Raw genomic sequence first — 144,179 nt, 5'->3', positions numbered from 1 at the left:
TTTGATTGATTTGGATCTATCACATAATAGTCTCAGTGGTTCAATACCAAAACAGGTCATTGGTCTTTCCTCTCTTTCAGTTTCTCTCAATTTATCTGCTAATGCACTTAGTGGTTCTATTCCATTAGAAGTTGGCTTCTTGCAAAATCTCGTCAAATTGGATTTGTCTCGCAATAAATTATCTGGCATGATTCCAAACACTATTAGCAAGTGTTTGATTTTAGAAGAGCTTCATCTAGAGGGAAATTCATTTGAAGGGAATATACCTCAATCATTTAGTGCTTTACAAGGTTTAAGGAAGCTCGATATTTCAACCAACAATTTTTCAGGAGAAATTATGAATTCATTAGCCGACCTTAAAGAGTTGAACTATTTGAATCTATCTTTCAACCAAATCCAAGGAGAGGTTCCCAAACTTGGAGTTTTTCTAAATGCAAGTGCAGTGTCACTACAAGGAAACAATGGTCTGTGTGGAGGTATTGCTGAATTCAAGCTTCCTTTTTGTCCTTCCCCCAGCTCCAAGAACAAAGAATCCTCTGCAACGAAAGTAATAATCCCTGTGGTTCTCAGAATATTTCTGGCTGTTTTGGTGTGTGTGTTAATTATTTGGTATTGCAAAAGAAATCCTAGAAAGATGAATCTTTCTAGACCATCATTTCAATACCAATTTTTGAGAATATCTTATGCAGAAGTCTTCAAAGCAACAAATGGATTCTCTATAGAAAACATAATTGGTGTTGGTACCTATGGCTCTGTCTATAAAGGATTTCTTGAACAGGTAGGAATAGACGTGGCGATCAAAGTTTTAAATCTGCAACGAAGAGGAGCTTCAAACAGTTTCATGTCAGAATGCCAAGCTCTCAGAAATGTTAGGCATCGAAATCTTTTGAGGCTGCTCAGTGTGTGTTCTAGCATTGACTTTGAAGGTAATGATTTTAAAGCTTTGATATATAAATTCATGGCCAATGGGAGCTTGGAGAAATGGTTGCATGCACAGAATGGAATAGAAGGAGAATCAAGATATCTGAAATTAATAGATAGATTAAACATAGCCATTGATATCGCTACAGCAATAGAGTATCTTCATAATGGAAGCTCAACAACAATCATACATGGCGATCTAAAGCCAAGTAATGTTCTATTGGATGAAGAGATGATTCCTCATATTGGAGATTTTGGGCTGGCTAAAATTATCTCCGCAATATCTGATGAGGCTCCATCGTCCCAAAGCAGCAGTTCGATAGCTATTAAAGGAACTATTGGCTATGTTGCTCCAGGTGTAAACTTCGTGATGCCCACTAATTTATTTTTATTTTTAATTTAATTACAGATATCCTCAGACCATAGATTAAAATTAAATTTTGCTCGCATAAGGATACCTACTAATTTAGATATACAGTATGCTAAAAGTTCCTAATATGTTTTAAGTTATGAAACAAAACTCTTGCACACGTGACTGTCGTCCAGTCAGTATTATAATTTTTCAATAAATTGAATTTGTTGATAAAAAAATATTTATAAAGAATTTTTTTTCCAAAATGAAAAATTAATATTTCATTTATTTTTTATTTTTGTACAAATGAAAAAGGATAGTATAACATTTTATTGGATATTGTATTTATAACCGTTATTCGTTGTTTGTCTCGACTTCTTGAAATGAAAAATGATTGCTTCAATTTGAAAATGAAATTTTTAATGTTTTAAAAGATCATGAATAATGATAATTTTTATTTTCATTAATATTTATAAATATAACTATATTGTTTGCATTAATTTTAAGTTTCAAAGGAAGCTAAAATATAACTTCCAAAATTTGTCTTAATTTTTTTTTTTTTTTTTCATTTTGTTACCTCTAAAGAACTCTTAAAAAATCAATTTTAAATATAAAATTTATTTGAATTTATAGGCAGTCCAATGCGCATCAATAAAAATAATATTTTTATTATTCAATGGTATATTTTGTATATTCTGTATTCATCATTTGCTAATTTCATTTTCTACTTTTTTTCTGAAAAAGACGACTCAGCAGTTGCCCTCCACCTCCATACAGCTGTTATATATATATTTCTTTAATTCATCATTTGCTATTTTGACCTGCAAATTATATGCCAGATTGCTAATGAAATGTGTTGTAATTCAGTTTTTTTGCTTTATTTAGACTGTTTTTACTATAATTATATTTACATTAAGATGCTCTGTCTTATGTTAATACACTGCATCCATTTGCAGATTATGGAATGGGTGGTAGAATATCAGTAGAGGGAGATATATATAGCTATGGGATTTTATTATTGAAAATGTTTACAGGAAAGAGACCAACCGCTAGTGATTTTCAAGATGATTTAAATCTTCATACTTTTGTTGAGAGATCTTTTTCATATGAAGTAATGGACATTGTGGATTCAAGAATTCTATCCGAAGAGGAAAGATGGTATTTTGAGGAAGGCATTGTTTCTATACTAAAAGTTGGACTCGCATGTTCAATGGAACAACCGCGAGAAAGATTACCAATCCCCAACGCAATAAATGAATTGCGGAAGATCAAGAGCAATTATCTAAAGAGAAGGCTAGAGCAAGAGCAAAGGAATACCTACCAAATTGGAGGTCCAAGCGCTCCTAACCATTAGTGCTGGCTTAAGTTTTCAAATAAAAAATAAGTAATTTATAGTTGTGTTGTTCATATTAAATAATATTTACTTCCTATTGGGTATCAAAGGCTTGTTTAGGGTACCTTAAACATTGAGAAAAGCATATTGTGGACTTTTAAAACACTTGTTTGGATAGATAATATATGTTGTTTTAAAACACTTTTAAAACACTTGTTGTTCATATTGGCTATTTTCAAAAAGGAAACCTCAAGTAGCGGAAGCTGCTAATTATAGAGAGAAAGAAGAGAGAGCCAACTTGATCATAAATGAAGAGAAAGAAGAATTTACAAAAATCATGTCAAAACCTTCCAAATCAAGAGTTCATCTAGCCTAGGAGTGGCAAATGAAGCTTGTTGAAGTGAGAGTCACAATCACGCATTGTAAATAAGGATTATGACCTTATTATCTAAAAAACTTACTTTTTGCAAAAAATACATAATTTTATAAAATTGGGATACGTAGAAAGCCCAAGCTGGAGTTCAATCAAAATAATAAACATTTTCCTATGCCAATGTTATATATTCATTGTCTTTATTCAAAAAAAAAATTTCATTCAAGTTAAAGCTCAAAAACATAATTTGTTCCCTCCTATTTATTTTGTAAAAAATTTAGTTCTTGTTTGTCCAAAATTTAGAAACCGGTTAAATCCTAAATTCAATCCTCAACTTGTCTTTATTTGAATCATCTAAAATAGACAAAAACCACTCTCTTCTTTGTAACAAAAAAAAAAAAAAAAAAAAAAAAAAAAAAAAAAAAAAGAAATTTTAAGTCTAGATAATGCTTCTCTAGGGGCACATATCATCTTTACTCAGCAGCATTTTTTATAAAAAGCAACATCTCTCCTGAGATAAATGTTTTTCGAGTCATTATGCAAAATCTCCTCCTCTTTGAGCGCGTATCCCTCAAGTAATTATCATCCCTGGTCCCAACAACCTTCCTTACAAGGAGCACTCCTCCTAAGAACCACGTCTTTTTGAATTATGATAGGTGTTATTTTTATAGTATTTTTAATATAATTTTTATTAAGATTTTTAGTGTTTTTAATTACTTTAATTAGTTTATATTTAATTGTTAATTTTTGCTTCCTTTATTGTTTTGATATTGTTTTGGAAGGTTTTTATAGGGATTTAATCAGGAATTTGCCAAATATCAAATGAGGAAGAGTGGAGACTACGAAGCTACTACCTAATTCCATCCTAGTTGATCAACTTGTCCTCTTAATGTGGAAGAAATACAAATCTTAATTCTTTCCTATTGTAATTCTATTTCTTCCTCAACAAGTTAGGTGGTTTTCCTAATTAAACTCAAAGAAGCCCTACAAAGTCTATATAAAGAGAACTCTCTACACTAATTAGGTTATCATTGATACATTCACATCACATTCATTATTCTATATTTTATTCTCTACATCATTTCTCTTTCTCTTTATAAGACTTCAAGCCATCAATTTGGAGAGCAAAATTCAAGGAAGCGCTACAAGCCAATCGCCGACTAGTTTTTATTTCTAAACTCTATTCTTGTTTTATTTTCAATATTCATGTTGATTATGGAAATATCTACAAGCTTATTTGGGTTTAATTTATTTACTATGTTAAACTAAATTTACATACTAGGGATTTAATATAGTTTAATTTCGATTCTAATTTATAATATTAGTTTTTTTTTTCTTGTTCATGATATAGTTTATTATTGAACTTAACGCTTTCAGGTAGAGTTTCTCCTTTGGATTGATTTATTTCATTAATCACTATAAGGAGAAGGGTTTTTTATATGAAAAAAATTAATAAATTAATGAGAATAATAACTTAATGCAGAAGCTGTATGGTATGACTCATGGGGGTTTTCATAAGTTAATGACCTTAGGTTATGAATTCATAAATAAACTATAAAACTTAATGACTTAATTCATGTTTGCTTACGCTATTGGAAGATAGGTAATTAAACCGAGTTAAAATAACTAATAATACATCGGGAGAGCTTGTTAGCGATTTAAGGGTTGTTTCTCCTCCTTGAACAATTAAAATTGATTATCAAACTAATAAGATAAATTGGATAGAATTAAGTGAAGTCAACATTCCTAGTAGCCTTTAATCCTTGATTTTTTTTCATCAAATTATCTTACTTGATTTCTTTTTATTCTCTTTTATTTCTTTTAAATTAATTTATCAAAATGATTCTCTTTATTATTGTTTAAATAATATTAGGTTAACATAATTTTGGTACTTGGTATACAATCCTCGTGGGAACGATATTCTACTCATTCTTTATTACTTGTTGTAATTTCATACACTTGCGAATTTGTCCTGTCAAGTCGTTGTTTAAACTTTCCTCATCTTTAGCTTTAGAAATCTTTACTGAACATCAATGTTCCTCTTATTTAACAACTGTATATAATTTTATTTTCTTTTGATATATTGAATCTTTCCTTTTTATTTTTTTCTCTCTCTGCTATAAAGATTTTTTTCCTCTTATTTGGATAACAAGTTTTTCTTCATTATCAATCACCTTTCACCATTTTATTCTTTACCTAGTTTTGTGATTTTCTTGGCTCTAGTGATCATGGAATCAGGTAGCGAGGCAGAAAGACTGCTGGCTGAAGCCTACGCTAGGTTGAATTTAGAAGAAGGAAATAGGCATCTAGAATATGTTGAGGATGACAATGCTGCTGAACAGGATTAGGGAATCGAATGGAAACACTATGTTGTAGGGCGGCTACTAATTGAGAAATTTATAAACTCTATGACATTCAAGCAGACAATGGCGAGTGTATGGCAGCTAGTAAAGGGTCTCATTATTAAGGAGCTGGGAAATAATGCTTATATTTTCCATTTTTTTCATAAAGTAGACGTAGAACGTGTTGTTAAGGGCGATCCATGGACCTTTACCCAAATGCTTCTATTGTTAAGGGAGCTTAAATCAAATGACAAGCCTAGAGAGATGGGGTGAACGAGACTAGATATTTGGATTCAGATTCACAATTTAGTCAATCGTTTTTTCTTGAAAAGGGCTAGTCATGATGTGGAAAATTTCATTGGGGAATTCGTGGAAGCTGATTCGAGAAATTTTAGTGGGTTGTGGCGAGATTATATGAGAATTCGAGTTAGTAATGATGTTTGCCTGCCATTAAAGCAAAGGATGCAAGTGAAGAAGCCGAAGGGAGAATGGTTTTGGATTGATTTTAAATATGAAAGATTGCCTACTTTTTGCTATTTTTGTGGCATGATTGGGCATTCTGATCATTTTTGTAACAAATTACTAGATTTTCCATGTATCCCTCGTGAACTATTTGCATATGGGCTAGGATTGAAAGCAGATAACCGAAAACCTCTTTAGATCGAGGCACGATGGCTGAGATCAAAAAATGATTTTTTTTTTTTTTTTTTTTTTGGTTGGTATGGGTGGTGGCTCAGATTTGGACTCTCAAGTTTGAAAGATAGGGGATAAGGATAGCATGGATATGGTGGGATTTGATGTTCCTTCAAATCAGGTCCCGCTATTTCAGTAAGTGAATATAGTAAAGTTATAAGGTGGGAGTAGGCTTTGGCGTGAATTATGTGCATGGCAAGCCGGAACTAGATGTCCTCAATGTGTCAACTACTAATGAGGATAATAGAAGTCTAATTAATGCTGATCCAAAATGTAGGAGGAAAGATAATGAGTCCGAAGATCTTACGGTAATAATGGATGATGATGTGGTTCTAGAGACTAATTTGAAAGATCCAAAAAACTTGATTTTGGTAGGTGCTGGTTCTCAGGCCCACCAAAACCCATGAGTACCTTACGTTGGAAATGTCATGGGCTTGGGAACCCACGTACAGTTCAAGTCTTACGAGACCTTATTTAGGAAAAGAGGCCCAAATTCGTTTTTTAATGGAAACGATGATTTTAAAAGAATGAATTTTTTTTATTAAAGAATCAATTAGGTTTTACTAGAGCTTTTGTTACGGATCTAGTAGGACACAGTGATTGGTATTGCTATCTTTTGGAAACATGTGGACTCCGTTCATTTGATGAGTTGTTCTCCACATTATATGGATGTTCAGCAGGGTTGAAGGCACTGTAAATTGGCGACTAATAGGATTTTATAGGCACTCCAAAAGAAATTACATCGTCAAAGTTGGGATCTACTAAGGTCGTTGAAGGTGAAAGCTTCTCTTACATGGGTAGTTATTGGTGAGCTTTTAGATTTGGGGTACGTCGGATTATCTTTTACATGGGAGAATAGGCATGAGGGAGAAGGCCTAGTGCGTGAAAGACTCGATCGGGCTATATTGACGTTAAGTTGGAATGAGTTATTTCATGATGTAATTTTAACGGTGATGCAGGTTATTGGTTCAAATCATCAACCGATTTTTGTATCCTTGGATCTTGCAGTTGCTCGATATGTCCCTCGTCATTTTTGTTTTGAAAACTCGTGGGTAAAGGAAGTCGATTATGAACAGGTTGTTCATAATTGCTGGTTACTTGATCAAAGCAAATGGTTTGATGCTCAGATTTTCACGTGTTGTAAACAATTAGGGGAATGTTCGGCAAATTTGCATCGTGATTTTAAAAATCAGCTCAAGGAGTGTAAATGAAAGCTTCATTGGTTCCTTCAACATTCCTTGGGTACTCAAAATTATCAGCTTCACCAAGTTGAAGAAAATTACGGAGATTTGCTGCATCAACAGGAGCTATACTAGCGTCAGTGCTCCAAATAAAATTGGTTAATGGGGGGTGATGCAAACACGAAGTATTTCCATTTGCTAGCACCACATAGAAGGAATAAGAATACCAGTAGAAGACTGAAGAACGAATTGGGTGCTTGGGTGGATTGGAAAAATGGTATGCCTCAATTACTACTTGATTTTTATTCTAACTCTTTTGATTCTACACCAGGGGATGTTGATTCGATTATTGAATGTGTGGTTCCATAAGTGTCTCTTGATCAAAAACAGCTTTTGATGGCTCCTTATTCTTATGATGAAGTGAAAGCCCAGCATTTTTCCATGCACCCAGATAAATCTCTTGGGCCTAATGGATTGAATTCGAGTCTTTTTCAATCTTACTAGAGTATTATAGGAGATGATTTTTGTAAAGCCTGTCTACATTTCTTGAACAATAATGGTAGTATGCTGGGGTCAAATCGCACTAATATCATTCTTCTCCCAAAGAAGCAGAATTCGAAATCAGTATTTGATTTGAGACCAATATCGCTTTGCAATGTCGTTGATAGGGTGGTTTGTAGATGATAGCTAATCGGCTGAAATTAATCTTACCCTCAATTATTGATGATTCATAAAGTGCTTTTATCCCGGGCAGGTTAATCATGGATAATATTATTATTGCTTCGAGCTTTTCCATACTTTAAAAAGGAAGACTCAAGGGAAGGAGGGTTTTATTACAATGAAAATAGATATGAGCAAGGCATATGATCGAGTGGAGTGGTCTTTTTTTTGAAAGCTATGCTCTTGAAGTTGGGGTTTCAGGTAACATGGATGTCTAAAATTATGGATATTGTCTCATCAGTTGTGTACTCTATAGCTCGAGGTGGTGAAGAATATGGTTCAATTATTCCATCCCAGGGTTTGAGGCAAGGTGATCCGCTTTCGCCCTATCTCTTTTTTCTTTGTGCACAAGTTCTTTCTTCCATTCTACATAAATATCAAGCTGTGGGCCATCTCTATGGTGCTAAGGTTATAAGAAATGGTCCCTCGGTCTCGCACTTATTCTTTGTGGATGACTGTCTATTTTTTGTGCAAGCTACAGTGTTAGAAGCAGCAAGTTTGAAGCGGTGTTTAGTGCTGTATGAAAACGCATCTGGTCAATGTATTAATTATAACAAGTCACCTGTTGTTTTTTCACCAAACGTTGCAGTGGAAGCACAAAACTTGATTTCCCAAAACTTGGGAGTGCAACAGGTAGTTTTGCATGGTAGTTATCTTGGGATGCCATTAATCATTGGATGGGACAAAACACAAATATTTCAGTATATTTTGGACAAGGTGGCGAAACGAATTCATGGATGGAATGAACGAATGTTATCCAAAGCAGGAAAGGATGTTTTGATTAGGTCTGTAGTGTAAACCGTTCCATATTATCTCATGTCATTGTTTCTTTTACCCTCAGGTATATTTGACACAATAGCAAAGATGTTTATTGCTTTTTATTGGTCTACTGGGTCTGGTACATCTTCTAGGATCAAGTGGCCACAGTGGGAGCGGTTGTGCACTTCAAAAGAGCAGGGTGGTTTGGCTTTTCGACGAATACAACAGTTTAACATGGCTTTACTTGCCAAGCACGGGTGGAGGCTCATGCAATCGCCACATTCTTTGGTCACCACCACTTTAAAGGTTAGATACTTCCTTGAGACGGATTTTTTATATGCGGAGTTAAGTCGAAATCCTTCTTATTTATGGAGAAGTATATGGACTTCTCGATATATTTTACAGAATGGATGCTGTCGATGTATTGGGAATGGTGGGTCTACTCTTATTTTCCATCAGCCATGGCTAATGGACAACTCTAATCCTCAAGTTATTTCATCTGTTCCTGAGGGTTGGGAAGCTGCTACGATTTCGTCTCTCATGACGGAATCTCCTTTACGATGGAAGGAAGACTTGGTTCGTGATATTTTCTTACCTCATGATGTTGATTTAATTTTGTAGATCCCTTTATCGCTCACTCCTAAAGCTGATTCCTAGATCTGGTCATATGAGCATCATGGTAAATATTCAATGAAAAACAGATATAGGGTGGCTATGGAGATAGCAAATGGGATGGGTATGGTTAATGTAGATGTATGGTCTATCATTTGGCGAGCTAAGATACCAAAAAAGGTCCAGCATCATGTATGGCGAGTTGTGGGCAATACATTGTCTTACTATGTAAACTTGCAACGACACCACATTGAGATTTCATCACTTTGTCCTACTTGTGGTTTGGCAAATGAGACAACGGAGCATGCTCTGTTACAATGTAATATCGTTAAAGATTGTTGGCTTTTAATGCAGGTGGGTTCAAGGCCATGGGCGAATATGCAAGAGTGGCTTTTATCTTTAGCGCTTCAAAATAAATTGACAAGGGAGGAGAGTTTTATGGTGCTTTAGAGTTTATGGTGGGCAAGGAACCAGCTGGTGTGGCATCAAAAAAAGTTATCAGTAGGCCAGATTGTTCAAAATGCAGGTCAGCAGCTTCGTGAATGGTAGAGAGCTAATCTGTTTATAAATGGGTACAGTTCTTACGCTATCCCAATGGTTACTAAATGGCAGCCACCTCCTTACGATTTTTTGAAATGCAATGTAGATGTATCACTTAATAATACTTGATTTGGTATGGGTATTATTATTAGGGACTGTCGTGGTTACTGTGTAGCAGGTATGGCTAGGGGTGGCCATATTATGTTGGCTCAAGGGTCAAAATTTAATCTCGGGATTTTGATGATTAATACAAAACAAATAAATTTAAAATTATCTTTTGTGCTAATATTATTTTATGCAGAATTCTTCTGGAAAGAAATCGTACAAGGCAAGTCCTACATTGAGTGTGAAGATATTCGAAGACCTTAGTAGTTAGGTATTTAGGACACTTTGTAGGATAGAGAGAAAATTCACATATGAGCACATAAATTATTTTTTTTCTCTCATTCAAAAATATTTTCGGAAATTAGATTTTTCAAATAAATTCTTTTATTTGTTTTCGAAAATATTCTTTAAAGTTAAAATTTCCAAAAACTAAAGAGATTACGTCTTCAAGGTTTTTGGTAATAAATCATACTATCTCTTTTGGAAATCTCTTTGAAAAATCTAAGAATACCTCAATTTATTCTCTTACCTTAAAAACGAAGGAAGAATCTTTTCGTTTTTAGTAAGAACATCTTTCCGTAAAAATATTTTTCAAAATAATGCTGCCGAAAATCTTTTATTTAAAGGAAAGCAAAATCGTGTTTTATTCTCTTACCAAAAAGGGTAAAATAAATTTTTGGTAACAAAGATTTTTGTATCTTCTAAATAAGGAAAGCAAATATTCTGATTTCAAATGAATTATCCACTTTCCAAAAGCAAGAGATTCAAAGCTCTCTATATAAAGGAGTGTTTCACGTCTTGAGCTATTGAGGAAGTAAGAGTTTTTGTTTTAAAAGCATTCTCTCATTGATCACATCTTTATCTCTCAAAACTTACTCTCTACCCCCCCATTTTTCTTTTCATCTTTACACTTAACGTTTTTTATCTTTAAAGAAGAAAAGAATTTTTACAACTACTTTTGAAAAACAGTTCTGTGTTCTAAACGATTTTCTAATCTGATAAACTGTTTTTCCTGTGCTTATATGTGCATTTCTTTCTGTCTATTTAGATTCTGTAATCTACAGTAGATAGGTTCTTATTTGATAAACAAGTGTGTAATAGCTTACGTTAGAAGCTATTGTGAAAGAGGTTATCAAGCGACCTTCTCCTTGTGTGAGATTCTAATGTCTTGAATTGAGTTTCTGTACTCTGCCAAAAACAGAAAGGGTTGAGGTTAACTAGAACCTTTGGAAAATCTAGTGTGATAAAGGATAGATCTAGGTGTTGATCTATTGCCTTGTACTGTTGGTTTGTCTCTTACCCTTGAAAAGAGATAACATAGTTGAGGATCTCAAGATGAGTCTTAGGGAGTGGATGTAGGCGTTTTAGTGCCTAACCACTATAATTCTCTGTGTTGATCTTTTCTAATTTCTGAAGTTTTACTTGATACTGCTTTTGTTACACTTCTGTTTATATTTTAGAAATGCTAATGTTGTCACTGGATCTGATGTTCTAAAACCGGAATAAGTCTTATCGTCTCTGAATATTAGAACTCTGAATTTCTGATAAGTGAATATACCATGTTCTAATTGTTCTTCTATTCTCAGTATATTTCATTGTTTGGTTTTCTAATTAGTATTCTAAACTTTATAAGGAAGTTCTAATTTCAATAGCTTTCCATCATAAAGTAGTTCTGATACTTGAATAAGGCTTTGTGAAGCAGTTCTAATTTTAATAACTATCTCTCACACAGTCTTATATGATTTTCTAAACTTTATGAGGAAGTTCTGATTACAATAGCTCTCCATCATAAAGAAGTTCTATATTTGAATAAGACGTTGTGAAGCAGTTCTAATCAATAGCTGCACTTTGCATAGTCTTTCTTTTTTTTTTTATGAATAGAACATTGTGAGGTGATTCTAATCCATAATCTACTCTCATAAGTTCTATATTTTTCCGCTGCACTTAGAATTCTATATTTGTTTTTAAATTCTAAAATTTATATCTGTTTTTAGAAAACCCAATTCACCCCCCCTCTTGGGTTGTGCCATACATATACGGGACCCACAATCTGGTATCAGTGCTTTGGCTCTTGATTTACCGAAGCTTAACCGCTTAAGAGATAAGATCTCATGGCAACTCCACTTCCTCTTATTTCTCTGGAAGGACAATCTGTTTCTAGACCTCCTTTGTTCAATGGCTCTAATTACTCTTCCTGGAAAACTAGAATGGAAAACTTCATGAAATCAGTTGATATAAACTGCTGGAGAAATGTTATCACTAGTCCTCGTATCCCCATGAAAGTTGTAGGAGATAAGTTAGTTAGAAAAACAGAAGAAGAATATACAGATGCTGATTGGAATGACATTGCTGTAAATGCGAAAGCCATTAATATTCTTCATTGTGCTTTAGATGCAACTGAATACAATAAAGTGTATCTGCAACAGAAGTTTGAGAAAAACTTAAAGTCACCTATGAGGGTACAAATAGAGTAAAAGAATCCAGAATAAATATCCTTTGGAGAGAATATGAAATGTTCAGTATGAAAGAAGGAGAAACTATTGCAGAATTAAATTCTAGATTTACTAATATAGTTAATCTTTGAGAACTCTCGGAAAGGAAATTTCAGAAGATGAGCTTGTTAAGAAAATCCTTAGAATTCTACCTAGAAAATGGGATTCTATAGGAACTGTCATGAATTACAAAGAGACTCCCATCACTTATGATTATCTTATAGGAGCTCTTGTTTCAGAGGAAATGAAATCTTCTTTGACAACAGAAGATAAGAAAAAGAAAGGACTGGCTTTGAGGGTAGATTCTAGTGAAGAAAGTTCTTCTGATCTTGATAGTGATGATTTAGCACTTGTTGCTAAAAGATTTAAGAAGTTCTATAGAAAGGGTGGAAGGCCACAGAAAAAGTTTAACAAAAAGAACTTTCCATCCAAAAATAGTAACTTGCCTAAGAAAGAACCTTTTGAAGTGGTTTGTTATGAATGCAACAAACCTGGACATATCAAGCCTAATTGTCCTAAATTGAAAAAGAAGTCAACGAAAGAGAAGCTGAAGCAGGCCTTCGTAGCTGCTTGGAGTAATTCAGATGATTCTAATCCTGAAAGCCACAGCGATTAAGAAGAAATTGCTAATATCTGTCTAATGGCTACTATCGATTCTAAATCTAAAGAAATCAGCAATCTGACTTCAACACAGAAATCTAGAATCAACGAAACAAATGCAACGGTCCATGAGAATGAAGAAAGCACTGTAAGTATTTCTGAACCTAAATCAGAAAATGATCTTCTAAATACTTACAATAATCTTTGCAATGAGTTTGAAAAGCTTGTTAGAAAGCATAAAGTTCTAAAGACAGATTTCAGATAATTAAAATCTGAAACTAATCATCTAAAAGATGCTTTTTATCAAGAAGTTACATGCAAAGATCTCATTACAGAAATCAAAGATCTTAAAAGGTGTAATAATCGATTTTCTGAAAATCTGACACATCTGGAAGAAAATTGTAAAAATCTGAATTCTAAAAATGAATCTTTGAAAACTGAGATTAGAATTCTAAAATCAATTTCAGAATCATTTTCTAAAGAAAAGACAAGTTCTAGCTATGATAGCATTTCTAAACTGAATTGTGTTTCTAATCAGAAAAATGTTGTTTCTAATGTTGTGACTTTAGAACATCAAAGTTTCAACAGAAAGAAAAATCATAGTGCACCTGTTACCACTAACCCTCCAGGACCCAATATGAGTTGGGTACCTAAATCTGCTTGATCTTTTCAGGTGTGCCTAAGGAGCGAGCTGAAAACAGAGATGTGGTACATGGACAGCGCTTGCTCTAGGCATATGACTGGTGACCGAAAGAAGTTCACCAGATTAGAAAAGAAAAAGGGAGGTGCGGTAATTTTTGGAGACAAAGCAAAAGGTAAAATTGTTGGTATTGGTGTGGTAGGTTCTAATCCTTTAATAGAAGATGTATGCTTAGTAGAAGGATTACATTATAACTTGTTAAGTATTAGTCAGATTTGTGATAAAAATAGAAGAGTGATCTTTGAACCTTCTCATTGTGAAGTTCAGAACATGCATGATAATAAAACGTTATTCGTCGGAAAAAGGTTTGGGAATATATACCTAGCAGATCTCTCTGACATGCATAACCAGGATATATGTTTAGTTTCTATTGATAATTCTAGTTGGTTATGGCATAGAAGACTTGGACATACAAGCATGCACCTTATTTCTAAACTGTCTAAGAAAGATTTGGTTCGTGGTTTGCCAAAGTTGAAATTTGAAAAAGATCACATTTGTGATGCTTGTCAAATGGGCAAACAAACCAGAATTTCTTTTAAATCCAAGGGCATGGTTTCTACTTCTAGACCTTTAGAATTGCTACACCTTGATTTATTTGGTCCAATTACTCCTTCTAGTCTTGGAGGAAAATTCTATGCATTTGTTATTGTAGATGATTACTCTAGATTCACCTGGACACTCTTCCTTAGAAATAAGGATGAGTCATATGACATGTTTGTTCATCTTTGCAAGAGAATACAAAATGAGAAAGGATACAACATCAAGGCAATTAGAAGTGATCATGGAGGAGAATTTGAAAATTAGAAATTCGATGCTTTTTGCAACGAGTCAGGAATCTTCCAAAACTTCTCAGCACCTAGAACACCTCAACAAAATGGAGTAGTGGAACACAAGAATAGAACACTTCAAGAAATGGCCAGAACCATGCTAAGTGATTCTAATCTACCAAAGTATTTCTGGGCAGAAGCAGTTAACACTGCCTGTTATATTCTAAACAGGGCTTTGGAAAGATCTAATCTTAAAAAGACTCCATATGAGTTATACAAAGGTAGAAAACCAAATATTGGTTATTTTCATATTTTTGGGTGCAAATGCTTTATTCTAGATAACAAGAAAAATCATCTTGCTAAATTTGATGCTAAATCTTATGAAGGTATTTTTCTGGGATATTCTAGTAACAGTAAAGCATATAGAGTATTTAATAAAAAGACTCTAATTGTAGAAGAATATATTCATGTTGTGTTTGATGAAACTGACTCTACTTCTAGAACATTAGAAAGTGATGATGTTGTAGATTCTAATCCTGTAAAGCAGAATGAGCAATCAGAACAATTAGAACAGCTAGAAAGTAATCAGAACATCGATAATCAGGCTGAACCAGAAATAAAACATGAAGATCAAAATATAGTTGAAAGTCAAATGCCAGAAACAGAAAATGAAGAATCTCAATTACCAAAAGAATGGCGATTTCATAAGTATCATCCTCAAGAAGACATTATGGATAATCCCTCGGAAAGGATGATGACTAGAGCTCAACTTAGAAGATATTTTGGTAATGTTGCTTTCGTTTCTCAAATAGAACCTAAAAATTTAGAAGATGCTCAAAATGATGAAAGTTGGATTCTTGCTATGCAAGAAGAGCTAAATCAATTTGAGATAAACCAAGTTTGGAAACTTATTTCTAGACCTAAAAATCATTTTGTTATTGGAACAAAATGGGTGTTTAGAAATAAGCTTGATGAACATGGTAACGTTGTGAGAAATAAAGCAAGATTAGTGGCTCAAGGGTACAACTAAGAAGAAGGCATCGATTTTGATGAGACCTTTGCCCCAGTTGTTAGACTTGAGGCCATTAGAATGCTTTGTGCATTTGCATGCTTTAAAAAATTCATGTTGTATCAAATGGATGTGAAAAGTGCTTTTCTAAATGGTTTTCTAAATGAAGAAGTGTATGTAGAACAACCTCTTGGTTTTGAAATTTTTGATAAACCTAATCATGTTTACAAACTTACTAAAGCTCTTTATGGTTTAAAGCAAGCTCCTAGAGCTTGGTATGAAAGATTGAGTAAGTTTCTATTAGAAAATGGTTTTTCAAGAGGAAAGGTTGATACAACACTGTTTATTAAAAATAAAGCACATGACATTCTAGTTGTACAAATTTATGTTGATGACATAATCTTTGGTTCTACTAATGATCTTCTGTGTAAAGAATTTTCTAAGATTATGCAGGGTGAGTTCGAAATGAGTATGATGGGAGAATTAAACTTCTTCCTTGGTCTTCAAATCAAACAATGTGAGAATGGAATTTTCATTAATCAAGAAAAATATACTAGAGAGTTGTTGAAACGATTCAAAATGGAAAATGCCAAGGTATGTAGTACACCAATGAGTCCATCCTCCAAATTAGAAAAAGATGAAAAAGGTAAGGATGTGGATATCAAGCTGTTTAGAAGTATGATTGGTTCTTTACTATATCTAACGGCGAGCAGACCAGACATACACTTTAGTGTTTGTCTATGTGCTAGATTTCAATCGTGTCCCAAAGAATCTCATTTAATTGCTGTAAAAAGAATATTAAGATATCTTTGTGGAACTTCTAATCTGGGTCTGTGGTATTCTAAAGATGATACATTTGATCTTGTTGGGTATAGTGATTCTGACTTTGCAGGAAGCAGAATAGATAGAAAAAGCACGTCTGGGACTTGTCAATTTCTGGGTAGCGCCCTTGTATCATGGTTTAGCAAGAAACAGACATCTGTTGCACTTTCTATTGTAGAAGCAGAATATGTTGCTGCTGGAAGTTGTGTTGCACAAGTTCTATGGATCAAACAACAGTTGGCAGACTATGGACTGAAATTAGAAACAGTACCAATCAAGTGTGACAACATAAGCGCTATCAACTTATCTAAAAATCCAGTTCAGCATTCTAGAACCAAGCACATAGAACTCAGACATCACTTCATACGTGATCATGTACAAAAAGGTGACATAGTAATTGAGTTCATTCCTATAGAAAAGCAATTGGCAGATATCTTTACTAAACCCTTGAATGAAAATCAATTTTGCTCAATTAGAAGAGAGCTTGGTATGTTAGTTCTAAACTCATAACTTTAGAACTCTGTAAGTATATTCTAAACTGCTTTCTATATTCAAAAATAGAAGACTTGCTATGTTCTAATTTTTGCTCTGTATGAAAAACGATTTTTGTCTAAAATGAAATTTGCCCTGATATGACTTTCTAATGTCATTATCAGAATCCTACTTTAGACTAAATCCAAAAACAGTTATTTTATTATGAGTGTTTTTATTGTGTTTTTGTCCTTAGTACTTTGGCGGTTTTATTATTTTATTCTTTTTAGTTATTTTATTTCTTTTGTCTTATTTGTTGTTTTGAATTTCCTTTAAAAACTGTTCTTTATTTTTTCTTCCGCCACTTAAGTGCTCTTATTTTCCAATTAACTGCTTCGTGTTCTCTCTATCGTCTTCTTGCGAACCAAAACCCTAAGCTATTCTGAGTTTCGAAATTTGCAACAATGGCCGAATCTAGTTCCAACTCTTCATCCGACTCTCTAACTGAGCAAGAACTTCAACTTCTGAAAAAGCTCTCAAAGAAATATGAACAAAAGGAGTCAAAAGAGAAAAAGGCAGAAGAGGAAACAAAGAAAAGAAAAATCGAAACTGTTACATCACAGAAACAGGTAGCTAGAGCACATGATAAAGGTAAATCAGTTCTTTCACTTACCCTCTCATGCGTTCTTATGTAATTGACTGGAAATTCTTTGGTGGTGATGAGTTTGATTTTAAGGAACTCTTTGAGTTCCAAGGATGGATGAACTTTTTGTCTTTGAATAAACTATGCTATGAGAGTTTGGTTAAGGAATTTTATGGCTCTCTGAAAGTCAGTGGGACAGAGTCGATCTCTGTCAAGCTTCAGGATGAGACCAAAGAGTTATCGTACGCTGATTTTGGGAAAATTTTTTATGTGCCGAATGCTGGGTCTAGGGTGACAAAAATTAAGGATGTGTCTAGGGTTAGCGATTATAAAAAGGAAGATTTTGTGAAGAAGATTGTGAAGAAGGGTTCTGCAGAGAAACAGGGTACAATAGAATGCTCAAACCTGACGGAGAGTATGAAATGGTTGTACAAACTCATTGTACATTATATCTATCCCAAGAGCGCTTCACAGACGTATGTAAACCAGGTGGAGTTGTGCATAATGTGGCACATAATTGAGAAGAAACCCCTCAATCTATGTCACATTATTTTTGATAAGATGCAGAACAACCCTAAAAAGCTGCCCTACGGTATGATTCTTACCCCAGTGTTTGAGTTTCTGGATGTCGATCTAGATGAGAATGTTGGTCATTCTGTTTCAAAGTTGGATAGCGGGTCTTTGAACATGAAGGATGAGGAAGGAGGAGAAAAGAAAGAAAAAGAAGAGAAGGAGAAGAAAGAGAAGGAAGAAAAGAGAAAAGAAGAAACTGAAAAAGAAAAGAAAGTGAAAAGAGAAGTTGGAAAAACAAAGAAAGAAAAAGTCAAGAAGGACAAGGAAAGAAAAGAAGAGTCTGAGAAAAAGAAGAGGAAAGAAGAAAAAGGAAAAGGGAAGTTAGAAGAAACAGAGAAAGAGGAAAGGAAGGAGGAAATTGAAGAAGAAGAAGAGAAAGCAGAAGAGAAAGAAAAGAAGATAGAAGAAGAAACAGAAGAAGGAGAAAAGTTAGAAGAAGAAGCAATAGAAGAAGAAAAAGAAAGAAAAGAGAAAACAGAAAAAGAGAGTGCTGCTGAGATAGAAGCAGAAGAAAAGGAGACAGAAAAGAAGAAAGAGCCTGAACAGATGGAAAAAGGAAAGAAAGTAGAGGAGGTTAGTGATGCTGAAACTGAAATGCTAGAAATTAGTGATGAAGAGAAATCTGCTGAGGATAAAACAGAGAAAGAATCTGAGTTGTTGTCGGCACAAAGAAGTAGGTAAGCTATGTTGGGAAAAATGGAGAAGGAGCTAATAGAAGAGCACAACAAAGAACTTGATGAGGCAATACAGCATTGCCAGATTGTGATTGGACAAAATCAGTCTCTCATCAAGACTTTGGAAAGAATAAAGGATGTGAATGAAAGAAAATTAGCTACTCTCAGAGTGAAAGGAACACCCTACATCCCCTCATCAGAAAAACCACAGAAGGTTAAGCACACTGCTGGAAAACACAGGACTCATGGAAGAAAGCCTCCACTTCACCCCTCTTCTAAAAGGCCAGAGAGTTCTTCTGAGACTGCTCCAGCTCAGAATTTGAGGAGTTCTAAGAGACTTAGAACTGACTCTAAGCCTATCTGATTTGTTTTTCTGTGTTCTGAACAATTTATTTTTTCTTATCTTTGTAGGATTATATCTTTGGAACTATTTATTTTTCTTTATTTTGCTCCGATTTTGTCTAACCCTTTTGTATGATGACAAAAAGGGGGAGAATGCAGGTATATTTTGGTGGTATTCTGAACATTTTGGTACGTACTTGGTAACCAAAGTACTTATATCTGTGTTGGTATGTTGGTGTTTATTGCTTTCTATATGGTCTATTGTGTTGAGCTATATATTCTGTATGATAAGCTGAATATTTTTAGAATTTAAATTCTTATTCTAACGACTATTTTGCAGGTTGGACATAAGATCTTTTGTTCTATTTCTAATATCAGTTTATATTCTTTTGCTCTGACCATATGTTCTGATTATTAGAACTTAGAATATCTTGTCTATCTTTGCTAGTTCTAATATCTATGCTCTGATTATTAGAACTTAGAATATCTTGCCTATTTTTGCTAGTTCTAAAATTAGTTTCTAAAAATGCCTCCCTAGTTCTAATTTTTTTTTTTTCACAAAACAGTTTTATTGCATCTATTTAGGGGGAGCAAAATACATGTTCTAATTTGCTTCATATTAAAAATTTTTTTTGGCATATTTAGAACTTATATGCATAAATTTAGGGGGAGCAAATGTTTTTATGTTTGCTAAATTTATTGGTTTTTGTCATCATCAAAAAGGGGGAGATTTTTGGCTCAAGGGTCAAAATTTAATCTCAGGATTTTGATGATTAATACAAAACAAATAAATTTAAAATTATCTTTTGTGCTAATATTATTTTATGCAGAATTCTTCTGGAAAGAAATCGTACAAGGCAAGTCCTACATTGAGTGTGAAGATATTCGAAGACCCTAGTAGCTAGATATTTAGGACACTTTGTAGGATAGAGAGAAAATTCACATATGAGCACATAAATTTTTTTTTTCTCTCATTCAAAAATATTTTCGGAAATTAGATTTTTCAAATAAATTCTTTTATTTGTTTTCGAAAATATTCTTTAAAGTTAAAATTTCCTAAAACTAAAGAGATTACGTCTTCAAGGTTTTTGGTAATAAATCATACTCTATCTCTTTCGGAAATCTCTTTGAAAAATCTAAGAATACCTCAATTTATTCTCTTACCTTAAAAACGAAGGAAGAATCTTTTTGGTTTTAGTAAGAACATCTTTCCGTAAAAATATTTTTCCAAATAATGCTGCCAAAAATCTTTTGTTTAAAGGAAAGCAAAATCGTGTTTTATTCTCTTACCAAAAAGGATAAAATAAATTTTTGGTAACAAAGATTTTCGTATCTTTTAAATAAGGAAAGCAAATATTCTAATTTCAAATGAATTATCCACTTTCCAAAAGCAAGAGATTCGAAGCTCTCTATATAAAGGAGTGTTTCACGTCTTGAGCTATTGAGGAAGTAAGAGTTTTTGTTTTAAGAGCATTCTCTCATTGATCACATCTTTATCTCTCAAAACTTACTCTCTACCCCCCATTTTTCTTTTCATCTTTACACTTAACGTTTTTTATCTTTAAAGAAGAAAAGAATTTTTACAACTACTTTTGAAAAACGGTTCTGTGTTCTAAATGATTTTTTAATCTGATAAACTGTTTTTCCTGTGCTTATATGTGCATTTCTTTCTGTCTATTTAGATTCTGTAATCTACAGTAGACAGGTTCTTATTTGATAAACAAGTGTGCAATAGCTTAGGTTAGAAGCTATTGTGAAAGAGGTTATCAAGCGACCTTCTCCTTGTGTGAGATTCTAATGTCTTGAATTGAGTTTCTGTACTCTGCCAAAAACATAAAGGGTTGAGGTTAACTAGAACCTTTGGAAAATCTAGTGGGATAAAGGGTAGATCTAGGTGTTGATCTATTGCCTTGTACTGTTGGTTTGTCTCTTACCCTTGAAAAGAGATAACATAGTTGAGGATCTCAAGATGAGTCTTGGGGAGTGGATGTAGGCGAGTTAGTGCCGAACCACTATAATTCTCTGTGTTGATCTTTTCTAATTTCTGAAGTTTTGCTTGATACTGCTTTTGTTACACTTCTGTTTATATTTTAGAAATGCTAATGTTGTTACTGGATCTAATGTTCTAAAACCGGAATAAGTCTTATCGTCTCTGAATATTAGAATTCTGGATTTCTGATAAGTGAATATACCATGTTCTAATTGTTCTTCTATTCTCAGTATATTTAACTGTTTGGGTTTCTAATTAGTATTCTAAACTTTATGAGGAAGTTCTAATTTCAATAGCTTTCCATCATAAAGTAGTTCTGATACTTGAATAAGGCTTTGTGAAGTAGTTCTAATTTTAATAACTGTCTCTCACACAATCTTATATGATTTTCTAAACTTTATGAGGAAGTTCTGATTACAATAGCTCTCCATCATAAAGAAGTTCTATATTTGAATAAGACGTTGTGAAGCAGTTCTAATCAATAGCTGCACTTTGCATAGTCTTTCTATTTTTTTTTATGAATAGAACATTGTGAGGTGATTCTAATCCATAATCTACTCTCATAAGTTCTATATTTTTCCGCTGCACTTAGAATTCTATATTTGTTTTTAAATTCTAAAATTTATATCTGTTTTTAGAAAACCAAATTCACCCCCCCTCTTGGGTTGTGCCATACATATACAGGACCCACATATTACGGTTCCGAGAATCGAAACCGGTGGTTCAGAACCGGTCCGAACTGGAACCGGAACCGGAGATTTTTGGTTTGATTCCGGTTCCAGTATTGTTGGAACCGCAAACCAGCGGTTCCACAAACCGGTCGAAAACTGATGGAACCGCCGGTTCTCCGGCCAGTTAGAACCGGCGGTTCTAGCCGTTAGAAACCGTCAGATTTATTTTTTTAAAAATTTTATTGTGAAATCTCTTAATTACCCCTCCCAACAACCATAAACGACTACATAACGGCTAGTTTCAAGGGTATTTTTGGAAAAATAATTTTTTGGATTTATTATAAATACCTCATTTCATTCCATTTACAAATTCCTCACAAAAAAATCTCTACTCTCTCTACACTATACTACACTCTACTCTATATTATTCTTCTCTACTCTACAATCTCTCTTATTATTCTCTCTAATTTTTTTTATTCAATTTTCCAAATTATATCTTATTATCATATAATGGCAAGTGGAGGAAACTCAAATTCTGGTGAGGGCAAGGGAAAGATTGGAGAAACACAATATTCATCTATCCCTACAAACGACATCTTGGATTTCACTCCCATCCAATTTAATTTTGAGGGAAATCCAAATGAAAATATGGAAATTCCAACTCAAGAATTTGAATTTAATAATGAGCAGTTAGAAGAAGAGGAAGAGCAAGAGCAAGAGCAACGTACACAAATTCTTCGAAGAGCAAGACAAAGTTCCGACATATTCGCTATTCATTTCACGAAAAAATTCAAATGTTCGATGTAATTTGCAATTATTGTAGAAATCTTATAAATTTAAACAATTGGGCGGCTGTAGATCATTTTGGAAGAATTTGGAGAGAAAACATCCAACAAAAATAGGAGTTGATTGGTCTCAAACACAAATTTCTGGGTACGCATTTTCTAACCTTTCTTTATTTCAATATTCTGAAAAAATACAAAAAGAAGAATTAGCAAAAAAAGATTTCTATGGAACATTTATCTTTTAGTTTTGGTGAAAAAGTAGGTTTTAAAAAATATTGTCAAAAAGTTTTAAATCTTTCTGCTAAAAGAGTGCTAAAAAATACTGTAAAACGAACTATTATTTCTTTATATAATAAAGGAAAAAAAGAGTTAGAGCTTTTATTTTCTCAAATGAAAATTCGTGTTTCAATTTATTGTGATATTTGGAGTGATCATTGGCAAATGCATTCTTACATGGGCATTACATGTCATTAGATTAATGATGATTGGAAAATTCAAAAAAGAATTATTGCATTTCGTGCTTTTGATGATAAACATACTGCAAATAATATTTATAGAATAATTGTTTCAATTTTAAATGAATATAAGTTGACAAAAAAATTTTTTTCAATTTCATTTGATAATGCTTCTGCTAATACTAAATCAATTATTGAACTTAAAAATATTTGTGAACTAAATATTGGTGGAAAATTTTTTCATATAAGATGTGCATGCTATGTTTTAAATTTATGTATACAAGATGGTTTAAAAATTCTTGAATCATTTATTTCTCCAATTAAAAAAGCTATTTCATATTTATGGGGACATCCCCAAGTGATGAAAAGCTGGGCTAAATTTTGCAAGAAAAATAATAAAAGACCAAAACATTTTCCAAGGGATGTCCCAACTCGTTGGAATTCAACATATGAATCATTAAACGAGTCTTTTTCTCATAAAGAATTATTATGCTTTTTTATTACTAATAATATTGAAGATATTAATTTATATCCACAAAATTGGGATATTTGTGCAAAAATTTTAGATATTTTAAAAATTTTTAATGATGCTACCTATAAATTTAATGGGGTTTATTATCCTACATCTCATTTATTTTTACCTATGTATATTAATATTGTTAGTGGACTCCAAGAATTTGAAAATGATTGTATATTAAAAGATTGTGTTTTTTCAATGAAAAAAATGGTTATCTTATTTTAAAAATATACCACCCATTTATCTTGTTGCTATTGTATTTGATCCTAGATGTAAAATTGATGTTTTATGTGAATATTTGACCATTTATTATGAAGTATTAAATCTTGATATAGAAGATAGTGTTAATATAGATGTAGTTTTGCATGAAGTTAGACAAAATATTATGCAATTATATAGTGAATTTGTTCAATTTTCTAGTTCATCTACTTCTAATTCTTCTCAGTCTAATATTCAACAATTTCCAACACAAAGGGTAAGTGGTGTTGGTGTTGCTGAACAGGTTTTACTACAAAGACAAAAAAGACCAAGGGAACCCAGTTCTTTTTCTGAATTTGATAATTATCTAACCACTTCTTTTGAGTTTGGTGATGATTATGCAGATAATAATTTTCCAATTTTAGATTGGTGGAGTCGTCACGCCAATACATTTCCAATACTTTCTTTAATTGCAAAACAAGTTTTAGCAGTTCCATTCTCCACTGTTGCAGTTGAACAAGCTTTTAGTCAATGAGGAAACATACTTGATAAAACACGATCTCGTATGACACCCGATTCATTAGAAGCACAATCATGCGTGGATGATTGGAGCAAGGCCGAACTAAGAGCACAAGAAAATCTAAAAGAAAATGAAAATTTATATGATTTATACGATGGGTCCTCAGTAGGAACATCAACCGGTGGTGCAAATAGCGAATAAGGTAAAAGGGGTGAAATTGGTATAAGGTAAGTAAGAACTACGTGGGCTTTGATTCCTCTAAACCCCAAGACGATACGTAGACAACTTAATTTAAAAAAAAAATTAAGTTCAAGCCCTTTTTTTTTTTTTTTAATTATGTTCAAACTTTTTTAAACAAAAAATAAATTCAGTTGAAGACTTTTTTTAAAAAAAATAATTAAGTTCAAGTCTTTAAAAAAATAAATTTAATTGAAGCATTTTTTAATTTTTTAGGTGTATTTTTTTTAGAAATAACTTTCACAAATTTTTAAAATTTTAAAAACCAGTCTTCAAAATTTAAAATTTAAAATTATGTGATTTGCCGGAAAACAGATCGGAATCGTCGATTTTGAAACCGTTAAGGAACCGGAACCGTTCGATTCCAAACCGGAACCGAAACCAAAAATTTTCGGTTCGGTTCCGGTTCCAAATTTTTTGGAACCGGAACCGTGGCCACCCTTAGGTATGGCCTATTCAAGACTGGTGGTTGATGATCCTAAGTTAGGGGAAGCTTTTTATTTTCGCCAAGCATTGACCTGGGTTAAGTCTTTACAATACCAATCAATTATTTTTGAATCTTATTGTCTACCTCTCATTTAGGCTTTGAGTTCAAATAATTTGGATTTATCTTATTTTGGTTTGATTGTCCTTGACTGCAAAGCTCTTTTATATAAGCTAGCAAATGCGTCTTTTGTTTTTGCTAAGAGATTTGCAAACCAGGTGCCTCATTCGATTGCTCGGGCTTCTATTTCTATGTCTGATTTAATGGGGATATGCCTTCCTTTATTTTTGTATAATGCTTTATTTTTTTATCTTAATAATATAAGCTAGATATGCTCCTTCATTTTTAAAAAAACAAAGGAATATAAAATTATTAAAAATTAATGATTTTAAATATAAATTTCTTAAACTCAGATATATTTAACTTGATGAACACATATAACTTATCTTCATCTATTTATGCACCCACATAAAAGTAACTGTAGCTACTATATTTCCTTTATCGATGATCAAATTTTTCCACTTCAATAAAGAGTAAATATATCAAACGTAATTGAAGATTGCATAAATTTTCAAAGACTGAAATAATTTTTTATATTTTTTAAAAAATCAGAAAGATATTTTATACTTAAATAACTACATAAAATAAAATGTAAGTATGTAATTAAATTTAATATGATATTACAGATAATAAACATTTAAAATTATAGTTAAAAAAATAAATCTTGAGAACGTAAATGAATATAAATTCAAAATGTAATTTTAAAAAGAGAAGCAGACACGTTATTTTCTTTTCAATTGGACGTTACATGATGCGAGATTGTCTTTAATACAAGTAGCTATTGTATTTTAACATATGAAGAGAATTAATTATATTAAATTTTAATATGAATGCTTTTTTAATCTTGCAATGAAATTTACAAATAAATTAATTATAATAGTGGAGCCTAAATCATACCTTTGAATATGTACGTTCTTTAAGTATTTTCAGATTTTGATTGAGACGGGTCGAATCGGGAGACAAGTTAGTCAGCTAGTGGTGCTGTCATGGCGACAGATGGAGAAATTGTAAGTTGCTAATTGCTTATCTGGTTATGTGTTCTACAGTTAGAAACCATAAGAAAAGATTATTATAAAAATTACTGTATCAATCTCATTTGAAACTAACAAGTACTCTTCATCCTCACCAATTTTACGACACTCGTTGGTGATGATTCCAGTGCAATTAATTTTACAAGAATACGAAAGGGTGAATGTACAAAGGATTTTATTAGCTAACATTAACAATATGTCTCCAAACACTGATTTAGTGTAACTCTATAGTTTATATTTGGTAGACAGGAATGTTGTATTTTTTTTTTTTTTTTAACATACATTTGTATTTGTTAGATATTAAATTTACATTAAATATATTTATATTTATAAAATATTTGACAGTTTTTTTTTATTTTTTTTGTTTTGAATGCACAACAGAAAATAAATTTAAAAATTTAAAAATTTATTGATGAATTTGAAATGAATTTCAAAACCATATCAATAGGTTTAGAAATGAATTTAAAAATTAATGTAAAACAATTTGTATTTTGCGGCAAAAAAATCTAATTCTTTTTAGCTAGAGTCTCATCAAGTCATAGCTAAATGTAAATAGAGTTGCCACATCATTAGGTTGGTGTGGCAAGTTATTTTGTAATTTAGTTAAAAAATAATAAATATAGCTAAATAATTATTATATAGCTATCAGTTCTGATTTTCGTGCTAAATTTTTTACTTTCATAGCAAAAGATTTTAATGATTTAGCCACATTACAATAAATGATTTTAATGATTTAATGATTTTCGTGCTAAATAATAATTATAATTCTTTATTATAAGTATTGATTTTTTTGCTACAAAAGACTCAAATCCCATAGCTAACTTTTAGCTATGCCACTTCTTGCCACGACATGTCACGGGAAAAATCTATAGTGATTTGGCCAATAAAATTTACTCTTTATCCACAGTATACTTTGTAGCTATAAATGCATTTTATTATAGTTTGGCCTTCCAACATTAAAATGATATACACAATCTAAGAGGAAAATAGTTAATATTGTATATAAAAATAAATAAATATAAACATTGAGTTTTAAACGAGCAACAAAACATGCAACACACATCATAAAAAATTATACTATATATATAAAATTGGCAATGGAGAGGGCAATCTTGAGATTACCATAAACGCTCCTATTAAATTTATGGATTGACAAAATATCATTAAGAATTTTAATTTTATTGATCGAAAAATAAAGATAATTTAATTTTGATTAATAATATTAATTTTCGATTTAAATAAAAAATCTGATGGATAAAGTGAGAAATCATATTATATACTATATAAGGTATATTATGGTAAGAATATAATATCTTTAAGGATTAAATTTACTGATTAGAAAAAGTAATTTAATTTAATCTGTTATATTTTATATAATTGATACATATTAAATATAGTTTAATTATTATTTTTAGTAAATTTTTAAGTTTCATTGGTTAAAGTATTTACTACGAATAACTTATTCCACAAAGAATGAATGTAATCTATTATCATTTATTAAGGAATATAAAGAAAATAAAACACACTAAAAGAAATATATATATATATATATATATATATATATATATATATATATATATATATATAATTATAATATAACACGTTATATTAGTAAATCATATAACATGTTGATAGAATTTTTTTCCTCAAAAAAATTAATCATAAAATTAAGTATATGATTTTAGACTTTAGCAAAAGTAAAAAACAAAAAAAAAACTAAAATTATTTACGATACTCTAAAACAGTGATTATTAATTATTATAATATTTGATATTTGTTTTTCTTATTTTAGTAATATAGACACTTCATGATATTACATTACATATAAAAAAATTAAGTTAATTAAATTTAAATTGTTATAAGAAATAAATAATTTTATTTTCATGAAAAATTGGATTGTCAAATTATAAAAATATTTCATAGTATAAATATTTTTTTTAAAAAAAGTTACGTAATTATTAAATTTTATTATTTTATTACATTATAAAATGTTCTTTTTTCTATTTTATAATTCTCTTACAAAATTTTCTTTTTTCTATTTTATAATTCTCTTAGAATTTTAGTATTATAAACTTCCATAATATTACAATTTATAATAAAAAATTAATTGAAAATTATATACATAAACTAATAGAAAATGATTTATAAAAATGAAATTACGTTTAATTGCAACAAGTAAAAATTTAACGAGTATAGCAACGTGCAATGCAAGTTCAAGAAAATTAATTATTATTAAATACCAATACAAATTGTTCAACAACAATAAAATACCATTTATGTATTTGGTGAACAATTAAAAAAAACATTAAGCTAATATTTTCTCTCTAAAATGAAATTCTTTTAAAAAACTTAGTTATATAAATAATATAGCCACGACCTAATTTTTATACTAAAATTATTTCGTAATTTTTACGTTTCTATTTTGTTCGAGTTGAACGTTATTTGTGATCTTTGAATCCAAAATTTAATTTATATATCAAAACTATATTTATAATCTTCTTTAAGATTACATTTATAGTCTTAAATAGTAGTGTTTTTAAAATCGAATCAGACCGATCAATCGGACCGGTTTAATCGCGAACTGAAAATCAATCCGGTCTAATTTGACATATAAAGTTAATAGCTGTAAGAACTGGATAAAACCGGTTTTGAACCGGAAAACAAGATTGAACTAGTCAAACCCGATTTTTGACTTTTTTCGCCTTTTAATTCTTTTTTTTTTATCTTTACCCAAGTTGTCTCCCTCCATAATAATTACAATCGAGTGTATATGTATAAAGTTATAGAGGGACTTGTACAAATAATTTAAAATAGTAGAATTTTCTAGAAAAATTAAAAAATCAATAAAACGATGCATACTAATTTTTTTAAAAAAATATAATAAACTCATTTATGGCTTCAATAAATACAATAGATTTTTACAATAGTTATCATTTTAGTTAATTAATAAAATAAATTATTTTTATTTTTAACTTATTTTTTATTTATTTAGTAGTAATTACTTTGAAAAATGATAATAGAAATTTTAATGTTAAATTAATAAGTCATAATATTTCATATAATTTATAAAAATATTTCATATAAATTTATAGTGATTATGTAAAAAAAAAAATTTATTTCCAATATATAGGATCTTAAATAAAAAAAGGCTCTCCAAAATACCTTAGGATCTTAAAAATTAAAATGCTTTGCAAATGGCAGAAAAATGGTCCACCAAAATTTTCTCTCCAGCAAAGTACATGGAATGGAAGAAAAATTCAAAAACAAGCGCAAATAACCGAAATTACATTTTTATCCTTATGACAGTTAATCTCATTCCACAAATTTGCTTGCTCCTATTTTCCTTCAATCAAATCAAAAACAGAAAAATTCACTGAAAATCATGTGCGTTGATAATGGGATACTGTGCCCACTTACTGAAACTAATAAGGTAGTAGTCTAGTCAATTCTGTCTACCACCACTTGAAAAAAAAAATTGTATGAAAAAATATAATAAAGGCAGAAAAATATACGTTTATTATTCAAAGCGGAATTGAAATTAAAAAAAAAATATATATAATTAGTTTGTTATAAATAAATGAAAGAGTATATTTAAATAAAATAAAATAAAATCAATAGAAAAATAGATAAATTTAAAATGGAAATTAAAAAAATCACATTTTATTACAAAGCATGGAGAATATTGGGGTGAGTCATTAGCGGAAAAAAAATTAAGGGTTTTATTATGATATAATAGATTTATTATTATAATTATTAATTGTTAAAAAATAAAATTTTATCATTAATAAAATAAATTAATTATTATATGTTATTATTACTGAAAAAAAGACAAGAGTGTTATATTTTAGAATAAAATTTCTACAACCTAGGGAATAATTAAATTAAACAATTGACAAATAAAGATTAAAAAATAATAAAATGTAACATCAGCCACTAATTCTTCTCAATATTGCACCACATAAAAAAACATGCTTCAGTGTTATATATTTATATCTATAAATAAGCATATTTAGACTTCCTTTATTTAAAAAAAAAAATATTCTACCACTAATTTAATTATACACTTTATTAGTTTTCTATTTATTTTTTTTTAAAAAAATAAATTTATTTTAAAAAAATAAATTCTTCTAATAGCGAATGCAGAATCAAGGAGCGCAAGCCATTCTTGACAGCCTCATTTATAGTCTTGCTAATCTTTTTCAGAACAAAATTTTCTGAAAAAATATTAAATTAAAATATGAAAAAGATTAAAATTAAAAAATAAAATAATAAAAAAATATTTTTCTAAAAAAATAAAAATTTTAAATGGTTTTGGTCAGGTTTGATAAAATAAATTAGTTACTACCTCTATTTCATAATATTTGTCACAATTGAAAAAATAGTTTGTTCCAAAATAATTGTCACATTTATGGTTTCAAGGAGTAATAATTTTTTTTTTTTCATATTTACTCTTTTTATATGACCAATGATTATTACTTCAATTTAATGGTTTTTTTAGAGAACTAGTATTAAATTAAGAGTAATATAGTCAATTTACTCAATACTATCTCTCTTTCATAATACTTGTCACAGTTGAAATTTCACATTTCTTAAGAAAACCATTAAATTTGTCTGAGTTACAATAAATTATTGAATAAATTCACTATATTACTGAAACAACTCAAATTTTTATTTTCAAAGATTTTCCAATTAAATTTAATAAACCGACAGCTTGGAAATTTATTTTAATATTTTAATGCGAATACTGTGAGAAACCGAACCGAAAACCGATTGAAAAAGTCGAAAACCAATCGAAAATCAAAGATTTGAGTCGAATCGAACCGAATCAAACCGGTTCGACCCAAACCATCTAGAAAATTCCCTTTCCTTTTTTTTTTCCAGCGCTGCACCTCTCTACTCCTCACCATCACAGCAGCGCCTCCTCCTTCCTCTTCTTCTTCTTCTTCTTCTTTCTTTCTTTCTTTCTTTCTTTCTTTCCCTTTTCTTCTTCCTCTCTTCTTCTTTCTTGCTGTGACTGCGCCTGCGTCGACCTCAGCCAGCAACAGCAGAGGCGCGATCCACAGCCAGTCGCACCGCCTCCATCGCGCACAGCACCGCCTCGCCGCTCCTCCGCGCGCCACAGCCAGCGGCTCCACCTGCAGCAGCGCTTCATCCTCAGCCAGATCGCAGCGCCACAGCTCCTCGAGTTCATTGCGCCACCATCCTTGCTGTCCAGTAGATCGCGCCACTTGCTCGCAGTCCCGATGCGCGTAGCTCCGATCTAGCACGCGTAAGCCTTTCCGATCTAGCAAAATTCAACAAAAATTATACTTGGGGTATAGAGCAATTCTTGCTAATTCTCAGAATTTATTTTAGTAATTTGGGTATAATTTAACTTAGTAATTTTAGTTAATTAAATTAATTTTAGTAATCTTGATTAGTTAATTTAATTTAGCAAATCTGATTAGTTGAATTAATTTAATTTAGTGTTGATGAGTCGATTAATAAAAATATATTTGATTAATTAAAATTAAATTCTGGTAATAAATAAAATTGTTGGGAAATTATGATTTATGGAATTAAAGAAAAATTAATATAGTTGATGTGGATAAATGTGGAGGACGGGAAAAATTAAATTGATGGAGGATGGAAAATTTAATTGATTGATTGCCCGATGGATGGGCTGTGTGATTTGGAGTTATTAGATAAAATTATTGATACTTTAAACAGGTGGAAAGTCCAATTTTTAGGGGAGATGCTGTCGAAATTTCGGTAGAAAATAAAATGAATTTCGGTAGCAAATAAAATTTATTATAGAAATTTAATTAATTATAAAGAGTAAATTATTGATAGAAATTAAATAGGTTAAGAATAGTAGTGTGATGAATAAATATTTTATCTGATATTATTCTTTTTCCGATGTCATTTTTACTTTGCTTAGATCGCTCGGGTCCATCTAGTGCTCCTCCCGGATAGAATCAAAACTAGAGCTTCGTTCTCCACCACAGTGAGTAATAATAAATAATGCATATCAACACTGCATTTGCATAACATTACATTTTTATATATTTACATATTGTATTTTCTCATATATATTATGTTATGATCACTATAATTATACTTGTGCATTTGGATGAAATTGGTGTATTATGATAAATGAATTGTTTGATTATTTGTGCTGTGTATATACTGTGCTCTGTTTGTGTGGAGTTGGGATGAAGTGGGTCACCATGGGTTTGTGAGGACGGTCGATAAATAAGGATCCTGATGAACTGATGAAAGTGGACCGTCGGCCGGGTAAATGGGAGATCGGCGCCCCCGTGTGCACCTGATGAACTGATGAAATGATGTTGATGATATGGAAAAGAAAAGAGAGAATGTAAAAATAAAATATTGAGAGGACTGGTCAAGTGAGGATTAGACCGGTCGGCCAGATATGGGGGATTGGCTCCCCGGGTGCACATGTTTGAGAGGATGGGCTGTTTGAGAGGACGGCTCGTCGGGGATTTAGGTGACGCCACTGACTAATTTCCACGTGATGTGATTATTTGAAGGTGATATTGTTGTGGGTGCTGATATGATGACATATGAGTGACTGTTGTGTGTTCATTCAGTATACTAGGGTGCATTTTGCTTGCCTGTATGTGGTGTGTATTATTTATTATTATTCACTGAGTTGCAAAACTCACCCCCTTCTCTCCAAACCTCCCAGGTACTAGGAAGCAGCTGATTCGATTGAAGCTCTGCAATCTTCTCCGCAGAGTTATAAATGTAAACTTTATATTTTTGTTATTTAATTTTGGTTGTATAAGTTACTCTTTTATCAGATTATTATTGAACTCCGCAGTTATAGGATTGTGTATTTAAATTGGGCCTTATTGTTAGCACTACGCTATAAATTAATTATTGTGTAATTAACTGTAGGTAAACTAGTAAGCCCTTATTGTGATTATGAGTTATTGTGAATAGGCCCTGGTTAAATTTTATGTATTATTTGATATTGGGCCAGATGTTTGAAAATTTTATAAAACTTATATCTCAAGTCATATGGGCTTACTGTTTTGTTGAAATTAGGAGAATCATGTAGACAGATTGAATAATTTAGGCTTACTACGGGCCTCGGGGGCCTTAAGCTTACCTAGGCCCTAGTGCCGGTCCGGCCCACGGAAACGGGTCGTGACAAAGGTGGTATCAGAGCAAAAGTTCATAAGTCTAGATGTAACTGCGGAGTAATTCCTGTCATGTCTTGACATAGTCTTCCTTGCTTTCCTCTTCAGCGTTGTTCGCAACCAGATTAGAGTTAAGTTGTTTAATAAGTAAAATTTTGTATCCTTGTTCTTTAGAGATGTGATTTAGTTACTGATGCTAAGGGGATGGTTTAAACAAAAACCCTTTTATGGAATAAATAATATTCATATATAATTTAAGTATGTAAGAAGATAAGTTATATAGGATTAATAAGTTGAGGTTAGTTGATGAAAGTGTGCTATTTTTTATTTAATACGTGTTGAATGTGGAATACATATTTAAGAATGCATGAATGTGTGTATAGGTGTGCTTGCGGAATTGAGAATGAGTTGCTAATAATTTAACAAGAGAACTAAATGATTCGGATTCGAGGACATCAGAATCTATTTAATTAGAGTATTGAATGAGTATATGAATTTGATGAAATTTACATGATGTTGGTTAGTGGAATTTCTTATATTTATTGAGATAAATATTTTCTGGATGGAATGGATATACATGATTTTTATAAGGTCTGAATGTTGAAGGATTTGGTGCGATTTGGTATAATAATTGGTGATGAGTATTTTTCATAAAGAATAATATTGGTGGAATTATTATATGAAGTGAGTTTTATTTATGAGTAATTACTGCTTGGTGGGACAAAGTGTATTGTAGCATTCATCAGCTATTTCGTTTCAAGTGTATGAATGTAGGGAATAATATAAATTATTGTGGTTATAAGAAAAGTAATTTGTGATTCTTAGTAAAAGATAAACTACTTTAATCATGATGTACTTAGTGGTGGATATTGTGTGGATTGTGGCATCTTATGGTTTAATATGGTACAAGTAAGAATTAAATCTAATGGTATTTAGCCTTTTGATATTTAAAATAATTGTTGCACACTCGATGGTATGTGAATTACAAACAATGATTTTTGTTTAATGGGAGATTCTATGATCTGAGAAGGAGTTAATGACTCCATAAGGGAATTAAGGTACTTATGTTATGTAAATAGTGGGCTATGATGATTAAGTGTATTGATGAATGACATCGGACATGGAGAGATAATTGTCCAATTATTGAATTGATATAATACTAATGAAATAGATAAGTAAGGATGGATCTAGTCCTGTTATTGTTTGGATATTAAGAAAAGAATCAATTACAGAAACGTGAAGGGTATAAATTAATATGATTTAAATGAGGATAGTCAGTAATTAGAGGTTTAATAAATTAAGGATTATGGGTAACAAGATTTGATAAAACTAGAAATAGTGATACCTCAGCAGCTTTAAGATAAAGACTTCTATACTTTGGGAATTCATGAGTGTATTAGACGGGACATAAGTAAGACCCTAGTATATGTAGGATGTTTAATAAGCCAGACTAAGTTTATGGATCTAGTATAATAAAATGAAAGTAAAAGATAATAGAGGAAACTAGTGGACTTGGGATTGGAACGCTATTATGTTGGGTGATAATTATATTAGAAAATGATAATTAGAATATAATTTGAAGGAGAATAATATTTGTGTAATTGTAAAGTTTCTTGTTATATTGATAAAAAAAAAAATAGAGATAAGGTGGATATTAAGAATTTAAATGATCATAAATAGTAATTTTATGCTGTAAATAAATTTAAAATTTATAAAAATTTAGAAAGTTAACAGATGTTTTAGAATAAGTAGTTAAGGCTATGTAGTTAAACAAAAAAGGAGCGAAATATTATTAAAGATAGAATGATGGAACATGTATACTATTGAAGGTAGGAAAAATGGCTTTGAGGTTTAAAATAATTATCACTGTTGATGATAATTCTAATAGGATATTAAATAAATAATTGATAATGTTATAACCAAACTTTTGAGTTGAGTTAATCGGGTCTTTGCGAGGTGAGTTTCGAGAATTTAGTGGTTCATGAATAGTAAATTTAAATCTAAAAAGAGATCAAAGGTAGGAAGTTATTGAATGTCTTATGTTAAACAAATAGATAAATGATTCGAGGATTGTAATCCCGATGACAAAAGAATTTAGTACTTATATTCAGAAAGAAAGATAGACTTTCTATTGGAGAGAAAGAGAGAAGAGAATTTTGACTACTGTAATTTGATAGCATCTAGTTGGAATAATAGTTGATAAAGGATCACGGGACTTAGCTTGAGATGACAACGAATGTAAATAAATTTAATTTCTTGACGTAAAGCAATTAAAATAAGGAATTTCTATTAATTAGTGCAACTTTTGCAAGTTGCTTGTTTTATTAGATAAAGAAGGGAAGTTATATTTATGTCCTTGGTAGAACATGAAGGTAATTAGAGTATTTTCATTCATTAGTAAGCAAGCTGAGTTTTAATTTACCATTTGCATGGAACAGTGAAACTTGGTATAAGAAGGAAAAGGTGAATTTGGGATAGTTTTAACAAATTAATGAAGAGAATACATGTTAGTGTTTAAAGACTAAGGATATAAACTAGAGGATTATTGGATGTGATAACAGGATGGTCTAAGACTACATCTTGATTATATTGGAGTGCCAACTCATGTGTGTCGATCAGATCACTAATCAATTCAAATTGCTCATGGGACTATTGAGGTACCAATTAGAGCGAAAATTATTGATACATAATGTAGAGTCAATGTAAACCTACTCTGAATTCCTTAGCAATTGGTAGCAATTATGATTGAATGAATAGAATTGTGTTATAAATGGTAGTTGCGACATATCTAATGGTTTAAGGAAATATTTAATTAGTTAGGTGCATTTGAGGAATGGTACATTGAAACTCAGATGTTGAGGAATTCAATGAGCTATTAACCCTGTTTGGAGTAAAGAATATAGAGAGAACATAATTAAGGTTGAAAATCTTCCTAGATCGTATTAGGTATAAATTTTACAATTTTTGGAGGTGATAGACATTATGATAGACTTGGAGAAAAAGGAATAACCCTATGATATTATTATCTGAATATTCTTTAAGAATTCATGGGATTAAGAATAAATATAAAACAATGGACATAGTGTAATCAGGAATTAGATTATAGGTTTAATATCCTTAATCTCATACTTAGCTAGAGCAAAGGCAATACTTGTTTAGGATTTCTGGATACGTAGACCTAGGTAAATTGGATATAAATTACGGTTTGGAGAATTTTACATCTTGATTAAGCTTGTAAAAAAAATGTAGACTGGATTTCATGATGGAATGGAGTATAATAGAACTGTGTTTGCGAATTTTAGAAAATAAATTAAGAATTATTCGGCATGGCAACAACTAATTTGGCTAGTTGCATAAGTTGTTGTCATAATTAGTTAAGAAATGGTATGATATGATAATTCGGGAAGAAGGATAGAGAGGTTAATAACTAAAATAGAGACTTGATTGTGAATTGAAATTTTCTCTATATAGTCGATGTATTATTTGTTTTTATGAGAATTCTCATTAGTAGGAATTGAGAATAAATTATATATCTTTTGTTGGAAAATAGTTAAGTTGATAAATATGTGATGAGATTGGGATAGAAGTCAGTATATCCTATCAGTTGATAGCACTTAGCTAGAGAAATGTCATGATTTTGTTTGAAATAAGCTTGTAGTAATACCATGAATTTGTTCTCTTTAATTGGAAAGGATTGAATGGTATTTAATGGTAGAATTGATAATAATAATAAGGATTCTAAATTGGAATAGTAATAAATTTGATTGAATATGTGGATTCTTATATCAGTAAGATTACATAATGGGTTGGTGTATGAGTTTCTTATGGAGTGATGATCATTGCCTATGATAGCTAGTGAGAGAATAAATGACGATACATCAATGTAAGGACACATGATATAGAGCTAATGAGATCAATAACCCTTACTTGAGCAGATGTTATAAGTGAATAAAATTCTTACGTGTAAAGGTGAATATTAGTGTCGAATCTGTGCTTTAAGTTATGAATATTTGACTTGAGGTGACAACTTGTAGACATAGTATGATTCACGTTTAAATTAACTTTAGGGATGGATTTATCTTATAATCATCTTACCCTCTCTATAAATTAGATTTTCTTCCCAGGTCTGTTCATTGGTTTGTCTTAATTATTAAATTTAAGAAAAATCAGATTCACCACTCTGACTAACGAACTTGCAACTTTATGTGAGAAGCATAACCACCATTGTCGTAAACAATTATTGTATCCTAGTTTCTTGTTATTTTCAAAATTCGAGGACGAATTTTTTTAAGGGGGGAAGACTGAAACAACTCAAATTTTTATTTTCAAAGATTTTCCAATTAAATTTAATAAACCGACAGCTTGGAAATTTATTTTAATATTTTAATGCGAACACTGTGAGAAACCGAACCGAAAACCGATTGAAAAAGTCGAAAACCAATCGAAAATCAAAGATTTGGGTCGAATCGAACCGAATCGAACCGGTTCGACCCAAACCATCTAGAAAATTCCCTTTCCTTTTTTTTTTCCAGCGCTGCACCTCTCTACTCCTCACCATCACAGCAGCGCCTCCTCCTTCCTCTTCTTCTTCTTCTTCTTCTTTCTTTCTTTCTTTCTTTCTTTCTTTCCCTTTTCTTCTTCCTCTCTTCTTCTTTCTTGCTGTGACTGCGCCTGCGCGACCTCAGCCAGCAACAGCAGAGGCGCGATCCACAGCCAGTCGCACCGCCTCCATCGCGCACAGCACCGCCTCGCCGCTCCTCCGCGCGCCACAGCCAGCGGCTCCACCTGCAGCAGCGCTTCATCCTCAGCCAGATCGCAGCGCCACAGCTCCTCGAGTTCATTGCGCCACCATCCTTGCTGTCCAGTAGATCGCGCCACTTGCTCGCAGTCCCGATGCGCGTAGCTCCGATCTAGCACGCGTAAGCCTTTCCGATCTAGCAAAATTCAACAAAAATTATACTTGGGGTATAGAGCAATTCTTGCTAATTCTCAGAATTTATTTTAGTAATTTGGGTATAATTTAACTTAGTAATTTTAGTTAATTAAATTAATTTTAGTAATCTTGATTAGTTAATTTAATTTAGCAAATCTGATTAGTTGAATTAATTTAATTTAGTGTTGATGAGTCGATTAATAAAAATATATTTGATTAATTAAAATTAAATTCTGGTAATAAATAAAATTGTTGGGAAATTATGATTTATGGAATTAAAGAAAAATTAATATAGTTGATGTGGATAAATGTGGAGGACGGGAAAAATTAAATTGATGGAGGATGGAAAATTTAATTGATTGATTGCCCGATGGATGGGCTGTGTGATTTGGAGTTATTAGATAAAATTGTTGATACTTTAAACAGGTGGAAAGTCCAATTTTTAGGGGAGATGCTGTCGAAATTTCGGTAGAAAATAAAATGAATTTCGGTAGCAAATAAAATTTATTATAGAAATTTAATTAATTATAAAGAGTAAATTATTGATAGAAATTAAATAGGTTAAGAATAGTAGTGTGATGAATAAATATTTTATCTGATATTATTCTTTTTCCGATGTCATTTTTACTTTGCTTAGATCGCTCGGGTCCATCTAGTGCTCCTCCCGGATAGAATCAAAACTAGAGCTTCGTTCTCCACCACAGTGAGTAATAATAAATAATGCATATCAACACTGCATTTGCATAACATTACATTTTTATATATTTACATATTGTATTTTCTCATATATATTATGTTATGATCACTATAATTATACTTGTGCATTTGGATGAAATTGGTGTATTATGATAAATGAATTGTTTGATTATTTGTGCTGTGTATATACTGTGCTCTGTTTGTGTGGAGTTGGGATGAAGTGGGTCACCATGGGTTTGTGAGGACGGTCGATAAATAAGGATCCTGATGAACTGATGAAAGTGGACCGTCGGCCGGGTAAATGGGAGATCGGCGCCCCCGTGTGCACCTGATGAACTGATGAAATGATGTTGATGATATGGAAAAGAAAAGAGAGAATGTAAAAATAAAATATTGAGAGGACTGGTCAAGTGAGGATTAGACCGGTCGGCCAGATATGGGGGATTGGCTCCCCGGGTGCACATGTTTGAGAGGATGGGCTGTTTGAGAGGACGGCTCGTCGGGGATTTAGGTGACGCCACTGACTAATTTCCACGTGATGTGATTATTTGAAGGTGATATTGTTGTGGGTGCTGATATGATGACATATGAGTGACTGTTGTGTGTTCATTCAGTATACTAGGGTGCATTTTGCTTGCCTGTATGTGGTGTGTATTATTTATTATTATTCACTGAGTTGCAAAACTCACCCCCTTCTCTCCAAACCTCCCAGGTACTAGGAAGCAGCTGATTCGATTGAAGCTCTGCAATCTTCTCCGCAGAGTTATAAATGTAAACTTTATATTTTTGTTATTTAATTTTGGTTTTATAAGTTACTCTTTTATCAGATTATTATTGAACTCCGCAGTTATAGGATTGTGTATTTAAATTGGGCCTTATTGTTAGCACTACGCTATAAATTAATTATTGTGTAATTAACTGTAGGTAAACTAGTAAGCCCTTATTGTGATTATGAGTTATTGTGAATAGGCCCTGGTTAAATTTTATGTATTATTTGATATTGGGCCAGATGTTTGAAAATTTTATAAAACTTATATCTCAAGTCATATGGGCTTACTGTTTTGTTGAAATTAGGAGAATCATGTAGACAGATTGAATAATTTAGGCTTACTACGGGCCTCGGGGGCCTTAAGCTTACCTAGGCCCTAGTGCCGGTCCGGCCCACGGAAACGGGTCGTGACAATTACCCTTAATTTAATACTAATTTTCTAAGAAAACTATTAAATTGAAGTAATAATTATTGGTCATGTACAAAGAGCAAATATGGAAAAAAAACATTCATTACTTCTTGAAACCACAAATGTGACAAGTATTTTAGAACAAGCTATTTTTTCAAATGTGACAAGTATTATGGAATAGAAGTAGTAATTTATTGTAACTTGAACAAATTTAATTATTTTCTTAAGGTAAGTGAGATTTCAATTGTGACAAGTATTATGGAATAGAGATAATAAATAAGTAAAAAATTGAAAAGTTGACTTTGTAAAAAGAGAAGGGTAGATTGTCATAAAAAATTTGATTGCTTAGTTTTATGGAGTTCATTTGGAAATTCCATCTATTTTTGTGAAATTTGATAAAGTTTGTTATGTTGAATTCTATAAAATTAAATTCTTAAAATTGATATCTACATTTTTTTTTTACATTCCAAATATAAAAATTAGATTTCTAAATGAATTCCACAAAATTTTGTGGAATTCTCTTGCACCAAACAAGGGGTAAGAAACTCAGGTAATTCAAGACATTTATATTTTATTTGTTTTAGGGAAAAAATGAATCTCATTAAAATAAGGAAAATGTTAAATCAACCATTACAAAAGGAATAGAATGTTGGGAAACTTTTTCAATCCATATTCACTCCCTTCAATCACAGAAGTCAGAGCAAATCTATATTTTATTTGTTTGTTATTTTTTTTTTTTTTGAATATGCTAAAATATTTGCAAAGTTTCTAAGTTTATATATAGGAATAATTATTTTTTTATCATAACCTTTACGATTCATCATTAAATGAAGGATTTTTATTAATATGTTAATGAGTTAAGGATAAAAAAGGAAAAAATAACTTTTATTGATTAAAATTTTAATATACGTGTTCTGTCAAACCATGTAAATAAAATGATACAGAGAGAGCATGATACACGGAACCTTAAATTGAATAATACTTATACCGTACGTTTGGAAGAGAATGGAAAATGGGAAGAAAGAGAAACATGATGAAGATTTTGAAAAGATTTTTATTCTATTTTTCTGTGGAAAAGAAAATTTTATATGGTTCTACACAAGCAAAATGAAAAGAATATTTCCATGAACTTATTAATTGACTAGCAAGTCAAGTTTTCACATAGAGAATACAAATTAGTAAGTCAACAAGAGTCAAGTCCCAACACCCATCAATAAAGTCCCAATTAATACATGTATTCATATTCCAGACTGATTCAAATCTAATAATCTGAAAAAAAATTTCTTCAATTTATTAAATTAGTAGTTGCTGTTACCCATTCAATTTAACAAGGAAGTTTACCAAAAAAAAAAAAAAAAAAAAAAAAGTAAGATGTAAAATTAACTTAGTTTTGTCCTATAATATTTAATTATTATATATAGCCATAATCTAATTTTTATACTAAAATTATTTTATAATTTTATATTTCGATATTTCTCAGTTGAAATTTATTTTGTGATTTTTAAAATATAGTCCAAAATTTAATTCATATATTAAAACCATATCTATAGTTTTAGATAGCTTTACCTATTCAAATGCATTTTTGTAAGATTAAAAAGTTATTGTCCTAATTGATGAAATTAGTCAGATAGTGAACCAAAAGTTGAAACTGTGGAGGAGAATTCTTGAGGATAAGAGTTTTAGACCAAATAAAAGTAAGACAAAATATTTGCACTGAGAGTTTGGTTTAATAAAAAAAAGCACGAAAAAAGAGGTTAGATTAGATGGTATACTGGTACCCAAGTGCAGTCAATTCACATCCCTAGCTTCGCAAATGTGATACTTTAGTAAGGGAAGATATTAAAAAAAGAAGAGGTTGATCTAGAACTACTTGGAGGGAAGTTGTCATTAAAGACCTATGGTCTTTGGATATTAGTGGGGATATAGCTACAAACAGAATAAAATGGAGGCAAAAGATATATGTGACAAACCCCAATTAGTTGTTACATATTTCATGTTTTGTTCTATTTATTAATATATCAAATGATTTTAAAATTCATTTTCAATTTTTTTTTTAAAAAAAGTATTTTAAAATTATTTTTCGAATCTATATTTTGTTTTGCATTGTTTTTAGCATGATCATAGTGGATATTTAAATCAAAAGATTCACATAGTCGACTCATGCTAGTTTGAAATTAAAACTTAATTATTATTATATTTATTTCATAAACTATGCAGGGGCGGAGGTACACTATGCCTAGTGTAGGCATGTGGCCAATGTTAAATAAAAAAATTAATAAAATAAATGTTACCAAAACATGACATGACAGATGTATGCATGAATGCATGGATATAAAATGACATACAACAATGCAATCGTACATTCACAACATCGTGAGATGCAAATAATGCTATATTTCATAGTAGCTTTATCGTGACTGCTCAAATCTAAAATCGGAGAAAAGGCTATTGAGATCTATTAGGAGCAAAACGTGCCCTTATTTTGCTCTTTATTATTTTTTGTTTGCATCCCTTTTTTTTTTTTTTTTGCCTCAAGTGTAATAGTACTTGAGCAAGGTTCTTTATTTATATACATTAGAGATTTTTTCTTAGCTCTTCATTATTTTTCCTCCTTTTTTGGCATGAACAATATTTGGCTCGAAATAAACTCATTTCATTACTTTCCCAAAAGTTGAATTTTTACATTAATTGTTCTTTTGAGGCCCTAACTAAATATTTATAACTCTTAAACCTCAAAACCTAAGAGGTTTGATACGGGCTTGCATCCTCTAGAGTGAAGTGTCCAATTTCCACAAGGCGGTTAGCAATATTGCACATGAGTGCGAATTGCGCCTCCTCACCTTGGAAAAGAGTTATAGCTTCAAGTTGAGTTGTTTTATTTCAAGCAAGAGTTGATGAGCCTCTTCAAATTGGTAAACTACTCTGGCAGTTAATATGATTCTTAGCATTTCATAATGGCTTTAGTTTATATGCTAATTGATCACAGGTTATAGCTCAATTAAATAAAAATAATCATCTTTATTCACTGAGAAAATTTACATATGAAAGTTTCGTCTCTAATTTATGGTTAGAAATAAATTTAGAGACCCTAAATATATGTCTAATATATTTTAGTAACAATTTGAAAACAAAAAATTACTAAATAATTATCGTTACTTGACAAAAAAAATTAGATACACAAGTTTCGACTCTAATTTATGGTTAGAAGCAAATTTAGAGACTCTAAATTCATTTCTAATCTATTTTATTAACTATTTGGAAACAAAAATTTTGTTACTAAATAATTATCATTACTTGATAAGAATATATAGATACAAAAGTTTCATTTCTAATTTATAGTTAGAAACAAATTTAGAGACTTTAAATCTCTTTCTAATATATTTTTTAGTAACAATTTGGATACGAAAGTTTCGTTTCTAATTTACGGTTAGAAATACATTTAGAGAATGCAAATTCATTTCTAATATATTTTAGTAACTATTCGGAAAAAAAAAATTATGTTACTAAATAATTATCATTACTTGATAAAAATATCTAGATACCAAATTTTCGTCTCAAATTCACGTTAGAAAGAAATTTAGAGACCTTAATTCTCTTTCTAATAAATTTTAGCAACAATTTGGATACAAAAGTTTTGTTTTTAATTTACAGTTAGAAACAAATTTAGAGACGATACATCCGTTTCTAATATATTTCAATACCAATTAAAAACAGATATACCATCTCTGTTGATAAATTTTCAAACAAACTAAAAAAATTTAATAATTTAGAAATAGAATATACACGTTAGAGACAGATAAGGTCAAATCTAAATTTAGACACAAATTTGTAGTCGTCACTAAAATTTAGATACAATGTTATTAGCAACGAATTTGCAGACCCACATTTCGTCTCTAATACCATTTTAGATACGGTCTATTCTATGTTAGAGACAAATTTGTCCGTCTCCAATAACATTTTTTCTAATAGTGAAGCTAACAAGACAAAAAGAAAGAACACCGAAAATTTTCCATCAGTCCAAAATCATAATCCAAATCTCTCTTACAAAATAACATGTAAGAAGACAATGATCAATAGACTCAATCTCATTACTGCACAAAGGACAAGCACTAGCCTCAACATTTTGAATAATATTTCTATTAAGCAAATTTAATCTATAAGGGATCTTATTTAAAAAGCATTTCCAAATAAAATTAGAGATTTTCACTGGAATAAAAAAAGACCATAAGAATTTTAAAGTGAAATTTACCTCAAGATCACCCATTTCTTTTTCTTCCATTAAAGAGTTGAAGCTTTTAACTAAAAAGATATAAATCTCTCGTTAAATTAAAGTGATAATACTTACAAATTAATTCAGTAATGAAAAAAAATAAAAAATAAAAAATAAAAAATTATTATTAAGAATAGTAACTCTTTTTGGAACTCAATATATAATAAGAAATAAATTATATTAAAAAAGTTACCAATATGAATTTCAAAAATCAACTCCTTCTTTAACTGGAAATGTTGTAATTTAATAAAATTTGATGTTGATAGACAAATATATATATATATATATATATATATAGAAAAAGAAGAGTATACTTTCTTCTTTTTTATTATCTATATGTATTTATTTAAAAGATATTTTTAGAAAAAATCAAATAATAAAATGTAATTTTTTTTTTTTTTGGTCTTAACCACATGCATCCTGAGCCCACTGGGGTAAAACTAAATCTTGCTTACATCGGGTCGATCTAAGAAGGGGTAAATTGCTCCTAGTGAGTATTTGCTTCATCCATGATGATCGAACCCTTGACCTCATTTAAAGGAGAAGAGTGATGAACTACCGATTTAAAAACTCATTGGTATAAAAATGTAATTTTCGAATTGACTACAACTAAGACTATTTTAGGATGTTCCAAATTTCATTAAAGACGATGTCAAAAATTTCATTATTTTCCCTCTATCCCACATTTATATATAGTACTAGTCTTTTTTATAACATGTGTTGTATGTTAACTATGCTCGTTATATATTCATATTTGTACTCTTTTAAGTTTTTTTATCTATATAATATTAAAATATAAGTTTTTTTTAGATTAAAAAAAAATACAATTGGCTAATTTGTATTACACTTTGCCATACAAACTATTTATAATGCTATTTCTTATGTATCTAATTCATTCTCAAATTGAATTGATAATGGTAATTATTTTAGCTATAGTAATAGTATTACTCACCATTGTATTAGAGAAAGGAATATATGCACATACATACAAATTCGTGAAACCCAAAAAGTGAGCCAAAATAGGAATATGTAGTTCTTTTTTTAAAAAAAATTTTCTAAACATTATTTTCTTTCAAATCAAACAGATTTAGGATATAAGAGAAAAAAAATATCAAGAACATCAAGAGGCCATTTATTTATTGCCAGGGAAATACAAAACTCTCTTACTAAATTAAAATGATAATAGTTACAAAATATCCAATAACAAATTAGAAAATAAAAATAAAAAAATTATTATTAAGAATAAAATATTTTTCAAAATTCATCTAATAAAAAAATTTCAATGTATATAGATATATAAATATATCAATAAAATATTATATATACTTTTAAAATTAAAATTCTAAACCGTTCATCAATCTCACACGCTCTTCACTTTATTTAAAATAAATTTTAAAATGTAAAAATTTAAAAATTTTCAAAGGTTGATTATGTGTATTCTATTTAAAAATTTATTTTTTAAAAAATATATCCAATCAAATTTTATAAACATAAAGAAAAAATATTAATAAAACTATATTTTTTTTCTTTTTTTATGTCTCTCCTAAATAAAATATTATATGTATTCTATTTGAAAATTTATTTTTTAAAAATATATCCAATCAAATCATGCAAATAAAGAAAAAATATAATTTTTTTCTTTTTTTATTTCTCTATGAACTAAAATATTTTAAATTATAATTAAAATAGAATCAAATATTTAAAAAATAAAATGTAAAAATTTTCAAACCTCTCATTATCATACATATTTATTAAAAAATAAATTTAAAAAGGATAAAACTTAAAATACTTAATTATCTATATGTATTTATTTAAAAAATAATTTTAATAAATTAAATCCAATCTAATAAAATGTAATTTTTTAATTGGCTATGACTAAAATTATTTTAACATATTCTAAATTTAATCAAGGACATTATCGAAAATCTCATTATTTTCATCCTATTCCTACATTTATATATAGTATAAATAGATTAATTATTAGTAGTCACTACTACTAGTCACCATTCACTATCAGCCACAACTACTTATCACCGTTTACCATCAGCTACGGTCACTGGCCACCGGTCACTGTCGGCAACCATTGGCAATCACCGCAAACATTCATAATTTACCATTTTTTAAATATTTTTCTCATATTTAATAAAATTTTTAAAATATGAAATTTTTATTATTATAAATATTTTTATGGTCTTATGAGTTAAAGATTTTTATATTTTCTTAACTAATTTTCAATATTGTAATCAAACAGTGGAAAATAAATCATTTGAAAATTATTGAAGGGAAAATATTTTCCAAAGGTAAGTTATTTTCTAGAAGCAAATGGATTTAAAAAAAAAAAAAAACTTGAATTAAGCAACAAAATATCATTTTTATGTAGTTTTTTAATTACTTTGTATTAATAGCCAGAAATTGTGCGACAAAAGTTACATCAGAATCTCGTTTGTATATCAATTTTTTTTTGTTTTTTTTTTACTGCAATTTCTAGTATTGCAAAAAGTATCAAATGAAAATTAAATGTAGTAGAAAAATCATATACTACCTCCGTTCCATAATACTTGTCACATTTGAGAATATAGTTTGTTCCAAAATATTTATCACATTTGTGATTTCAAGAAGTAATAAATCATTTTTTCCATGTTTACACTTTGTATATGACAAATAATTATTATTTCAGGTTAATAGTTTTCTTACGGAGTTAATATTAAACTAAGGGTAATATAGTCAATTTACTCAATAATTTATTGTAATTTAGACAAATTTAATAATTTTCTTAAGGGACATGAAATTTCAAATGTAACAAGTATTACGGAATAGAGGTAATATATATTCTATAAAGCAAGCATTTTTTTTTTTTCTAGAAATTATAGGCTTCCACTTGGCACTCTAAATTTATACTTGACATTCATCCTCTTTTATTTATTGTCATGTAAATTATAACTATTATTTATAATTAATTCTCTTTAAAGTATTTTTATCATAGTAATTATTGGCTGTCATTTATTATTTTTATCACATGATGTTCTTATCATTTAAAATAAAAAATATTTAATATCATAAGTTTGAATATTATAACTTTTAAAATTATTTATTTACAAATAAGTTACATGAATATTAAAAAATAATTTTAATAAAAGTGAATGTTCAAATTAAGATTAAATATTAAAAATTAATATTTATTAATTTTTAGCATAGCACAAGCATGGGCAAGTTATAAATATAACCCGTGTATATCCATGTTTGGCTAATCAATGTCAGATTGTCAACGCAGCTCACCCTTTTATTATTATCACTTTCCGCCCCAACTTGCTTATGGAGGCCCAGGATCCAAACCCCTGCCCAAGAAGCCTAAATCTTATATTTATGTCCAAATGCATAAATATACTCTTATATTTTATGAAAAAAATCTTTTGACACCTTTAAATTTACGAGTGATCTATTATATTCCTGAAGTTATGAATTTTACTAATATTGTATCTCTCTATACTAGCAGTAACATTTTTCGGTGTTTTTGATATTTATGTGCAAGATATTCACTTAATGTATGGTTATTATAATCTTTGAAATAATAATTTCACATTTTTTAACTATTTAATAAGTGTTTAATTGATCTAATTTTAGAAATTTGAGTATTCAATAGAATAACTTTTACAAGTTGAAGTATTTAATTGGTACAATTTTATAAATTAAAGTGTTCAATAAATCAAAATAAAATTTGAGGGTACCACAAAATTTTTTACGTAAAGTACATGGGTGAATTTATGCATTTGGCCGAACTCTCCCCAGGGCGGCAGGTTGATTAAGAAACATATCCTATCACATAACGACTAATGAAATATTTAGCAAAATAAGCAAAATCACTTTCCTAATTTTGCTAGGAAATTAGTTGGAGAAATTTGTAATTTTGAGAACCATACAGTACCTCATAGGCTCTACTTTAGAGAAGTCTAATTGTAGAAAGACTAGCCACATATGGAAAATTACAATTTTGTTAAGTAATTAAGTTCATAGTATTTTTTACATGCTAAAGTAAGTTAATAGAACATTTATTTATTTATTTTCACTCGAACTCCTTAAACTAATATCATACAAAAAAAAAAAAATAAAAATAATAGAGGTACCTAATAGTTCCTTGCAAATATAAGGGATACAGGATTTTTTCATCAAAGTACAGAGTCCAAAATATACATTTGTCCCATTAGAAGTATATTTGAACTTTCCCTCTTCAAACCATTATACAGAAACATCTTAATTTCTTAACCAGTGTATCTTTTCCTTCTAGTATCTATATAAATATATAAAAGCTCAACCAAATTTGCTTATGTGGCATGATATTGAAAAACTTAGTTGGTGAAGTGGAATTTTGTTATTTTTAAAATTTTTATTTAATTATTTAATTTGAAGAAAAATTATAAAACTTTTTATTTTCTTTATTCAATAATGAAGAACTATATAATAAATTTATTTCATTAATAAAAAACTCTTTATTTTCTTTCTTTTGCGATAATTAATAATTAAAATAATAAACTTTTTGTATTAACAATAGAATACTAATTAGCTTTTTCAATAATTAATGACTATACTATAAATTGATATTGTTATTTTTAATTTAATTATTATTTTTAAATATTAATTCCCTTTTGAGTACTATGTATATGAGTACTATAGCTATTAAATTTATCATACAAAATCATATTTTCTTTTTTAAATTCAACATATTCTAGATAGCAATAAAAATTCATACCTTGAGCTAAAGAAATATATAATTAATGATTCATGAAGTTTCTTTGTTTTTCTATTCATTTAATTTTATTATTTAAGCAATTATTTTAGTTTGTAAAAGCAATATTTATGTTTGTTATTTTTAATTTAGCTAAGAATGTGAGTTTATTGTTTTTAATATATTATTTTTAATTTGTATTTATTATTTATAAGTATTAACCCACACAACGTGCAGGCATACGATTAGTACATAGAGAAAATACACATTATTGTTCCGTGGATATTTTTTTTAAATGTAATTCATTAATAATAAAATCAAGAATTACAAATAATCATACAGACTAGACATAGAACTCTACTGTTAGTAGCTAATAGAGTTCATTGATTTTTAACAAAGCAAAAGAATTCATATTCTTTTGAATAATGAAACTAAAATTTAAAAAAAATATAACATTTGATCTTTTCGCTTGGAGTTAATCTTGACAAAAGATTTAAATCTTCATAATACTAATTAGTCTGTTAATTGATTTGGACGTCTAAATAATGACTTCTCTGGATCTTCTATAACTAGATTGCTTTTTCAAGAATTTGTAACAAATGACGAGCACAAATAAGTTTTCATTACTATGTGTCAATAACATCAATGGAGGAATATGCCACACTACCGGATTCTATTAGTCGAAGATCCATACCTGCAATTCAAAATCTAAAGTCTCCAACAAAATAAAGTCAAATATCATAGTTTTATTTAGTAATAAACCATAGTAAAGAAAAGACAAAAAAAAAAAAAAAAAAAAAAACTCAAAATATGGAAACAAACCAATAATTAATAACAAAAACAAAAAAGACAAATCTGTTATAGAAAAAACAGATCTAAATTTATTAAAGCAAAAGAAGATAAAAAACAAAAGAAGATGAAGTGAAAGAGAGAATAAAAAATAGGAGGTAGGAGCTGCTGCTAATAAACAACAGAAACCTCAAACTAAAACTAGGGTAAGAAGACTTGTTTTGCAGATACTTGTTCATAGTTATCTTCGATTAGATTTCTTAATTAGACATCAACAAGAATAAATCTGGCTAATTTATTTTGAGATTATAAATTTATACATGTGTATTTTGGATACTAAATTATAATAGGAGCAACGACAAGTATTTATAAAGTGGAGTACATCAAAGTATAACCTAGTGATAAATTTATGTATGATCTGCCAATAGATATAAGTCCAAATCCCTTTCCCCAATACTCAAAAAAAAAAAAAAAAAAAAAAAAAAGGTATTCATGAGGTGTCCAAGCAAAAGATTTGGTTGGATAGTATCAATATTTTGAAATTTTGACAAAAAAAAAAAATGATAATATAATGTGATTCAATTTAAATTAATTTAAATCCTTGTACATTAAATATTAAATAGTTGAATTTGCTATTAGATTTTAATATGATATGATGAGTAAAAATAACATGAGTTAATTAAAAAAAGATAAAGAATAACAATATCAAAAATTAATAAAAACATTTTTATTCGTTAGTATAATATTCATAACTCAGGTGTTTTTATCCTTTCATAATATTCTCGCCTAGGGGTGGAAGTATGCGGAGACGCGCCAATTTTGAGTTAAATGTACACCTATATATCTATTTAAAATTTTACTACCTTTAATCTTCACATATCCGTTTAAATAATCATTTAAGTAATCACATTTGAATCTGTTTAAAATTTTACTATCCGTACACGTCACAAAATCATTCAAAAGTACTAGGTAGAGTATCCATTAATTTTAAATTATCCATACTCATATTTATTTAAAATACATATGTTACTAATAATGGGTAATACTATACCCACGAATGTCCTTCATCAAACCCGTTTAATTTATTGAGTATCCAACAACCTATATCTATACCTACTATGTATCAATTATAGGTAATAATTTAGTTAACACGGATCCACTTTAGAAAAAGGGGTCAATTTACCTTTTTTTTTTTTTTACAATTTTCTTTAAATACATATATATTTTTCTAAACTGACTTTCTTTAAAATTGAGATTGAACCTTTATTATTATTATTATTATTATTATTATATATATATATACCACCGATATAGGTGTAGAAAAATGTACATAATATAAGAAGTTTATAGCTACACTACTGAAAATGATAGTCAAGTCGGCTCTGATAACGATAGTCAAGTCGTCTCTAATGGTTTTTCTATTTCATCGTCCGAATTAGCAAGTGAAGAGTGGAGCCCACCACTAAAGTGAATGTACAGACCACTCCTATTCCTATTCCTGTTCCCTATTCTTGTCCAACTTCCTTTTCTATCCATCCCAAATTGTTGTCTTGTTTTATTTATTTTTCTTAAAATGAATAATATTTAAAGATTATTATTATTATTTTATCCTCATTTAATATGTTTCTTTATCAACAAATATAATAATCAAACTATTACATTTTCATTAATTAAATTTTGATATAAACATAACTAAAATATCAATCCTTAATCTTCCAAAGTTTGATTATAGTTTGACCAATTTTAAGAAAAATTTAATATGAATCATCTAATTTTAATGGATATTAACATAAGAATATACTACCTCCATTCCTAAATACTTGTCATATCCTAAAAATAAATATATCCTAAAATACTCGTCATATTTGTGGTTTTAATGAATAATAATTTTTTTTTTTTGTTTAGTCTTTGCATATAACCAACAATTGTTGCAAATTCCTCAAAAATTTAGTGTTTGGACTATTAAATTAAGGGTAATATAATCAATTTATTCAATAATTAATTGTGACTTAAATAAATTTAATGGTTTTTTTAAGGGACATGAAATTCTAAATATGTCAAGTATTTAGGAACGAAGGTAATATTAGGAAAAAACAAAGCGAAAATTATAGTTTAACTAGATTAACTAAATTTTCTTAATCTATGCGCGATTTAAACCAAGACAAATTATGAGATGAAGGGAGTAGGAAACACGATGTTTTACATTAAAATTATTGTATTCAAAATTTTATTTAATTTTCATTATATTTTTCTTTTAAAAATTGCCGTTTGATAAAATTATTTAATCCAAAAAATTTAAACTAATTAAATAGATATAGATATACATACGCTTGAAATGGTAGATCAATTGGTTAGAGCAATGGATTGTCAAGACAGAAGCTGACATATTTTATTTTGTTAGTTGCTACCCACCCAATTTAACCAAAGAGGCACAATAAGAAGGAAATAAGATTTAACATTAACTCAATTACTCATAATATTTGATTCAATAGTTAAATGAGTTTGTTCTTCGTCTTTTTAATAAATTATAATGCATTTATCAAACTCATGGTTTATAGAAAAATCATACTATTTGATTTTCATTTTTATATAAAAGGAAATAAAAACACTTAAATATGTCCTTTTCTTCTAGCTCTCAATTTACGTTGGAATTCTATTTCTTGTCAACCAATTTACTTCACAAAATTTCTAAATCTTTCGCAAAATTGGTGGACCATTTTTCATGTACAGTCCATTAATGAAACAAAACAACTTAACATTCTAAACTATTGTTGATGTTGTTAAAGTAGCTATGGCGTTTAAGCGCTGCTCCGTTTATGGCATCCCAGCTCTTTTGTGCTGTTGCTTGTGCTTCTTCAATTCAATCACTTGCTTTCAAAATGAAACTGACAGACTTGCTTTAATATCTTTTAAACTTGCCATAAAACAAGATCCATTTCAAATCTTCAGTTCTTGGAATAATTCCCTACATTTCTGCCAATGGTATGGCGTTTCTTGTAGTCGGAGGCATCCTCACAGAGTAGCAGCCTTGAACTTGAGATCACAAGGCCTGGTAGGATCTCTATCGCCACATATAGGAAATCTTTCCTTTCTCAGGCTTATTGATTTAGAAAACAACAGCTTCCATGGTGAAATCCCACAACAGATTGGAAATCTACGCCGCGCTGAAGTTATTTACTTCAGCAACAATTCATTCCAAGGTAATATACCCACCAACTTATCCCATTGTTCAAAGCTCATGTATCTTAATCTCATTGACAACAAGCTGGTGGGTAATATACCTGTGGAGCTTGGCTCTTTACCAAAGCTTGAAGCTTTAGGCTTGGCCAAGAATTTCCTGACAGGAAGCATTCCTCCTTCCATTGGAAATCTCTCATCTCTTTGGCAAATCTCTCTGCGAAGAAATAGGTTGCACGGAAAGATTCCCGAGGAGATATCTCGTCTCTGTAATTTGATGATTTTGAATTTTGCAGAAAACAATCTAATTGGTCAGATTCCTTCTGGTCTCTTCAACGTCTCTAATCTTGAAATCTTTGAAGTGAATGATAATCAACTGAATGGCAGCATCCCTTCTGATATAGGCTTTACCCTTCCAAAGCTGAGTTCCCTAGCAGTTTCAGTCAACAGGTTTACTGGACTTGTACCAATTTCATTGTCAAATGCTTCTGCGCTTGAACAGATTTCTTTCGAATATAATGGTTTTTCTGGTTTAGTTCCCAAGGATTTTGGAAAGCTGCCATTTCTGCAATTTGTAAACTTTGCTTTGAATTACCTGGAAGGTGACTTAAGTTTCATTGATTCCCTAACTAATTGCTCTAGTTTAAATCTTGTTAATGTTCGAAAAAATTTTCTAAAAGGGACTGCGCCCATTTCCATAGCCAATCTCTCCAAAGAGTTATATTTTCTATCTGTGGCAGATAATCAGTTACATAATGTCATTCCCTTGGGTATTGAGAACCTCATCAATCTGAGGTTCTTTCTGTTCGGTGGTAATTACTTCTCTGGCCCTTTACTTATTGATTTTGGGAAATTTCAACTACTACAAATGTTGGATTTGGGTAGCAACAAATTTACAGGGACAATTCCATCATCAATTGGAAATTTATCTTTGTTGAGTCATGTCTTTTTGGGGTTCAACAATCTTCATGGAAGTATACCTCCAAGTCTTGGCAATTGTCCTAACTTGATTGAGTTGGAGCTAGTTCATAATAATCTCACGGGTTCTATACCCAAAGAGGTTATTGGCATTCCCTCCCTTTCAATTTCTCTCGATTTATCTGCTAATTCACTTTCAGGTTCTATTCCATCAGAAGTTGGTTTGCTCCAAAATCTTGTACGGTTGGATTTATCAGATAATAAATTATCTGGTATTATTCCAAACACTATTGGCAAGTGTTTAGGCTTAGAGCAACTTCATCTTGAAGGGAATTCATTCGGGGGAGAGATACCGGAGGTACTGGGTGCTTTACAAGGTTTAAAAGAGCTAGATATTTCACGCAACAATTTTTCAGGATCAATCTCAAATTCTTTAATGAAGCTTGATGGGCTCAAGTTCTTGAATTTATCTTTTAACCAACTCCAAGGAGAGGTTCCAAAACGTGGAATCTTTCTAAATGCAAGTGCAGTTTCACTACAAAGAAACAATGGTCTCTGTGGAGGTATTACTGAATTAAAGTTGCCTTTTTGTCCTCCCCCCAACTCCAAGAATAAAGTATCGTTTGTGGTGAAAGTAATAATCCCTTTGGTTGTGGGAGTATTTCTGGCTTTTTTGATATGTTTGTTAATTATTTGGTATTGCAAAAGAAATCCTCGAAAGATGACTCTTTCTATACCATCATTCCAATACCAATTTCTGAGAATATCATATGCAGAACTCTTCAAAGCAACAAATGGATTCTCGGTAGAAAATATAATTGGTGTTGGTAGCTATGGCTCTGTCTATAAAGGATTTCTTGAGCAGATAGGAATAGAAGTGGCCATCAAAGTGTTAAATCTGCAACGAAGAGGAGCTCCAAACAGTTTCCTGTCAGAATGCCAAGCTCTTAGAAATGTAAGGCATCGAAATCTTTTGAAGCTGCTGAGTGTCTGTTCTAGCATTGACTTCGAAGGTAATGATTTTAAAGCTTTGATATATAAATTCATGGCCAATGGGAGTTTGGAGAAATGGTTGCATGAAGAGAATGTAGAAGGAAGAGAAATAAGATATCTGAAATTAATAGATAGATTAAACATCGCCATTGATATTGCTACTGCAATAGAGTATCTTCATAATGGAAGCTCATCAACAATCATACATGGTGATCTAAAGCCAAGCAATGTTCTTTTGGATGAAGCAATGACTGCTTATATTGGAGATTTTGGGTTGGCTAAAATTATCTCCACAATATCTGATGAGGTTCAACCGTATCAAAGCAGCAGTTCGACAGCTATTAAAGGATCTATTGGTTATGTTGCTCCAGGTATACCTAGTATGGTTCAAAGAATGCAACAAAACTAATGCAAATTTAGTCGCATTTAATTTTTTTTTAAAAAAAAATATAAATCTTTTTTTTTTAAAAAAATTTTGTAGACTAATAGAAAAAGAGCTACTACTTCCGTTCCACAATGCTTGTTACATTTAAGAAAATAGATTGTTCCAAAATACCTATGATATTTGTGGTTTCAATAAGTGATAAAATTTTTTTCCATGTTTACCCTTATATATGACCAATAATTATTACTTCAAATTAATGGTTATCTTAAAGAATTAATATTAAATTAAGGGTAATATAGTCAATTTACTCAATAATTTTTTGTAACTTAGACAAATTCAATGGTTTCTTTAAAGGACGTGAAATTCCAAATGTGACAAATATTATGGAACTAGTAAAAAATTAATGAAATGACCAACTAGTTAGAAGGGATGTGACCTGCAAATTATGTGCCAAATTTGCTAATAAGTATTGTAATTCATTTTTTTGCTTTATCTAGATTGTTTATACTATATATATATATATATGCATCATGCTAGATGTTGTGTCTTATATTAATATACTATATCTATTTGCAGATTATGGAATGGGTGGCAGGATATCAATAAAGGGAGATGTATATAGTTTTGGGATTTTATTATTGGAAATGTTTACAGGAAAGAGACCAACCGATGATACTTTTCAAGATGATTTAAATCTTCGTATTTTTGTTGAGAGATCTTTGTCTTATAGAGCAATGGAGATTGTGGATCCAAGAATTCTATCTGAAGAGGGAAGAGAGAGTATTGAGGAAGGCATCATCATCTCTATACTAAAAATTGGAGTTGCATGTTCAATGGAACAACCAGGAGAAAGAATAGAAATGCAAAGTGCAATAAGTGAATTGCAAAAGATAAAGGGCAATTATCTTAAGAGAAAGCTAAAGCAAGAGCGAAGGAATGCCTACCAAATTGGAGGTCCAAGTACTTCTCACTATTAGTACTGAATTAACTTTACAAATAAAATATAGGTAATTTAAAATTGTGATGTGTACGTCAAAATAATATTTATTTCCTATCAAATGTGAAAGATATGAACTTCATTATAGTAAAAACTCAAATTATATTTGAATTGAATTTTCAAACGCAATGGTTGAAGATGTGTTGACATAATTTGAATTCGTAAGGAAAAATCATTTTACTACATTATTTCAATTATTTTTTATTAAGAGCAACAATTATGCAACAAAAGTTACTTCAAATCCCTATTGCAATTTCTAGTATTGAAGAAAAGCCGAATTCATAAATTCACTCTTGAACTTTGTAACTTGAACCCAGTGGCACTTTAAAGGCCTAATATACTATTTTGCTCTCAACCTTTCCATTTGCTGTAATTTCACTCTAGAACGAGTTTTGTTCCACGGGCACCCCAATTATGATCTTCAGTGACAACTGCACCCTAAAATAAAATTAAAGGTAGATTTTTAAATATAAAAATATAAACGCAGGACCCACCTAACTGCCTAGCATTACCTTAACCCAAGACCTAACTCTGCTCGATATAGGTCATTTTCTTTTCCTCTACTACACCCATCTCACTCTCTATATCTTTTTATCACTTCCGTTTCGTTCGATAGCAGTTTCTATCTCTGTCTTTGTGCATCTCAATCTCTTTTCTTCTGCTTGATTAATTTCTTCCTCTTTATATTTCTAGCTCCAGATGGTTTCTGCCTATTGTGGGTTTTGTAACTCTCTTAGGTGGGTAATTAATTTTGAAGTTCTAGGGTCTGTATCGTTGAATTGGTAAAGCACAACTCAGCTGTGAGGCCATGTTTATCACTGCTGATATAGATGAAGCCTTTGTTACTTTGACTTTTAACAACTCAGCTGTTATTGAAGGCTGGATTTATTTTTGTTGTTGTAACGATGATAGTGATGTTTAGGTTGCAATGATCCAAGTAAATAAAGACTTGAAGCAAGAAGAGTAAATATTATTCCACCAAGAATTATAATTATATTAAATATTTAAATAATCTTAAAAATCCAGTAAATATAGTCCAACAAATACAAATGTATCATTTCAATGACCATAAAAATAACTAAAATTGATAAATTCTTCTCCTAAATTACCACTAACACATGCTTATACACAACCAAACTTTTGATTTTGTTCTTAGAAATAAATAAGATTCTCGAAGCTTCTTAGTTCTTCTCATTTCAAAACCGCTTGAATTATTTGTCATACTTAAATAAGCAAATTCTAGAATGGAGCTACAAGGTCGGGAGAGACATGCGAGATAGAGAAGATGAATTTATTGCATATTTAGAGAGATAGAGATCGAGAGAGAAAAAAACAAGATGAAGGGGCAATGGAGCTAAGAGTTCCCATGGAGTTAGAGACGACGATGATAGAGAGAGAGAGGATGAATTCTTCATTCAAAATTCCACTTAGGATCACCCTTTCATCATCATCACACTCAACCCTAACTCACTAGTTTAAATCATCAATGGTTGGATTCTCAAGTCAAGGTTTAGGACCTAAACCCCATCCAGTAAACTTATAAAGGGTGGATTGCTTCAAGACCTAGATTTTTAACAAGTCTTATTAGAAAAACGTAAATTAGAATTTTAATGTTATTCAAAGGGAGAAAATGAGAAGAAGGAAAAAAAAAAGGAAGAAGAATCATCGAGCACAGAAGTTGAAGGGTTTTTGGCGCTTTGATATGCGACATTGTTTAAACATGAAATGTGTGAACGAATCCCACATTGGACAAGTATAGGGAAAAAAAAGGGAATAGGCTTATAATATTAAAGCCACAAGGAGGTGCTATATTGAAGCCCAAGTGCAATGCTATCGCAACTTGATCCAACACTCATGGGCCCAAAATTCTGACATAGTATTAGAGTGGTGAGGCCAAACCACCATAGATCCAAGACTCATTTAAGCATGCTAGGTTGAGCTAGGTTGAGCCGTAGCAAGCCAAACCTGTGAACTAAGATAGTTGAGTCAGATTTAGGTGGACCCATAAGCTAGTCAAGGAGCGCTAGGCCCGAAGGGCTAAGCCAAGAGGAGTCGAACTTGAGTTAGATGGGTCACCCCATGTGGTGCCAAGTGGCAATTGGGCCTTAACTAGGTCCAACCTAGTTGCACGAAAGTTTTGAGATAGGAATGAGGAAAGAATCCCACATTGGGCGAGTAGAGAAAAAAAAAAGAAGGGTCTTACAATGTTAAAGCCACTAAACAAAAATGGAAGCTATTGTGGTGGAGTTGAGCTATGTTGAAGCACGAGTGTGATGTTATCCTAACTTGATCCAACACTAATGGGCCCTAAAATTCCAACATATATCAATTTCTCTCATGTTGCTTTCCAATATATTATATTAGAACCTCTTTTACTATTGTGTTAGTATAAGTAGTTCAAAATGTTTGCAAATGACATTTTCCTATATTAATGATTATACATTTTGATTTAATTTTGGTGAGCTTAATGCCTTTGAATATGATAAATCTCATATTTGTATGATTTTAAATGTATAGATGATGGATCGAGCGATGAAATCTACGATTAGAAAAACTAACTGTTGAACCTGAGGGTTAGACCTAGAGACAGACTCAGAACTCTTGAGGCTTAAAGAGAGTCATAGAGACTAATGGGCTAAAATCATGACTAAATCACGAGAGTAGGTTATTTTATGATTTCAGCACGTTAAATTAAAGTTAAATAAAAGTTTATTTTAATAAAAATAAAATTGAAGAGCTCAATGTTGACAAAAAAAAAAAAAAAAAAAAAAATTCAAAGGTCTAAATATATATTTTGCCTATACATTGTATTATTGTTTCATTTGAAGTGTTGAATAGAATTTGTACATTCATGGTTAACCAACATGAATGTTTCACCGGCTAAACTATACAAATAATCATCTATCTTTATATTTAGTTTCATTAAAATTACATAACTTTAATTTTTTATTTTTTAGCAATATTCTGAAAATCGGATCGGACTAGCTAGATTGATCGGTTTAATTGGAAAGTGAACTATGATCTGGTTTGGATTGGATAATAAAAATGGGAGCTTCAAAAATCAATGTAAACCAATGAAAACCAAATAAAAGTCGGGTGAAAACTGGCGAACTGAACGGTAATTAGTACAGTTAGATTCAAAATCTGGGGTTTACTTCAAAATATGGGGCTTTTTAAAATCTAGGCCTTTTACACTATAAAAAAAAATGCTCTTTAGCGACCGACGAATCGTTCGCTAATTCTTTTTTTTTTTATCGCTAAAACAAATATACCGAACGAACGGCGACCACCGTAATCAGTCGCACAATTTCTTGTTGCTAAATTCACAGTGGCCAAATCTAAAGTCCATCGCTAATTAGCGACTGTTAGGCGGTTGATACGTTTGCCAACACAGTTGCTGAGTCACTTTCATTAAAGATAAAGTAGTCGCTATTCGGTCGCTAAATGACACGGTTGCTATTCCATCGCTAAGGTTGATCGCTAAATTTGTAGCTAATTTGTCGCTGTATATTATTTTAAATGTTTGACATTCCGTTGCATAGCCGTCGCTGAGTTGTCACTATTGTTGTCGCCAATCGGTCGCTATTTTTGTCTCCAATTGCTTTTCAAAGTATTGTTATCCGTCGTTATTCTATCGCTCAGTAGTCAATATTTTTTTTTTGGATTAAAAAAAAAACAAAATTTAAGTTTTTGACAACCAAAATTTTTCATCAGTAAAAAATGGCAATATATGTTGATTCAAGTAATTCACACAAGCAATTGCAGTAATGAAAAAAATACTAAATTATCAAATAAAATTATCATTAATGTGCGAAGAAAATTGTACAAATTCTACTGTAATATATACAAAATAAACATGACAATAAAAAAAAAAAAGTCTGAGGGGGGGTTTGATTTGCAAGATCTGTAATAGGACTCTAAGAAGCGAGCATAGTGGAAGAAGCCGGGGGATTAGAGTGATCTGTCGGTGCAGAAGGAGCTAGCGGTGCAATAGGTCAGTCTCGAGCATACATATCCATGAGGAGCTGCTGCTGCAATATAAGTTGTGCTATTTATTGCTGCTGCGCCTTAAGTTGAGCCTGTAAATCTTGGATCTCCTCAGTACGTGCCTCAGGCTCAACTGGTGTGGCTCTACTCGTCGATACCCTATGCATGCGGGTATAAAAAACATTAGCCTGCGAACCAATACCGTACACTTTTCTCTTCTACTCATCTCCTGCAGCCTCGAGATAAAGCTACAACTCATCAATCGTAGGCTGCTCACCAGTCTGAGCCTGAGATGCAGTAACTTGCGCTTTTCTAGTAGTATAGTTATCCTTATAAATATAGTATAAAGTAGCATAAGAATAATGCAAAAATATTCAAATTCAGATGAAAAAAAGTACTCAATTGTGCTTACTCTAACAAGCTCGGCACGCCTCTCAATCAATGTGACCATATCATAGTCCTTTGTATATGTAAATGTAAAGACCTCCATGGAGGTAGGCTGACGGTTCAACTTCTTCGCCTGTAAATGAAGCTACATAAAATTCTCTAAGTGGATTTTTCTTACCAATTTCTCAGTAATCTCAGCTGTTGAAATGGAACCATCGATGTGTTGAGATGGACCAGCTCCCTCACCACTCATCTCATTGAGACTATTACGAGACATAATCTCGCATTTCCTCACATACTCAAGATTGGACCAAGCCTGTTGCCAACTAGCCTAAACCTTTTCCGAAACACACCTCTGCTTCTTTCCGGTACTCCGCATCTTGTACAAGAAGTCCGAGTAACGCTCCACTAACTGCGTCTCCCAAGCTTTCTTAAACATGGCCTCTGCCACATCTGACTCCTATGTGAACTCCTTATTCAATAAATAAAAATAGAAACATTTTCATGTGAGATTTCATAATCATTAAGTTTAATTAATTTTTGAAGCACAAACATTTACCAGAAATTCTTACCATTAGAACTGTCTCACCTCTACTGGTAAACCTCCCAACACCAGCCATCTTTCTCCAAATGAAGCTTGAAGATCCTCGTAATGGTACATCCACATTAGATCAGCAGCCATTTTGTCCTGTTTAGTTATCAGAAGCTACTTTTTTTTATTTTATTATGATGACAAAGTTGTATTATGAGCCATAAAAATTTGGATGGGAACCTAGATCATTTAGAAATGCAATATAAGTATATAGTACGGACACATACAATAGTTTTCATAAGCATCTAATGAAATTTTGCAACATCTCCCCCCAGTTCTCCAAGTCCACAAAGTGAAACATCTCCATTTCACTGTGAACACGGAGAACATAAAAATGAGAGATACTACTGAAATGAACCAAAAGATGCTTAAGTAACTATTATATGTGTCCGTACATTTTGCACTTAAAAGACATTTCTAAACTATCCAACTTGGACAATTTAATGTCATATCTTCCATCCGAATTAAGAAAGACATCAAATGTGCAACTAAGGTACTTGTATTTATGTTAATTAGGTTGATTATAGTTCATTAGGATATTTTCAAGGAAAAAATTCGACAGTATTTCCCCTTAAAAACTAATAAATCAAAATTTCCAAAAAAAAAAAAAAATTCTATAAATCAATATCCACATTAATGTCCACTAATAGGCCTCGAATCATTACATTCCATTCCATCCACATAATTGTTAACATATATACAAATAAAATGAAACACTTCTATAAATCAACATCCACATCAATGGCCACTACTAGGCCTCCAATCAACACAAATCATTGATAAATCCATAAAATACAATAAATTGCAATCAAATGCATAATAAAAAAATTTGCGAACTTGGGTTTCAATCATTAGTTGCAATTAACCATTAAGTTTTATGCTTTTAATTTATATGCATATTTAAATTTATGCTTTTAAACAATGTTTAAGTTTTATGTTTTCCTAATTAAGAAGCTAAGTTTTATGTTTTTTATGATTATGCAAATTTTTTTTTTAACTTTCCTATTTAAAAGCTACATTATAATAAAAATATAGCTCATGATAAAATCCTTTTTGTTACTTTCCTAATTAATTTTATGTGATCATCGAGTTTTTTGAGTATTTATACTTTAGATTTGCTTTATTAAGTTTATGGCTTAGTTTTATTCTTTCCCAATTAAGAATACTTGCTTTTATTCTTTAGATTTGCCTTATTAATTTTACGCTTTTCTAATTTATTTTTTTATTACTTTCCTAATTAAAACATTTGGTATAAAACTTAAGCTACTGTATAAAGGAAGAAAGAGAAAGAAAATGGAGTATCGGAATTGCACTTTTTAAACAAATGTTGTGAGATGCTTGAATCTGTAAATTTTAAACGGATCTTTTTAGCTAAGTAGAATATTAATGAACCAAAATTAAGAAACTAACCTAACTAATTAACAAACTCATAAAAAATCAACTAGTAGCTAATTAACAAACCCTTTAACAAACTAACCTAGCTAATTGACAAACACATTAACAAACTAACCTATAGCTAATTAACAAACACATTTTTATTAATAAACACATTAACAAACTAACCTAGCTAATTAACAAACACATTAACAAATTAACCTATAACTAATTAACAAATAAATTTTTATTAATAAATGCATTAACAAACTGACCAACACCTTAATAAACAATTTTACAAACACATTAACAAACACATTGACACATTAGCTAATTAACAAACTAAAATTAAATAGAAACTAATTAACATTTGCAATAATAATAAGAAACTAAAAAAAGAATAATTAAGTAAAAAATAACAAACTAATCAACAAACTAAGTAACATTTGCAATAATGATTATAAGTTGAAATCAACTAACTAATTAACCAAAAATAACAAACTAATCAACAAACTAAAATTAACAAACTAATAACTAAAAACAAACAAAAAAAAAAAAACTAACAAACAATCTACAGATTACCATCTCAGTGTAAATAAACAAAAGAAAAAACCAAAAAATAAACAAAAATCAACAAACAAATCAAACAAATGACCAAAATAACCATAACAAATAATAACAAACAAAAAGTAATTGACAAAACAAGAAATTTTCACCGGACAACTCCACCAGTGCTGGAGTGAGACAGGGAGAGAGGCAACAGAGGGCAGAGGCGACAGAGAGAGAGAGAGAGAGGTGTGAGACTGAAATTTCAGTCTTGTGTGAGAGAGGAAGGCGACTCAATCGCCCTAAAACTTTGGCGACCGACCATACCAGTTGCTAAAAATAATAGAATTTTGATTATCACAGCTGTCGCAAAGTGGTCGCTAATCTGTCCGCTTCTTATTCCTGCCAAATAAGTGGCACCAAATATAACGACAAAATATGAGGCGGTAGCTACTCCGTCGCTTCCTTCGTCGCTAAGTTCTCACTGTTCTGTAGCAATGGTTGGTGCCAATTTTTTACACGAGAAATAGCGACAGATGTCACCTTGGTCGCGATATCGGTCACTAACTCTGTCGCTAGTTGTTGCTGATGCAATCGGTAAAATTGCAAAGGTTACGCGATACATTTCTCTCGTAGGTGGCTCTAGATCCATCGCTAATTAGCGACATATTACCATCGGCCGCTTAAATCGGTAGCTAAAAAGCATTTTTTTGTAGTGTTAAAATTCTGGATTACTGATTTTTTAACTTTTTCGCCTCTTTATTTCTAAGCTCAAAATCTTCTTTTGTTAATCAAAACAATTAAATTGCTTAATTTTAAAGGAAAATATGAAAAATAATATTCTATTTTATGCTAGTAATTAATTTTTTGTTTTAGTATTAAATTTAGTCATATTTTATTTTTTTTTAATCTCATTTATTAATTTTTTTTATTCTTTTTGTAAAAGCCAAATCTGAGCCTTTTTTTGTTAGTATCAAATTTATTTTTTTATAACCTATATTTTCAATTGTATTTAACAAATATATTTAAAAATATTATATATAAAAATCTGATTGAATCATATTGAATGCAATTGAACCATGTGGTTTAGTGAATCTCTACCTTCACTAGTTTATGGACCAGTTCGGTTTTCAAAATAATATTTTTTTAATCATTCAACTTTAATTTTTTTTTATTTCAACAGAAGGTCACCTACTGGAATTTATCAATCGAAATGGTACATGACACTAAAAACTGCATATTTCACTAAAAGAAGAGTCATGATTATGAAGGTGATGGGAGCGGGTATAAAGCGGAAACAACCCTCATCGAAACCATATGAGGCAAACTAAAAACATTATCGAACAAATCAATAAACTGACCTCTTGAAGCGCAGAATCGCTCACCGGTCTTCTTTCCAGAGATCTTGGTGTCACCCACGATCTTCTGCAGTAATCCCTAACTATCTCTCTTTTGGAACTCTCTGAGTGGCAGAGAATAGAATAACGTGCGTATCTCTATTCTTAGGGTTTTCCAATCTTATATTAAAAAAAAACTTCTCTTCGATAGGAAGATATTTTTTTAATATAAAATAAATTAAATAAAAAATTATTTAATTAAAATAATTATCAATTATTTTAAAACTAAATAATTTATCTATTATTTAATACACCCTTAACTTTCCAAATAATTAGGGTACTACAGGGACCGCAGGAATAAAATAAATCAGGCTACTAATTGTAATAAGAACCTATGTAGACCAACATATTCTTATTATAATTAATCATGAATTATTCTACTAAAAACTCATGACTGAACTCCTTATTTATTTTACAATTCCACAACATAATAAAATAATGTTCCCCACGTTAAGATTACAGATGCTGTCATTTAAATAACTTATTGACAATTTATTTAAATCACAATATAACTTTAAGATTGTCGCTCAACTTATTTCATGTGTCGGATTCAATATCTACCTGCAGGGTTTACACTATGAAACCTTATAAGTTTACTTAAAGTGCATCATCAATCTCTAAACCGAGACATGGATTCTATCATTAATTAATATTTCACAAACACAAAAAATCTTTGCCCAATTCACCGAGAATATTATTCCAATAATGAAACTCACCCTTTAATGAATCAAAGCACAAGACAATCAATGTTTGCTCATATTAAAATAAATCAAGATTAAGAACAATAAACATTATTTCTAATGTCCTAGAGAATATGTTTAACAGTCAGTATTAAACATCCATTCTCTACTTGTTCCAATTAAATACATACAAAATGTACTAATCACAATTATTGTTCATATGCTAATAACATTTATTTAATGCAAATTTCCAATTAAATAAAAAGAAATAATCGTCAATAGAAAATCATTCATAGCTATACTATTACATATGCATGGTTAATAGTATATCTCTATCAATCTCCCACTTAGACTCATAACCATGCATCAATAACTTTAACTCCCATTCCTTCTACATGACTGTCAAAAGTCTTTGCTGGTAAGCTTTTTGTAAAAGGATCTGCCAGGTTGTTTTCCGATGCAATCTTTGTCACTACCACATCTCCCCTTTGAAACATGTCTCGTATCAAATGATACTTCCTCTCAATGTGTTTTGCTCTTTTATGGCTCCGTGGCTCCTTCGAGTTTGCAACTGCCCCACTATTATCACAATAAAGTGTAATAGGCAATTTCACTGAAGAAACTACGCCTAGATCCATAAGGAAGTTCCTAAGCCATACAGCTTCCTTTGCAGCTTCAGAAGCTGCCACATATTCAGCTTCCATGGTGGAGTCAGCAACACAAGTTTGCTTAATACTCCTCCAACTTATGGCTCCACCTCCCAAGACAAAAACATTACCAGAGGTTGACTTCCGAGAGTCCTTATCAGTCTGAAAATCTGAATCTGTATACCCAATGGGTACAAGATCGTCAGATTGATAAACTAACATATAATCCCTAGTCCTTTTCAAGTACTTGATTATATGCTTGACTGCAGTCCAGTGTTCTCGCCCAGGATTAGATTGAAATCTGCTAGCCATGCCAACAGCAAAACAGATATCAGGTCTGGTACACAACATTGCATACATAAGGCTTCCAACTGCAGAAGCATATGGAACTGCCTTCATGTTCTCTATCTCCTCAGGTGTCTTAGGACATTGGTCCTTAGATAGAGTGATTCCATGTCTGAAGGGAAGAAAACCCTTCTTGGAATCCTGCATGCTGAAACGAGCAAGAATGGTATCAATATAAAGTGCTTGAGATAAACCAATCATCCTTTTCTTGCGATCTCGCATAAGCTTAATCCCAAGAATATGAGCAGCCTCTCCCAAATCCTTCATATCAAAACGTTAGGATAGCCAATCTTTGACAGAATTCAACATACCTACACAATTCCCTATAAGCAGAATATCATCCACATATAGTACCAGAAAAACAACCTTACTACCATTCCATTTCTTATACACACAAGACTCATCATGACACTGATCAAAGCCAAAACTTTTAATCGCTGGTCAAAACAAGTATTCCATGACCTAGATGCTTGTTTAAGCCCATAAATGGACCTATTCAATTTGCAAAGCAAATTTTCTTGTCCATTGTTTATGAAACCTTCTGGTTGCTTCATATAGATGCATTCATTAAGACTTCCATTTAGGAAAGCTGTCTTGACATCCATTTGCCAAATCTCATAATCATAATGAGCTGCAATGGATAGAAGAGTTCTAATAGACTTTAGCATGGCTACCGGCGAAAAAGTTTCCTCATAATCGATCCCTTCTTTCTGAGTAAACCCTTTCGCAACAAGCCTTGCCTTATAAGTTTGCACTTTACCGTCTATACCCCTCTTTTTCTTATACATCCATTTGCATCCGATGGGTTTAACCCCTTCAGGTGGTTCTACAAGTTCCCAGACTTGATTAGAGTACATGGACTCCATCTCAGATTTCATAGCTACAAGCCACTTATCAGCATCTTTATCTTGTAGTGCTTCATCGTAACAGACAGGTTCAATATTCACTTCTTCAGGGATTCTATCAAAAGCTTCTCCCAAAAGTGTATATTGAACCGGTGGTTGTCTAATTCTCCCACTACGACGAAGTACTACAGGTTCTGCAATCACACCTTCATCTTGCTGTGGCTGTAAAGCCGGCAAGTCCATGACTGGTGGGACTACATCTTGATCATGTTCTGGAACTTCAATATGTCTGTCATCACCAGGAGGCAATGAAATGTTAGAAGCCCCAACATGGTACTCCTGTATATTTGGATCAACAGCTGCCACTTCAGTTTCTACATAACTCCCACTACTTTCAGGTGGTAGTGAAATGTTAGGTACTGAATATTCAGGCTGATGTTGATTTACTGGTCGACTAACATTTCTTCCACTACGACTAGGCAATGGAATGTCAGCTCCAACCATTGATGGTTTAGGTTGTTGTTCTAATGGAAAGGTTCTAGTTGGCATATTTTCTCCTCTCAATTCATACAAGGCTAATTGACTTTTGGGAATATGGTTTTTAATATAGTCTTCCTCAAGATAATGTGCATTGGTGCTAACAATGACCGTTTTATCTTGAGAACTATAAAATAAACCACCTTTCATTCCTCTAGGATATCCAATAAAGAAGCATAAGTCTGTTTTTGATTCCAACTTATCTGCTTTCCCTTTCAGCACATGGGCTGGACAACCCCACATCCGAACATGTCTTAGACTTGGCTTTCGCCCAGTCCACAGTTCTGTAGGAGTTTTAGGTACTGACTTAGATGGAACCAAATTCAGAATATATGCTGCTGTTTCTATGGCATACCCCCAAAACGAAATGGGCAAATCTGAATAACTCATCATTGATCTAACCATTTCCACAAGCGTCCTATTTCTTCTTTCTGCTACACCATTCTGTTGTGGCATACCAGGTGCAGACAACTGTGAAGTAATTCCTTATTCTGATAAATAAGTAATGAATTCCCTAGAGAGGTATTCGCCACCACGGTCAGACCGTAACGACTTGATATATTTTCCATGTCGTTTCTTCGTTTCTGCCTTGAACTCTTTGAATTTCTCAAAGCATTCAGACTTACGGCGCAACAGGTAAATGTATCCATATCTCGAGTAATCATCTGTGAAAGTCACAAAATACTCAAAACCACCCCTAGCTTGGACACTCATTGGACCACACAAATCAAAATGAATTAATTCAAGTACATCATTAGTTCTATTACCCTTTATAGGAAAAGGCCTCTTAGTCATTTTACCTTCTAAACAAGATTCACAGGTTGGTAGTGCCTCCACTTTCAATGAACTCAATGGTCCATCCTTGACCAACCTAGAAATCCTATCTAAATTAATATGACCAAGCCTTAAGTGCCACAAATAGGTATGACTAAATTCAATAGGATGTTTTCTTTTCAATGGAACAATGACATCAAAGTTATTAACTTCAGAATTAGGAATTTGCAGTTCAGGTGAAACTTTGAGAATAAAAAGATCATCAATCATTGAGCCAGAACATATCATTTGTTTTCTAAATTTAATAACGACAGAATCATCAGAAAATTCATTAAAACAAACCGAATATCCATTCTTGCTCAAACTAGAAACTGAAATTAAATTCCTTCTAATTGAAGGTACATATAAAACATCCTTCAAAAACAATGTTCTATTATTCTCAAAATTCAAAGAAACATTTCCTATAGCTAGAACTGCAACTTCTGTGCCATCTCCTAGAAAAATGCTTACATCTCCTTTATTTAGCTGACGAGTTACCTGAAACCCCTGCAATGAATTGCAGACATGATTAGTGGCTCCAGAATCTACACACCATTGGAGTGTAGTCAACACCGCTAAACAAGTTTCAACTATCAGCATATAAAATAGAGACATACCTTGCTTCTTCTTGGCTAACCATGTTGGACATTGTGACTTCCAGTGCCCAGGTTGCTTGCAGTGAAAACACTTACCCTTAGGCTTTTTCACAGCAACACTTGCACTAGTAGATGAACCACTTGTTTTAGGCTTAGCCTTGTGAGCATTTTTATTCTTCTTACCCTTGTTCTGGGCAGAAGAAGAACCTCGCTCAACATTAAGCACAACAGGTGCAGCTCCTTGCTTAATGATAGTCTCAGCAGCCACCAGCTCATTCAGCAACTTAGACAGAGTGAAATCCATCTTATTCATGTTATAGTTCAAACGAAACTGCTGAAAACTGGCTGGCAAAGTGTTCAAGATCATTTCTATCTGTGTAGCATTGTCAACCTCAGCACCAAGAACCTCCATGTCATTCAGAAGACTCATCATCTTCAAGACATGAGTTCTAACTGGAGTTCTCTCCTCCATTTTGGAAGTAAGAATCTCCCTCAGTGCATTTTGCCTTGCTGCACTAGTTTGATCTCCAAACATCTCCTTGAGATTTTCGAGCATGTCAAAAGCTGTGTCCATCTTCTGATGCTGATGTTGCAAAACATTTGACACAGAAGCCAAAATGTAACATCGCGCCATCTCATCAGCTTTAACCCATTTCTGGTAAGCTCTGGTGACCTCCTCAGAGGCACCCTCACCGGGTTTTTCAGGACAAACTTCAGTAAGCACAAACTTATACTCCTCAGCAGTAAGCAAAATGTCCAAATTCCTCTTCCAGTCAATATAGTTTGGACCCTCAAGTTTGTTTTGGGTTAAGATGTTTGCAAGGGGACTGAATGATGCCATTTCTATATCATGCATTAAACAAAAATAGAATATCAATAATAAACATTGAATAAATCAAAATTGCAAATATACAACATTGATATCACAATTCAAAAAAAATACACATTCACAACATTCATGAATAGCAACCTCGATGGGAGAATTCAACCAATCACATGTTTTGCATATTATAATTAAATAAGACCGGCACATACTACTCGATGGGAGATAACATGCCTCTTAAATTAACATTAATGTGTGAGAAAATATTACATCTGATTCATGTCACTAATTAATTTACTCAGATGGAGAGTTAAATCAATACAGACAAATTAGACTAGTTCAGTAATTATATTAAAACATGACATCTTCCGATGGGGAAGAAATGCAAATAATTACATCAGCATATATTCTGAATTTGGTTCCATCTAAGTCGGTACCTAAAACTCCTACAGAACTGTGGACTGGGCGAAAGCCAAGTCTAAGACATGTTCGGATGTGGGGTTGTCCAGCCCATGTGCTGAAAGGGAAAGCAGATAAGTTGGAATCAAAAACAGACTTATGCTTCTTTATTGGATATCCTAGAGGAACGAAAGGTGGTTTATTTTATAGTTCTCAAGATAAAACGGTCATTGTTAGCACCAATGCACATTATCTTGAGGAAGACTATATTAAAAACCATATTCCCAAAAGTCAATTAGCCTTGTATGAATTGAGAGGAGAAAATATGCCAACTAGAACCTTTCCATTAGAACAACAACCTAAACCATCAATGGTTGGAGCTGACATTCCATTGCCTAGTCGTAGTGGAAGAAATGTTAGTCGACCAGTAAATCAACATCAGCCTGAATATTCAGTACCTAACATTTCACTACCACCTGAAAGTAGTGGGAGTTATGTAGAAACTGAAGTGGCAGCTGTTGATCCAAATATACAGGAGCACCATGTTGGGGCTTCTAACATTTCATTGCCTCCTGGTGATGAAATGTTAGAAGCCCCAACATGGTGCTCCTGTATATTTGGATCAACAGTTGCCACTTCAGTTTCTACATAACTCCCACTACTTTCAGGTGGTAGTGAAATGTTAGGTACTGAATATTCAGGCTGATGTTGATTTACTGGTCGACTAACATTTCTTCCACTACGACTAGGCAATGGAATGTCAGCTCTGATACCAATTGATGGGAGCGGGTATAAAGAGGAAACAACCCTCATCGAAACCATATGAGGCAAACTAAAAACATTATCGAACAAATCAATAAACTGACCTCTTGAAGCGCAAAATCGCTCACCGGTCTTCTTTCCAGAGATCTTGGTGTCACCCACGATCTTCTGCAGTAATCCCTAACTATCTCCCTTTTGGAACTCTCTGAGTGGCAGAGAATAAAATAACGTGCGTATCTCTATTCTTAGGGTTTTTCAATCTTATATTAAAAAAAAACTTCTCTTCGATAGGAAGATATTTTTTTAATATAAAATAAATTAAATAAAAAATTATTTAATTAAAATAATTATCAATTATTTTAAAACTAAATAATTTATCTATTATTATTATTTAGTACACCCTTAACTTTCCAAATAATTAGGGTACTACAGGGACCGCAGGAATAAAATAAATCAGGCTACTAATTGTAATAAGAACTTATATAGACCAACATATTCTTATTATAATTAATCATGAATTATTCCACTAAAAACTCATGACTGAACTCCTTATTTATTTTACAATTCCACAACATAATAAAATAATGTTCCCCACGTTAAGATTACAGATGCTGTCATTTAAATAACTTACTGACAATTTATTTAAATCACAATATAACTTTAAGATTTTCGCTCAACTTATTTCATGTGTCGGATTCAATATCTACATGCAGGGTTTACACTATGAAACCTTATAAGCTTACTTAAAGTGCATCATCAATCTCTAAACCGAGACATGGATTCTATCATTAATTAATATTTCACAAACACAAAAAATCTTTGCCCAATTCACCGAGAATATTATTCCAATAATGAAACTCACCCTTTAATGAATCAAAGCACAAGACAATCAATGTTTGCTCATATTAAAATAAATCAAGATTAAGAACAATAAACATTATTTCTAATGTCCTAGAGAATATGTTTAACAGTCAGTATTAAACATCCATTCTCTACTTGTTCCAATTAAATACATACAAAATGTACTAATCACAATTATTGTTCATATGCTAATAACATTTATTTAATGCAAATTTCCAATTAAATACAAAGAAATAATCGTCAATAGAAAATCATTCATAGCTATACTATTACATATGCATGGTTAATAGTATATCTCTATCAGAAGGAACATGAGAAAGAGAAGAAAAAAAATGCCGCAAAATACAAATGGCAGAGCAAAAAATTATTCTACTATTTTGTCCTTTAAACTTATGTTTTAAATGAATTAGTTGGTAATGTATTAGGAGAAAATATAATTTTTTAAATGAAATATCTATATAATATATAACAATAGAGAAATTTATCTTAAATGACAGCCAAGTGTAAGTCTGTCAAATTACCAAAAGCAATTATAGAGCAGTTATTTAGCACAATTGTAAGGAGATTAATTATTTTATATTTTCAGATAGTGACTTTATCAAGATAATATCTATTAATTGCATCTCCATCAAAATAATGCCATTAAATTAATATAAAATTATATTAAAAATACATATAGCCCAAGCCTTGCAAATTGAATAAATTGTTATTCAAACTTTGATCAACTTGAGTTGAATCTATTATATGTCCTGCATTATGTATTTAATCTTAACACGATTAATTAAAAATCAAAATAATGTCATTCAATTAAATTTAAATCTAAATAATATATAAAAGGAGAGTGAGATATATATTAATTATATATTAATGTGTCTTTTCATTCCTCAAAATGAATATTAAAAAATAGATATTAAAAATAAATATGCAGATGTACATATACATATATATAATAAAGATATATATTTATAATAAAAATAGAACTTTCCTTTTTATACAAGTATAATCTCAAATTTTTATGAAAATTATCTATTAAGATGGTACGAAAATTAAAATGATTATAAGTCTTACTATCATTTGCAAGAATAGTGTGTGTGTATTTTTTTATGCAGTCATACCATGCATGACTTTTGCTATTGCACACCTTGGTTAAAGATTTCTTAGGATATTTAAAAAGGCACATCTTAGCATTACAGTTTTTTCAGCATATCTCAATGAGATATAATTTTGAAATGCATTTCATGATCATTTTATTATACAATTTTGTGATAATAGAATGATGTTATAAAAGATTATTTCATCTAGAAAGAGATGGAAGTGAGACGGATATTTTAGGGTACCCACTTCGCTCCGATCTATTTAATGAATGTACGGATAGTTATAAATGCGTTTTAGATGTATACGGGTAATGAAATTGTGGGTCCCGAATATATATGACACAACCCAAGAGGGGGGTGAATTGGATTTTCTAAAAACTGAAATAAATTTTAGAAATTCTAAACAAGAATTAGAATTTTAAGCACAGCGGAAAATACACAGAACTTTGTGAGAATAGAATATGGATTAGAATATCCTCACAATGTTCTAATTATAAAAGATAGAAAGTCTGTGCGAAGTGCAGCTATTGATTAGAACAGCTTCTCACTGACTTATACACTATCAGAACTTCTTTATGAAGGAAAGTTATAGAAATTGAAACTTCCTCATAAAGTTTGAGAAATCATATAAAGCTTGTGTGAAGGACAGTTATTAAATTCAGAACTTCTTCACAGAGCCATAATCAAATACCAGAATGACTTTATGATGGAAAGCTATCAGGATTAGAACATCCTCATAAAGTTTAGAACATTAATAAGAAACCCAATCAGTGAAATATACTATGAATAGAACAATAGTTAGAACATGGTATATTCACTTTATTAGAATACCAGAGTTCTAAAGTTCAGAAAAGATAAGACTTATTGCCGTTTTAGAACATCTGAATCATTAACAGTTTTAGCGTTTCTAAAATTAAACGGAAGTGAAATAAAGACAATATCAAGCAAACTTCAGAAATTAGAAAAGATCAACACAGAGATTTATAGTGGTTCGGCACTAACTCGCCTACATCCACTCCCCAAGACGCATCTTGAGATCCTCAACTATGTTATCTCTTTTCAAGGGTAAGAGACAAACCAACAGTACAAGGCAAATAGATCAACACCTAGATCTACCCTTTTGTCCCACTAGATTTTCCAAAGGTTCTAGTAAACCTCAACCCTTTCTGTTTTTGGCAGAGTACAGAAAACTCAATTCAAGACATTACTATCCCACACATGGAGAAGGTCGCTTGATAACCTCTATCTCAATAGCTTCTAACCTAAGCTATTACACACAAAAGTTTAACAAATAAAGAGCCTGTCTACTATAGATTACACAATCTAAATAGACAGAAAGAAACGCCCATATAAGCATAGGAAAAACAGTTTTATCAGATTAGAAGATCGATTAGAACACAGAACCGTTTTTCAAATGTAACTGTAAAAATTCTTTTCTTCTTTAAATATAAAGACGTTTAAGTATAGAGATGAAAAGAAAATGGGGGTAGAGTAAGTTTTGAGAGAAAAAGATTCGTTCAATGAGAGAGAGTGCTCTTAAAATAAATACTCTTACTTCACCAAATGTTTAAGGCGTGAATGTTCCTTTATATAGGAAACTAAGAAGCTGTCGCCTTTGGAAAGAGAATTTTACTTTGAAATCAGAATATCTTCTTTCCTTATTTAGAAGATATGAAAATCTTTGTTACCAAAAATCTATTTTTATCCTTTTTGGTAAGAGAATAAAACACGATTTTCACTTTCCTTTAAATACAAGATTTTTGACAGCATTTATTTTGGAGAAAAACTATTTTGCGGAAAGATGCACTTACCAAAACCGAAAGAGATTTTCCTTCATTTTTAAGGTAAGAGAATAACTTTTAAAATACCTTAGATCTTTCAAAATATATTTCCGAAAAGGTGAATGATTTTATTACCAAAAACATTAGAGAAGAAATCTCTTTAGTTTTAGGAAAATAAATCTTTTCGATTTAAAGGAATATTTTCGAAAATAAATTATTTTGAAGAAACTAATTTTCCGATAAAATATTTTTCTTTTTGAGAGAGAAATAGATTTTTGTGCTCATATATGAATTTTCTCTCTATCCTACAAAGTATCCTAAAATACCTAGCTACTAGGATCTTTGAATATCTTCACACTCAATGTAGGACTTGCCTTGTATGATTTTTTTCCAAAGAAATTCTACATAAAATAAAATTAGCACAAATAATATAATTTAAATTTATTTGTTTTGTATTAATCATCAAAATCTGAGATAAGAATTTTGACCCTGGAGCCAACACTCTCCCCCTTTTTGATGATGACAAAACCAATAAATTTAGCAAACATAAAAACATGTGCTCCCCCTGAATTTTATGCATATAAGTTCTAAACATGCCAAAAGATTTTTAATATGAAGCAATTTAGAACATGTAGTTTGCTCCCCCTGAATAGATGCAGTAAAACTGTTTTATGAAAATTAGAACTAGGAAGGCCTTTTTAGAAACTGATTTTTAGAACTAGCAAAAATAGGCAAGATATTCTAAGTTCTAACAATCAGGGCATATATATATTAGAACTAGCAGAGATTAACAAGATGTTCTAAGTTCTAATAAACAAAACATATGGTCAGAGCAAAAGAATAGAAACTGATATTAGAAATAGAACAAAGGATCTTATGTCCAACCTGCAAAAACAGTCGTTAGAATAAGAATCTAAGTTCTAAAATCACACAGCTTAACATATAGAAAATATAGCTCACCAAAATAGACCATATTAGAAAACGATAAACATACAGATTAGAAAATATTAGCACACAGATAACCACAATATAAGTACTTTGGTTGCCACGTACGCACCAATAGTGTTCAGAATATCACCAAAATACCTGTTCTCCCCCTTTTTGTCATCATATAAAAAGGGTTAGACAAAATCACAGAAAAAATAAACAGTTCCACAAATATAATCCTACAAAGATAAAGCAAATAAATTGTTCAAGATATATAAAAAACAGATCAAAGAGGCTTAGGACCAGTTCTAAGTCTTTTAGAACTCCTTAAAGGCTGAGCTGGAGCAGTTTCAGAAGAGCTTTCTGTCCTTTTAGAAGATGGATGTAGTGGAGGTTTTCTTCCATGTGTTCTGTGCTTGCCAGCAATATGCTTCACATTCTTTGGCTTCTCTGAGGAGGGAACGTAGGGTGTTCCTTTCACCTTTAGAGTAGCTAACTTCCTCATGTTCACATCCTTCATTTTCTCCAAGGTTTTGACGAGTGATTGATTTTGTTCAATAATAGTTTGACACTGCTGTATTGCCTCATCAATTTCCTTGTTATGCTCCTCTATGAGTTCCTTTTCTATTCTCCCCAGCATAATTTTCCTGCTTCTTTGCGCAGATAGCAACTCAGACTCTTGTTCTGTCTTATCTTCAGTTGTCTTTTCTTCATCGCTAATCTCTAGCTTCTCAGTTTCAGCATCACTGCCTTCTTCCACTTTCTTCCCCTTTTCTGATTTCTCAGGCTCTTCTATCTTCCTTGTTTCTTTTTCTGATTCCTCTTTCTCTACAGTACTCTCTTTTTCTGTTTCTTCTTTTCTTTCCTCTTCTAATTCTTCTTCCTGTGTTCCTTCTTCCTCTTCTTCTGCCTTTTCTGCTGACTTCTTTTCCTCTTCTTTCTCTTCAGATTTCCTCTCTTCTTTTACTATTTCCTCTAACTTCCCTTTTCCTTTTTCTTTCTTCTTTTCAGCTTCTTTTTTTACTTTCTTTTGTTTTTCAATTTCTTCTTTTTCCTTTTCTTCCTTCATTTTCTCTTCCTTTTCTTCTTTTTCTTTCTTTTCTTTCTCTTCTTCCTCATCTTTCATCTTCAAGGACCCGCTGTCCAACTTAGAAACAGAACTACCAACATGCTCGTCCAAATTAACATTCAAAAACTCAAAAACTGGTGTAAGAATCATCCCGTAGGGTAACTTCTTGGGATTGTTCTGTAGCTTATCAAAAATAATGTGACATAGGTTGAGGGGTTTTCTCTCAACAATGTGCCACATTATACACAATTTACCTGATTCACATATGTCAAAGAGGCGCTCTTTGGATAGATATAATGAACGATAAGCTTGTACAGCCATTTCATGCTCTCTGTTAAGTTAGAGCATTCTATCGAGCCCTGTTTATCTGCAGACAACTTTTTCACTATTTTTCTCACAAAGTCTTCCTTTTTGTAGTCACTAACCCTAGACACGTCTTTGATTTTGGTCACTCTGGACCCAGCATTTGGAGTCACCAAAAATTCTCCCAAAATCATCATACGATAACTCTCTGGTCTCACCCTGGAGTTTCACAGAGATTGCCTCTGTTCCATTGACCTTTAACGAGCCATAAAACTCCTTCACTAAATTCTCATAACACAGCACATTTAAAGACAGAAACTTCATCCAGCCTTGGAACTCAAAAAGTTCCTTAAAGTTAAACTCATCACCACCAAAACAACTTCCAGTCAATCACATTGGAGTCCATAAGAGGGTTAGTTGAGAGAACCGACTTACCTTTGTCATGAGCTTTTGCTACTTGTTTCTGTGAAGTACCTGTTTCGATTTTTCTTTTCTTAGGTTTTTCTTTTGCCTTTTTCTCCTTCAACTCCTTCTGTTCATACTTCTTTGAGAGCTTCTTCAAAAGTTGAAGCTCTTGCTCGGTAAGAGAGTCTGAAGAGGAGTTTGAACTGGATTCGGCCATTGTTGCGGATTTCAAAACTCAAAAGCAACTTAGGGTTTCAGTTTGCAAAGAGAAGATAAAGAGAATGCTAAACAGTTAACACAAAATAGAGACGCTTAAGTGGCGGAAGAAAGAAATAAAGAACAGTTTTTAAATGGAATTCAAAACGACAAATAAGACAAAAGAAACTAAATAAATAAAGGAAATAAAACAAAACAAAAACACAACAAAAAAAAAACAAAAAAAAAAACCCTAAAACCGCCAAAGCACTAAAGACACGAAAACATAATAAAGACAAACACAATAAAATAACTGTTTTAGTCTAAAGCAGGATTCTGATAATGACTTTAGAAAGTCATAAAAGAGCAATGTGCGTTTTTAGACAAAAATCAATTTTCACACAGAATAAAAATTAGAACATAGCAAATCTTCTATTCTCGAAATTAGAAAGCAGTTTAGAACATACTTACAGTGTTCTAAAGTTACGAGTTTAGAACTAACATACCAAGTTCTCTTCTAATTGCACAGAATTGACTTTCATTCAAAGGTTTTGTAAAGATATCTGCCAATTGTTTTTCTGTGGGAATGAACTCAATCACGATATCACCTTTTTGTACATGATCACGTATGAAGTGATGTCTGAGTTCTATATGCTTGGTTCTAGAATGCTGAACTGGATTCTTGGATAAATTAATGGCGCTTATGTTGTCACATTTGATAGGTACTGTTTCTAATTTCAGTCCATAGTCTGCCAACTGTTGTTTTATCCATAGAACTTGTGCCACACAACTTTCAGCAGCAACATATTCTGCTTCTGCAGTAGAGAGAGCATCAGATGTCTGTTTCTTGCTAAACCATGATACAAGGGCGCTACCCAAAAATTGACAAGTTCCAGACGTGCTTTTTCTATCTATTCTGCTTCCTGCAAAATTAGAATCACTATACCCAACAAGATCAAATGTATCATCTTTAGAATACCACAGACCCAGATTAGAAGTTCCACAAAGATATCTTAGTATTCTTTTTACAGCAATTAAATGAGATTCTTTGGGACACGATTGAAATCTGCATATAGACAAACACTAAAGTGTATGTCTGGTCTACTTGCCGTTAGATATAGTAAAGAACCAATCATACTTCTAAACAGCTTGATATCCACGTCCTTGCCTTTTTCATCTTTTTCTAATTTTGACGATGGACTCATTGGTGTACTACATACCTTGGCATTTTCCATTTTGAATCGTTTCAACAACTCTCTAGTATACTTTCTTGATTAATGAAAATTCCATTCTAACATTGTTTGATTTGAAGTCCAAGGAAGAAGTTTAATTCTCCTATCATACTCATTTCGAACTCACCCTGCATAATCTTAGAAAATTCCTTACAAAGAAGGTCATTAGTAGAACCAAAGATTATGTCATCAACATAAATTTGTACAACTAGAATATCATGTGCTTTATTTTTGATAAATAGTGTTGTATCAACCTTTCCTCTTGAAAAACCATTTTCTAATAGAAACTTACTCAATCTTTCATACCAAGCTCTAGGAGCTTGCTTTAAACCATAAAGAGCTTTAGTAAGTTTGTAAACATGATTAGGTTTATTAAAGATTTCAAAGCTCGGAGGTTGTTCTACATACACTTCTTCATTTAGAAAACCGTTTAGAAAAGCACTTTTCACACCCATTTGATACAACATGAAGTTTTTAAAGCATGCAAATGTACAAAGCATTCTAATGGCCTCAAGTCTAGCAACCGGAGCAAAGGTTTCATCAAAATCGATGCCTTCTTCTTGGTTGTACCCTTGAGCCACTAATCTTGCTTTATTTCTCACAACATTACCATGTTCATCAAGCTTATTTCTAAACACCCATTTTGTTCCAATAACAGAATGGTTTTTAGGTCTAGAAACAAGTTTCCAAACTTGGTTTATCTCAAATTGATTTAGCTCTTCTTGCATAGCACGAATCCAACTTTCATCATTTTGAGCATCTTCTAAATTTTTAGGTTCTAATTGAGAAACGAAAGCAACATTACCAAAATATCTTCTAAGTTGAGCTCTAGTCATCATCCTTTCTGAGGGGTTATCCATTATGTCTTCTTGGGGATGATACTTATGAAATCGCCATTCTTTTGGTAATTGAGAATCTTCATTTTCTGTTTCTGGCATTTGACTTTCAACTATGTTCTAATCTTCATGTTCTAATTCCGGTTCAGCCTGACTATTGATGTTCTAATTGCTTTCTGGCTGTTCTAGTTGTTCTGATTGCTCATTCTGCTTTTCAGGATTAGAATCTACAGCATCATCACTTTCTAATGTTCTAGAAGTAGAGTCAGTTTCATCAAACACAACATGAATAGATTCTTCTACAACTAGAGTCTTTTTATTAAATACTCTATATGCTTTACTATTATTAAAATATCCCAGAAAAATCCCTTCATAAGATTTAGCATCAAATTTAGCAAGATAATTTTTCTTGTTATCTAAAATAAAGCATTGCACCCAAAAATATGAAAATAACCAATATTTGGCTTTCTACCTTTGTATAGCTCATATGGAGTCTTTTTAAGATTAGATCTTACCAAAGCCCTGTTTAGAATATAACAGGCAGTGTTAACTGCTTCTGCCCAGAAATACTTTGGTAGATTAGAATCACTTAGCATGGTTCTAGCCATCTCTTGAAGTGTTCTATTCTTGCGTTCCACCACTCCATTTTGTTGAGGTGTTCTAGGTGCTGAGAAGTTATGGAAGATTCCTGACTCGTTGCAAAAAGCATCGAATTTCTGATTTTCAAATTCTCCTCCATGATCACTTCTAATTGCCGTGATGTTGTAACCTTTCTCATTTTGTATTCTCTTGCAAAGATAAACAAACATGTCATATGACTCATCCTTATTTCTAAGGAAGAGTGTCCAGGTGAATCTTGAGTAATCATCTACAATAACAAATGCATAGAATTTTCCTGCAAGACTAGAAGGAGTAATTGGACCAAATAAATCAAGGTGTAGCAATTCTAAAGGTCTAGAAGTAGAAACCATGCCCTTGGATTTAAAAGAAGTTCTGGTTTGTTTGCCCATTTGACAAGCATCACAAATGTGATCTTTTTCAAATTTTAATTTTGGCAAACCACGAACCAAATCTTTCTTAGACAATTTAGAAATAAGGTGCATGCTTACATTTCCAAGTCTTCTATGCCATAACCAACTAGAATTATCAATAGATACTAGACATATATCCTGGTTATGCATATCAGAGAGATCTACTAGGTATATATTTCCAAACCTTTTTCCAACGAATAAGGTTTTATTATCATGCATGTTCTGAACTTCACAATGAGAAGGTTCAAAGATCACTCTTCTATTTTTATCACCAATCTGACTTACACTTAACAAGTTATAATGTAATCCTTCTACTAAGCATACATCTTCTATTGAAGGATTAGAACCTACCACACCAATACCAACGATTTTACCTTTTGCTTTGTCTCCAAAGCTTACCGTACCTCCCTTTTTCTTTTCTAATCTGGTGAACTTCTTTTTGTCACCAGTCATATGCCTAGAGCAAGCGCTGTCCATGTACCACATCTCTGTTTTCAGCTCGCTCCTTAGGCACACCTAAAAAGATCAAACAGATTTAGGTACCCAACTCATATTGGGTCCTGGAGGATTGGTGGTAACAGGTGCACTATGGTTCTTCTTTTTGTTGAAACTTTGATGTTCTAAAGTCACAACATTAGAAACAGCATTTTTCTGATTAGAAACACGATTCAGTTTAGAAATGCTATTAGAACTTATTTTCTCTTTAGAAAATGATTCTGAAATAGATTTTAGAATTCTAATCTCAGTTTTCAAGGATTCATTTTCAGAATTCAGATTTTTGCATTTTTCTTCAAGATGTGTCAGATTTTCAGAAACTCGATTATTACAACTTTTAAGATCTTTGATTTCTATAATAAGATCTTTGCATGTAACTTCTTGATAAAAAGCATCTTTTAAATGATTACTTTCAGATTTTAATTTTCTGAAATCTTTCTTTAGAACTTTATGCTTTTTAACAAGTTTTTCAAACTCATTGCAAAGATTATTGTAAGTATTTAGAAGATCACTTTCTGGTTCAGGTTCAGAAATACTTACAGTGCTTTCATCATTCTCATGGACCGTTGCATTTGTTTCGTTGATTCCAGCTTTCTGTGTTGAAGTCAGAATACTGATTTCTTTGGAGTCAGAATCGATGGTAGCCATTAAACAGATATTAGCAATCTCTTCTTGATCACTGTGGCTCTCAGAATTAGAATTGTCTGAATCACTCCATGCAGCTACAAAGGCCTGCTTCAGCTTCTCTTTCGTTGACTTCTTTTTCAATTTAGGACAATTAGGCTTGATATGTCCAGGTTTGTTGCATTCATAACAAACCAGTTCAGAAGGTTCTTTCTTAGGCAAGTTACTATTTTTGGATGGAAAGTTCTTTTTGTTGAACTTCTTCTGTGGCCTTCCACCCTTTCTATAGAACTTTTTAAATCTTTTAGCAACAAGTGCTAAATCATCACTATCAAGATCAGAAGAACTTTCTTCACTAGAATCTACCCTCAAAGCCAGTCCTTTCTTTTTCTTATCTTCTGTTGTCAAAGAAGATTTCATTTCTTCTGAAACTAGAGCTCCTATAAGATAATCATAAGTGACAGGAGTCTCTTTGTAATTCATGACAGTTCCTATAGAATCCCATTTTCTAGGTAGAATTCTAAGGATTTTCTTAACAAGCTCATCTTCTGAAATTTCCTTTCCGAGAGTTCTCAAAGGATTAACTATATTGGTAAATCTAGAATTTAATTCTGCAATAGTTTCCCCTTCTTTCATACTAAACATTTCATATTCTCTCCAAAGGATGTTTATTTTGGATTCTTTTACTCTATTTGTACCCTCATAGGTTACTTTAAGTTTTTGCCATACCTCTGTTGTAGATTTACATCCAGACAATTTGTTGTATTCAGTTGCATCTAAAGCACAATGAAGAATATTAATAGCTTTGGCATTAACAGCAATGTCATTCCAATCAGCATCGGTATATTCTTCTTCTATTTTTCTAACTAGCTCATCTCCTACAGTTTTCATGGGAATACGAGGACTAGTGATAACATTCCTCCAGCAGTTTATATCAACTGATTTCATGAAATTCTCCATTCTAGTTTTCCAGTAAGAGTAATTAGAGCCATTAAACAAAGGAGGTCTAGAAACAGATTGTCCTTCTAAAGAAGAAAGAGGAATTGTGGTTGCCATGGGATCTTATCTCTTAAGTGGTTAAGCTTAGGTAAGTCAAGAGCCAAGGCTCTGATACCAGATTGTGGGTCCCGAATATATATGGCATAACCCAAGAGGGGGGTGAATTGGGTTTTCCAAAAACTGAAATAAATTTTAGAAATTCTAAACAAGAATTAGAATTTTAAGCACAGTGGAAAACACACAGAACTTTGTGAGAATAGAATATGGATTAGAATATCCTCACAATGTTCTAATTATAAAAGATAGAAAGTCTGTGCGAAGTGCAGCTATTGATTAGAATAGCTTCTCACTGACTTATACACTATCAGAACTTCTTTATGAAGGAAAGTTATAGAAATTGAAACTTCCTCATAAAGTTTGAGAAATCATATAAAGCTTGTGTGAAGGACAGTTATTAAATTCAGAACTTCTTCACAGAGCCTTAATCAAATACCAGAATGACTTTATGATGGAAAGCTATCAGGATTAGAACATCCTCATAAAGTTTAGAACATTAATAAGAAACCCAATCAGTGAAATATACTATGAATAGAACAACAGTTAGAACATGGTATATTCACTTTATTAGAATACCAGAGTTCTAAAGTTCAGAAAAGATAAGACTTATTGCCGTTTTAGAACATCTGAATCATTAACAGTTTTAGCGTTTCTAAAATTAAACGGAAGTGAAATAAAGACAGTATCAAGCAAACTTCAGAAATTAGAAAAGATCAACACAGAGATTTATAGTGGTTCGGCACTAACTCGCCTACATCCACTCCCCAAGACGCATCTTGAGATCCTCAACTATGTTATATCTTTTCAAGGGTAAGAGACAAACCAACAGTACAAGGCAAATAGATCAACACCTAGATCTACCCTTTTGTCCCACTAGATTTTCCAAAGGTTCTAGTAAACCTCAACCCTTTCTGTTTTTGGCAGAGTACAGAAAACTCAATTCAAGACATTACTATCCCACACATGGAGAAGGTCGCTTGATAACCTCTATCTCAATAGCTTCTAACCTAAGCTATTACAGACAAAAGTTTAACAAATAAAGAGCCTGTCTACTATAGATTACACAATCTAAATAGACAGAAAGAGACGCCCATATAAGCACAGGAAAAACAGTTTTATCAGATTAGAAGATCGATTAGAACACAGAACCGTTTTTCAAATGTAACTGTAAAAATTCTTTTCTTCTTTAAATATAAAGACGTTTAAGTATAGAGATGAAAAGAAAATGGGGGTAGAGTAAGTTTTGAGAGAAAAAGATTCGTTCAATGAGAGAGAGTGCTCTTAAAACAAATACTCTTCCTTCACCAAATGTTTAAGGCTTGAATGTTCCTTTATATAGGAAACTAAGAAGCTGTCGCCTTTGGAAAGAGAATTTTACTTTGAAATCAGAATATCTTCTTTCCTTATTTAGAAGATATGAAAATCTTTGTTACCAAAAATCTATTTTTATCCTTTTTGGTAAGAGAATAAAACACGATTTTCACTTTCCTTTAAATACAAGATTTTTGACAGCATTTATTTTGGAGAAAAACTATTTTGCGGAAAGATGCACTTACCAAAACCGAAAGAGATTTTCCTTCATTTTTAAGGTAAGAGAATAACTTTTAAAATACCTTAGATCTTTCAAAATATATTTCCGAAAAGGTGAATGATTTTATTACCAAAAACATTAGAGAAGAAATCTCTTTAGTTTTAGGAAAATAAATCTTTTCGATTTAAAGGAATATTTTCGAAAATAAATTATTTTGAAGAAACTAATTTTCCGATAAAATATTTTTTTTTTTGAGAGAGAAATAGATTTTTGTGCTCATATATGAATTTTCTCTCTATCCTACAAAGTATCCTAAAATACCTAGCTACTAGGATCTTCGAATATCTTCACACTCAATGTAGGACTTGCCTTGTATGATTTCTTTCCAAAGAAATTCTGCATAAAATAAAATTAGCACAAATAATATAATTTAAATTTATTTGTTTTGTATTAATCATCAAAATCCGAGATAAGAATTTTGACCCTTGAGCCAACAGAAATTACTATCCGCAACAGATATGGATAGGGTACGCGTATTAGACTCTGGGTACCCGCTATAATAAATAGTTTTGGTTGTGGGTACCGGCGGGTACTATACTTATTTATTAGTAAAAAATGCATTTTAAATAAGTTTGGGTTTGGATAGTTTAAAACGTGTAGCTACCCTATCCGTTTAAGGAGTACTTTAAACGGATTTGGAATGGATATAGGTAGTAAAATTTTAAATGGGTTCGGATATGGAAACTTAAATGGATATTTAAATGGGTTTGGGACGGATACGAATAATAAAATTTTAAACGGGTTCAGTTACAGGTACTTAAATGAATATTTAAATAGATTTGGGACGGATACGGTTACGGCTAGTTCATAATTTACAGGTATCGTCCCATTTTCATCCCTAATTTCATCCTTTAATATTGTTCCGTGCATCGCGCGGGTTCTAATACTAGTTTTATTTTAATACCATGCTAGTATTTTCAATGATCAGATTCTAGTGTATGATATACCGTTGAAATAAAAATAAAAATTTAATGATTAAAAATGACAACTTGAAGTTATGTGACATTGTGATTTGAAAATTAACATAAATTACCCTTGTTTCACCTTACTCATTAAAAATCTTTAAAATTTACAAATGGAACTTTTTGTTGAAGTTTCTTTTTTTTAGGCAGAAAAGTAGTATATTATATTCACGTGAAGCGAATAATTTGGTATGGGAGGTGGTTTTTTTGAGGACTTTTGGGAAGTTGTATATATACTTTCCTTATTTATAGTAGAGCCTATACATTATGGCAACTATAGAAAGAGTTTCAGAGAAAAAGTTTTAATTATTCAAATATGTTGACAAAAATTAATTATCCTTGCTGAGGTAGAGTTGCTGTAGCGTATATATGCTCATCCAAAATATGACCTCATATGCAACTTATGAGCTTCATGACAAGTGATTAGTTGACCCAAAGCCTCAAAGAAAATTGTAGCAGTCAATTTATTTTTTCATTGCAATTATAGTCTCCATTCTAGCTATCTATACTTTATATAAATGTGGAAATAGGAAAAATATGAGGTTTCGATAGCGTTTTTAATGAAATTTGGATATCCTAAAATAACTTAGTTATAGCCAATTAGAAAATTACATTTTATTAGTTAATTGAATACAATTTATAACAATTATTTTTTTAATAAATACATATAGATAATTAAGCATTTCAAAATTTTAAGTTTATCATTTTAAAATTTATTTTTTGATAAAAATATTTATGACAATTAGACATTTAAAATTTTTATATTTTATTTTTAAATATTTGATTCTATTTTCATTCTATTTTATAATATTTATTTTGAGAGAGATAAAAAAAAGAAAAAAGTATATGTACTTTTTTATATTTGTTTGATTTTGTTAGCGACTCTGCAATCATACAGATCGTGCAGTAGTATAAAAAGATATTATCCTCAGGGATAGGGGGATTAAATATTAGTTTGAATCTAAACTGTATTATCTAGAAGATTAGATGGAGAATCTTTTAAATCTAAATAAGCTAAGTGTAAAACAAGTCAGTTACTAAATAAAATGAAACCAAGCTAGATTAGTGTAATCAGATGGGGAAGGCACTAGTGTTGGTATCAACACCAACATTGAACAACACTATGGGTCTTAAGGTTCCATTTTGATCTATTAAGGGATGGTTCTTGAAGGGGAAGGAATCCATTGATATTCATGCTCTCTTCCATGTAACACAAACATTCTGAAATAAGAACACCTACTTTTGTGGTGATGATTCCGGCCCATTATTTTCTATGACTGTTCCTAGTTCCTCAAGAGAATAGCTTATTCCTAAGTCTATCTATCAGTTTCATGTGTGGGTCGATCCAACGAGGGACTTCACCTTCTAGTTCTTCATCCTTTCATTCTTTTCCATACAAGTATGGAGCTCTTCATATTCATAAGCATTAAACACACACACACACACACAAATTAAGAAAACATCCTCTTAGATTAAATTAAGAAAAGATGATTACATAAATATTATCCAAAAGAGTTTTCCCCCAATACTAGCTAAGGGAACTACTCACATATCATTTTTAAGTTACAAAACACAAGATTAAGAAGAAAAACTAACGCTAGAGCCATCCTTGTCCATAATAGAAAACGGAGACGAACTTTAGTTTCTTTTGCTAACTATAGAGTAGATCCTTTGAGCCAAAACCAGAGATGAAAGAGAAGAAAGAATAATCTTGACTTCCAGCCAGCTCTTTCTTCTAGGTTTTTTAATTTGTGTTTTTCTATCTAAGTTGCTCCCTTGCCTTCTTGATGATGTCTGAATCTCATCTCTTTCCTTTTATAGTGCAAGTGATGATGTGAGGGTATTTCAAACATTCCCTAATCGAATCTCTCACTTTTAGTGCCACAAGGGAGAACATACGGTCAGTTCCACGGTCGTGCTTCATGTGCTGGTTTTATGCTTTGACAAATACACAGCCCGACATATGGGCGGACAGGTAGAAAGGGTCCTTTAATTTATTAAAAGTCCCTAAAATTCTACTAAACTAGAAAGTTAAAGATATAAATATGTGTGCATGAAATGCACACATCAGATTTGATTAGATATATTTTTTTAAAAATAAAATTTTAAATAAAATATACTATTTTATTTAGAAGAGAGATAAAAAAAGAAAAAAAGTATTTTTTTTACTAATATTTTTTCCTTATGGTTGTATGATTTGATTGGTCATATTTTTTTAAAATAAATTTTCAAATATAATATACATAATATTTTATTAGGAGAGAGATAAAAAAAGAAAAAAGTATATTTTTTTATTAATAACTTTTCTTTGTGTTTGTATGATTTGATTGATATTTTTTTAAAAAATAAATTTTCAAATAGAATAGACATATTTAAGCCTTTCAAATTTTATTTTTAAATAAAATGAACATAAATGTATCCGGGATGATGAACAATTGCAAATTTTAATTTAAAAGTATATAAATATTTCATTGTTATATTTATATATCTATTTACACTGAAACGTTTTTTGTTATGTGATATTATAGAATTGTGCATATATAGCTATAATGAATTTTAGATAATTGATGATATAAATTGAACATGAATATGTGTATATAAACGCACTAACCCTCATATGAGATGTTGTTTTAACATTATAAAAATCTAAATAATATAAAATAAAAATTATAATCAATGTTTAATATAAATAAATAGAAATGAGTATAAATAAACAAGTAAAAAAACTAAGGTATGATTGTAGAAATTTTTTTCTATATTGTTGCAAGGAAAATTAAGCGTGTATTTGTATATGTAATCTTTTTATTATTAATTAATTAACTTATTTATTTTAAATTTGCAACTTAGAACAATAAAGAAACAAAATACTTGAATAAACTCATTGATTGATCAATATTAGATCCTAGCATGATTTGCTTTGTAATTTCTATTTATTGACTTGGCTTTAATCTTTTTTTTTTTTCATCAACATCAAATTTCATTAAATTATAGCCTTTCTAATTGAAGGAGTTGGTTTTTAAATTCAAATTGGTAATTTTTTTAATATAATTTATTTCTTGTTATATGCTGAGTTAAAAGAGCTTTATTCTTAATAGTAATTTGTTTTATTTTTTATTTTGTAAATCGAATAGAAGTATGTGTGTATATAACCATCTCATATGAAATGTTGTTTTAACATTATAAAAATTTAAATAATATAAAATAAAAATTATAATCAATATTTAATATAAAAAAAATAAAAATTAGTATAACAAGTAAAAAAGCTAGGGAATGATTGCTGAAAATTCTTTTTCTGTATGGTTGTAGGAAAAAATCGATGGTGTATTTGGATATGATAGAATGTTTCTTTCATTTAATTTTTTTATTAATTAATTAACTTATTTATTTATTTTAAATTTACAACTTAGAACAATAAAAAAATAAAATACTTGAATAAACTCATTAACTGATCAATATTAGATCCTAGCATGATTATGTCATTTCTAATTGAAGGAGTTGATTTTTTTAAATTCAAATTGGTAAATTTTTTAATATAATTTATTTCTTGTTATGTTGAGTTTTGAAAAGAGTTTTGTTCTTAATAATAATTTTTTATTTTTTATTTAATTTTCATTATTGAATTAATTTGTAACTACTATTACTTTAATGTAGGTAGAGATTTGTATCTCTCTTGCCATAAATAAATAGTCTCTTGATGACTGAGCATTTTTAGTTTTTTCGATATTTTTTCTCTTATATCTTAAGTCTGTTTAACTTGAAAGAAAATAATGTTAATACTGAAAAGAAACTAAAACTATACATTACTATTTTGGGTTACTTTTTGGGGTTCAAGAGTTTGAGCATATGTGCATATATTCTTTTGTCTAATGTACTGGGTAAGTAATATTGCTACTATAAATAAAGTGATTACCATTATCAATTCAAATTATATTCTCGTTTCTTTCTTTAACCTAGCAGTAAAAATTAATTTTTTTATTTATTATAGTTGTGTATAGATATTGATTTTGGCGTTGAGGGCAGGAGCTAAGGATCGAGTGATGGTTTGATTTTCTTATTGGCCATCTATTAGGATTTAAATAATATGAATTTATAAATTAGGAACTTGAGGATTAAGTCAAGGGATTAGATTGAACTTTATGTTGAGATCACTTTATATTATAAAAAATAGAATTAAGTATATAAGAAGTAGCATTACAAGTAGTTTGTATGAAAAACTATGATACAAATTAACGAACTGTATTTATTTTAATCGAAACAAAAACTTATGATTTAATACTATATAGACAAAAAAATTTAAAGAGTGCAAAATATGAGTATATAATGAGAATAGTCAATGTGCAATGTATGTCACAAAAAAAGACTAAAAAATTATTTTATTAATTGATTGAATATAATTTATTAAAATTATTTTAAATAATACATATAGATAATTAAGCATTTTCAAATTTTAAGTTTTATCTTTTCTAAATTTATTTTTTAATAACTACATATAATAATGAGACATTTGAAAATTTTGTATTTTATTTTTCAAATTTATTTTAATATATTTGATTATATTTTATTATAATTTAAAATATTTTATTTAGGAGAGAGATAAAAAAGTGTATTTTTTATAATATTCTTTTTTATGTTTTGATAATTTTATTAGATATATTTTTAAAAAAATTAATTTTCAAACAGAATATATGTAACTAAGCCTTTCAAAATTTTTAAAATTTTCATTTTTACAATTTATGTGTAAATAAAATGTACACATGTACGTGTGGGATCACGAACAGTTGAAAATGTAAATTTAAAAATATATATAATAGTTTATTGTTATATCTTTATATCTCTATATTAAAACGTATTTATTAGATGATATTATAGAACTATACATATTAGGTGATATCGTAGAATTTTAGATAAATGACGATATAAATTGAACTAAAGTTTGTATATATACAAATTACTTCTATTAATTAACCGTTACATTCACATTAATTTCATATGAAATTTTTGTTTTAATATTATAAAAATCTAAATAATACAAGATAAAATTATAATCAATATTTAATATTAAAAAATAAAAACAAGTATAAACAATAAGTAAAAATCACCAAAGACATAAAATATTTAACTTGTATCAATAATGACCCAAATCATAAAAAGACTATTACGTTTTAAAAGTTACTAACATTGCTATTAGTAGGGTCCAAATCTTGACACAATTAGCGACATGTCACTATGCCATATTAGCCAAAAAAAAAAAAGAGTTAAATAACTGAAAAATCTTCAACTTTAGTCATTTTCATATTTTAGACAAGCTTTTAATTTTGGCAATTAGTGTACGGAATTTATTTAATTTCTAATTTGTTAAATTATTTAATTTTTAAATTTTATTTATTTTAAAAGTAAATTATTTTGGAGTTCGATAACTACTTTTAATTTTTAAAATTTAAAAATTTAATTTAAATGGAAAATATATGATGCATTTGTGTGTTGTAATGTTATTTTAGTATTTTGAAATTAAATTATTATTTTTTGTATAATATATTAATTATTAATTAAGTGAATAACTAAATAATTAAGTTAAAATAATAAACTTTCAATGGTTACTGATAGGCCATTGCGAAAATTTAAAAAAAAAAAAAAAAGACAAAAAAGATCAAAGTTCAAAGTTCAAAGTTCAAGTACTTATGCATTATTTCTCACTCTCAATCTAATTTAATACTGGTTGGAGAATTTAAAAATTTAGTCTCAAATGTTGATTTATTTTGAATTTCAATCTCCAACAATTTATTGGTATCAATTTTGTGCAAATGTAGTTCATTTGAGGCATTTCAGGATTTTTAGGAATGTGGTCGTGGAAATAGATGCTCAAGAAGTGTTTCAAGCATTTCATTCTAGCAGTATCCACGATGCTCAGTTTGATATGCTGATTAAAGACAAGCAATCTAGTTTTTTATGGCAGCCTTAAAGTTTAGAGTGCAATTTTAGACTGTATTGTTGATACTACCTCTGTTAAATAATATTTGTCACATTTGAAATTTCTCGTTTCTTAGGAAAATCATTAAATTTATCTAAGTTACGATAAATTATCGAGTAAATTGATTATATTACTCTTAATTTAATACTTATTCTCTAAAAAAATATTAAATTGAAGTAATAATTATTGAGTCATATACAAAGAGTAAATATGGAAAAAAAGAGTTATTACTCATTGGAACCACAAATGTGACAAGTATTTTGGGACAAACTATTTTCTCAAATAAGTGACAAGTATTATGGAACCGAGGTAGTAAATAATAAAAAAAAAAAAAACAAAAAACAAATATTTATGGGTTATCACTTCTCTAATGCAATTTCATTTATGGGCTAGAATTATTTTTTCTATTCATCATAAAACAACAATAAATGTATACCTCCTCACTTTCAATACAAGTGTATCGTTTTTTGCTGGGCACATGAATTAAAAAATGCAATTAATAATCTAAATTTTATAAAAATTAATTTATAAAATGAATATCTTACCTTCCAATTAAATTAAGGGAGTGATTAAGGTACAATTACATTATGGGTAGAATATTAAATAAATAATTAAGCGTACAATAAGAAAGAAAAATGGAGCCTTAAAATTATAAAAATTGTGTTTACCAGTAACTTTTTAAATAACTTTTAGCATTTGAACTAAATATTACTTTTAATAGTGTTAGGTAATATTTTTTTTTATCATCAAAAATTTCTTTTATTATTAAAATCCAGGAAAAATATAACATAGCCAAGCATCAAAACCCAAGCCATTAGCCCTCTCCAATACACCCATCCTAGTTTGGAAGTGCTAAGTGAAAAAATCCAATAACCTATACATCAGCTTGAAGTCTCTTCTCGAGATAAGAAAAGAAAACAAGAATAATTGAAGAAAAAATATCATATAGCCTCAATAGTAAAAATCAAATCCAAGCAATAAAGGGCATTGTTGCATCTACACCTCTCTTAGTCAAACTATCAGCAAAATGGTTTCTCTCTCGAATCACATGATGAAAGAGATATTATATGTATATTCTAGCATCGCATCAAATTTGTTGAAATGTTTCTACTACTTCCAAGGACGTTTGTCCCTTTGAGATACCCAATATATAGCATTTTTCGAATCTAATTCAATAATTAAAGAGCAGTATTTAAAGTTCGAGAGAGAGAATATCTCTACCGCTTTAAAGATGGCAAGGAGCTCTGCGTAGCTAGAATCAAGGACACCCACATAGTGTTGAACTAACTTTTAAATATCAAGATAATGTTTTGTGAAAAGTTAACCGTATAACATTTAACTTTCATAAAAAAACTGCTCAAATAGTTAATAGCTAAATTTCTAAAACAACTTACAACTATTGAAATAATTAATTTTACCGAAGAGATAAAAAAATTAACAGTTATTTTAAAACAGAAGGAACAACAACCATTTGCCCTCCAAATTAATTAAGATTACAAAATCTTTTATAAATTGTTAGTGCTTTCAACTGCTTTCTAGCTTTTTTCCCCTTCTAAATTACTTGAGGGCAATCAAATATTTTAATCACATCAATAAAGTGATTTTAGTCGATTTTAATGACAATGATTTGTATCATAATGGTCCAAATAAAACTTCCCTATATATAAATTTATATATTAATAATTTAGCTTGTAGTTGTGCAGATTTATTGTTTATTGCATTATTATTTATTACTATATTGTTGCTTTAGCAGCCATAGTCCTAGAATTTTATTATATATATTTTTTTTCGGGTAAAGAGAAATATTATTATATTGTTTATTGTTGTGTAGCAAAAAAAAAAAAAAAAGCGGATAAAAAAAGTCAACGGTCAATATTAATACTAGCTCGGAATTAGGTTGATATAAACCTAATTCCAAGTCCACTACTTCCGCTAGCTATCTTAATATATATAGATACACCATAGCTACCACTTAATCATAACCAAAAGCATTTTTGGCTGTGAAGAAGCTATGGCGTTAAAGTTTTGCTCTCTTTATCATATCCCAGCTCTCTTATGCTGGTGCTTGTGCTTCTTCAATTCAATCACTTGCTTTCAAAATGAAACTGACAGACTTGCTTTAATATCCTTTAAACTTGCCATACAGCAAGACCCATTTCAAATCCTCAGTTCTTGGAACAATTCGCTGCATTTCTGCGATTGGCAGGGCATTTTTTGCAGTCGAAGGCATTCTGGTAGGGTCAACGCCTTGAACCTGAACTCGCAAGGCTTGGTAGGATCACTCTCACCACATATTGGAAACCTCTCCTTTCTTACGAGTATCGATTTGTCAAACAATAGCTTTTATGGCGAAATCCCACAAGAAATAGGTCGTCTACGCCGCCTAGATCATTTAACACTCAGCAATAATTCATTTAGTGGGAAGATACCGGCAAATTTGTCAAGTTGCTCAAACCTTGTGTATCTTGATCTCAATCACAACAAGTTGCAGGGTAACATCCCCTCCGAACTGGGCGTTTTAATGAAAATTGAAGCTTTAGGTTTGGGTCAAAATAATCTCAATGGAAGGATTCCTCCTTCCATTGGGAATCTTTCATCTCTTTTACAGTTCTCTTTAACTACAAATGACTTGCAAGGACAGATACCCGAGGAAATCTCTCGCCTTCGGAGCTTGAGACTTTTGACGTTGAGTGAGAATAATCTAACTGGTGAAATTCCTCATGGCCTCTTCAATATCTCGAGTATTCGTGTATTTTCAGTCTATATTAACCAATTACATGGTACTGTCCCCTCTAATGTAGGTCTCACTCTCCCCAACCTAGAAGGCTTTCTTCTTGCATCGAACAAGTTTACTGGACCAATCCCAATTTCACTGTTAAATGCTTCTTCGCTTGATAATTTTGTTTTATCTGGTAACTATTTTACTGGACCGGTTCCAAAAGAACTTGGAAAGCTTTCAAATCTTGTATACATAGAATTTTCCTTTAATCAACTAGAAGGTGACTTAAGTTTCATTGATTCTCTGACTAATTGCTCTAATTTAATCCATATGAACGTAGAATCTAATTTTCTTAGCGGGTCTTTACCCAATTCCATAGCAAATCTCTCCAAAGAAACGGACACTTTAGGTCTATCAAAAAATCAGTTTCAAGGTACAATTCCTATCGGAGTTCAAAACCTCATCAACCTGCGACTTTTGTTGTTAGCAATAAATTACCTCACTGGCCCTATTAATATTAATTTTGAGAAATTGCAACTGCTGCAAGTGTTGGACTTGGGGAGCAACGGATTAACAGGAACTTTGCCATCTTCAATTGGTAATTTATCTATGTTGAGTCTTCTCTACTTACAGTTGAATAATCTAAAGGGAAGCATTCCTCCAAATCTTGGAAATTGCCATAATTTGATTGATTTGGATCTATCACATAATAGTCTCAGTGGTTCAATACCAAAACAGGTCATTGGTCTTTCCTCTCTTTCAGTTTCTCTCAATTTATCTGCTAATGCACTTAGTGGTTCTATTCCATTAGAAGTTGGCTTCTTGCAAAATCTCGTCAAATTGGATTTGTCTCGCAATAAATTATCTGGCATGATTCCAAACACCATTAGCAAGTGTTTGATTTTAGAAGAGCTTCATCTAGAGGGAAATTCATTTGAAGGGAAGATACCTCAGTCATTTAGTGCTTTACAAGGTTTAAGGAAGCTCGATATTTCAAGCAACAATTTTTCAGGAGAAATTATGAATTCATTAGCCGACCTTAAAGAGTTGAACTATTTGAATCTATCTTTCAACCAAATCCAAGGAGAGGTTCCCAAACTTGGAGTTTTTCTAAATTCAAGTGCAGTTTCACTACAAGGAAACAATGGTCTTTGTGGAGGTATTGCTGAATTCAAGCTTCCTTTTTGTCCTTCCCCCAGCTCCAAGAACAAAGTACCCTTTGCAACGAAAGTAATACTCCCTGTGGTTGTCACAATATTTCTGGCTGTTTTGGTGTGTGTGTTAATTATTTGGTATTGCAAAAGAAATCCTAGAAAGATGAATCTTTCTAGACCATCATTTCAATACCAATTTTTGAGAATATCTTATGCAGAAGTCTTCAAAGCAACAAATGGATTCTCCACAGAAAACATAATTGGTGTTGGTAGCTATGGCTCTGTCTATAAAGGATTTCTTGAACAGGTAGGAATAGACGTGGCGATCAAAGTTTTAAATCTGCAACGAAGAGGAGCTTCAAACAGTTTCATGTCAGAATGCCAAGCTCTCAGAAATGTTAGGCATCGAAATCTTTTGAAGCTGCTCAGTGTGTGTTCTAGCATTGACTTTGAAGGTAATGATTTTAAAGCTTTGATATATAAATTCATGGCCAATGGGAGCTTGGAGAAATGGTTGCATGTACAGAATGGAAGAGAAGGAGAATCAAGATATCTGAAATTAATAGATAGATTAAACATAGCCATTGATATCGCTACAGCAATAGAGTATCTTCATAACGGAAGCTCAACAACAATCATACATGGTGATCTAAAGCCAAGTAATGTTCTATTGGATGAAGAGATGACTGCTTATATTGGAGATTTTGGTTGGCTAAAATTATCTCCACAATATCTGATGAGGCTCCATCGTCCCAAAGTAGCAGTTCGATAGCTATTAAAGGAACTATTGGCTATGTTGCTCCAGGTATACACTTCGTAATGCCCACTAATTCATTTTTATTTTTAATTTAATTACACCACTAGATTAAAATTAAATTCTGCTTGCACAAGGACACGGAATAATTTAGATATAAAGTATGCTAAAATTTTCTAAGATGTTTTAAGTTACGAAACAAAATTAATGCACATGTGACTGTCCTCCAGTCAGTATTATAATTTTTCAATAAATTGAATTTATTGATAAAAAAATATTTATAAAGATTTTTTTTTCCAAAATGAAAAATTAATATTTCATTTATTTTTAATTTTGTATAAATGAAAAAGGATGATAAACTATTTAACATTTTATTGGATATTGTATTTATAACCATTATTCGTTGTTTGTCTCGATTTCTTGAAATGAAAAATGATTGATTCAATTTGAAAATGAAATTTTTAAATTTTTAAAAGATCATGAATAATGATAATTTTTATTTTCATTAATATTTATAAATATAATTATACTGTTAGCATTAATTTTAAGTTTCAAAGGAAGCTAAAATATAACTTCCAAAAATTGTCTTAATTTTTTTTTTCATTTTGTTACCTCTAAAGAACTTTTAAAAATCAATTTTAAATATAAAATTTATTTCCTACAATTTATTTGAATTTTAAATCAATAAAAATATTATTTTTATTATTCAATGGTATATTTTGTATTCATCATTTGCTAATTTCATTTTCTACTTCTTTTCTGAAAAAGACGACTCAGCAGTTGCCCCCCACCTCCACACAGCTGTTATATATATATTTCTTTAATTCATCATTTGCTATTTTGAATTTCTATTTTTCTCAAAACCATTGGAATGGAGGTGACCTGCAAATTATATGCCAGATTGCTAATGAAATGTGTTGTAATTCAATTTTTTGTTTTATTTAGACTGTTTTTACTATAATTATATTTACATTAAGATGCTCTGTCTTATGTTAATACACTGCATCCATTTGCAGATTATGGAATGGGTGGCAGAATATCAGTAGAGGGAGATATATATAGCTATGGGATTTTATTATTGGAAATGTTTACAGGAAAGAGACCAACCGCTAGTGATTTTCAAGATGATTTAAATCTTCATGCTTTTGTTGAGAGATCTTTTTCATATGAAGTAATGGACATTGTGGATTCAAGAATTCTATCCGAAGAGGAAAGATGGTATTTTGAGGAAGGCATTGTTTCTATACTAAAAGTTGGACTCGCATGTTCAATGGATCAACCGCGAGAACGATTACCAATCCCCAACGCAATAAATGAATTGCGAAAGATCAAGAGCAATTATCTAAAGAGAAGGCTAGAGCAAGAGCAAAGGAATACATACGAAATTGGAGGTCCAAGCGCTCCTAACCATTAGTGCTGGCTTAAGTTTTCAAATAAAAAATAAGTAATTTATAGTTGTGTTGTTCATATTAAATAATATTTACTTCCTATTAGGTATCAAAGGCTTGTTTAGGGTATCTCAAGTATTAAGAAAAGCATATTGTGGACTTTTAAAACACTTGTTGTTTGGATAGATAATATATGTTGGCTATTTTCAAAAAGGAAACCTCAAGTAGCAGAAGCCGCTAATGATAGAGAGAAAGAGGAGAGAGCCAACTTGATCATAAATGAAGAGAAAGAAGACTTTACAAAAATCATGTCAAAACCTTCCAAATCAAGAGTTCATCACGCATTGTAACTAAGAATTATGACCTGATTCTCTAAAAAACTTACTTTTTGCAAAAAAATACATAATTTTGTAAAATTGGGATTTGTAGAAAGCCCAAGCTGGAGTTCAATCAAAATAATAAACATTTTCCTATGCCAATGTTATATATTCATTGTCTTTATTCAAAAAAAAAAAAAAAAAAATGTTTCATTCAAGTTAAAGCTCAAAAACATAATTTGTTCCCTCCTATTTATTTTGTAAAAAATTTAGTTCTTGTTTGTCCAAAATTTAGAAACCGGTTAAATCCTAAATTCAATCCTCTTCTTATCTTTATTTGAATCATCTAAAATAGACAAAAAAAACACTCTCTGCTTTGTAAAAAAAAAAAAAAGAAATTGTAAGTTTAGATAATGCTTCTCTAGGGGCACATTATCATCTTTACTCAGCAGCGTTTTTTATAAAAAGCAATATCTCTCCTGAGATAATGTTTTTCGAGTCATTATGCAAACTCTCCTCCTCTTTGAGCACGTATCCCTCAAGTCATTATCATCCCTAGTTCCAACAACCTTCCTTACAAGGATCACTCCTCCTAAGAACCACATCTTTTTGAATCATGATAACTGTTATTTTTATAGTATTTTTAATATAATTTTTATTAAGATTTTTAGTGTTTTTAATTACTTTAATTAGTTTATATTTAATTGTTAATTTTTGCTTCCTTTATTGTTTTGATATTGTTTTGGAAGGTTTTTATAGGGATTTAATCAGGAATTTGCCAAATATCAAATGAGGAAGAGTGGAGACTACGAAGCTACTACCTAATTCTATCCTAGTTGAGCAACTTGTCCTCTTAATTTGGAAGAAATACAAAGCTTAATTGTTTCCTATTGTAATTCTATTTCTTCCTCAACAAGTTAGGTGGTTTTCCTAATTAAACTCAAAGAAGCCCTACGAAGTCTATATAACTAGAACTCTCTACACTAATTAGGGTATCATTGATACATTCACATCACATTCATTAATCTATATTTTATTCTACATCATTTCTCTTTCTCTTTATAAGACTTCAAGCCATCAATTTGGAGATTAAGATTCAAGGAAGCGCTCTAAGCCAATCGCCGACTAGTTTTTATTTCTAAACTTTGTTCTTGTTTTATTTTCAATATTCATGTTGATTATGGAAATATCTACAAGTTTATTTGGGTTTAATTTATTTACTATGTTAAACTAAATTCATATACTAGGGATTTGATGTAATTTAATTTCGATTCTAATTTATAATATTAGTTTTTTTTTTCCTTGTTCATGATATAGTTTATTATTGAACTTAACGCTTTCAGGTAGAGTTTCTCCTTTAGATTGATTTATTTCATTAATCATTATAAGGAAAAGGGTTTTTTATATGAAAAAAGTTAATAAATTACATGAAAATAATAACTTGATGTAGAAGCTATATGGTATGACTCATGGGGGTTTTCATAAGTTAATGACCTTAGGTTATGAATTTATAAACAAACTATAAAACTTAATGATTTAATTCATGTTTGCTTGCGCTATTGGAAGATAGGTAATTACACCGGGTTAAAATAACTAATAATACATCGGGAGAGCTTGTTAGCGATTTAAAGGTTGTTTCTCCTTCTTGAACAATTAAAATTGATTATCAAACTAATAAGATAAATTGGATAGAATTAAGTGAAGTCAAAATTCCTATTAGCCTTTAATCCTTGATTTCTTTTCATCAAATTATCTTACTTGATTTTTTTTATTCTCTTTTATTTCTTTTAAATTAATTTATTACAATTATTCTCTTTATTATCGTTTAAATAATACTAGGTTAACATAATTTTGGTACTTGGTATACAATCTCGTGGAAACGATATTCTACTCATTCTTTATTACTTGTTGTAATTCTATACACTTGTGAATTTGTCCTGTCAAGTCGTTGTTTAAACTTTCCTCATCTTTCGCTTTAGAAATCTTTACTGAACATCAATGTTCCTCTTACTTAACAAGGGTATATAATTTTCTTTTCTTTTGATATATTGAATCTTTCCTTTTTATTTTTTTCTCTCTCCGCTATAGAGAGTTTTTTCCTCTTGTTTGGATAATAAGTTTTTCTTCATTGTCAATCACCTTTCACCATTTTATCCTTTACCTAGTTTTGTGATTTTCTTGGCTCTAGTGATCATGGAATCAGGTAGCGAGGCAGAAAGACTAGTGGCTGAAGCCTATGCTAGGTTGAATTTAGAAGAAGGAAATAGGCATCTAGAATATGTTGAAGATGACAATGCTGCTGAACAGGATTAGGGAATCGAATGGAAACACTATGTTGTACGGCGACTACTAATTGAGAAATTTATAAACTTTATGACATTCAAGCAGACAATGGCGAGTGTATGGCAGCTAGTAAAGGGTCTCATTATTAAGGAGCTGGGAAATAATGCTTATATTTTCCAATCTTTTTCATAAAGTAGACGTAGAACGTGTTGTTAAGGGCGATCCATGGAGCTTTACCCAAATGCTTCTATTGTTAAGGGAGCTTAAATCAAATGACAAACCTAGAGAGATGGAGTGAACGAGACTAGATATTTGGATTCAGATTCACAATTTAGTTAATCATTTTTTCTCAAAAAGGGCTAGTCATGATGTGAAAATTTTCATTGGGGAATTTGTGGAAGTTGATCCGAGAAATTTTAGTGGGTTGTGGCGAGATTATATGAGAATTCGAGTTAGTATTGATGTTCGCTCGCCATTAAAGCAAAGGATGCAAGTGAAGAAGTCGAAGGGAGAATGGTTTTGGATTGATTTTAAATATGAAAGATTGCCTACTTTTTGCTATTTTTGTAGCATAATTGGGCATTCTGATCGTTTTTGCAACAAATTACTACATTTTCCATGTATCCCTCGTGAACTATTTGCATATGGGCCAGGATTGAAAGCAGATAACCGAAAACCTCTTTAGATAGGGGCACGATGGCTGAGATTGAAAAGTGAATTTTTTTTTTTTTTTTTTTGGCTGGTATGGGTGGTGGCTCAAATTTGGACTCTCAAGTTTGAAAGGTAGGGGATAAGGATAGCATGGATATGGTGGGATTTGATATTCCTTCAAATCAGGTCCCGCTATTTCAGCAAGTGAATATAGTAAGTTATAAGGTGGGAGAAGGCTTTGGGTGAATTATGTGCATGGCAAGCAGGAACTAGACGTCCTCAATGTGTCAACTACTAATGAGGATAATAGAAGTCTAATTAATGCTGATCCAAAACGTAGGAGGAAAGATAGTGAGTCCGAAGATCTTACGGTAATAATGGATGATGATGTGGTTCCGGAGACTAATTTGAAAGATCCAAAAAACTTGATTCTGGTAGGTGCTAGTTCTCAGGCCCGCCAAAGCCCATGAGTACCCTCACGTTGGAAATGTCGTGGGCTTGGGAACCGCGTACAGTTCAAGTCTTACGAGACCTTATTTAGGAAAAGAGGCCCAAATTCATTTTTTAATGGAAACGATGATTTTAAAAGAATGAATTTTTTTATTAAAAAATCAATTAGGTTTTACTAGAGCTTTTGTTATGGATCTAGTAGGACACAGTGGTGGTATTGCTCTCTTTTGGAAACATGTGGACTCTATTCATTTGATTAGTTGTTCTCCACGTCATATGGATGTTCAGGTGGGGTGAAGGCACTCCAAAAGAAATTTACATCATCAAAGTTGGAATCTACTAAGACCGTTGAAGGTGAAAGCTTCTCTTACATGGTTATTGGTGACTTCAATGATATCCTTTATGCATCTGAAAAAGAAAGTCAGGTACCGCAGCCTTATTGGTTGATGGAAGGTTTCCAATCTGCTTTGAATGATTATGAGCTTTTAGATTTGGGGTACGTGGGATTATCTTTTACATGGGAGAATAGGCATGAGGGAGAAGGCCTGGTGCGTGGAAGACTCGATCGGGCTATAATGACGTTAAGTTGGAATGAGTTATTTCATAATGTAATTTTAATGGTGATGCAGGTTATTGATTCAAATCATCAACCAATTTTTTTATCCTTGGATCGTGCAGTTGCTCGATATGTCCCTCTTCATTTTTGTTTTGAAAACTCATGGGTAAAGGAAGTTGATTGTGAACAGGTTGTTCGTAATGGCTGGTTACTTGATCAAAGCAAAGGGTTTGATGCTCAAATTTTCATGTGTTGTGAACAAGGGGAATGTTCGACAAATTTGCATCGTGATTTTAAAAATCAGCTCAAGGAGTGTAAATGAAAGCTTCATTGGCTCCTTCAACATTCCTTGGGTACTCAAAATTATCAGCATCTCCAAGTTGAAGAAAATTACGGAGATTTGCTGCATCAACAGGAGCTATACTAACGTCAGTACTCTAAATAACATTGGTTAATGGGGGGTGATGCAAACACGAAGTATTTCCATTTGCTAGCACCACATAAAAGGAATAAGAATACCAGTAAAAGACTGAAGAATGAATCGAGTGCTTGGGTGGATTGGAAAAATGCTATGCCTCAATTACTACTTGACTTTTATTCTAATTTGTTTAATTCTATGCCAGGGGATGTTGATCCGGTTATTGAATGTGTGATTCCATAAGTGTCTCTTGATCAAAACCAGCTTTTGATGGCTCCTTATTCTTATGATGAAGTGAAAGCCCCGCATTTTTCCATGCACCTAGATAAATCTCTTGGGCCGAATGGATTGAATTCGAGTTTTTTTAATCTTATTAGAGTATTATAGGAGATGATTTTTGTAAAGCCTGTCTACATTTCTTGAACAATAATGGTAGTATGCTGGGGTCAAATCGCACTAATATCATTCTTCTCCCAAAGAAGCAGAATTCGAAATCAGTATTCGATTTGAGACCAATATCGCTTTGCAATGTCGTTGATATGGTGGTTTGTAGATGATAGCTAATCGGTTGAAATTAATCTGACCCTCAATTATTGTTGATTCATAGAGTGCTTTTATCCCAGGCAGGTTAATCATGGATAATATTATTATTGCTTTCGAGCTTTTCCATACTTTGAAAAGGAAGACTCAAGGGAAGGAGGGTTTTATTACAATTAAAACATATATAAGCAAGGCATACGATCGAGTGGAGTGGTCTTTTTTTTGAAAGCTATGCTCTTGAAGTTGGGGTTTTAGGTAACATGGGTGTCTAAAATTATGGATATTGTCTCATTAGTTGTGTACTCTATAGCTCGGGGTGGTGAAGAATATGGTCCAATTATTCCATCCCAAGGTTTGGGGCAAGGTGATCCACTTTCGCCCTATCTCTTTCTTCTTTGTGCACAAGTTCTTTCTTCCATTCTACATAAATATCAAGCTGTGGGCCATCTCTATGGTGCTAAGGTTATAAGAAATGGTCCCTCGGTCTCGCACTTATTCTTTATGGATGACTGTCTATTTTTTGTGCGAGCCACAGTGTTAGAAGCGGCAAGTTTAAAGCAGCGTTTAGTGTTGTATGAAAATGCATCTGGCCAATGTATTAATTATAATAAGTCACCTATTGTTTTTTCACCAAACGTTGCAGTGGAAGCACACAACTTGATTTCCCAAAACTTAGGAGTGCAGCAGGTAGTTTTGCATGGTAGTTATCTTGGGATACCATTCATCATTGGATGGGACAAAACACAAATATTTCAGTATATTTTGGACAAGGTGGCAAAACGAATTCATGGATGGAATGAACGAATGTTATCCAAAGCAGGAAAGGATGTTTTGATTAGGTCTGTAGTGCAAACCATTCCACATTATCTCATGTCATTGTTTCTTTTACCCTCAGGTATATTTGACACAATAGCAAAGACGTATAGTGCTTTTTATTGGTCTACTGGGTCTGGTACATCTTCTAGGATCAAATGGCCATAGTGGGAGTGGTTGTGTGCTTCAAAAGAGCAGGGTGGTTTGGCTTTTGGACGAATACAACAGTTTAACATGGCTTTACTCGGCAAGCAAGGGTGGAGGTTGATGGTTGTCGATTCCACCGAAAATTAATTACTGAATTTTAATTGCATAAGTGGTAAATTCAGGTCGAACCCTAAAAACTGAAATCTTAAATTTTGTGATATTTTGTAAAGAGAAAAAGGGGGTTGGCTTTTGACAATTCACTTAGAGAAATCAAAATAAAATTGACTATTAAACTTAAATTGAAACTCAATCTAATAAACATTCAATTCAAGGCAATTTATAATCCAATGTATAAATTATCACAGACAAATTTTGAATGAACTACTCTTTGAATACTTAACTGAAACTTACCAACAAGCATGATAAATTCCCTGACTTTCCTATTACAGTTCATTTGAGCCCAGCACCCTTATTAACTCTAATTATTAAATGAGCAGGTATTAAGCAATCTTTTTCAATCTAATAAAAGCACTAAGGACAGGAAGCAGTTAAATTTGAACAATAATTTAAAAAGCATAAGTTATTTAATTCAACCCTATTGTTTCTTTAGATTATTACCGAAAACTTGGAACATAATCAGTAAAACCTAATTGCTACTAACACTCAATCTTTCACAACAATTACGGATTATGAAGATGAAATAGCACTTAATCCTACCAAATAATTAACTAATAGGCCTTTTTAGCAAATCACCCAATAGAATTAACACCTTAATTATAAGAAACAACAGATATTCAAAGAACAATTATTTAAATAAAGAACAAGTCTCACAGTTATACAAATGGAAATTGAATGCCTTGAACTGAACTAAGAAATTAGTCACTCATATTCATGCCTTTCAATCACTAAAACAAAAGAAAACTAAACAAACTCTCAAATTAGATGGTGAACTATGTGGGAAGAAAAGCGTGCGTCTGCTGCTCCAGAATTGCAACTATATATAGCCTCTCAAAAGACCCAAAGAATCTCTAATCACTTGGGAAAATAAAAAACAGTCAACAGAAATCTTTATTGTTTTGATTTCTCTCCCATTTTTCAGCAAATTCCTTTTCGAATCTGATTCTGACTTCTTCAACAAACTTGTAGATCTCCTTCTCACCTTTCTAACGAACTAAGGCTCGCCCAAAACGGACACTCACAGCAGAAGATACGACTTAAAAACCAAATCATGAAGCAGATATTTCTGCTAAAAACGTGATCTTTTATGGCATTTTTGACAATCAAAACGACCTCACTTCATTTAGTTGTCTTCACAGCGACTGTAGGGCCATCTTCTAAGATTCAAATGGGCCTGGGCTGAGCTAATTTTGACTCTTGGAGCTCCAGATATGTCTTAAACAATAAAACTCGTTCATGCTTGTTCATTCATGACATTTGTTCTAGATTCAGAGCTCTTTTTGATGAATTTCAAAGCTGAATTGAATCTTGCCTCCTTTAGAAATTTGTAGAGCTCCTTTCTATCTTTCCAACAAATCACAAATCAATCAATTTGAACTTCTATACATTCAGTTATGCCTGAAGAAGCAAACAATGGTCAAAATATTAACAATGCTGAAAATTCCTCAATTAAATGGTATTATTCAAAAAAATAACTTAGATCATGTTTAATTGATAAAAATTGTTCAACCAACTGATTTAAGCTTGAAAAAAACTCAAAAATACCAAAAATATTAAGAATAAAAGTGACAATTTATGACAATTTATTAACATGGCTTTACTCGGCAAGCAAGGGTGGAGGCTCATGCAATCGTCACATTCTTTGGCCGCCACCACTTTAAAGGTTAGATACTTCCCTGAGACGGATTTTTTACATGCGGAGTTAAGTCGAAATCCTTCTTATTTATGGAGAAGTATATGGACTTCTCGATATATTTTACAGAATGGATGCTGTCGATGTATTGGAAATGGCGGGTCTACTCTTACTTTCCATCAGCCATGGCTAATGGACAACTCTAATCCTCAAGTTATTTCATCTGTTCCTGAGGGTTGGGAAGCTACTACAGTTTCGTCTCTCACGGTGGAATCTCCTTTACGATGGAAGGAAGACTTGGTTCGTGATATTTTCTTACCTCATAATGTTGATTTAATTTTGTAGATCCCTTTGTCGCTCACTCTTAAAGCTGATTCCTGGATCTGGTCACATGAGCATCATGGTAAGTATTCAATGAAAAGCAGACATAGGGTGGCTATAGAGATGGCAAATGGGATGGGTATGGTTAAAGTAGATGTATGGTCTATCATTTGGCGAGCAAAGATACCAAAAAAGATCCAGCATCATGTATGGTGAGTTGTGGGCAATACATTGTCTTACTGTGCAAACTTGCAACGGCGCCATATCGAGATTTCATCACTTTGTCCTACTTGTGGTTTGGCAAATGAGACAACGGAGCACACTCTGTTGCAGTGTAATATAGTTAAAGATTGTTGTCTTTTAACGCAGGTGGGTTCGAGGCCATGGGCGAATATGCAAGAGTGGCTTTTATCTTTAGCGCTTCAAAATAAATTGACAAGGGAGGAGGGTTTTATGGTGCTTTGGAGTTTATGGTGGGCAAGGAACCAGCTGGTGTAGCATCAAAAAAGTTATGAGTAGGCCAAATTGTTCAAAAATGCAGGTCAACTTCATGAATGGCAGCGAGCTAATCTATTTATAAATGGGTACAGTTCTTACGTTGTCCTCATGGTTACTAAATGGCAGCCACCTCCTTACGATTTTTTGAAATGCAATGTAGATGTGTCACTTAATGATACTCGATTTGGTATGGGTATTATTATTAGGGACTGTCGTGGCTACTGTGTGGCAGGTATGGCCTATTCAAGACTGGTGGTTGATGATCCTAAGTTAAGGGAAGCTCTTTATTTTCGCCAAGCATTGACCTGGGTTAAGTCTTTACAATACCAATCAATTATTTTTGAATCTTATTGTCTACCTCTTATTTAGGCTTTGAATTCAGATAATTTGGATTTATGTTATTTTGGTTTGATTGTCCTTGATTGTAAAGCTCTTTTATATAAGGTAGCAAATGTCTCTTTTGTTTTTGCTAAGAGATTTGCGATCCAGGTGGCTCATTCGACTGTTCGAGCTTCTGTTTCTATGTCTGATTTTCAATAGGGATATGCCTTCCTTTATTTTTATATGATGCTTTATCTTTTGATCTTAATAATATGAGCTAGATATGCTCCTTCATTTTTAAAAAAACAAAGGTATATAAAATTATTAAAAATTAATTATTTTAAATATAAATGTCTGAAACTCAGATATATTTAACTTGATGAACACATATAACTTATCTTCATCTATTTATGCACCCACATAAAAGTAACTGTAGCTACTATATCTATATATATTTCCTTCATCGATGATCAAATTTTTCCACTTCAATAAAGAGTAAATATATCAAACGTAATTGAAGATTGCATAAATTTTCAGAGACTGAAATAATTTTTTATATTTTTTAGAAAATCAGAAAGATATTTTATACTTAAATAACTACATAAAATAAAATGTAAGTATGTAATTAAATCTAATATGATATTACAGATAATAAACATTTAAAATTATAGTTAAAAAAATAAATCATGAGAATGTAAATGAATATAAATTCAAAATGTAATTTTAAAAAGAGAAGCAGACACGTTATTTTCTTTTCAATTGGACGTTACATACCGCGAGATGGTCTTTAATACAAGTGGCTATTGTATTTTAACATATGAAGAGAATTAATTATATTAAATTTTAATATGAATGCTTTTTTAATCTTGCAATGAAATTTACAAATAAATTAATTATAATAGTGGAGCCTAAATCATACCTTTAAATATGTACGTTCTTTAAGTATTTTCAGATTTTGATTGAGACGGGTCGAATCGAGAGACAAGCTAGGCAGCTAGTGGTGCTGTCATGGCGACAGATGGAGAAATTGTAAGTTGCTACTTGCTTATCTGGTCATGTGTTCGATAGTTAGAAACCATAAGAAAAGATTAAATTTGTAGTTGGTAGACAGGAATGTTGCATTTTTTTTTTTAACATACATTTGTATTTGCTGGATATTAAATTTATATTAAATATATTTATATTTATAAAATATTTGACAGTTTTTTATTTATTTTGTATTTTTTATTTTTTATTTTGAATGCGCAACAGAAAATAAATAAAAAAAATTTAAAAATTTATTGATGAATTGGAAATGAATTTCAAAACCATATCAATATGTCTAGAAATGAATTTAAAAATTAATGTAAAACAATTTTTATTTTGCGGCAAAAAAATCTAATTCTTTTTAGCTAGAGTCTCATCAAGTCATAGCTAAATGTAAATAGAGTTAACACTTCATTAGGTTGGTGTGGCAAGATATTTTGTTATTTAGTTAAAAAATAATAAATATATAAACTAATAGAAAATGATTTATAAAAACGTTACATTTAATTACAACAAGTAAAATTTAACTAACGACTACAACATCGTGCAATGCAAGTTGAAGAAAATTAGTTATTATTAAATACCAATATAAATTGTTCAACAACAATAAAAATACCAATTATGTATTTGGCGAACAATTAAAAAAAAATATTAAGCTAATATTTTCTCTCTAAAATGAAATTCCTTTAAAAAACTTAGTTATATAAATAATATAGCTGCGACCTAATTTTTATACTAAAATTATTTCGTAATTTTTATATTTTTATTTTGTTCGAGTTGAACTTTATTGTGATCTTTGAATCTAAAATTTAATTTATATATCAAAACTATATTTATAATCTTCTTTTTAAAAGACTATATTTATAATCTTAAATAGCAGTGTTTTTAAAACCGGACTAGACCGATCAATCGGACCGGTTTAACCGTGAACTGAAAATCGATCCGGTCTAATTTGACTTGTAAAGTTAGTAGATGTAAAAACCGGATAAAACCAGATTTGAACTGAAAAAATGGATTGAACTAGTCAAACCCGGTTTTTTACTTTTTTTGCCTTTTAATTCTTTTTTTATTTTTACCCAAGTTGTCTCCACCCATAATAATTACAATCACATGTATATGCATAAAATTATCTACAAATAATTTAAAATAATAGAGTTTTCTAGAAAAATTTAAAAATCAATAAAAAGATGCATACAAATTTTTTAAAAAATATATAGTAAACTCATTTATGGCTTCAATAAATACAATAGATTTTTACAATAGTTATCATTTTAGTTAATTAATAAATTGTTAAAAGAGAGTTAATTAATAAATTTTTAATTTTTTAAGTATTAATAGCATAACTAATATTAATTATATCAATATTTACGTAAAATAAACTATTTTTATTTTTTTAACTTATTTTTTATTTATTTAGTAAAAACACTAGTAATTACTTTGAAAAATGATAATAGAAATTTTAACGTTAAATTAATATGTCATAATATTTCATATAATTTATAAAAATATTTCATATAAATTTATAGTGATTATGTAAAAAAAAATTATTTCCAATATATAGGATCTTAAAAAAAAAAAGGTTCTCCAAAATACCTTAGGATCTTAAAAATTAAAATGCTTTGCAAATGGCAGAAAAATGGTCCACCAAAATTTTCTCTCCAGTCAAGTAAATGGAATGGAAGAAAAATTCAAAAGCAACCATAAATAAACGAAATTACATTATTATCCTTATGACAGTTAATCTCATTCCACAAATTTGCTTGCTCCTATTTTCCTTCAATAAAATCAAAAACAGAAAAATTCACTAAAAAGTTATGTGCATTGATGATGGGATGTTGTGCCCACTTGCTAATAATACTAAGGTAGTAGTCAAGTCAATTCTGTCTACCACTACTTGAAAAACAAAATTGTATGAAAAAATATAATAAAGGCAGAAAAATATACGTTTATTATAGAAAGCGGTATTGAAATTAAAAAAAAATAATTAATTTGTTATAAATAAATGAAAGAGTAGATTTAAATAAAATAAAATAAAATCAATAGATAAATAGATAAATTTAAAATGGAAATTAAAAAAATGAGAGAATTAAAAAAATCACATTTTATTACGAAGCATGGAGAATATTGGGGTGAGTCATTAGCGGAAAAAAAAATAAGGGTTTTATTATGATATAGTAAATTTATTATTATAATTATTAATTATTAAAAAATAAAATTTTATCATTAATAAAATAAATTAACTATTATATGTTATTATTACTGAAAAAAAGACAAGAGTGTTAGTATTATTTTAGAATAAAATTTGTACAACCTGGGGAATAATTAAATTAAACAATTGACAAATAAAGATTAAAAAAAATAAAATGTAACATCAGCAACTAATTCTTCTCAATATTGCACCACATAAAAAAACAGGCTTCAATGTTATATATTTATATCTATAAATAAGCATATTTAGACTTCCTTTATTAAAAAAAAATATATATTCTACCACTAATTTAATTATACACTTTATTAGTTTTCTATTTATTTTTTTTAAAAAAAATAAATTTATTTTAAAAAATAAATTGTTCTAATAGCGAATGCAGAATCAAGGAGCGCAAGCCATTCTTGACAGCCTCATTTATAGTCTTGCTAATCTTTTTCAGAACAAAATTTTCTAAAAAAATATTAAAATAAAATATGAAAAAGATTAAAATTAAAAAATAAAATAATAAAAAATATTTTTCTAAAAAAATAAAATTTTTAAATGGTTTTGGTCCGGTTTGATAAAATAAATTAGTTACTACCTCTGTTCTATAATATTTGTCACAATTGAAAAAATAGTTTGTTCCAAAATAATTGTCACATTTATGGTTTCAAGGAGTAATAATTTTTTTTTTCATATATACTCTTTTTATATGACCAATGATTATTACTTCAATTTAATGGTTTTTTTAGAAAACTAGTATTAAATTAAGGGTAATATAGTCAATTTACTCAATACTATCTCTCTTTCATAATACTTGTCACATTTGAAATTTCACATTTCTTAAGAAAACCATTAAATTTGTCTGAGTTACAGTAAATTATTGAGTAAATTCACCATATTACCCTTAATTTAATACTAATTTTCTAAGAAAACTATTAAATTGAAGTAATAATTATTGGTCATGTCCAAAGAGCAAACATGGAAAAAAATATTCATTACTTCTTGAAACCACAAATGTGACAAGTATTTTGAAACAAACTATTTTTTCAAATGTGACAATTATTATGGAATAGATATAGTAATTTATTGTAACTTGAACAAATTTAATGATTTTCTTAAGGTAAGTGAGATTTCAAATGTGACAAATATTATGGAACAGAGATAGTAAATAAGTAGAAAATTGAAAAGTTGATTTTGTAAAAAGAGAATGGTAGATTTGTCATAAAAAATTTGATTGTTTAGTTTTATGGAATTCATTTGGAAATTCCATCTATTTTTGTGAAATTTGGTAAAGCTTGTTATGTTTAATTCCATAAAATTGAATTTTTAAAATTGATATCTACATTTTTTTTTCGTTCCAAATACGAAAATTAGATTTCTAAATGAATTCAACAAAATTTCGTAATTCAAGATATTTATATTTTATTTTTTTTAGGGAAAAAAATGAATCTCATTAAAATAAAGAAAATGTTAAATCAACCATTACAAAAGGAATAGAATGTTGGGAAACTTTTTCAATCCATATTCACTCCCTTCAATCACAGAAGTCAGAGCAAATCTATATTTTAGATATCACTCCCTTCTTGCCAAGCGGGGCATCACACCCCAGTTACTCCCATCATTTTGTATCTACGACATTTTTTTCCAAAAAAAAAATATATATATATTAATTAAGATTGAATTAGACTTTAAAAATACTATATATTTTGAGTCAGGACTTATTAATAAAACATATCCATTTTATAATTCATCATTTTTCAGTACACTTCTTTAATTAAAGATTTTAATTTCAATATTGTTACATCAACAAGGAATCTACAGCAAGTGTAGACTACTGAAAGCCATAGTTTAGTCAAATGTAATTAAATATTCTTTATATATTTGGAATTTGATTTTAGATTTCTATAAAGTGTAATTAAATATTCTTTCGTTCCATTTTATTTGTTTGTTATTTTTTTTTTTTTGAATGTGCCAAAATATTTGCAAAGTTTCTAAGTTTATATATAGAAATAATTATTTTTTTCATCATAACTTTTATGATTTTTCATTAAATGAATGACTTTTATTAATATGTTAATGAGTTAAGGATAAAAAAGAAAAACATAACTTTTATTGATTAAATTTTTAATATGCGTATCCTGTCAAACCATACAAATAGAATGATACATAGGGAGCATGATACACGGAACATTAAATTGGACGATACTTATACATTACGTTTGGGAGAGAATGGAAAATGGAAAAAAAAGAGAAACATGATGAAGATTTTGAAAAGATTTTTATTCTATTTTTCTGTGGAAAAGAAAATTTTATATGGCTCTACATAAGCAAAATGAAAAGAATATTTCCATCCACTTATTAATTGACTAGCAAGTCAAGTTTTCACATAGAGAATACAAATTAGTAAGTCAACAAGAGTCAAGTCCCAACACCCATCAATAAAGTCCCAATTAATACATGTATTCATATTCCACAGACTAATTCAAATCTAATAATCTGAAAAAAAATTTCTTCAATTTATTAAATTAGTAGTTGCTGTTACCCATTCAATTTAACAAGGAAGTTTACCAAAAAAAAAAAATGCAAGATTTAAAATTAACTTAGTTTTGTCCTATAATATTTAATTATTATATATAGCCATAATCTAATTTTTATACTAAAATTATTTTATAATTTTATATTTCGATTTTTCTCAGTTGAAATTTATTTTGTGATTTTTAAAATATAGTCCAAAATTTAATTCATATATTAAAACCATATATATAGTTTTAGATAGCTTTACCTATTCAAATGCATTTTTGTAAGATTAAAAAGATATTGTCCTAATTGATGAAATTAGTCAGATAGTGAACCAAAAGTTGAAACTATGGAGGAGAATTCTTGAGGATAAGAGTTTTAGACCAAATAAAAGTAAGACAAAATATTTGCACTGAGAGTTTGGTTTAATAAAAAAAAGCACGAAAAAGAGGTTTGATTAGATGGTATACTGGTATCCAAGTGCAGTCAATTCACATCCCTAGCTTCGCAAATGTGATATTTTAGTAGGGGAGGGTATTAAAAAAAAGAAGAGGTCGATCTAAAACTACTTGGAGTAAAGTTGTCATTAGAGACCTATGGTCTTTGGATATTAATGGGGATATAGCTACAAACAGAATATAATGGAGGCAAAAGATATATGTGATAAACCCCGATTAGTTGTTATATATTTCATGTTTTGTTCTATTTATTAATATATCAAATGATTTTAAAATTCATTTTCAATTTTTTTTAAAAAAGTATTTTAAAATTATTTTTCGAACCTATATTTTGTTTTGCATTGTTTTTAGCATGATCATGAATGGATATTTAAATCAAAAGATTCACGTAATCAACTCCTGCTAGTTTGAAATTAAAACTTAATTATTATTATATTTATTTCATAAACTATGCAGAGGCGGAGGTACACTATGCCTAGTGTAGGCATGTGCCCACTGTTAAATAAAAAAAATAATTTTATTATTTATTTTTGTCATCTTCTCTACTTACGTGATTAAATTCAAACCGTCAAGATTCACGAGTGTCTTTTCTTTTTTAAGGTTCAATCTATTCTTGAATCATTAAATCAGCTCCCAATTCAACAACATAAAATGTTTAAAGCAAAATTTTTATAACTTCAAAAGATAACCATACTAAAATTTTAATATCTTAAAATATATAAAACCCTAATTAAATAATTCTTTTACTTATCCATATTTAGCAAAACTCAGACCATTTTCATCCATTTCTTTTCATAATTTTTATCTTGTCAACATAACCTTGTCTCTCTTTCAATTTTTTTAATTAAATAATCTCCTTCTTCTCAATTTACATATTAAGCATATCAATTTAATTTTTTTTTTCTTTTGTTTTGTGAATGATTATCTTTCAATTAGTCATTATATAGATTATTCAATAATGAAAATTTATGTAAGTACGGACTTTACATATAAGGTTGGGAAAAGAAATTTAAGAAAAATTGCAGATGAATATATTTGGAAATTAAGTAATTATTCTCTTTTCTTCCAAAAAAATTAATGTTTTTTTTTCTATTCAAATTATCAATTATTATTCTTACCAATATTTAAAACTAGCAATTTCTAAATTAGAGTAGATTTAAATAAAATAAAATAAAATCAATAAAAAATAGATAAAGTTAAAATGGAAATTAAAAAAATGAGAGAATTAAAAAAATCACATTTTGTTATGAAGCATGGAGAATATTGGAGTGATTCATTAGCAGAAAAAAATAAGGGTTTTATTATGATATAGTAAATTTATTATTATAATTATTAATTATTAAAAAATAAAATTTTATCATTAATAAAATAAATTAATTATTATATGTTATTATTACTGAAAAAAGACAAGAGTGTTACTATTATTTTAGAATAAAAATTTGTACAACAGAGGAAATAATTAAATTAAACAATTGACAAATAAAGATTAAAAAATAATAAAATGTAACATCAGCAACTAATTCTTCTCAATATTGCACCACAAAAAACATGCTTCAATGTTATATATTTATATCTATAAATAATCATATTTAGGCTTCCTTTATTTAAAAAAAAAAAATCTACCACTAATTTAATTATACACTTTATTAGTTTTCTATTTATTTTTTAAAAAATAAATTTTATATGTGTGTTTTCATACACATATTAACTATATATTTGTGCTGCGCAAAAATTTAATAAAGGTTTATTTTTTAATATATTTAATTTAAATCTTAATGTTTCACTTTTATTAAAATCATTTAATTTAAATTTAAAATTCAAAATTCTTCTAATAGTGAATGCAGAACCAAAGAGCGCAAGCCATTCTTGACATCCTCATTTATAATCTTGCTAATCTTTTTCAGAACAAAATCCATTCTAAAAAAATATTAAAATAAAATATGGAAAACATTAAAATTAAAAAAATATAATAATAATAATAAAATATTTAAAAAAAATAAATTTTTAAATAGTTTTGGTCAGGTTTGATAAAATAAATTAGTTACTATCTCTGTTCCATAATACTTGTCACAATTGAGAAAATAGTTTGTTCCAAAATAATTGTCACATTTATGATTTGAAAAAGTAATAAATCTTTTTTTTTTCATATTTATCCTTTGTATATAACCAATGATTATTACTTCAATTTAATGATTTTTTTAGAAAACTAGTACTAAATTAAGGGTAATATAGTCAATTTACTCAATTCCACATCTGTTTCATAGTTCTTGTCACATTTGAAATTTCACATTTCTTAAGAAAACCATAAATTTGTCTAAGTTACAATATATTATTAATTGAATTCACCATATTACCCTTAATTTAATACTAATTTTTCAAGAAAACCATTAAATTAAAGTAATAATTATTGGTCATGTACAAATGGCAAACATAGAAAAAAATATTTATTACTTCTTGAAACCATAAATGTAACAAGTATTTTAGAATAAGTTATTTTCTCAAATGTGACAAGTATTATGGAACAAAAGTAATAATTTATTGTAATTTGAACAAATTTAATGATTTTCTTAAGGGACGTGAGATTTCAAATGTGACAAGTATTACGAAACAGATATAGTAAATAAGTAAAAAATTGAAAAGTTGCCTTATTAATAAAATACTATATATTTTGAGTCAGACTTATTAATAAAATATATTCATTTTATAATCCATCATTTTTCAGTACACTTCTTTAATTAAAGATTAATTTCAATATTGTTACATCATTTTTTTTCATGATAACCTTTATGATTTTTCATTAAATGAATGACTTTTATTAATATGTTAATGAGTTAAGGATAAAAAAGAAAAAAATAACTTTTATTGATTAAATTTTTAATATGCGTATCCTGTTAAAACAACCCGAATTTTTATTTTCAAAGATTTTCCAATTAAATTTAATAAACTGACAGCCTGGAAATTTATTTCAATATTTTAATGCGAACACTGTGAGAAACCGAACCGAAAACCGATTGAAAAAGCCGAAAACCAATTGAAAATCAAAGATTTGGGTCGAATCGAACCGAATCGAACCGGTTTGACCCAAACCATCTAGAAAAATCTACTCTTTTTTTTATCTCCAGCGCTGCACCTTCATTTCTCACCCCTCACCATTTCTGCGCCACCTCCAGCCCACCACCGCACCACCACCTCTTCCTCCTCTCTTCTTCCTCTTTTCTTCTTTCTTTCTTTCTTTCCCTTTTCTTCTTCCTCTCTTCTTTCTTTCTTGCTGTGACTGCGTCTGCGTTGGGTCCAGCCAACACCAGCAAGCGCGATCCTCCACAGACCACCACCGCGCGCCGCCTCCACCTTCTGTTACGCCAGTCGCAGCCGCATGCAGCTCCAGCGCAACACCAGCTCGAGCGGATCTCCATCACAGCAACGCCACCACCCGTTCCTCCGCCAGATCGCGCCACCACTGCAACTCAGTTTCTCCTTCGCGTCGATTTGAGGTGGTCCAGCCGCTCCAGCCCGACTCCGGCCATCTGCTTGTACGTCCAACGCGCATAGCTCCAATCCGGCATGCGTGAAAATTTCCGATCTAGCAAAAAATTCGACAAAAAAAAATATATAAAATATATTCGAGATCGCCCGGGTCCATCTAGTGCTCCTCCAGGACAGAATCAAAGCTAGGACTTCGCTTTCCATCACTGTGAGTAATAATAAATAATGCATATCAACATGCATTTGCATAGCATTTTTTTTACAAACCTTATATATATGTATATATATATTAAAGCTCATATTTATTTTATGTTACATAATTCTATATTTGGATGTATTTGGTGTAGTACGTTGAAAGAATTGTTTGAATAATTGTGATGTGCATATATTGTGATTTGTTTGTGTGGAATTGGGATGAAGTGGGTCACCATGGGTTTGTGAGACTGTTTCTGTTATACGGATCCTGATTTTGATTTCTGTTATATTCTGATTCTGTTATATGGATCCTGATTCTGTTTCTGTTAGCCGGGTAAATGGGAGATCGGCGCCCCCGTGTGCACCTACTGCTATGATCTGTGTGATATGGAAAACCACAGGTTGGTTTCTTTATTGGGCGCACCTGATAATCTAGATTTGATCGCAGCCCGCAGGGTGGCCTCCTGTTGTGAGCGCCTGATGATCTAGATTTGATGGAGACGACCGGGTTACCTCCTGTTGGTATGGAAAAGAAAAGAGAGAATGGAAAAACAATGAGAGGGCTGGTCAAGTGAGGATTAGACCGGTCGGCCAGTATGGGGGATCGGCTCCCTGGTGCACATGTGAGAGGATGAGCCATGTGGGAGGACGGCTCATCGGGGGTTCGGTGACTCCACTGACTAATTTCCACGTGATGTGATTATTTGAAGGTGATGTTGTTTGTGGGTGCTGATGTTATGCCATATGATTGATTGTTGTGTGATCATTCAGTATATTAGGGCGCATTCCGTGTGACTGTATGTGGTGTGTATTATTTATTACTATTCACTGAGTTGCAAAACTCACCCCCCTTCTCTCCAAACTTCTCAGGTAGTAGGAAGTTGCTGATCCAACGGAAGCTCTGCAATCTTCTCCGCAGAGTTATAAATGTAAACTTTATATTTCTGTTATTTACTTTTGGGATGTATAAATTATTCTATTATCAGAATATTATTGAACTCCGCAGTTATAGGGTTGTGCATTTAAATTTGGGCCTTGTCGTATGCGTTACTTTTTATAAATGGTATGGAATGTATAATTTGAGTAATTAGGCTTACTACGGGCCTCGGGGGCCTTATGCTTACCTGGGCCCTAGTGTCGGTCCGGCCCACGGAGTCGGGTCGTGACACCTGTCAAACCATGAGTCAAACTATGCAAATAGAATGATACAGAGGAAGCATGATACACGGAATCTTAAATTGGGCAATACTTATTCATTACGTTTGGGAGAGAATGGAAAATGGGAAGAAAGAGAAACATGATGAAGATTTTGAAGAGATTTTTATTTTATTTTTCTGTGGAAAAGAAAATTTTATATGGGTCTACATAAGCAAAATGAAAAGAATATTTCCATTAACTTATTAATTGACTAGCAAGTCAAGTTTTCACACAGAGAATACAAATTAGCAAGTCAACAAGAGTCAAGTCCCAACACCCATCAATAAAGTCCCAATTAATAAATGCATTCATATTCCAGACTGATTCAAATCTAATAATTTGAAAAAAAAAAAAAATCTTCAATTTATTAAATTAGTAGTTGCTGTTACCCATTCAATTTAAAGGAAGTTTACCCAAAAAAAAAAAAAAAGCAAGATTTAAAATTAACTTAGTTTTGTCCTATAATATTTAATTATTATATATAGCCATAATCTAATTTTTATACTAAAATTATTCTATAATTTTATAACTTGGGGATAAGAGTTTTAGACTAAATAAAAGTAAAACAAAATACTTTTACTGAGAGTTTGGTTTAATAATAATAAAAAAAAAAGCATGAAAAAGAGGTTGGATTAGATGGTATACTAGTATCCAAGTGCAATCAATTCAAATATCTAAGCTTTGTGTTCCAGCATGGTAGTCTCATGGATGAATATGTCTCTTGTAGAATTCAAGTAGGACGGATGAAACAGAGGAGTGGTACAAGTGTACTATGTGATAGGAATATATCTAACAAGGTAAAAAATAAGCTTTATAGGACGGCAATGAGATTAACAATGTTATATATGTGAATGTTGAGCACCTAATGAGTGTTTAGAAGATGAATATTGTGGAGATGCCAATGTTAGGCTGGATTTACATATGGACACATGAGGTTTTGATAAGATTAAAAATGATCACACTAGACAAAGGACACATCCTGGGGATAAAAAAAAAAAGAGAGAGAAGGACCCTGGGGATGGTATGGTCATTTATTACATAGACCTTCACATCCCTAGCTTTGCAAATGTGACACTTAAGTAGTGGAGGGTATTAAAAAAAGAAGAGGTCGACCTAGAATTACTTGGAGGAAAGTTGTCGCTAAAGACCTATGGTTTTTGGACATTAGTGAGGATATAACTACAAACAGAATAGAATGGACGCAAAAGGTATATGTGATAAACCATGATTTGTTGTTACATATTTCATGTTTTGTTCTATTTATTAATATATTAAATGATTTTAAAATTTATTTTCAATTTTTTTAAAAAAAGTATTTCAAAATTATTTTTCGAACCTATATTTTGTTTTGCATTGTTTTTAGCATGATTAGAGTGGATATTTAAACTATAAGATTCATCTACTAGTTTAATACTAAAACTTAATTATTATTATTATATTTATTTCATAAACTATGCGAGGGCGGAGGTACACTATGCCTAGTGTAGGCATGTGCCCACCGTTAAATAAAAAAAAAAATTGTAATATCTATTTTATCCTCTCTCCGCTTATGTGATTAAAATCAAACCGTCATGACTCGTGAGTGTCTTTTCTTTTCTAAAGTACAATCTATTCTAGAATCATTAAATCAGCTCCCAATTCAACAACATAAAATGTTTATTTCATATAATGTTTAAAGCAAAATTTTTATAACTTCAAAAGATAACCATACTAAAATTTTAATATTTTAAAATATATAGAACCCTAATTAAGTAATTCTTTTACTTATCCATATTTAGCTAGGTACACCTTTATATTTCCGCTTTCCAGCAAAACTCAGGAAAGATTATCTTTCAATTAGTCATTATATAGCTTATTCGATAATGAAAAATTATGCACATACGAACTTTACATATAAGGTTAGAAAAAGATTGGGAAAAGAAATTTAAGAAAAATTGTAGATGAATATATTTGGAAATTAAGTAAGGTTCTCTTTTCTTCCAAAAAAAGTAATGATTTTTTTTTTTTTCTATTCAAATTATCAATTATCATTCTGACCAATATTTAAAACTAACAATTTCAAATTAGAGGGTAAACAAATAAAATTTTTTCTATTGAAATTTAAGAATAAAATTGCCTATTCTGATTAAATTTTCTGGCTCCACCTTCAAATTATGTAAATGTGCAAAACACCAATTATAATTACAATATAAACTGTACGTAGCGCTCTATTTATATTAAGTATAATATAATATGAAAAATAATAAATTCGTGTTTGTGTATTTTCATATACATGTAATTGGAATTTGATTTTAGTTTTCTATTAATTAGTCATAATTAAAATATTTTATTTTCTTTTATTTGGAAAAGAGTGAAATGCACATAAAAAATAGTTGGAAAATTTTAATAATCAATAAGTTAATTGATAAAAACTTGTAATGTCGATGATTTTTTAAATCTTTTTTATTATTTAAAGCTTTAATCAGAAATTAAAATTATATATTTTGTTCTACCAATATATATATATATATATATATATATATATATATATATATTATGTAATAATCCATCATTTTCCACTCTCTTACACGCTTCTCCAATTTTGTTATCTGCCAAACCTTATTTTCAAGCACTTCACATTAATTTTCTACATTTAATTAAAACACTTATTCCATTATAGATGTGGCAAACTTATACCTACAGTACTGAAAGTGATAGTCTTAAGTTGTCTCTACTATAAATTGCCACTAATTAGCCATATACACCATAGCTACTGCTTACCAAAAGCATGTCTCAGAGTTGCTCTCTTTATCATATCCCAGCTCTCGTCTGCTGGTGCTTTTGCTTCTTCAATTCAGTCACTTGCTTTCAAAATGAAACTGACAGACTAGCTTTGATATCCTTCAAAAATGCCATTCAACAAGATCCATTTCAAGTCTTGAGTTCTTGGAATGATTCCTTGCATTTCTGCAATTGGCATGGTTGGTAGGATCACTATCACCACATATTGGAAATCTTTCTTTTCTCAAGCGGATTGATTTGAACAATAATAGCTTCTATGGCCAAATCCCACAAGAAATGGTCCATCTGCACCGTCTAGGCTATTTAATACTCAGCAACAACTCATTCAGTGGGAAGATACCAGCAAATTTGTCAAGTTGCTCAAACCTTCTGGTTGTTGATCTCAATGTCAACAAGTTGCAGGGTAACATCCCTTCTGAGCTGGGCTCTTTACTGAAACTTGAAGTTTTAATTTTGGGTAAAAATAATCTCACAGGGAGGATTCCTCCTTCCATTGGAAATCTCTCATCTCTTTCACTAATCTCTTTAACAACAAATGAATTGCATGGACAGATACCAGAGGAAATCTCTCGCCTTGGGAGCTTGAGATTTTTTATGTTTAGCGAGAATAATCTAACAGGTGAAATTCCTCAAGGCCTCTTAAACATTTCGAGCATTGATACACTAGTAGTTTATGGTAATCAATTACATGGCAGTATCCCCTCCAATATAGGTCTCACTCTTCCCAAGCTGAAAGTCTTTTTACTTGGATCTAATAAGTTTACTGGACCTATTCCAATTTCACTGTTAAATGCTTCCTCCCTTGAAAATTTTGATTTAGATAGTAACCATTTTACTGGTCCGGTTCCAAAGGATCTTGGAAAGCTGTCAGATCTTCAATACATAGAATTTTCCTATAATCAACTAGAAGGTGACTTAGGTTTCATTGTTTCTCTAACTAATTGCTCCAATTTTAAAGAGATGAATGTAGCATTTAATTTTCTTAGAGGGTCTCTACCCAATTCCATTGCAAATCTCTCAAAAGAGTTGCAGATTCTAACTGGAAATCAGTTTCAAGGTACCATTCCTAGTGGAGTCGAAAACCTCATCAACCTGCAAATTTTGTTTTTCTCAGGAAATTATCTAACTGGACCTATTCATATTAATTTTGAGAAATTTCAACAGTTGGAAACACTGAGTTTGGAGAGCAACCAATTAATAGGGGCCATACCATCTTCAATTGGTAATTCATCTAAGTTGAGTCGGCTCTCTCTAGCGTTCAATAATCTGAAGGGAAGCATTCCTCCAAGTCTTGGTAATTGTCACTATTTGATCCAGTTGGATCTATCACATAATGGTCTCAGTGGCTCAATACCCAAACAGGTCATTGGCCTTTCCTCTCTTTCAGTTTCCCTCGACTTATCTGCTAATGCGCTTAGTGGTTCCATTCCATTAGAAGTTGGTTTCTTGCAAAATCTTGTCAAGTTGGATTTATCGCACAATAAATTATCTGGCACGATTCCAAACACTATTAGCAAGTGTTCCATTTTGGAAGAGCTTCATCTAGAGGAAAATTCATTTGAAGGGAAAATACCTCAAGAGTTTAGTGCTTTACGGGGTTTAAAAAAGCTGGATATTTCACAAAACAATTTTTCTGGGGAAATTTCAGATTCATTAGCTGAGCTTGAAGAGTTGAACTATTTGAATCTATCTTTCAACCAATTCCAAGGAGAGGTTCCAAAACGTGGAATCTTTCTAAATGCAAGTGTAGTTTCACTACAAGGAAACAATCGTCTCTGTGGAGGTATTGCTGAATTAAAGCTTCCTTTTTGTCTTTCCCGCAACTCCGAGAATAAAGTATCGTTTGTGCTGAAAGTAACAATCCCAGTGGTTGTCGCAACATTTCTGTCTTTTCTGATGTGTTTGTTAGTTATTTGGTATTGCAAAAGGAACTCCAAAAAGATGAGTCTTTCTATACCATCATTTCAGTACCAATTTCTGAGAATATCATATGCAGAACTCTTCAAAGCAACAAATGGATTCTCTCTAGAAAATATAATTGGTGTTGGTAGCTATGGCTCTGTCTATAAAGGCTTTCTTGAGCAAGTAGGAACAGAAGTGGCAGTCAAAGTGTTAAATCTGCAACGAAGAGGAGCTTCAAACAGTTTCATGTCAGAATGCCAAGCTCTCAGAAATATAAGGCATCGAAATCTTTTGAAGCTGCTCAGTGTCTGTTCTAGCACTGACTTTGAAGGTAATGATTTTAAAGCTTTGATATATAAATTCATGGCCAATGGGAGCTTGGAGAAATGGTTACATGCACAGAATGGAATAGAAGGAGAATCAAGATATCTGAAATTAATTGACAGATTAAACATAGCCATTGATATTGCTACTGCACTAGAGTATCTCCATAATGGAAGCTCAACAACAATCATACATGGTGATCTAAAGCCAAGTAATGTTCTTTTAGATGAAGAGATGACTGCTCATATTGGAGATTTTGGGTTGGCTAAAATTATCTCCACAATATCTGATGAGGTTCAACCCTATCAAAGCAACAGCTCGTCAACTATTAAAGGATCTATAGGCTATATTGCTCCAGGTATACACTTTCTAATATCTAATCATTTTGTAAAATACTAATCGCAAATACTATATGATATTTATTTCTTATAATTCTATATACATCTAAATATTGTGTCTTATATTAATATACTACGTCTATTTGCAGACTATGGAATGGGTGGCAGAATGTCAATAGAGGGAGATGTATATAGCTATGGGATTATATTATTAGAAATTTTTACAGGAAAAAAACCAACTGATGATGCTTTTAAAGATGATTTAAGTCTCCATACTTTTGTTGAGGGAGCTTTGCCTTATAGAAAGATGGATATTGTGGATCAAAGAATTCTATCTGAAGAGGGAAGAGGGAGTTTTGAGAATGACATCATCATTTCTATATTAAAAATTGGAGTTGCATGCTCAAAGGAACAACCAGGAGAAAGGATAAAAATGCCAAATGCAATAGCTCAATTGCGGAAGATCAAGGGCAACTATCTAAAGGCAAGGATAAAGCAGGAGCGAAGGAATGCCTACCAAATTGGAGGTCCAAGTACTTCTCGCCATTAGTAGTGTCTTTATTTTAAAACATAAAAAATGTGTAATTTAAATTTGTGATGTGCATGTTAAATAATGCCTACTTTCCATCATGTATGAACTTCAATATGATATTAGAAAACTCCATGTCCTAACCGATGAAGATGCCAGGAATTTAATCCTTTGAATTAAATTTTCAAATGCAATGTTTGAAATATAATAAAATAATTTGATTTTAGTAAGAAAAATTCATTTTTCTTTTTTATTACATTTTTAAACTTTGCAGTAATTGTCAGCACTTGTGCAATAAAAGCTACTTAAAATATCGTTCTTATCTTACCCATATTTTCACTACAATCTAGTATTGTAAAGTGTCTTATTAGCAGTTTTTGGGAGATTTCTTGGAAAGTGACTAGTGACCATTATCACAAATTAGTGAAACTTATTGCTGTGTTTTGATGGGTTTAAGATTTGTTTCTCTTTACTGGAGTTAGCTTGTAGTATTGGTCCTTTATTTGTGGAAATAAAATAGGAGCATCATTAGCTCTACCAGTGGAATCAATTGATTTTTTTTAGGAAGTTTAAGTTTTCTAGTTTAAAGAGAAGTGTATCTCAAGAGCATTAATGTACAGAGCACTTCATTTTTTTGTTTATTCTTTCTCTTAATCAAGTCTTTCTCTTGATTGAGCGATAATATTTCAGCTTCTTCATCTTGTCGTACTGTGATCTTGTATTTGTGTGATGGTATCAGAGCTTGGCTGCTTGCCAAGTGTTTGATATTATAATGGTAGAAGTGCTTTGTCTAGTATGTCTGTAGTAAAGTTGGTTGGAATAAATTCCGATTATTGAAAACTAAACATGGAAGCTTAACTTCAAGAGTAGGATTTGTGGGATCTAGGCTTTGGTGATGAAACAACAATTCCAGCAGACACTCCCTAGAATGCCAAATTGCAGTGGAAATGGAAGATCAAGTGTGGGAAAGCTGTCACACTTGACTCCAATCACTAGAGGAATTGTCTGCTTTGGATCAAGCCAATTCCATCCCATACTAGATTGGCAAGACCCATACGGTTTTGTCCCGCAGGTGAAATGAAAAATTTCCCAGGTGGTCACCCATCATAAGATTTCCGTTAAGCGAGCATGCTTAACCCTAGAGTTTTTCTAACTCTCCAAGCCATTCCATCAAAAGGTGCCTTTGATAATTAATTTCCACCTTTTCGATATATAATGCGATTCATTCTTGTGTCCCGCATTCCACTACCCATAGCTAGCCTGCCATCCTAGAAGCTAGCCAGGAGCTTTGCTCTACCCGCCCTCTTAGGATCGCTTTGTCAGGACGAGATGTCATAAGCCCATTAGCTTCCATGTGGTTCATACTCGAACCATATATCTACTAAAGGGGTTCGGCTTTGATACTAATTGTCACGCCCGACTCCAACTACTAGAGAAATTGTCCGCTTCAGATCAAGCCAATTCCATTCTATACTGGATTGACAAGACTCGCACAGTTTTGTCCCACAGGTGAAATAGAGAACTTTCTAGGTCGTCACCCATCCTAGAATTTCCGTTAAGCGAACGCGCTTAACCTTAGAGTTCTTCCAACTCTCAAGGCTATTCCACCAAAACGTGCCTCTGATGATTAGTTTCCCCCTTTTCAATATATGATCCGATTCATTTATGTGTCCCACATTCCATTACTCATTGCTAGCTTGCCATCCTAGAAGCTAGCTAGGAGTTTTACTCTACCCACCTTCTTAGGATCGCTTTACCGAGTCGGGATGTCACAAAAAGCTTTATTTTCTTTACGGACATCAGTAAGCAAAGAGTTACCATGTTCGGGATATCAAGTCGCTAAAGCAAGTGTAAGACACTCTGGAAAAGCTGCTTGCTAAGAAAAATATAGCGCAACTATAATATCTTGAGAATGAACTAACTATAACAACTCAAGGAAATTCTTTTAAGAATTTGTGTTGAGGATATTTTTTTGCATCGATATCTTATTCGTGGCATGTGAAAAGAGTTCATGCCTTTTATGTCTTCCATACAAGGGTAGGTGAATCAACCTTTTATTTTTGAGTTAGAAATTTTGCTTTCGGACCAGGAAGTTTTAGTCTAGCAAATGATAAGCATCATAAGACTCTTCCTCAAACAGATGATGTTCTTTACATTAAAGACCACAGGAAAAAGAGTTTCTCCTCCAAGCACTCTACAAGAGATAAGAATCAGGAGTAGTCCAAGAGAAATTCTTGAGTTTATTATAGGTGTGAAAAGCTAGGACACATCAAATGAGATTGTCAGGTGAAGGTGGCATATGATCAATATGGAAAACCAGGCCATCTACAGTCAAATTTTTGAGTTAAATTATAAGAAATAACAATAAATATTGCATAAGAAAGTGTTGAATCCTTAACTAAACCAGGAGAAATGCTTATCTATCAAAGTTATTGATCAGGCATCAAACATGACTTCTGTGTGCACCAGACCGATGCACTTACAAATTCCAATGTTTTATTAGCTACAACAACGAATGGCTTATGGATTTCAGGTGTTCTCATCATGCAATAGGAAATGATGCTAGGAAGAAGGTCATTGTAGTAGTAGATAATTCTTGACATCCTGTAATAAAAGATGGTGACTCAATATTTCTCAAGGATGTCTACCATGTCCCACGCTTGAAAAAGAATATGGCTTCAGTTTCTCAAATAACAAACTTAGGAAGGTATGTCCTTTTTGGTCCCAATGATTTTCAAGTTCTTACAAATTTGAAGCATATTGAAGCTAATGTTTTGTTTACTGGAAAAAGAAAAGAATCTCTATATGTTTTGGCTGTAAGTGATGCATGTGTCTAAAAAGGTAGGTTAGGTTACAAGTTCAACATCTGGCATGCTCGTTTTGGTCATATTGGTTATTAGCTATTGCAAAAAATCTCCACAAAGCAATTTAATGGTATCCCTATTTTTAAAGATTTTCACCATGATGAGATTTGTCAGGGTTGCTAATATGGAAAATCCCATCGTCTCCCTTTTTTCAAATTCAAAGAATAGAGTATCTGCGGCGTTGGAGTTAGTCCACTCAGACCTTTTGGGGCTAACAAGAACACCTTATTACACAAGTTCTCCTTATATGATGGTGATTTTGGATGATTTTTCTCGATTTACTTGGGTTTATTTCCTGTAACACAAAAGTGAGGCTTTCTCCAAATTTATTTAGTTTAAGCAAGATATGGAGAAAGAGCTCGGGCTACTAGCTGAGTGCTTATGCAATGATAATGGAGGAGAATTTCTATCTAATTATTTTATGGGATATTATAGGAACACGAGTGTCAACGACAAATGACTTGTCCAGACAATCGATAATAAAATTGGAGTTGTTGAACGTAAGTTAACACATTTAACATTTATGTGCTTGTCTTGGTTACATGAAAAGAATCTTTTAAGGGAGTTGTGGGCTGCAGCTTTTCATACTGCATATCATGTCATAAATCAGTTGCCACCATGACTAGGGAATGATTCGTCTCCTTTTGAATTAATCTATCATCAGAAACCCAATGTTAGTTATTTTTGAGTTTTTGGGTCTGTTTATTATGTTCACAAATTAAAAGATAATCAAACTGAACTTGATCCAAAGGCTAGACATTATATTTTTGTTGGCTATGATACTCATAGAAAAGGTTGGAGATGTATGGATCTAGAAATAAAGAAGATGGTTGTTTCCCGTGATGTGGTATTTGATGAAATTTCATCCTACAAGTCTGATGAAGTTGAAGACAGAAGTATTATTGATCTTCCATTGTTTCTTAAAGATTCTACACCTAAAAATGGAGGGAGAACTATTTCTTCATCTTAAGAACAATTCAAATAGATGAAGTTACTGATGGTGTCCCACGAAGATCAACAAAACAAAGAAAGCAACCAAATTACCTAGCTGATTTTGAAGTTCAATCAAATCAGTTTTCTATTTTGTTTTCTCTTTTCATGGAAGGTTTACATGGAGATGAGCCAAAATCCTATAATGAAGTTAAGGAATTTTCTGAAATGGAAGAAGCAACACAGGAAGAAATTTTAGCCTTAAACAAGAATATCACATAGGAGCTTGTATCAAAACTGATAGATGTTGATGTAATTACTTGCAAATGAGCATACAAAAAGAAAAAGGCTAATGGTCAAATTGAATGGTGTAAAGCTCGTCTTATTGCTCATGCCTTCTCCTAAAAAATATGGTCAAGATTATGACAAGACATTCAGCCGTGTTGCTAAAATGGTAACAATTCAAATAGTTATTTCTTTGGCCACTAACAGAGGCTGGAAACTATGGCAATTAGATGTAAAAAAAGCAGTTCTTTATGGGGAGATGGATCATAATATCTTTATGGAACAACCTTATCGTTTCATTTCAAAGGAGTTTCCAAATCACATGTGCCTACTCAAGTAAGCAATCTATGACCTCAAGCAAGCTCCACGTTTTGGTACTGTAAGATTGCTTAGTACCTTTATTTTTATGGTTTCAAATCGTCAAATCTTGACCAGAGTTTACTTATTAAGAAAGCATCCACTCTGTGCACTTTGCTCTTATTATGTGGATGATATGATTATCACGGGTGATAATAATGTTGAAATTGATAGTCTTCAAGAGGATTTGTTTATTCATTTTGAAATGAAAATTTTGGGTGGAGCTCATTGTTTTCTTGGTTCGGAAATTGAAAATTTTGGTGGGTATTTTGTCTCTCAAAAAGATATGCAGTAAGCTTACTATAATGGTTTCGTATGATGTAGTCAAAAGCAATGACCACTCCTATGGAGTCTTGCCTAAAGTTATAAAAAATTGATGGGAAACTGATAGAGAATGCAACAGTTTTTCAACAAATTGTTGGTAGTTTATTCTATATAACTATCACAAGACCTGATATTGCATATTCTGTTGGAGTTATTTTTTAGTTTATGGATCAACCATGTGAAAGACACTTAATTGCAGTAAAAAAGATTCTTCGCTATGTAAAAGGCACTCAATGTTATGGATTAATGTTCAAGCAACTGCCATTTTCATTGAGTGGCTTGGTACATGCAGATTGGGCTGGTGATGTAAATGACAGATGTTCCGCAACTGGATTTTGTTTTACTATAGGTTCTGCTGTAATTTTATACTACAAGCAAAAGCAAGTTATTATGGCTCTTTCAAGTTATGAAGCAGAGTATATGGTAGCTACTATGGCTACTCAAAATGTTTATGCCTTAAGAGACTTATTTTGGAAATGGTCTCCACTTCCAACCATTCGATTCTCATTTATTGTGATAGTGAAAGTGCAATAAAGGTTGTTGCAAATCCAGTGTTTCATGCTTGCACAAAACACATTAAAACTCATTTTCACTTTTTTCGTGAGAAGGTGCTAACTCAATACATTGAGCTGCAGAAAATAGGAACATAAGAACAAGTAGCTGAAATCTTCACTAAAGCTCTTGCCAAAAACAAATTTGAAGGATTTCATGAAGTCATTGGTGTTACTAATAGTACGTTTGCACTAAGGGAGGGTATCACAAATTAGTGAAACTTATTGTTGTGTTTTGAATGGGTCTAAGATTTGTTAAAATACCAAAAGTAAAGTTATTAGTATTGGTCCTTTATTTGTGGGAATAAAATAGGAGCATCATTAGCTCCACTAGTGGAATCAGTTGAGTCTTTTAGAAAGTTTAAGTTTTCTAATTTAAATAGAAGTGTATCTCAAGAGCATCAATGCATAGAGCACTTCAGTTTTCTTTTGTTTATTCTTTCTCTTGATTAAGCAATAATATTTCGGCCTCTTCATTTTGCCATACTGTGCTCTTATATTTGTGTGAACCATTCAGGTTTTGAAGATTTTTAGGGAAAATTTCAAATTCATTAGCTGACCTCAAAGAGTTAAGCTACTTGAATCTATCTTTCAACCAACTACAAAAAGAGATTTCAAAATGTGGAGTCTTTCTAAACACAAGTGTAGTTTCAGTGCTATGAAATAATTATCTTTATAGAGGTATTGTTGAATTCAAGCTTCCCTTTTGTCTTTCCCTAACTCCATGAATAAAGCATCCATTGTACTGAAAGTAATAGTTCTAATATTTTTGGATTTTTTATATGTTTTTTAATTATTTGGTATTGCAAAAGAATTCTAGTAAGATTAGTCTTTCTATATCATCGTTTCAGGACCAATTTCTGAGAATATCGTATACAGAACTCTTTAAAGCAACTGTTTAGAAAATATAAAAGGGTAATTACCCGATAGTTCCTAGGTTTTTATCAAATACATTAATACTTTGATACTAATTTATTTATTTTGTAATTTTTGGTTCTAAATAAGTAATCCAAAATCTAAATTTTTGAAGTTTCTTTGAAATTTTATTACTTATTCATAAAAATTACTATCAATTACCTTTAAAATATAATTAGTGTTGGAATTTCTCTATTACAAACACAACAAACAAATCCAACAACTTTTAAAGAAAAAACAGAGGATTATCTACCTCACACTTAAACACATTAAAAAAATAAATGTACCACCACAAATGCATTATTCATTCATTAGATATTATGTTTTATATAGCAGCAGTAAGCTTACAAGAGTTATGGTTCATAACTACTACATCAACCTAACATATCTTTTATACCAAATCTCCTTAAATAAAAGAAAGACTCATACTTCACCTAACAATTATTGCCTTTTCAAAATTTTAGGATTGCAAAAAGAAAAAAAAAAGTGATATCAAATCTTCTAGAAAAATCTCAATATCACAACACTCCTTGAGATTTTTCTTGAAGACTCTAAAACACCCTCTCATCCACTTCAAACTTGGACCTGGATCATCAAACTTATAAGGAATTAGCTCCACAAAATGGTTCTTCTTAGCTTTTTTAAATGGATGAATTTAAAATAAATTTGCTTAACTCTCCCATGCTGAAAATAATATCTTGGAACTGAAATAAAAGAATTATTGCTGCAAAAAAAATGATAATTTTCAACTTGCTCTGCTAAATTTTTCTTGGACTAGACAACATAATTTCCTCTTAAGACATATCAACCGTCTAACATTTGTAGTTGATTTAACCTTTTTAAGCTCCTCCTTAATTTCATTACAACAATCTTTAAAATTTGATATGTTAACATTAAATATAGATTCACAAATAACTATTTTGATCGCCCCTCTTTTATTTAGCACCTGTTGATTTACTATTTTGTTCTTGATTTTTCTTTTCATTTTTATCACTACCACAATCATTTCTGCCATCAATCTCAAAATAAAGTTTATCATTTTTTAGTTTTAAAATAAAACTATTGTTTCTCAAACTGAATTCAATAATCTTTGGATCATGCGAATCATAAATAACACAACAATCTCTTCTGAATATAACAAAATATCCCTCATTTAGTAGTTGTGCAACACTTAAAGGATTTTGATCAAGCTTTGGAATGAGCAGAACATCAGAAATAAGTATATTACATTTCATTGTTTGAAGTTAGATTGAACTTTTTCCTTCAGCTTGAATAATTTTCCCATCTCCCATCCTCACTTTTTTCTTGACAGGTCTATCCAAAGAAATGAAAAAACTTTCATCTTTGGCCATGTGATATGTGCAATCACTATCAACGTTCCAAATGTATTTCTCTGGTGACTCACAGACTTGAGAAGCAAAAAAAAATAAAAATAAAAATAAAAAAATAAAAAAAAAAAGATTCTTCAAATTCTTGTTTTTCTTCGCTGAAATTGGCTTGTTGAGCAGGTTGTTATTGTGATTGACTTTGCTTTGCTTTGCAAAATCTTTGAATGTGACCTTACCTCTTACAAAAGTGACATTGAACCTTTTTCCTAACATCTATCCTTTGTGTGGTTTGTCTTCCCACATGTACTGTAAGGTGGAAATGTTCTCTTCCCACTACCATCTTTGCTTTAGGTTTCATTCTCATTAAATTTAAAGAAGATTTTCCTTTGTACTTCACTTGAAAAGCTTGGAAAGCTTAGAAGTCTCCCTCAGTAACTTCTTCAGACCTCATTGAGACTCTTTATTCTTGAGTCGATCTCAAGTCACATGATTCTTCAACAGCTAAAATTTTAGACTCAAACTTATCGAGAAGACTTATCATGATATTCTCGGTACATAAAATTTTCAGCTAGAGCTGTCCACTACCTTTTGGTCTGGAAAACCTCACCATGAAGCCTAATTTGATTAACAATCTCCATTAGTTTTACAAAGTAATCTTTAACTGTTAACTAAAAGATAAGAAAATTGTAGAACTTGGAGAATAGAGATGGGAAAATAGCGTGGGTTTTTCCTTATACACAAAGTTGAATACAAAGAGATTATATAACCAAGGATCTGATTCACTCAAATTTGAAATTTGAATTTTTAACTAATCAAATTTCAAACTTAATTAGACATAAAGCTAAAACAAAATAGCTGATTACATAATTTTATCTAACAGCAACAAGCTGCAAAATACATACAAAAGTACAAAAAATATTCATTCAATAGTAACAATTTAGCATAATCTAAGTGTCATCTGTAACTTCTAACACTCCTCTTTGGCACTAGGCTACAAACTGAAAGAATACTTCTCAATTTGCCAAATCTTTCTTTTGGTATTGCTTTTTTTATAATATCAGCAACTTGCATCTTTGAGCTACAGTGGACCAATTTTACTTCTTCTTCTTTCTCAGCCTCTCTAACAAAATGGTACTTGATCTTTATATGTTTTGTTTTCATGGATAACTGGATTTTTTACCATGGCTACAGCAGATTGGTTGTCACATAAGATTTCAGTAACACATTTTTGCTCAAACTTCAAATCTTTCATCACTTTTCTGAACCAGATTGCTTGATTTACAGCAGCAGTAATAGATATGTATTCTGCCTCTGTTGTTGATTAAGCTATGGTACCTTTTTTTTAAATTCCAATTGATAGCTTCTGATCCAAATGAGAAAAAAAATCCAGAAGTGCTCTTCATATCATGCACAGAGCCAGCCTAATCGCTATCTGAGTAACCAACCAACTTTGCACCTTTTATTTTCTGATACCAAATTCCAAAATCTGTAGTCCCTTATACATATCTAAGGACTCTTTTAGCGGTTGTGAAGTGAATTTTACTTTATTTTAGCACGAATCTGGACAACAGGTTTGTAGCAAACATCAAATCTAGTCTTATTGCAATAAGATACAACAAACTTCCCACAATGCTTCTATAAACACTTGCATCTACTAAATCAGAGCCATCATCTCTACATAATTTTTTTATTTTGGGCTAGAGGAGTGCTAACGAATTTGCACTTCGACATTCTGAATTTCTTCAAAATTTCCCAAGCATATTTGTTTTGACAAATAAAAATCCCTTGTTGCATTTGATAAATCTTCATTCCCAAAAGCTAGTGCATTTTACCCAGATCTGTCATATCAAATACTTTTGCATCTCCTCCTTAAAAGCATTAATAAGAACTTTGTTGCTATCGGTGGCCAAAAGAGCATCTACATATAAGGAAACAATAAGCAATTCATTTGAACTGCCTTTAACATATAAAGTAGCTTCACTAAAACTCCTTTCAAATCCCAAGCTTAGTAAATAATTATCAATTCTACAATACCAAGCTTTAGGAGCTTGTTTCAATCCATATAGAGCCTTTTTTAATAAATAAACATCATTCTCTCTTCCTTTGACAACAAACCCCTCAGGTTGCTCAATGTATATCTCCTCCTTTAAATGGCCATTGAGAAAAGCTAATTTCACGTCCATTTGAAAGATTTTTTAAGAATTTTGAGCTGCAAGTGCTATCAAAAGTCTAATGGTGTCAAATATGGCTACCAGAACAAATGTATCCAAATAATCCACTCCATATTCTTGAGAATGACCTTTTACTACCAGCCTTGCTTTCAATTTGTTGATAGAACCATCTGCATTCAATTTAGTTTTATAAATCCACTTCACTCTAATGATTTTCTTATTTTCTAGTCTACTCATAAGTTTCCATGTCTGATTCTTTTCTATCATCTTTAGTTCTTCCTTCGTTGCTTCTATCCAATCTTTATAATTTGCTGCTTGTTGAAAATTGATGGGATCAATCATAATTACACTGCATCTACTATACGCATTTGCTAATGTTCTTGTACCCCTTACACCTTCTTCTGATTCTAAGTCAGAATCTGATTGTGTAGCATCTGGTTCTTGAAGTGCAATCTCATGGTTTGGGATTTGTTTATGAACTCTACCATCTTCCAAATTCCAGTCTCAAACGACTTGTTCATCAAATTTCAAATTTCTACTGACAAAGATTTTTTGAGCTTCAACATCATAAACTCTGTAACCCTTTCCATTATTGTTGTACCCAAGAAATATACCAATGACAGCTTTTGAAGCAAGTTTGTCTCTTTAAGCTTCATGTACATATGCATAACAAATGCATCCAAACACTTTAAAATGTTCCATTGAAGTTTTGCTTCCATACTAGGCTTCAAAATGAGTCATTCCATTGAAAGCTTTAGTTGATAAAATGTTTAATAAATAAACAGCCATATTGACAGCTTCTGCCCAGAACTTCTTTGGCATTTTTTTTTCTCAGACAATAGACATCTTTCTATCTCCATCACAAGTCTATTCTTCCTCTCACACACCCCATTTTTTTGAGTGTATGGTACTGTGAGTTGATGTTGAATGCCAAATTCTTCACAAAATTTGTTGAATTTATCAGAAGTATACTTAGTCCCATTATCAGACCTGAGTATTTTGATTTCACGTCCATATTGCTTCTCAATTAAAGCTTTAAATTTAACAAAGATATCAAAAACTTCTGACTTGTGTTTCATAAAATACACCTAGCACATTCTACTCAAATCATCAATGAACAAAATGAAAAATCCACTGCCATTCAAGGAGGGTGTGCTCATGGGTCCATACACATCTGAATGTATCAACTGTAATTTTTCTTTGGCTCTCCATGATTAGGTTTTTGAAAAGGGTGATTTTTCAATTTCCCAATCTAACATACTTCACAAACTCTAAAACAATCACAGAAATGAGGTAAGTTGAGTGTCAGATTTTCATTATGCATGTATTTCAGAGATAAGAGATTAAAGTGTCCTAATCTCTTATGCCATAAAAAAGAATCATCAGCGGAGCTTGAAAATGCACTCATATGTGGCCCTTTTAAGTCTAAAGAAAAACTACTTTGCACTATTTTAACACAAAATAATTTTCAACCAACTGGATCAAAGATATTGCAGGATTTACCTTTAAATAGCAGCACATAGTTCTTTTCTAATAATTGACCAACACTCAATAAGTTTTGGCAAACATCAGGCACAAAGAGAAACTCAGGAATTAGTTTCGTACCTGATTTTGTTTCAACAACAAAGCCAATGCCTTTCACTTGAATAACATCAACCGTTGGTGTGTTGATTGATGATATGAACAAATATGAAAAGTGCAGCCATTATCAAACCACCAATCATCTTTGCTTCTCTGAACTAAAAAAGAAGTCACCATAAACATTCTCTCCTCCTAAACATTCTGATTTTCTGCCATTTGAGCATGTTGATCTTATTGTTGTACTTGTTGTTTTCCTTGAGCAGGTTTGTTTCTGTAAAATTTTTCAATATGGCCTGGTTTGTCACAAGCTTTGCATTTCATTCCTAATCTAAACCAACAATACTTCTCAATATGATTGGCTTTTTAGCAAATTGTGCATGGAGGAAATTTGCCTTTCAGATCACCAGCGTTGTTGCCTCCATCTTCTTTCTTCTCTTTATCACCATATCTTCTAGTTGAATTGGTGCTTAAATATGATTTGCTTTTAGCTTTAACTTGTAAAGCTGATTCTTGAGATTGCTCCATCCTAATGCTCCTCCTCTTCTCACATGCTTCTAAAGCATTCACCAACTTAGTCAAGGAAATTTGGGTAATATCTCTTGAATCTTCAAAAGATGAAATTTTGGCTTCAAATTTTTTAGGTAAGCTAACAAGCACCTTTCCGTAATTCTTTGATCTGTGAGTTCTTCCCCTAATAATCTAATTTGATTAACTACTTTTATTAATCTGTTTGAATAATCCTTAACAGATTCAGTATCTTTCATCCTTAGCATCTCAAACTCCCTTCTTAAATTCAGAACTTGCATTTTTCTTGTCCTGTCATTGCCTTGGAAATTTTCTTTTAACTTATCCCATGCTTCTTTGGCAGATTCATAAGCCATAATTGTTATTTCTACATTAAATTAAGTGGGTGGCCCACTAACCTAATGTTTTAATTTTATTTTTCACCCACTTATATAAGTTTTTAGCCAATTAAAAGAATGCCTAAAATAATGAATAACTGCATAATGGATAAGTGTCCTTGATGGAGTGGACGACTAATAAAATAATAAAAGGAGCGGTTATCAAAACACGTTTGGGACGGTTGTATTGTTTCTGAACAGTTATTCTTGGCCCTCTTCTCCTATCTATAAAAGAAAGATACATAACCCCTTAAAAAAAAAAAGAGATATCTTTCCATCACTAAAAGATATAATTCTCTGTATTAAAATTGGATAAGGAGAAGAAGAGTTCAAGAATTTAAGATTTATAAATTAAAGGAGATTTCTGGATTCAATATGGCTGCGTGTTCTTTAAGTGGTATGTTATTGAATATATGTTTTTCTTGAAATGTTTTGAATTCAATTAATCTTGGGTTTATGTGTTAATTTCCGTGTTAAATTCTAACATTTGGTATCAGAGCTTAATTGAATTCATACATCTCATTATAATTTTGTAATTAAATAGCATTAATTTTAAAATTGTCGTGATAAAACCGTTTAAAGTGAATATTCATAAACCATAATTTGTTGGATTTAATTTCTGGAAGTTTTCTATTTTCATATACTTGATATTGAATGTCTACAACATGATTAATGATTATGAGTATTTTATTAATGTTATTTGTTCTTCAAACGATGCTCCCGTTTAATTAACATTGAATTCGATTGTCTGCAAGTTTACATCAATAAATTCTAATTTAATTAATTCCTATTTAATGATTCATGGATATGGACAATGTTTTATGTCAGATCTTCTGTTTATGCGTCTTTGACATGTAATCTTGTTATTGTCTATGATTTTGTGAAGTATAATTTGAGTATTATAGATTGACTCAAATTAAAGAATGAAATTTTATATTATAAGATTAACTAGTTTAGATAGTTACCAAAGTAACCTAAATTAGTGAACCTTATATTTATTAAATTGCATAAAGAATAAAGGGAGACTTAAAATAATAATAATAATAATAATAATAATAATAAATCTCTTTATAATTAGGAGAATGAGACTAACCCAAAGGAGAGTCAATTTCTGCTAATTATTAATTACTGATTTATTTTGTGTTGTTTAGAAAGGTAAAAAGGGATATCTAAAGGTAACATATAAATGACATAAAATAGTGAAGTATTTTAAGTTCCCAGCAAGTGAACACTAGATATGTTAAAATTTACCCAAAGGAGAATTTTAGCGATATCAATAGTTCATTATTATTTATTTTATATTTGAGGCCTTATTGTAAGCATATATTTATTTTGTAAAGTTCCCACTTCGTTACAATCTCTTGCATCTGGAATGACTATTTTTGATGGGTCGAACTTTTCTGAATGGTATGAAAGGGTCCAATTCTCACTGGGTGTATTGGATCTTGACCTGGCTTTAATAATTGAAAAACCTCCTGAAACTACGGATGACAGTACTCTGGAGCAGGTGGAACAATCAAAAGCTTGGACAAAATCAAATAGACTCAGTCTGATGTTTATGAGAATGACCATTGCCAATAATATCAAGACCTCTCTCCCTTAAACCGAGTCAGCTTCGGAATTTCTAAAATCTGTTGAGCAGCGCTTCAAACGCGTTGATAAGTCCGTTGCAGGCACATTGATGGCTGAATTGACCACCATGAAATATGATGGTCAGAAAGGTATTCAACAGCATATTTTGAATATGACTGAAAAGGCTACAAAGCTTAAGGCACTAGGCATGAGTATGGATGAGTCCTTCTTGGTACAGTTTGTCCTTAACTCACTTCCATCACAATTTGCTCCATTCAAGATCCATTATAATACTAACAGTGAAAAGTGGAACTTGAATGAGCTTACCAGTAAATGTATTCAGGAGTAAGTGAGATTAAGACAAGAATGACATAATCTTGCTTTTATAGTATCTCATGGAGTCACGAAGAAGAAAGGAAAATTCTGAAAAAGAAAGAACTTTCCACCAAAGAAAAGTGGACCTAGGGAAAGTAGCCAAAGTCATAATGGAAAATTCACAGTAAGTTGCTACTTTTGTGGCAAGAAAGGACATGTGAAGAAGGACTGCAACAAGCACAAGACTTGGTTTGAAAAGAGAGGTACAAATCTTCCTTTTGTATCTTATGAATCCAATTTTGCTGAAGTACCTCAAATACTTGGTGGATTGATTCAGCAGCCACAACTCATGTGACTAATTTAATGCAGCGATTCCTTACAACCAGGAAACTGAAGGAAAATGAAAAATTTCTCTATATGGGAAACCGTCTCCGAGTAGAAGTGGTAGCTGTCGGCACCTATCGCTTGTTCTTAGAGACTGGTCATCAAATGGATCTTCTTAATACCTTTTATGTACCTTCATTTTCTAGGAATTTGGTTTCTTTATCAAAATTAGATGTTGCTAGATATTCTATTTTATTTCGGTTCTGGACGATTTAGTTTGTTGTTAAATTCTGTTACAGTTGGTTCCAGTACTTTATGTTATGGTTTATATAAAATTTCCTTGAACCATGAATTTGCACAAGCTTTGATAACCTCGCATTCAAATGTTGGTTCAAAACGTGGCTTAATTAATGAAAATTCTTTAATCTTGTGGCAGAGAAGACTAGGACACATTTCTAGGGAAAGAATTGAAAGATTAATGAAGGATGGGATTTTACAAAATCTTGACTTCACTGATCTCCAATTGTGCATGGATTGCATAAAAGGAAAGCAAACCAAGCATATGAAGAAAGGTGCTACAAAAAGTAATGAGCTTCTTGAGATCATTCATACAGATATTTATGGACCATTATCTGTTCCATGTTTAACTGGAGAAAAATATTTTATCACCTTTATAGATGATCTATCTCGTTACGGGTATGTTTATCTAATGCATGAAAAGTCTCAGGCTATTGACATCTTTGAAATATACATTACAGAAGTTGAGAGACAATTAGATAAAAGGATTAAAATTGTGCGGTCGGATCCAGGTGGTGAATATTATAGTAGATATGATGAATTAGGACAAAATCTTGGTCCTTTTGCCAAATTCCTTGAAAAGCATGGCATTCGTGCTCAGTATACAATGCCTAGTACGTCACAGCAAAATGGTGTTGCTGAAAGGCATGATCGCACATTAATGGAAATGGTTAGGAGTATGATGAGTTACTCTTCTGTACCAATTTCATTATGGGTTGAAGCCCTAAAGACTACAATGTATATCTTGAACAGACTTCCTAGTAAGGCAGTTCCAAAAACTCCTTTCAAGTTATGGACTAGTAGGAAACCTAGTTTGAGACATATACATATATAGGGTTGTCCAGCGGAGGCAAGAATTTATAATCCACATGAGAAAAAAAACTTGATTCAAGAACGGTATCTGGATATTTTATTAGCTATCCGAATAAATCAAAAGGGTACAGATTTTACTATCCTAACCACAGTGTTAGAATAGTTGAAACCGGTAATGTTAGATTCTTAGAGAATGGTGAAATCAATGGGAGTAAGGAACCAAGAAAAGTAGATATTGAGGAGATAAGAGTGGATATCCTACCACCCCTTTTACCTCAATAAATTATTGCCTCTCAACCTGTGCAACAAGTTTAGGAACATGAGCAACATAATAGAGATGGTTCATTACCACCAGAAAATATTGCCATTGAAAATGCAGTAGAGCCACCACAACTGGCACCTTTGAGGAGATCTCAAAGAGAAAGGAGATTTGCCATTTCAGATGATTATGTGGTGTATCTACAGGAATCTAACTTTGATATTAGGATAAGAAATGATCCGTTTTCATTTTCACAAGCCATGAAAAGTGATGATTCTAATAAATGGATGGAAGCTATGAAGGAAGAGTTGAATTCTATGGCCTATAATGGTGTTCGGGATCTCGTCGAATTGCCTGATAGTTGTAAGCTCGTCAGTTGTAAATGGGTCTTTAAGACAAAGCGCGACGCTAAAGGCAATATTAAACGATTTAAGGCTAGACTTGTGGCCAAAGGTTTCACTCAAAAGGAAGGTATCAATTACAGAGATACTTTTTCTCCAGTTTCCAAAAAGGATTCGCTTAGAATCATCATGGCACTTCTAGCTCATTTTGATTGAGAGCTGCATCAAATGGATGTGAAAACTGCATTCTTAAATGGGAATTTGGACGAGGATATTTATATGGAACAACCTGAGGGGTTCACAAAGAAAGGCAACGAACACCTAGTTTGCAAATTAAAGAAATCCATTTACGGTCTTAAACAAGCTTCTAGAAAATGGTATATTAACTGCAATGATACCATTACATCTTTCGAATTTAAGGAGAACGTTGTTGATCAGTGCATATATCTGAAAGTTAGTGGGAGCAAGTTTATATTTTTGATACTATATGTGGATGATATTTTGCTTGCTAGCAATGATCTTGGTTTGTTACGTGAAACCAAGGAATATCTCTCTAAAAATTTTCAGATGGTCGATATGTGTGAGTCAAACTATGTAATTGGTATTGAGATCTTCAGGGATCGATCTCAAGGAATTTTAGATTTGTCTCAGAAAGGATATATTAATCGAATTTTAGAGAGATTCAATATGCAGTCATGTTTAGAGGGTATTGCACCTATATTGAAAGGTGACAAATTAAGTAAAATGCAGTGCCTAAGGAATAATATAGAAAGAGAGCAAATGAAGAAAATTCCTTATGCATCAGTTGCAGGGAGTTTGATGTATGCTCAAACTTATACTAGACCAGATATTAGCTTTGCTGTTGGTATGTTAGGAAGATATCAAAGTGATCCAGGAGGGCGAGTAAAGTTAAGGTCCTAGCGAGCTTCTAGGATGGTAGGCTAGCTATAGGTAGCGGAATGCGAGACACAGGAATGAATCGAATCATATATCGAAAAGGGAAAAACTAATCATTAGAGGCACCTTTTGATGGAATGGCTGGAGAGTTAGAAGAAAAACACCAGGGTTAAGCATGCTCGCTTAGCAGAAATCCTAGGATGGGTGACCTATTAGGAAGTTTCCCAATTCACCTACGGGACAAAACTGTGCTTATCCTGCCAATCAAGTATGGGATGGATTCGGCTTGATCCAAAGCGGATAATTCCTCTGGTGATTAGAGTCAGGTGTGACACCAACTCCTACCCTCTTCTAGGACTATATACTCCACTGTGGTTACACACATCATAACCAACTCAATCCAACAACGCCAAGATTCTCCACAATACCTTGCAGAAAATCCCATTCTAAACAATCTTATGCCTTGTCCATATCAATTTTGAGCACAGCCATGCCATAATTACCACAAATTTGACATTTTAAATGGTAGACAATTTCATAAGCAATGATATTATCTGATATCAGCCTGCCTGGAACAAATGCACTTTGGTAAGGAGAGATATATCATGAAAAATCACTTTTAATATGTTTGTAAGAACTTTGGATATGACTTTATAAAGGACATTACAAAGGGATATCGACAGAAAATCAGTCATATCTCTATGTTTGAACTTCTTAGGAGTAAGCACAATATGTGTTTGATTTAAGCCACGAGGGAGATAACCATTATTGAGGCAATCCAAACAAATGTCAGTCACATCTCCATTAACCATATCCCAAAATTGTTGGAAGAAAATTAGATTCATCCTATTAGGCCTCAGGGATTTATTGGGATGCATGAGAAACACTGCTTCTTTTATCTCATCCCTTGTAAAATCTGTCATACGAATACTGTTATGATCTTCAGTGACAACTGCAAAAATACATTATAGAACCACACTCATATCATAATTAGAGGAGTAGAAAAGGGAGGAAAAGTATTTAGTGATTGTTTCCTCTATAACCTCACCCCGTTCAACCAACTCACTAAAAGTCGACTTTAGGCATAATATTTATTAACGTTTTTCCTATATGAAGCTTGAATATGAAAGTATTTGGAGTTGGAATCATCGCCCTTCAACTAGAATTGTTTCAATCGTTGTTTGCAAGACACCTCCAACTCTTCCAAAGCCAAATCACATTATCATTTAAAATCTTCAAATTGATAAACGGAAGCTGAATAACGTTTAGAACAAAGAGAGTTCATTTCTATCCAAAGTCGACGGCTTCTAATAAAGCCTCCACCCCAGTCCTTTGGAGCTAACCCACAAGTTGAGATTTTTTTTTCCGAAATGGATGAAAGTGAGTTTTGATGCCAACTATTCTTAATAAGTCGTTGAAGTCTCCCAAACAACACCAAGGTAACTAAGAACTTTCAAAAGATCGCAAGACTCTTTCCATTTATGTTTATCAGGGCGTCCATAAAATCCGGTCAAACCAAAGGACTTAGTTCCTAATAAAACTTTAACGTAAATATGAAACTGGGAATAATTAATAAGTTGAATTGAGTCTTCTCCTTCCATAACAAAGCTAATCTACCACTCAATCGACATCTAGGCACTACAAAGTAACCTTCATACCCAAGTTGATCAGGCATACACGACTTCTATTAACTATAGTTTCTATTAAAAAGAATAAAAGAGGTCTTGTATGTACAAATATCCTTGAGGGCCTGATTGTGCATGAGTTGCCTAGCCCACGACAGTCCAAGCTAATATATGAAAGTGTATATTATATGAAAATGTATATTATATACTTCATTCTTGCAATTTACAATAGTAACAGTAGTAATGTGAACAAAACTTGACAATTGGTCGTGAACTACAACTGGTGCAAAATCCAAGCGGGGAAACAGAATTGGGCTAAAGTACTGGTTTTCAACCCGGCTCACTAAATCTAGCAGCCCTAAAACTATGCATCACATGATTCACACGTGCGACGAAGGAGTAAACCACCCCTTCTTTCTTAATAATAAACAACCAAAACGCCAAAAACCCCGAAAAGCAAGACCAGAGCTCTCTCTTTGTAGTCGTCTTCAAAAACTCTGATGGCGTTGAACAACGGTCTCAGATCCGCTTCAAAGTTATTAGCCGCTTCTGAATCAGTTTTACATAAGTCAGGTTGGTTTTCTCAATCTTCAAGATTTTATTTTTCTTTTTTTCTTTTTTTATTTTAATAATCTTCTTTTCATTTTAGGGTTTCTTTTGCTTTTGTTTGGTTGTTGAGAAAGCAGTGGAATTTTTAATGGAGTCTGGGATATTTAGGATCTTAATTTTGCTTTTCAATATCTCTGTTGGGAGATAAATAAAGGGTTCCGATTTTTATTCATTTTTGGATTTGATAATTGTTAAGTGTTGATCCTGACATTTTGATTTGGAGAGATTTAATGGGATTGGTTTATGTTTTGTTAGAAGACAAAAAAAATTGATGCTTTAGTTGGTTCCTTTTATATTATTAAGTCTAATTTGATTAATTTTCGTCATACCCATTAATAGAAATGCCTATAATACACCGTTAAAAATTAAACTTGGTTATGATTTACATAATCAATCATTTTCAATTCCTTCTTTTTATGCCTTGTTTTCTGGTAATGTTTGGGATATAGTAGTAACAGTTGTATATATATTTGTAAACTTTATACCTCCTTGTATTTTACAGTTCCTGTGTGATTACACCAAATTAATAATCGAGTAAATGTTAATACCAATAAAAACTGTTATTGCTTGCTATAAATATTTCCTAACTTACTTTGACCAATTTTCTAAAAATTGTTTTCAGAAGAACTCAGAACTGTTTAGCTACTAGAGAATTTCTGCTAGCCTTTTCTTTATTCGGTTAATAGAATATCAAAATCTACCTCAACATGTAGAAATCCTATTCAATCCGCTAATGTTAACCCTTTCCTCTTTGGATGCTACAGACGTTCACACATCCAACCCTACTATAAAATCTACCTTAACATGTGACATGCTTTGTCGTAAAAGGTCTTTGTGGAGAATTGGAAATAGATTTGCTTTTACGCTGTAAATTATTAATTAATCATTGCTTTTTTGCATACTCACGTTTGTTTTTTCTAGCATAAATAAACTTCTATGTAACTGATTGGTGGATCATGTATTTGCGTGAATAGGCTGGTGCACAAGTACACTGACTTTCTAGACACTTCTATGTGTTCATTTCAAGTCTTCATAGGTTTAGGATAAAAAACTGTCATTTATATAAAGTTACATCACACAATAATTGTCATTTCATTCTTTTTAATCTTTTCCTTTCTAAAGTTGTTATGCTGGCCAAGATTTCTCTAGAAATGAGCTATCCATGATGTTAACATATGCCACTACATTATGTAGTTTCTTACTTTTCACTGATGTAAATGATGTTAATGTCTCATTTTATTCTGTAGGCTTCTCCACTAGGCAGTTCTAGGCACAAGCAATGTGCACAGTTATATATTTCTGTTTACTTCATGCTAGTGTCATAATAGCTTTGGAAATTCAGAATTATCTGCTGGAATGTCTATCAGTCATCAACTACATGCAACGTCCTTCACATACAAAAAATAGAGTCCACTCCGCTAGGGTCTCTAATTTTTTGTATGTGCAGGATTTTGCAGGTTTTGTAGATTCCTTACATGGTTGTTGATCTAATATAGGACCCT

General features: G+C 31.2%; 4 protein-coding genes, 1 long non-coding RNA gene and 1 pseudogene across 7 annotated transcripts in view; all 6 read left to right on the top strand.

The window, feature by feature from the left end:
- LOC149493795 (uncharacterized) overlaps window positions 1-5,327 on the top strand; it is a 6,725-nt gene extending 1,398 nt beyond the window's left edge. Inside the window, exons 1-3 of the mRNA XM_089726348.1 lie at window positions 1-1,277; window positions 2,230-2,604; window positions 5,203-5,327. The exon at window positions 1-1,277 is cut by the window's left edge and continues 1,398 nt beyond it. Of these exons, the coding sequence (XP_089582474.1) occupies window positions 1-1,277; window positions 2,230-2,604; window positions 5,203-5,327 (1,777 nt within the window). The remainder of the gene's footprint in view (window positions 1,278-2,229; window positions 2,605-5,202) is intronic.
- A 25,532-nt stretch (window positions 5,328-30,859) lies between these two features.
- LOC149493793 (uncharacterized) lies at window positions 30,860-117,355 on the top strand. Of its 2 annotated transcripts, XR_016322681.1 has the most exons (7): window positions 30,860-31,287; window positions 31,893-31,958; window positions 32,664-32,722; window positions 38,691-38,756; window positions 39,462-39,520; window positions 116,294-116,359; window positions 117,217-117,355. It is a non-coding gene; the product is annotated as an uncharacterized LOC149493793 (long non-coding RNA). The 2 variants fall into 2 exon arrangements; XR_016322680.1 differs by lacking the exons at window positions 38,691-38,756; window positions 39,462-39,520; window positions 116,294-116,359; window positions 117,217-117,355 and having other exon boundaries at window positions 30,864-31,287; window positions 32,664-33,006.
- LOC149493794 (receptor kinase-like protein Xa21) lies at window positions 52,428-56,315 on the top strand. Its single transcript, XM_089725663.1, has 2 exons — window positions 52,428-55,165; window positions 55,756-56,315. The coding sequence occupies exons 1-2, from the start codon at window positions 52,498-52,500 to the stop codon at window positions 56,154-56,156; spliced, it is 3,069 nt and encodes a 1,022-aa protein (XP_089581789.1). The 5' UTR covers window positions 52,428-52,497; the 3' UTR covers window positions 56,157-56,315.
- On the top strand, window positions 93,334-97,547 carry LOC119370481 (uncharacterized; annotated as a pseudogene). Its single transcript, XR_016322615.1, has 2 exons — window positions 93,334-96,014; window positions 96,980-97,547. The product of XR_016322615.1 is annotated as an uncharacterized LOC119370481 (transcript).
- A 2,942-nt stretch (window positions 117,356-120,297) lies between the features above and the next one.
- On the top strand, window positions 120,298-123,579 carry LOC105644760 (uncharacterized). Its single transcript, XM_089725651.1, has 2 exons — window positions 120,298-122,908; window positions 123,038-123,579. The coding sequence occupies exons 1-2, from the start codon at window positions 120,601-120,603 to the stop codon at window positions 123,436-123,438; spliced, it is 2,709 nt and encodes a 902-aa protein (XP_089581777.1). The 5' UTR covers window positions 120,298-120,600; the 3' UTR covers window positions 123,439-123,579.
- Window positions 123,580-142,480: 18,901 nt separating this feature from the next.
- Window positions 142,481-144,179, top strand: part of LOC105644256 (TonB-dependent heme receptor A) — a 3,865-nt gene continuing 2,166 nt past the window's right edge. Inside the window, exon 1 of the mRNA XM_012229585.4 lies at window positions 142,481-142,641. Coding sequence (XP_012084975.1) covers window positions 142,569-142,641 — 73 coding nt within the window. The 5' untranslated portion in view covers window positions 142,481-142,568. The remainder of the gene's footprint in view (window positions 142,642-144,179) is intronic.

The sequence above is a fragment of the Jatropha curcas genome, chromosome 9 (genome assembly GCF_041381405.1).
Source record: "Jatropha curcas cultivar XTBG-Jc1 chromosome 9, XTBG_Jcur_1.0, whole genome shotgun sequence".
Classification (NCBI taxonomy): Eukaryota; Viridiplantae; Streptophyta; class Magnoliopsida; order Malpighiales; family Euphorbiaceae; genus Jatropha; species Jatropha curcas.
This window is presented reverse-complemented; position numbering and strand designations above follow the sequence as displayed.

Bases quoted from the DNA above. Each gene is read 5' to 3' on its own strand.
- LOC105644760 (XM_089725651.1), top strand. From the start codon at position 120,601: ATGGTCCATCTGCACCGTCTAGGCTATTTAATACTCAGCAACAACTCA. The intron at 122,909-123,037 runs GTATACACTTTC...GTCTATTTGCAG, and splicing joins TATAGGCTATATTGCTCCAG to ACTATGGAATGGGTGGCAGA.
- LOC149493794 (XM_089725663.1), top strand. From the start codon at position 52,498: ATGGCGTTTAAGCGCTGCTCCGTTTATGGCATCCCAGCTCTTTTGTGC. The intron at 55,166-55,755 runs GTATACCTAGTA...ATCTATTTGCAG, and splicing joins TATTGGTTATGTTGCTCCAG to ATTATGGAATGGGTGGCAGG.